General features: G+C 42.1%; 1 protein-coding gene across 1 annotated transcript; it reads left to right on the top strand.

Moving 5' to 3' along the window:
• Positions 1–28,763: 28,763 nt before the first annotated feature.
• On the top strand, positions 28,764–117,499 carry LOC145401920 (uncharacterized). The gene is made up of 9 exons (XM_080274026.1): positions 28,764–28,937; positions 32,447–32,695; positions 47,827–48,014; positions 50,531–50,710; positions 69,966–70,200; positions 83,447–83,565; positions 98,423–98,558; positions 100,273–100,353; positions 117,419–117,499. Exons 1-9 carry the CDS (start codon positions 28,764–28,766, stop codon positions 117,497–117,499), a joined length of 1,443 nt encoding a protein of 480 aa, XP_080130152.1.
• The last annotated feature ends 15,629 nt before the right edge of the window (positions 117,500–133,128 follow it).

Raw genomic sequence — 133,128 nt, 5'->3', positions numbered from 1 at the left:
TCTCAAAATAGGGCTAAAAATGAACCGGAGAAAAACTAATGTTTAATCCAAATACACCAAAGCGTGTCACCAAAATAAGCGAAGGCATTCGTAAGTCGAGGAGTACAATTACTTAGGGCAAATACTAAAACTAACGAAAGACCATGATAACGAAATAAAAAAGAAACATTACAACTGGATAGAATGCTTTCGATAAACATAGGGACATCATGATAAGTAGCTTGCCAATATGTATGAAAGTATATAACGAATGTATAATCCCAACTATGACGTACGGTTGTGAAACCTGGAAACTGACAGTCAACTTAAAATCAACTGATCCGTTCTCAAAGAGCAATGGAAAGATCAGTGTTGGGAATATCTTGAAGACAGAAAAAGATCAACTTGGGTGAGAGAGCAGACTAAAATCGAAGATATTATAGAAGTTATGAAGAACAGAAATGGAGGTACGTAGGTGATGTAGCAAGAATAAAGGATAACCGATGGAGCAAGAGGCTGACTGACTGGCTCCAGGAGACTGTAAGAGTAGCAGAAAAAGGCCAGACAGATGAGATAGAGTTTGCAAGCAAAACCTGGCAAAAGGCAAGGATTTCGTAGAGAAGGCTGGGGGAGGCCTTTGTTCAGCAGTGGACCCGCAATGGCTGATGATGATGGTGATGATGATGATGATGATATGAAAACGACCATACGTGGATGCGTACCGTGTTTACGGATAGTTGGACCCTGGAGAGTTTAAGTCCCTTCCGTCCCGTTTTGGTTTGCACATTACACCTCAGATCCTTTTGTATGTTATTGATGATATGTTCATATTGAGACGATATTAATAACATAAAAGAGAATGTTGACGCATGACCAAAAAAAAAAAAAAAAAAAAATGGCCAAGGAAAAGAGGCTACGGAGCCTCTTGCAGTACGTTTATACAGTACTGTACTGTACATGCATATCAGTGCTGAAGCTTATTCGGCTCACTTAACATTAAGTTATTGAAGCACTACACTAGATGTGTTTTTATTTATTGGTTTCGTTTAGGTGGTGGCGACCATCATCCACTCACTTGATGTAGTGCTGCCTACTTCTTCCTTAGTCTTTATCATTCTTTTTCTGTGCCTGCCCTCCTCTCTTCTTATTTCTCCCATCTTTCCTGTCACTTCTTATTGCTTTTCTTTCCTTTACAGGTGACTTTACATTGAGTGACAAGTCAAATGGTTTCCTGTAAGCCAAGAAATCATTTACAACGCTGGGTGGTAACCATATAATCAAACCATACGTGCTCCCTACGTGTCAACAAGTGGGTTGGTGGAGGTTTAGTGCCCCTCTCCGTAAAACAAGTACCTCAAGTCAAACGGCCACCCCTTACAGGATTGTGGCGTCTGGCAATAGATAGATAAATAGTTTCGTTTCTTTCACAGCTGTTTGCTTAGTTTTTTGTTTTTAGTCTTTTTTATCACTTTTTTATTCTGCAGCTGTTTGACTAGTCTTCAGTGTGGTAGTTTTTAGTAGTCGATGCAATATATATATATATATATATATATATATATATATATATATATATATTACGGTAATGTCTCTTTGGGGCTATTTAGTTGTCTCTCAAATGAAGTAGTGGTTAAGGGAAATCGTCGTTTCCACACCCTTCCTGCATATAGTTACTTTGGCTGATCTAGCTCCTACTGTCGCTACGTGGCAGCAGTAGTTGTTAATCAGCCATATTTTCAAGTCATGTAGTGGTTTCGGGAAAAGACAGTTCTGATGCCCGTTCTGTTTCAGTTTTGCTGGCTGTGCCTTTTTCTTTTTTTTCTTTTTTTCCTTTCATGATGTCCCATAATTCCTATATTGCTCTTTCTTGTTCATTTCCTCTGCCTGTAGTTCGTTTATTTTAGCTAGGCGGAGATTTTTCTCCTTTTGTGTCTATCACGTCAATAAATGGCAGAATAGGACAATACTACAATTCAACATCCTTTCTAAATAATTTCTTTTTGACTAGAATCATATTTTGGTGTTTATCTAGTTACCGCTCAATTTTCAAAATGAAGTGATAGCAATTCACTCTGTTAAAATGAAGAAAGTAAAGTAGGCTTTAGTCACGCTGGTGTAGGAGGGTAGTAACATACCATCCTCAGACGATAGAAGTTAATCCCACGTACTGAAATTGTTAATTGTGAAGATATAATTGTGCTGGCTGATAAAAGTTAATCCTACGTACTGAAACTGTTAATTGTGAAGATATAACTGTGCTGGCCAAACTTATGATCCCCTAGGATCTTTGGTCGAAACTGCTGTGTATATCTGCATTAAAAAAAAAAAAAAAAAAAAAAACTGCTTCAGTATAATTTCATGCACATCTTCCTCAGCGATATGTTGTGTGTTTCACTTCAACATTGTTTCGTACCGTACACTATCGAAGCATAATATACTGTATACCAGATGCATGTATGTATGTAAGTGTGCGTGTATGCCTGCATGTCTGTGTATGTAGGCCCATATATAAATATATATAAATATGTGCATGTGCGCACCAATCTGCATAAGCTTGTAAGAATAATTATGATAGTAACGGTAGACGAGTACGCCTGAGTGTGTAGGTAAAATGCATCTTGCATGTACAGGTATACATATATGTATACATGTATGTATGTATGTATGTACAGTATATGTATAGTAACAGTAGACGAGTACGCCTGAGTGTGTAGGTAAAATGCATCTTGCATGTACAGGTAAACATATATGTATACATGTATGTACAGTATGTATGTATTACAGTATGTATATGTAGATGTGGTTGACAGTCTTCTACAGTTGTCCTAACACCTGTGCGATTTGATTTACACACACACACACACACACACACACACACACACACACACACACACATGCGTACGACGCGGGGGGTGTCGGGGAGCAAGAGAGAGAGAGGCGTACGACGCGGGGGTGTGGGGGGTAGCAGCTCCCCCAGAACTATAGGAAACATTGCATTTTCAAGGCAAAGGTTGATTATGCAGGACATAATTCTGATTGTGTACTGGTATCACTGAAAGGAATTTTGGTCAATACCATTTGAAGCCTTGCCGTAGGAGGAAAGTACAGTATTCTCCTAGAATTATGTGTGAAAACAAACTAATTTATATGATTTCGTTTTGTTCTATCTCTCTCTCTCTATTGCCAGACGCCTTAATCCCGTACGGGGTGGCCACAAACAAATCGCCTCCACGTCGCCCTGTCCCCCGCCATTTCACTGCCCTGCTCCCAACTCACATCCCCCTCTCTCATATACCTCTCCACTCCATCCCTCCATCTCATCCTCGGCCTCCCCCTCCCTCTCCCCCCCTCCACCTCACTCACATACACTCTCCTCGTCAGTCTCTCAGCCTCCATCCTCCCCACATGGCCAAACCACCTCAGTGTGTTCCTCCTAACTCTTCCTATCACATCCACACCACAATGCTTCTTTATATCCTCATTTGTCAGCCTGTCTCTCCATGTGACTCTACATGCTCCCCTTAAATAACTCATTTCCACTGCGCTCACTCTTGACTTGTGTCCTTCCAACAACGTCCAAGCTTCACTTCCATACGTTAGAGTTGGTATCACAATACTGTCATGTAGTAATTTTTTCACTTCCATGCTCACTTCCCTGTTTCTTATCACTGCTCTCAAAGAACCAGCAACCTTTCTTCCTTGTTGTACCCTTTCAAGCACTTCACCCTCCAAACCTCCATCCTTACTCATCACGCTCCCCAAGTACTTAAACGTACTCACATTTTCCATTTCCTCACCATCCAACCTTACTGTACATTCACTGACTTCATCTCTCTCAAAGACCATCACTTTACTCTTCCCTACATCTACCTTTAAATTCCGTTTCCTATACACACTCTCCCAAACTCATCCACCAAGCCTTGCACCTCCCCTTCGTCTTCACTTAACAATACAATATCATCTGCAAACAACAGTACAGGGAGTTTCCAAACACTACCCACTCTCACTAGGGCCACTCCAACGTCCACTGCCCTACCTTGTATCTCTTTTATTACCCCATCCATGTACAGATTGAACAACCATGGAGACATGACACATCCCTGTTTCAACCCAACCTTCAAAGAGATAAATTCACTCAGTTCACCATCCACACGCACTGCAGCCTTAGCACCATCATACATACTCTTCACAGCATTCAACAACTTCCCATCTACTCCATATATTCTTAATACTTTCCACAATCCATGTCTATCTATCCTGTCATATGCTTTCTCCAAATCCATGAAAGCCGCATACAACTTCTTTCCCTTCTCTTGAAACTTTTCCACTGAAGATCAGAGAATGAATATTTGATCTACACAACCTCTTCCCATCCTAAAGCCTCCCTGTTCTTCTCCAATTAATTCCTCTGTTATTTCCCTAATTCTGTCAATAAGTATGCTACCATACACTTTTTCTATTACACTAAGAAGACAAATGCCCCTGTGATTACCAGACACTTCCTTTTCCCTTTTTACTTTGTACAAGGGAATAATTATGCTTGACTTCCAATCCTCAGGAACTCTATCTTCCTCCCAGGCCAATCTGCACATCTTCCACATCCATTCTACTACTATCTCTCCCCCATGCTTCAGCACTTCACCACACACTCCATCAATTCCTGGGGCTTTCCCCAATTTGACTTTCTTCATTGCTTCCACAACTTTTATCCTACTGATTTCTTGCTGTCTTCTCACCTCCCTCCTTCTCCCAGCCATTCCCCAGCCACATATACTCGCATTACTTCCATTCTCTATGTTCAACAATTTTGTTCTAGTAAATATTTATTGCCCACTATCAGTATGCATATAAATACTCATCTGACCATGAGATTTTAATAATAAAAATTACTAATAAATTATCTTTCATATACTGTATACCCATATATTTGTGTACTGTGTGTATTTAGTAGCAGCTATCTGGAGATCAAGGCAAGTTCAAGCAATTTCATGGCATTTTCCCTCCGCCCCACATTGATATGCCTGCCCGTACCTTACGCTTATGGAGAGGACCAGTCTATAAGGGCACTTAGTAACCTGCAGGGCAAAGGGGCAGGTGTAGCCCTTGTGTGTCTTAAATGAGTTCAGTATGCCCCTGCACTCAAATTCTCCTTTAGGCTACTTCTTGATTTCAGTGACTTACTTCACTCAGACTACCACCAATCAGTTTTATTTGGGTTAGGAGGAATAACAATGGTGTTAATTTGAGCTATAACTAACCCTCTAAGTCGAAAAATCTCGACTTACTTAATAAAGTCGTCTAGAGATATTAAGAAAATTAATATACGTCATGGGAGTGAAGTGGTTAACCCTTTCACAGCCATTGGAACACTTAAGCATTTTATTGAAGTTAACTCAAGACGATATATACTGTATACAGTATATATATACATAAATATATATATATATATATATATATATATATATATATATATATATATATATATATATATATAGTGGTAAGCGGGGGCGCTCACCATCCACTCACTCGATGTAGTGCTGCTCTCAGGTGTCTGCCCTTTCCTCTCCTCCCTCTTTTCCTTCCTTCCTCTTCTGTCTTTCTTTACTTCATGCTTTCCTCGTCCTTCTGCCTACAGGTGACTTTACACTCCCTCTTTTGTCTTTCCTTCATTCTTTCCTGTTCCTTCTGCCTATGAGTGACTCTACACTGAGTGACAAGCCAAATGGTTTCCTGTTCACCAGGAAACATTTACTACCCTGGGTGGTAACCATATAACCAAATTATGGCGCCTGGTGGTTTAGCAGCACTCCAATCGGATTTAGCCGGTGAAGGTTTATGTCCAAGGGATGGTTGGGGATATTGCTCACATAATGCCACTCAGGGATGAGTGAGGCTGGTCACTCTCATCTTAAATGCCAGGACCAACTTGCCTAGCCCCGGGCTCTTAACTTCCTCATGGGGCAACGTAGGATTGGATGATGGATATGTATATAAATATATATATATATATATATATTTTTTTTTTCCAAGGAAATATTACGAAGTCAGAGGGTTAAAAATTACATCAGTTATCCGTAAAAGACCCTTACGCAGTCAGAAATCTGTTACAACTAATTTTTCTTGATTGAATAAACCGTCTGGTCGTTGCCTATTTAACATTTGTAGGCGTTCCCTTTCACAGAAAAGAGCTATTTGAGACGGTTTATTTGAAGCCCTTGACTACCACACTCTCTTCACTTAAACGTGGCCTGAAAATACCATCTCCTCCATCTTCAATGCCATTTTGTAACAACGGATTAGCGCTAGAATATATGATGATAGTCACGAAGACTTCTTCAGGAAAGGCTGTAAAGCCGTATTATTGTCTATTTTTGCCACTGAGCTGCGCTCAGCAAGTTGAAAAGGACGAAAATTCAGGCAAAGCTGAGGTAAAAGATCTAGAGAACTTCTCTTCCTATTTTATATCCTGAATAAAATATCCGAGTTCACCAGCCGCAGCCACTAGGTTAAAGCACTTAAGTAATTTGTCTCACATTTCTTTGGGCAGTTGTAGTTAGGCGACACCAATCCCACTTCTTCCTCGAGATGTTGGAGTCCGAGGATAAGCTCCCATAGTCTTTGCCCCCCCGCCCCGCCTCTGATCCGCCACTGGGAGAAGCAACAGGGCATTGCTATAGCATATAGTCACTCTGCTTTCTTCAGATGGAACTAGACCACTGTTGATTGCGATTGCTGAAATTCGATGAGCTTCAGTTTTGAAACAGCATTGAGTTTCCTTGGTAACTAATAATATCAAATTAGCCTTCCAATCTGACAACAATTAGTCATCAACTGACCTGAAAATGTGGCGGGCATTTTCCAAATAAACATAAGCCATGTATGGTAAGATTAGACTGCTAAACAAGTGATGGCTCTGCAACCAATCAACTTTTGTTTTTTTACTTTAATCCTGCTAATGAACAGGCAATTTTATCAACTTTGAAAAAATTTCGAATTGCATGGGTTAATGGGGACTATTGAAAATTCCTCAAGTATCAGAAATATCTACGATGACACACACCAGAAAGCCAGTCAGGAGACAGGACGTGTGTGCTGGGCATTCCCCAGGTCCTGTCCTCCCCACTTACTCTTTTTTAATCAGCCCATACACCACTGACCGGGCTAATGTATGGCCCGGCCTGCACTATATGTGCAGGGAATCTTTTAAACGAACGAATCTACGATGATGAGAAAAACAGCTTGGCGGTTGGAAGAATAAAAACTTGGGGAAATGATAGTGGAACATGTTATGGTGAGAATATGCATGTCATGCTTCCTTGTTTTTGCTATTAGTTCGTATATTCCATTATCTACTCTTTCTCTCTCTCTCTCTCTCTCTCTCTCTCTCTCTCTCTCCTATTTTATTTTTTTTAATTTTCCTTTCCCACCGTCTTCACTTACCGTTTCATTTTGTCCTCATCTCTCCTTTCCATTTCTCTTCCATCTCATTCTCTTTCTTCCTGTCTATTCTGCCCATTTTTCTGTCCTTCCTCTCTTTATTACCTTCCCATTCTGTGTGTGTGTGTGTGTGTGTGTGTGTGTGTGTGTGCAACTCTGAAGCAGTCTTCCTACGTCCCTCATATATACCGCTTTGGCATCATAACCCATAGTCCATATTGAGTACACGGTAGAGCTGTCTCATTCAGGATTTATGAGTATTGTGGGGATATCTTTTATAATGACATGTGGGTGAGTCTTGTGAAGGGTCAGTGAAGTATGTTTTAAGGATGTTCATATTATTTAAGTGTTCCCTGCTGTAGGCTGCAGTCGAACTCACGTCCTTTCAGACAGCAGACTTCTCATCACTTTTATCTTTCATTCTTCTTTTTCGTTCTTTCCCGTTTCTCCTCAACTTTCCTTTCACTTCATCCTGTTTCTCATTCCTTCATCCTTTTTTATTTGTTTCCCTATCCCTTTAAAGGGATAGATGAAATATTCTTTCATAGCTTCTCATTCTCTTCTCTTCTCGTCCATACTGTATTCATGTTCTTCGTTTCCTTTTCTACGTTGTTTTTTCTTTTGTACTCTTCCTTTTTTTTTTTTCTTTTTCACTTGTTTTCTCATTCTCCCTCATTCTATTTCACTTGTCTGTTATTCCTCTTTCTCCTGTTGTTGTCTTCTTTCTTGTTCATTTTTAGCCCTGTCTGTCCTCTGTCTATTTGTCTCAGTCTATCTGTCTGTCACACCCACCCACCCACACACACACACACACACACACACACACACACACACACACACACACACACACACACACACACCTGCTTTATTGAAGCCCCACAGTTGTTGGAACAGGTGTAAAAATTTTTAGTGAACCTTCTTACCTCCCTATCTGCCTACCCACCTACCTACCTTCCTACATATATACATACATACGAGTAGGCAAATATTGTGCGTACAGGATAGAGATATATGCATACATGCATAACTACATACAAGTATATATTCTATGTGCATTACACACATACCTTCATATATACATACTCGCATATGGGTCTTGCACATGGGCATGAATACACATATATCTGCGTGGCAACATTCGCGAAATTGTGTATAGGACAGCCAGGTCTCGGGGAACTGACTGTGTAATCTGTGTGCAGAGTTGGAGTCAAACATACACCATATATTGGTACTGGTGATAGCCAGTATCCTCTTTAGGCCCAAAATGATTCACAGGTATACGTGGCGAGTGATGGGGAGGGAGGATGGGGACTTGAGTGAACGGAAGGCAACGATTGATTATGTGTGTGCGAATGACATGAGTGAGAAGGTATGTAATGGATGCAAGAACATACAGAGGTTGGAGGAGTGGACTTTCTGACCACCATGTGGTCGTGGTGAAAGTCAAGGATCAAGTGCAATGAAGGAATGGAAGAAGAGAAAGACAGGAGGAAGTAGTTCATACAACGGGGGTGGAAAGGTTGCAAGAGGATGAAAAAAAAAAAAAGGGCAGAATATATGGAAGAAGTGGAGGGGCGATTGAGTAAATATGATTTGGAGCAGATGAGGGAGGTGAAAGGTGTGTGCAAGATATTTACAGAAGAAATCTGTGCTGCATGTGAGGTGGTGTGCGGGGTGAAGAGAAGACGCAAGGGGGTGCAAGAATCAGCATGGTGAAATGAAGAGGTGAGACAATTAAGCTGCGGCACAAAAGAAGAAAGTATGTAGTGAGTGGTTGTGAAGCAGATAGGGATTTAACCCCAGAGCTAGGCAACTATGGCCATATAGCCCCGCTAGGTTACAGGAGTGCGCTGCCACTCCCGGCACGGCAGCCCCGGGCGAGGCCCGAACTCACGACCTCCTGGCCACGAGCTCGGCGCTCTACCTCTGAGCCACCGCGCCCCCGATGGGAAGCAGAGGCATGAAGGAAATTGAGAGACGGAAGAAAGATATATGTAGAGAGGACGAGAGGTGAAAAGATTAGTAAGAGAGAGAAGAGAGTGGGTGAGGAATTTGGAAGGAATTTGAGTGTAAAGTGGAGGGAATGTAAGAAAATGTTCTGGAAGGAGGTAAAGAGAGATAGACAGGGTGATAAAGTAGTTGGGGAGTGAAAGATAAAAATTGTAGACTGATAGTGGAGAAAGGAGAAAAAGTGAGCAGATGGAGAGAACACTTTAAGGAACTGCTAAACTTGGAAAATGAAAGTAATTCTGGGAGAATGAAGGATGTGAGAAGGGAGGAAGAGATCAGTAGGATGGAAGCAGTGGAAGCAATGAAGAAAGTCAAAATGGGGAAAGCCCCAGGAAATTAGGGTGTGTGTGGTGAAATGTTGAAGTATGGGGCAGTGATAAAAGTAGAATGGATATGGAAGATGTGCAGATTGGCCTGGGAGGAAGGTAGAGTCCAGGAGGATTGGAAGTCAGGTAGAGTTATTCCCCGGTCCAGAGGAAAAGGGGAAAAAAGGAGTGAGTGGTAATCGTAGGGGCATTTGTCTTGTTAGTGTAACAGGAAAAGTATATAGTAGGATACTTCTGACAGAGTTAAAGAAATAACAATGTTAAGGAAATATTGTTATGCTGGGTGTTTTTAGGTCGACTTCTCGTCCTAATGACACCAACGAATGAGTGGGGTCCTCTTTCTAGACCGGAAATAGAACACTTACAAAGGAACAGGGCATAAGAACTCGGCAAGACACTTTAACACAAATATTGCCTTAATCCAGCTTCCTTACAATTAATATACATACAATGGTGCACTAGATGTGGAACGGGTATAATGACAGGCTAGATAACAATAATAATAATAATAGGCTGGGGTGCCATCAGGGGTTGTCTGCTGCACCTCGCTCACGGGGCATCCATCAGGACCCGGCGTTGTCCAGGGGCAGGCTGGAGGGCGTGGATCCTGCCTTCAGCGACTGGGCCTTGCCACCATTCCTGGAATGGCAGCACCTCCGGGAAACCACACCTGGAGGGAGAGACGGAGGGGCATCCTGTGCGGCCACAGGGTGGAGAGTGGGCCGCACAAGGGACTTTCTCCTCTGGGAGAACCCTCGGGACTGTGGACGAAGGACGTACAGTGGCTGTCCCTTCCCCGACGCGTACAGTGGCCGTCGGCGCGGTTCCACAGGCCCTTGGGCTAGCAGCAGAAGGACGTACAGTGGCCGTTCCTTCCCTGACGTGTACAGTGGCCGTCGCCGCGGTGCTGCTCCCGAAGGAGGAAGAGGCAGATGAGGGACGTACAGTGGCCGTTCCCTCCCTGGTACGTCCTGTGACTGTTACCGTGGTGCTACTCCCATAGGAGGAGAAGGGGGTTGATGAGGGATATACAGTGGCCATTCCCTCCCCGACGCGTACAGTGGCCGTTGTTGCAGTTCCACTCCTCCTACCTGTGCCTCTCGGTGTGCGTACAGTGGCCGTCACACCGAGGCGGGCTCCAGATGTGGCTGCAGCAGAAGTACGTACAGTAGCCGTTCCTTCCCCAGTGCGTACAGTGGCCGCCGCCCCGGTGCTGCAGGGGTAAACAGCTGAGGGATATACAGTGGCCGTTTCCTCCCCGGAATATCCTGTGGCCCTTACCGCGGTGCTGCCTGGGACTGAATCTGGAGCAGTCCCACCCCGATCCTTTTGAAGGCTGGCCCGGCCGAGAAGTAGCCTCGCATCCCTGCAACGTCATGGTTGGGCAGGTTAAGGGGAAGAGGGACACAAAGTCGGGGCTCACCTGAGCCCGTCTCGCTCTGGGCCAGTGTCGCGCTCACCTGGTCCACTGTGGTGTCCTCCTAGGGTTGGAGTGGGGCTGCGGCTCCGTAGCGGGCTGAGGGGTCTGGCGACGGGAGCACGCATTTCATATAATATATATACAGTATATATATATATATATATATATATATTCAGGCTCGTGCTGTCCCGTGTATTATCACTTTTATCATACATCATATCTTTAAATTTATGAATTGTTTTGGCACACACTATTTCATTCGGTAATGCAATCATATCTGGAAAACTGTGTATGTTTGTGTTTGTGTGTAACATGTTTATTTAGGTTAATTTAATTTTACCGGCATTTTTTTTATGGTTTGCTGTAAAATACAGTCTTGTTCAGTTTTTAATGGGTGAGTACACAACTTTTACAACAGAAAGGGCTATTATTTCAGAGTTTGATAACTCAGCTGCGGTTTTTATTCGGAGACGAGTTAAGTTTCCCGTACTTCATAGCCGAATATAACTCTGCCGGAACCATCCACCGAGCAATTCGAACGTTTGGAGGCTTGTCATGCGATGCGATCGTAAACATCGCTGATGGTGTTGAGGGTAATGAATATACCTATTTTACAGATATTTTTAATATCGATGTACCATTTTTATAGGATCAGGGTGCATGTTAATGACTGTAGCAGCTTTAACTAATGGGGTGAGGTACTGTACTCACCCAGTTGTTTACGTGGGAATCGTTTTGAGCTGGCATTGCAATTTCTAAACGATTTAAAAGGACGTTTGCTAAGGGATGGGTGGTTTTAAGCTCTAAGTATTTTCTCGTATAAGCATTTGTTGCAAATGCTCTTCTTTGAACATAAAAAAGGAGATGGGGGGGGGAGTCTTCAGCTCCTATCTCTTTATTTCATTGCATCGAACTTTACCTAACCTAAAATATTTTAGTCAGACAACCTAACCTAATTTTAAAACTCCACTCCTATTCCTTGTCTACTTAGTACAAAAAAGTGCATTTGTGATGGATGATTATAGAAGAAATAATGATTAAAACTGTGTAAACTAAATGTTAAACATATGGAGTTCACTTTAGGTTAGTTAGGTCTATCTATCTATCTATCTATCTATTGCCAGACGCCTCAATCCCGTTTGGGGTGGCCACAAACAAATCGCCTCCAAGTCGCCCTGTCCCCCGCCATTTCACTGCCCTGCTCCCAACTCACACCCCCCTCTCTCATATTCCTCTCCACCCCATCTCTCCATCTCATCCTCGGCCTCCCCCTCCCTCTTTCCCCCTCCACCTCACTCACATACACTCTCTTCGTCAGTCTTTCACCCTCCATCCTCTCCACATGGCCAAACCACCTCAGTGTGTTCCTCATAACGCTTCCTATCAAATCCACATCAACACCACAACGCTCCTTTATATCCTCATTCGTCAGCCTGTCTCTCCATGTGACTCCACAGGCTCCTCTTAAATAACTCATTTCCACGGCTCTCACTCTTGACTTGTGTCCTTCCAACAACGTCCACGCTTCACTTCCGTACGTTAGAGTTGGTATCACAATACTGTCATGTAGTAACTTTTTCACTTCCATGCTCACTTCCCTGTTTCTTATCACTGCTTTCAAAGAACCAGCAACCTTTCTTCCCTGCTGTACCCTTTCAAGCACTTCACCCTCCAAACCTCCATCCTTACTCATCACACTACCCAAGTACTTAAACGTACTCACATTTTCCAATTCCTCACCATCCAACCTCGCTGTACATTCACTGACTTCACCTCTCTCAAAGACCATCACTTTACTCTTCCCTACATTCACCTTTAGATTCCGTTTCCTACACACTCTCTCAAACTCATCCACCAAGCCTTGCAGCTCTCCTTCGTCTTCACTCAACAACACGGTATCATCTGCAAACAACAGTACAGGGAGTTTCCAAACACTATCCTCTCTCACCAGGGCCACTCCAACATCCACTACCCTACCTTGTACCTCTTTTATTACCCCATCCATGTACAGATTGAACAACCATGGAGACATGACACATCCCTGTTTCAACCCAACTTTCAAAGAGAAAAATTCACTTAGTTCACCATCCACACGCACTGCAGCCTTCGCACCATCGTACATACTCTTCACAGCATTCAACAACTTCCCATCTATTCCATATATTCTTAACACTTTCCACAATCCTAGTCTATCCACCCTGTCATATGCTTTCTCCAAATCCATGAAAGCCGCATACAACTTCTTTCCCTTCTCTAGAAACTTTTCCACTAAAGATCTGAGAATGAATATCTGATCTACACAACCTCTTCCCTTCCTAAAGCCTCCCTGTTCTTCTCCAACTAATTTCTCTGTTCTTTCTCTAACTCTGTCAATAAGTATCCTACCATACACTTTTCCTATTATACTAAGAAGACAAATGCCCCTATGATTACCACACACTTCTTTTTCCCCTTTTCTTTTGTACAAGGGAATAATTATACCTGACTTCCAATCCTCCGGGACTCTACCTTCCTCCCAGGCCAATCTGCACATCTTCCACATCCATTCTATTACTATCTCTCCCCCATGCTTCAACATTTCACCACACACTCCATCAATTCCTGGGGCTAGTTAGGTGTACATCCAAAATCTATCTATCTACTGCCAGACGCCTCAATCCCGTTTGGGGTGGCCACAAACAAATCACCTCCAAGTCGCCTGTTCCCCGCCATTTCACTGCCCTGCTCCCAACTCACACACCCCTCTCTCATCCGAAATAATACCATTAATTCTTAACCAAATGTGTCTGACCTTTCAATATTTTCTGTTGAAATGAGTCTTTCACAGGTTACTTGTCATTATTCCTGGATTACCACAGCTACTGGGTATTATTATACAAGTGAACAGGGATTAGGAATCTCTGTTTTACACTACAGATATCTAGATCTCACCATTGCGAACATTTTGAACCCCAGAAACAACTTCCGCAAATGAATATTAACGCGAAAAATGATTTTTGAAAATTTTCCGAAAAATTACTCTCGACATAGTCTGGCGATACGTGAGACCCATCGTGGCGCGTGCCTAATGCATTGTGGTCCTGTCTCGCGTGTGTCTACCATCACGTCACGGTTCACGTGACTTATATGTGGGGCTAAAGCGTGTGTCTAATGTTATGTCACGCGCTATCTGCTCATGCGTGAGGTTCAAACTGATACAACCGGCGCGCAAATTTGAATTTCGGATACGCACGGGTCAGTCATGGCGAGTGGGTGCGAGGAAGACAACGACGCTGAATATTAAGGTTAGTTTATCTGTTGATGTGGTCTCACCTTTGGCTTAGTAGGTTAGGTTAGGTTTAGGTTAGGTTAGGTAAGGTTTGGTTAGGTTAGGTTTAGTTAGCTTGGCTTAGCTTAGTTTAGCTTAGGAGATAATGGTTTGCTGGTGACAGCGGGCAGGCGATTGTTGGTGCAAGGTGGTGCGAGGCAGTGGGGAGTAGACCAGACGGTCCGGTGCACGGCGGCCCGGCTGGTGAAACCAAGGTATTTCTGATGGTTTTTGATGTGCTGTGAATTATTCTGACCTTCATTTTTATCACAAATCAATACATTATGTGATTTCCCCCACCCAAAAACCCCGGGTTTGCCCATCTCCCCCATTCTTGTTGGGGAAGGGGGGGTGGGGGATATCTTGAAATATACCTACTGATTTGCGGCAGAAATGAAGGTCAGATTCGTTCAAAACCCATCAAAAACGATCAGAAATACCTTGGTTTCACCAAAAAAGACATCCCTGTGCACTTGTAAAAAATTACCAGCTACTGGGCATTTTTATAAACTTACCTTTGAAAGCTATGAATGAGGTTTTAGAATGTGTAAATATTCCACTGACATTTACCAGTACAGTTGCTGGCCATATTAATGTTCCTAACGTGCATTTTTTAATTCGAAAGCTGGCAGTCAAAAGCAAGTTAAGTTAGGTTGGTTAAGGTTTGGTTTGGTTAGGTTAGGTTTGGTTAAATCATTAATTTCCTATTGGTTTGACACGAGATACACTGATGCTGCCAGTTGGAGAGATTGTTGGTAAACACTGCCATGGATGACCTGACTGCTTCCTTAAATACCTAAAAATAGGTACGGTATTATGTTGATGTAATGAAAGCCAGGCAAATCCAGATTAATGCCCAGTGGTCTCCAACAAGCACACAAACCCAGCCATTCTTGACCTCTTCCACAACCTGTTATTCACTCTCATGACCCTTCCTGGCAACTCCTACTGTACTGTTACCACCTGTGGCTCTGCCACCTCCAGCATTCCACATCAACACCAGTTCAGATGACATCCATCAGAGGTTTGGATTGGTAGACTGTCATTGCTTATTTAACAAAAGCAACCGTGTTTCTCCCTCTCGGTTTCCAGTGTAATGGGGTCTATAAAAGCCCGCGTTGCATTGAGGCGAAGTGGGGATCCTCTGTTTGGCTCAGTGGTAACGTGCACGTGTATGGAGTGCAAGGGCGTGAGATCGAATCTTGGCCAGACCAGCGATTAATTTGTGAAGTTTCATTCTGGTTATTATATTGGTTGGCAGCGGTGTGGGATGTGAGGTGAGGCTTGGAGGGCAATGATGTTGTCGGTTAGCTGTAAGCTTCCTAGTCTTTACATCCTGGGAATGAGCTGTTTGATGTGATCTGCAGCATCCTCAATGGTGGCCTCCAGTGCTATGCTACCATGTGTGTTTGAAACTCACCAGATTAATCACCAAGGGGAGAAAAGAGTGATGTAATGGGGTCTATAAAAGCCTGCATTGCTTAGGAGCAATGCGGGGATCCTTTGTTTGGCTAAGTGGTAACGTGCACGCATTTGAAGTGCGAGGGCCCGTGATTGATTCCCAGCCAGGACAGTGTGATTAATTTGTTAAGTTTCAGTTTGGTTATTACACTAGTACAGTATATAATGCTGTATTATTTTCACACTTTTCTTGTATGACTGGTGGGCTGTTGTTGTGAAGTCCCTTATTTACCCAAACACATATCACCCTTATTTCTGAGGTGTATGGTAATTGATTATTTTCATTTTATCTTACTAATGATAAATCATTTTACAGTTTATACAGCACAGTACAGAGTGTACAGGTACCCGCAGCTACAGTTGGGGACATGCGAACCTGGGACAGTATCCGTGTGAAGTGGGGACTATCAACCTATTCTTTTGACATTCATGCCTCACAGTTATGTGACTATTTTGACTACTGTGTGACAGCAATGTTCATTCATGTTCTTGTCACCAGCAAACATGTAAATATGTCAAGCTTGTGAAATGCAGCAGATGCCATACCTCATCTATGCACTGATGCTGTCTCAGGGTTCATATGTGGCCAACTGTACCATACATTACATTAGTAGTAAAGATTCTAATGTTTAGCTAATTGTAACATTTGCACATTACCAAATGTAAGATTCCCTTGCAGGATTGGCAATCTGTAGTTATGACATTTTATAACATTTCTTGTTGTTGCCTTTTTCATGGCCTAATGCCATTTTTGGCATGCTTCTTATAGTTAAGGTTGCTGAACCCATTGGTACAATTTTAATCAGAAGAATCTATGTGGGGATTGGCTTTGGAGGGAGTATGAGTATCATGTTGTGATGGGTCTGATTTGAAATTAAGCTTTCCTTTTAGAAGTATTTTGTCTTTTCTTGTGAATTCCTCTTATGTGTAGTTTTCCCCAGTTCCAAAAATAATTAAAGGGGAAGTTCTGTTGCACCGAAAAGTTTCTAATGTTGTACAAGTAAACCCACATCACTTCTGTCTATCAAATGCCAGATGCCGTAGTCCCATGAGGGGTGGCCACAAACAAATTGTCTCCACGTTGCCCTGTCCCCCGCCATTCTGCTGCCTTGCTTCCAGCTCACACCCCCCTCTCGCATATACCTCTCCACTCCATCCCTTCATCTCATCCTTGGCATCCTCCTCCCTCTCCCCCCCTCTACCTTACTCACATACACTCACCTTGTCAGTCTCTTGCTCTCTATCCTCTCCACATGGCCAAACCACCTCAGTGTGTTTCTTCTAATGCCTCCTGTCACATCCACGTCCACACGACAATGCCCCTTCACTTCCTCATTTGTTAGTCTCTCTCTCCATGTGACTCCACATGCTCCTATCAAATAACTCATTTCTGCTGCTTTCACTCTTGACTTGTATCCCTCCAGCCGGGTCCAAGCTTCACTTCCTTACATTAGAGTGGGTATCACAGTACTGTCATGCAGTAACTTTTTCATTTCCATGCTCACTTTCCTGTTTCTTATCACTGCTTTCAAAGAACCAGCAACCTTTCTTCCTTGTTGTACCCTTTCAAGCACTTCACCCTCTAAACTTCCATCCTTACTCATCACATTACCCAAGAACTTAAATGCACTCACATTTTCCATTTCCTCCTCACCCAGCCTCACTGTACATTCAGTGACTTCGTTTCTCTCGAAGATCATAACTTTACTCTTCCCTACATTGACCTTTAGATTCCACTTCTTAAACACTCTCCCAAACTCATTCACCAAGCCTTGCAGCTCCCCTTTGTCTTCACTTAACAGCACAGTATCATCTGCAAACAACAGTACAGGGAGTTTCCACAGACTGCCCTCTCTCATTAGGGCTGCTTCAGCATCCACTGCCCTGCCTTGAATTTCTTTTATAACCCCATCCATATACAGAATGAACAACCATTTAGGCAGGACACATCCCTGATTCAGTCCAACAATCTAATAGAAAAATTCATTCATTTCACCATCCACATGCACTGCAGCCTTAGCACGCTCATACATACTATTCATGGCATTCAACAGCCTCCACTTTACTCCATAATATGTTCTTAATACTTTTTACAATCCTTGTCTATCTCTTATGCCAGTAAAATACACCTGCCTTTGTAAAGTTATCCCATTAAGGATTACTGTATCCATAGCATCAAACAGGCAATCTTTTACTAACACTGGGGTCTGAAGAATCACAGATGATTGTCCATTGCATCAATTCTGAAGATGAGATGATCTAAGATAGCTGCTGAAACATCATCATTAGCATTAACCAGTATAGGAAATGGAATACACAGCCACTAGTCTAGACATTTTCAAGGTCAGATTTAAGGACAAATGCTTGGAAGTTCTTCTGTCACGGGTACCCTTTGCAAGATGATGCACAGGACAAAAAATTGGTAAACAGCCTGTTAAACAGACAGATAATAAGTAAGTTGATTGAGTTCGTCATATACTGTAGATACATTGTAAGGTACAGGTAATGGTAAATAGAAAGTAAATATTAGACAGGTTGATTGAGTTCATCCATTGTATTTCAGGTTTCTGAGGTTGGAAGGGGTGGGTAGAGATATGCTGTGGTCATGGTTGGTATGTGGTTCAAAACAGACTTTCCGTTGGGTGTAATGCGACTGCGACTTTCCCCTAAAGTGATTGGCAATTGTATATCTTCCATTATTAAAGGTAAAGGAGGTGTATTATGTTTTAAGGGCTGTCATTCATTGCTGTAACTGTTGCATGTTCTGTAGGCTACTTACCTGCCTTCTTTATTTCATTCATTCATTTGCCTTTATTGTTTTCCTTCATACTGTTTTTCACTCATTACGGTATTTTTTCCTTTTCATTCCTTCTTTCAGTTTTCCATCTTTCCTTCTTTCTATTCTTCCCTCCCTCCCTTTCCTTCCTTCCGTCCATCCATCCTTCCATCATTCCATTTTTCTTCCCTGTCATCTCTCTTTCCTTCCTTTCATATCAGTACTTACTGGTATGCTTTCCCTCCTTCTGTACCAGTACTTTGCTTTTCCTTACTTTCATCTTTTCTGTTGGTCATCATTCCTTTCATCCTCCGTAAGTTCTTCCTTCCTTTAATTCTTCCTTTCTTCCATTTTTCGTTCAGTTCTTCCTCATTTCATTATTGCTTTTTCCATCCTTCTGTCTTTCCTGCTGGCTCTCCTGGTCGGCATTAAAGCACGTGGATGCTGTACCTCAGTAATTGGGCCACCTTTGCACATTCAGCTTTACATATGGAATTGGACAAGCCATTTGGTTTTCAAGATTTTAGATCCCCTTTCCCACCTTTGCACCCTGTTGTGTATAACTGCCTGTGAATGCTATATCTCAATAACTGGGCCATCTTTGGACATACAGATTTACACACAGTAGGCCTATGGTAAAAGTAATTTCTTTTTTATTTTCAATCATCACTGGAACTGGATCTGATGTACTATTACTGCTATACATCATTACACTTTTATTGCCCCATCAGAAGTGAAGGGGCTGGGTGCTATGCTACTCATTCCAACCACTGAAGGTAGGAATGACCAGCTGCCAACCTCTAAGCATCATTTTGTGAGCAATAAACTTCATCCACAGCTTGGATTTAAACTTATTATAAGCCACATTTGGTTGGATTGTTTTAACTTATCATACTACCTGAGCATCCTGTATGATTGCATAGTTTTTATCAGATGCATATTTTATAGATACATTGATAAATTGTTTGTAGTAGGTGGTAGCAACCATTATCTACTCGCTGATGTAGTCTATCTATCTATCTATTGCCAGACGCCTCAATCCCGTTTGGGGTGGCCACAAACAAATCGCCTCCACGTCGTCCTGTCCCCCGCCATTTAACTGCCCTGCTCCCAACTCACACCCCTCTCTCTCATATACCTCTCCACCCCATCCCTCCATCTCATCCTCGGCCTCCCCCTCCCTCTTCCCCTCCTCCACCTCACTCACATACACTCTCTTCGTCAGTCTTTCACCCTCCATCCTCTCCACATGGCCAAACCACCTCAGTGTGTTCCTCATAACACTTCCTATCACATCCACACCACAACGCTTCTTTATATCCTCATTCGTCAGCCTGTCTCTCCATGTGACTCCACAGGCTCCTCTTAAATAACTCATTTCCACTGCGCTCACTCTCGACTTGTGTCCCTCCAACAACGTCCAAGCTTCACTTCCATACGTTAGAGTTGGTATCACAATAATGTCATGTAGTAACTTTTTCACTTCCATGCTCACTTCCCTGTTTCTTATCACTGCTTTCAAAGAACCAGCAACCTTTCTTCCCTGCTGCACCCTTTCAAGCACTTCACCCTCCAAACCTCCATCCTTACTCATCACACTACCCAAGTACTTAAATGTACGCACATTTTCCAATTCCTCACCATCCAACCTCGCTGTACAGTCACTGACTTCACCTCTCTCAAAGACCATCACTTTACTCTTCCCTACATTCACCTTTAGATGTGCTGACTACTTTCTCCTTCACCTTTTTCATTCTGTTTTCTGTTTCTCTGCCTTCTTCCCATCCTGCTTCTCCCATACCTTCCTGTCACTTTGTCACTCGTCTTTCCACTCCAGGCGGCTGTACACTGAATGACAGGCCTAATGGTTTCCTGTAACCGAAGAAACCGTTTACAGTGCCAGGGTGGTAATCATATAACCAGATCATGGGGTGAAGTGGAACCGAGGAAACCATTTACAGTGCCAGGGTGGTAATCATATAACCAGATCATGGAGTGAAGTGGAACCGAGGAAACCATTTACAATGCCAGGGTGGTAATTATATAACCAGATCATGAGGTGAAATGGAGCCTACTGCAGTGCCCCTGTTGACTGTGGAGAGATGCAAATGCAATGTCTACCCAGGAACACTTTTCCCTATGCCTTGCTGCAAGGGAACATTGGTTTACTGCACAGGCTCACCCTGCAGGGGTGGCTGCTTTCCTGTGGCTGATAGGTCTGCTCAGCCAGACATGGGTTGATCAACAGCAACAACTGATAAATTGTTTGTGGCATTAAGGAAGCAGTAGTACATCACAGTAGTGTACAGACAACCCTCGATTTATGATCATTCTATTTAATCATGTGCTCTAATGATCAGAATTTTTCACCACTTTTTTTATTTTATTTTACTCCCATTCTGTACATTTGCTATAACAATCCTTGATGTGGTAAAAATTCCCCAAAATATATGAAAACCATCCCACTGAACCCTGAGCAAAAGCCAACAGTCATCTGTCTTCTTCAAAATGGCCACCTCATGCGCAGAACACTGGGAGTGTACAGTGTTGCTGCTGAGGCACCAACACTGGCTTACTTTGCTGTATCATCCATGTGTCATCCTGTAGCACTCGGTCTACCTCTCCAACTTATTCTCACCTCGTCGTCTCATTTGCACTCATCTGTTTCTACTCATCAGTTCATATTATGGTATTTATTTTCCTCTTTATACATTTTCAGATACATATATGTGTGACTGAGCCTGTAAAGGTTTATAATGAAGGGGTGGTTGGGGTTTATTGCTCACGCAATGCAACTCAAGGATGAGTGAGGCTGGTCACTTTCATCTTAAACGTCAGGACCAACTTGTCTATTCCGGGACTCCTACGCTTCTCATGGGACAATACAGGATTAGGTGATGATGATGATGATGGTGATGAGTATCATAAAATTTTCAGAAGGTAGGAGAAGAAGAGTGATCCCTATTCTTAGATACATTTTCAATTACATATATGTGTGATTGTCATAAAATTATCTCAGAAGATGGGGGAGGAAGAGTGATTCCTGTGCTTAGATTCTTGAGTTGGTGGAATCCAGTAATGTATCTACATTGAACCTATGTTGTAATCCACTTGATTTATGTTCAGTCATTCCTTGATTGGTTTTCCATTTACATATCCTGAATGTAATTTGAAGGTTGCCTGTAGTAGGTATTGGACTGAAATTTTGCTTGTGCATCAGTAAATAAGAATCTATGTATTGCCAGATGCCTTAATCCTGTAAGGGGTAGCCACAAACAAATCGCCTCCATGTCGCCCTGTCCCTTTCCATTTCACTGCCCTGCTCCCAGCTCACACCCCTCTCTCATATAGCTACCTCTCCACTCCAACCCTCAGTCTCAACCTTGTCTTCCCCCTCCTTCTCCCCCCCACTCCACCTCACTCACATACATTCGCCTTGTCAGTTTCTCGCTCTCCATCCTCTCCACATATCCAAACCACCTCAGTGTGTTTCTCCTAACGCTTCCTATCACATCCACTTCCTCACCACAATGCTCCTTCACTTCCTCATTTGTCAGTCTGTCTTTCCATGTGACTCCACATGCTCCTGTCAAATAACTCATTTCCACTGCTTTCACTCTTGACTTGTGTCCTCCAACAAGGTCCAAGCTTCACTTCCATATACAGTAACCTCTCAAATAATGTGAGGGTTAGGTTCCTGGAGAGGTCGCGTTAGTTAAAAACGTGTTTTTTTTAAACATAATTTTCCCATAAGAAACAATAATAAATTAGGTAGTTCCAGGTAAATTAGGTAGTTCCAGGTGAATGTAACAGGTCATACGGCATATTTCAAGGGGAAATAAACAGGGAAAATTAGCAAACGAGTGCACGTGAGGTGTTGCCAGGTGATAATTAGCCCATTCCAGATGTATGGCAGTATCAGTTACCTTTTCTCATTCTTTTATATATTATTTTGTATATGAATAGGGCAGAGGGCACATTTCAGTGGATAAAATGAGTGGAAAAATCCATCCAGCATTTGTGTAGCGCAGTGCAGCTGGTCAGGTGGGCGGAGAGGGTAATGGAGGGAAGGTAAGAAGGGGGGGAGTCAAGGACAGGAGAAAAATGGCTAAATTGTCAACAGTGGATGGGAGTACAGGTGACATTAGCAGAACTGAGTATAGCTGGACACTGGTAGTACTGATAGATGATATAAGCCACCACTTGAAAGCCCGGGTGAATTCAAAATAACACAGAATCACAAAAGTGATGCCCCGCAGTATGATCCCTTGCTCCCGAGCGTCACGAAAGTGACGCCCCGCGGTTAAGGGGTTAAGGCTTTAGTAGGTTATAAAAACACTACAGTAAAAGCAACTTTTTCATTACAGTAAGTAGGTCACAAACAATAACAACGCACAGCGTTATGAGGAACACACTGAGGTGGTTTGGCCATGTGGAGAGGATGGAGGGTGAAAGACTGACGAAGAGAGTGTATGTGAGTGAGGTGGAGGGGGAAAGAGGGAGGGGGAGGCCGAGGATGAGATGGAGGGATGGGGTGGAGAGGTATATGAGAGAGGGGGGTGTGAGCTGGGAGCAGGGGAGTGAAATGGCGGGGGACAGGGCGACTTGGAGGCGATTTGTTTGTGGCCACCCCAAACGGGATTGAGGCATCTGGCAATAGATAGATAGATAGATAGCCTCACTTCATCTATGCATCACTCGTCGTCTGCTGCTGTCCCTTCTGACCCCGGTCCCCCACCTCCCACTGCTTCCCATCCTAAATCTGTTGTCCCTCCCCACTCTGCTGTCCCTCCTCACTCTGCTGTCCTTCCTTTTCCTCTTTGTCTGACTCCCATGCTACTAGTGATGGAGATAACTCCCTTAAGTTTTCCGTTTTCTTCATAAAGATCTGCTTTATCTTGGTCTGAGTGGTTTTCTTCTTTCTGTTCTGCAGCATCAGGTTGTAACAGTTTAGATCTGCCATCACTTTCCTGGCCAAATTTTGTCCGAAGATGAGCCAAATTGTTCAGAATGGGGCCAAACTTCATTTTCGATTATTATAGTTCGAATAAAACCAGTTCAAGCAACAGACAAATAAAAAATTGTATTTATGCATAAACTGCCACACACGGTCTATCAGCTTGGGACTGTCCAAGGCGCGTGCGGCTAATTTGAAACCATCACGTACGTGTAAAGTCGCGTTAAATTGAGAAACCCTTGTTAGTTAAACATATCTGCTTAAATATTTGCTCGTGTTAAAACGAAAACGCGTTTTTTAAACTCGCGTTAGTTGAAAGGTTACTGTATTAGAGTTGGTACCACAATACTCTCATGCAGCATCACCCCAGTCAACCTTATCTCGGTAGCTGAGACTGGGACACCTGTGGTTTGTTTTGTGATGTTTGTTTTGTGGTCAAGTGTTTGGAGATAATTTTTCCAGTTTAGTGTTTGCTGTTTTGATATTTTACTGTTTATCTGAGTGTTGAGTTCTTGTATTTGTTGTATGGTGTCTTGTGTATGGGGTGTTGGGGAGTGTCGCAGTGTGTCCCGTTGTCTGATGACGCCTTGAATTTCTGGTGTGAAGTTGGGGTTGTGTCTCTTTCTGTTGCCTCTAGGGATGTGTCTTATGTCTGCGTTTTGTATGATTGTATTGAAAGTGTGCACAGCGGTGTTGATGTTTGTGATGGGTGTACTGTTTAGTGTTTCGAAATGTTGTTCTGTTTCAGTTACAAAGGCCTCCCAGTTGGCTCTTATAATTAGTGTATGTGTGTTTGTGGCCAGCTGGGGTGATTCTGGTTTTGGTAGTGATGATTGGGAGGTGATCAGAACCTAGGGTTTTGACCACTCTCCATGATGTAGTGGGAGCGAGGTTTGGGGAGCAGAAGGTGATGTCTGGAGATGATGGGAGGAAGAGGGCTTGGTGTGGGATATGGGTATGTTGGTCTAGACTGTTTAGTATGAAAAGATGATCTGTCTGGGATTGTAGTACCAGCCGTCTGTCTGTGTCAGGGTTGTTGACATGCCAGGCCGACGACTTGGCGTTGAAATTACCACCCAGGACGATGCTGCGTATGTTAGTGATGTGGTGTATATGTGGAGAGTAATTGTGTGGTACTGTGGGGGACGATTGGGGGGGAATGTATGTGTTAGCGATTGTTATGTGTGATTTGTTACCAGTGTGTATTTTAATTGACTGTATTTCTGTTGTGGTGTCATGTGGGGGGAGAAGTGACTTTGTGTGTGCACTGGTATCTGCAAAGTTGATGGATTTGTGTACCGGGGTGATGAGTCCACCGCCACCGCCGCCAGCCCGGTCTTGTCGAATGGTGGTGAAGTTATGAAATGTTGGTGTTTTCTGTGCTCTGTGTAGTTTTGTTTCTTGTAAGATGGCAATGTGTATGTTCTGTTGTTTGATGAATTGTGTGAGTTCATGTATTTTGGTGTTTATGCCATCTATGTTTAACTGAAGGATGTTTATGTTGTGTGTGCGATGTGTGTCGGCTGCTGCAGCACGGGGGGGAGGTGGTGTGGGTGGAGGGGAAGGGGTAGGAGGAGGTTGTGATGGAGGTAAGGGTTGAGGTGGATTAGGATGGGTTGGAATGGGAGGAGTTGGGGGACTGGATGGTGTGGGAAGGGTCAGTGGGTTTGGCTGTGGAGGTGTGAAGGAAGTAGGAGTAGGATTGGAAGGGGGGTTGATGGGTGGAGGGAAGGAGCATAAGGAGCAGGTCCAGGTGTTTGTGTAATGTTTCCTGGATGCAAGTGTTGTTCAGGTGTAATGGGTCCAGTTCTTGCAGAAGTTGCATTGAACTGAACCCTTTGTCTGTCGGCTCGGCGTGATAGGTTTTGAGCATATTGGACATATGTATTTGTTGGTGGGTCCTGGATTGCTCTCAATGTCCCCGGCTAGAAGAAGTCGTCGAGAAATGACAGCCGGGGAGTCATTTCTCAGTGTAGGAAAAACGGTGTTGTTGTATGTGTTGTGTTGGGAGATGTGGTACTTGCCCGGGCGACCGAAGCCACTCCCAGGTACTCGAGCCCCTTGAGGGGCCTGGGGGGTTTGCTGTGGTTTGGCCCCCATGCTGTCCTCCTCTTATCTTCGACAGCCTCTGGGGGGTAGATCCACGGCGAAGACGCCACCGCTCCAGGTCTGTTGTTGTTGTTGGTATCAGTGTCATCATCATCATCATCATCATCAGGGTTTTCTTCAGATTTACCTTCATCATCATCAGGGTCTTCTTCAGATTTACTGTACCTTCATCATCATCACAATACAAAATTAACTCCCACCTGAAAATAGTGAGGGAAGATCCAGAAACAAAGAAGAACCATAAATATAGGAGGAATGTCAAACACAATGTTGACTGAAGTTGACCATACAAACACTGAACATCATTCAAGCCTTTGAAATCCTAGCTCTACTTCATAAGTAAAGCTCTGTGCACGTGGTTTTTAGTATCTTTTGTTTGTTTATGAATAGTGCATTTTAAATATCTAGGTAGTGTGATGGTTAAGAATAGAAGTTCTGAGGATGAAGTGCATGAAGGATACATCAAGGAAGAAAGGTTCGTGGTTCACAGTAAGGAGTGATAAGGAATAGGGAGGTGCCTTGAAGAAAAAAAAAAGTTGCTGTATGACAGTATTGTGATCTGTGCTCTAATTTGTGGAAGGGAATTTTAAACCTTTTTGGAAAGACACAAGTCAAGAGTGAGAGCAGTGGAAATATGTTATCCAAGAGATGCATGTGGAGCTAGATAGACAGACAGACAGACAAATGAGGAAGTGTAAGAATGCTGTGGTGTTGATGCGGAATTGATAGAAAGCACTAGGAAAAATGCTTTGAGATGTTTTGGCCATGTGGAGAGGATGAAGAATGAGGATTAACTAGGAGAGTGTATGCACTTAAGGTGGAAGGGGAGAAAGGTATGCGGGAAGACAGAGAATGAGATGGAGGGATGGAGTGGAGAAGGAATGAGGTAAATGAGGATGTCATTGGACAGGGTGGCATGTTGAGTTGTTTGTAGCCACCCCTTATGGGATTAACCCCTAAAGTACTAAGCTCGTTGATTGAGCTTTTTCCGCAATTTCTTAAAAGGACGAGCAACGCCGATCGTGGAACATCCACAAAAAAATGGCAGTAGCTGGCTCCACCCCAGCTGTGACGTAGATGGCTTCTAACCAATTAGAACTAAGTGTTGGACACACCAGAGGGGGGACCCAGGCCCGTACCCAGGCGGTGGGGGGTGTACCCCCCATCTCCCAATTGCCACGTCCCTCTACCCCACTACCTTGTTACTACCCTACCTCCCACCATTCTCACCACCACCACCACCCCTCCCACACCCTCCTCATGCATCCCTCCCCTTCCCATGTGGATCCCCCCCATGTCCACCCCCCGAGTCATCTGGGGGGAGGGTATTTCCCCCCTACCCTCTCTCTATGTCCCTGTACTCCTCTGGGACCCTTCCTTTGTGTCTGGTGGTGGTCTCTTCCCATCCCTCCATCTCCATACACCCCCTCCTGGCCTTACCACTTCCCACCACCATCCCCCATCCCCACCACTACCCCCTAGCACACAGTATCTTTACCTCCCCGGCCTCGAATATTTTGCGTATTTTTTTTACGCTTTATGGTGTGTGTTTTTGAATTTTTACCAGTAATTTATTCGTGTCTTTGCATACAGATATGCACACCACAATTATTTTAGCTATCTTTATATGAAACCCACTTGAGAAAGAAATTTTATTTTCCCTATCTAGATTTCATAGCTCAGAGGGGAGGGGAGGGGGGAGGGGAAAGGGGGGAGGGGAGTCTAGGTGAGGGGAAGGGAGGGAAGGGGAGGAGAGAGGAGGGGAGGGGAGGGAGGAGACTGGAGGTATGGGGAGGGGAGAGGAGGGGAGGATAATTTTTACATCCATCCACCCATCATCCAGTCCTACATTGCCCCATGAGGAACGTAGGAGCCTGGGGCTAGGCAGTTGGTCCCGACATTTAAGATGAGAGTGACCAGCCTCATTCATCCCTGAGTGGCATTACATGAGTAATCAACCCCAACTATCCCTTGGATATAAACCTTCACTGGCTCAATCCGATTGGAGCACAATAATTACCCACTAAACCACCAGGCGCCAAAATATGGTTATATGGTTACCACCCAGTATAGTAAATGGTTTCCTGGTGTACAGGAAACCATTTGGCTTGTCACTTAGTGTAGAGTCATCCACAGGCTGAATGAAGAGGAAAGAATGAAGGAAAGAAAGACAGAAGAGGGAGTGTAAAGTCACCTGCAGGCAGAAGGACAAGGAAAGAAAGACAGAAGAGAATGGAAGGAAAGAAGGATGAGGAGGAAAGGGCAGACACCCGAGAGTGGCACTACATCGAGTGAGTGGATGGTGAGCGCCCCCACCTACCACAATAATTTTTACTATTTTATCATATTTTTATTTGGGGGGTTCATGACCATTTTCCTTAGCTAGATTTGACAGCTCAGCAGGGAGGGAAGGGGGGAGGGGAGATTAGGCAAGGGGAGGGGAGGGGAGGGAAGGGAAGAGGAGAGAGGGGATTGGTGGTTTTGGGAGAGAAGAGGAGGGGAGGATAATTTTTACTATTTATCATATTTATTGGGGGAGTTTGTCACCATTTTATTTTTTTCTAAACACATTACAGTGGTTTATAACATCTATACACACCAAAAAAATTGATTTTGGTGATTTTTATACGTATTTTTGTGAAGAAAACAGGTGCAAGCGGCGTATTTTCTTTCTCGCCGGGGCTATGACATGTAACTATTATCATCTTTGATTGGCCATAGCTCGGTAACCGTTGGGTCTAGGAGGGTGGGGTTTGCATTCTCAGGTGTGTAAATTCAAGCTTTATAAATCGGGCATAAAACTTTTAACCTTTGAGAAAGTCAAAAAATAGGCCTGTTATTGTGTCCTTGGGGGTAGGTGAGGCTGGAGAATTGCGTACCCTAGGGGTTAAGGAGTCTGGTGATAGATAGACAGACAGAGTGACAGACATAGATCCCTGCAGTAGAGAAACAAAGCACTAATATTATTCCCGTTTACAGAAGGCATGAGGGAGCTGCGTCGTGTGTTGGGTGTGCTGGTGGTGGTAACGGCAATCTTTGTGCTGTACCATGTAGTGTACCAGCGTGCCACTCTGTACCACTTACGCACAAATGCCCCACTCTTCAGTGAGGAGTATCCTGTCTTCCCACATTTTGTCAGTAGGCCCAGGCGCAAGAGGGTGAGCATGTGGTGTATGATGGTCGTTCTCTGTATCATGGTCTTGAGTCCATTTGAATAGTCACTCATTATTTGTTGATCAGCTGTCATATTTGGTTTTCAGCTCCAGAGTGGGGAAGCTGGATTTTGTCACCATATCAGCATTAAGTACATAACTATGCTTCAGAAATTATTGTTACACATTTTTGCTCCATGCCATTGATTGCTACAATGTGGTGGCACTGTACACACTGGATGGAATAGCTTTGGCATCCACTTGGGAGTGACACCACGTATTCCCCATACCTCATTGTGGGAAGGACTGTGGACCAACCTGGTGGGACACTGTTTGCAACAAGAGGATGCCAGATCCATACCTGGTACATGAATTTCATTGTACATGTAGGATGGCTCCACAGAAGCAATTGCTCGCCTGTGGTCAGTGGGTCTGCTTGGCGAGACACATGGAGGTTAAGCAACAACAGTGACAATTTCCATAAAAAGTGCCCTTGTAACCACAGTTTTAGAGGAGTGGTATATCATCAAATGCTTTGTTTGACAGCTTTTGAGTTAAATGGGGCCTTATTTTACTAAGGATGAAGACTGTTGTAGCAAAATTCTGGCTTCCAAAATTCATACAATTGTAAAAGCACTTACAGGAATGATACATTAATATCATTTCATTTGTTTTATATATTTGCAACCATCAGACATTTTTCTTCAGTTTATGGAAGACTTTTGGAATTGGAGTGATTAGATATATTGGTAGTCACTCACTACTAGGGTGCTCTCAAGAGCTGAATAAAATTACTGGTATCTGGTAGCAGCAAGAATAATAATTAAATTACATCATTATATTGAACAGGACAACAAGTACCTTGATGGTCTAGATAGTGTGTGATTGGAAAGCAGAGGCATGGTGGTAGTTGAGAGATGTAAGAGAGAGAGTTGTATGTAGAGAGGAAGAAAGAGGTGAAAAGATTAGTAAGAGAAAGCAGAGGGTGGATAAGGAATTTGGAAGGAACTTGAGAGTAATGTGGAAGGAATGTAAGAAAATGGTCTGGAAGGAGGTAAAGAGTTAGGCAGGGTGATAAAGAAGTTAGTAGGGAAGTGAAAGGTAAAAATGGTACAGTAAATAGTGGAGAAGGGAGTTAAAAATGAGCAGATGGAGAGAACACTTTAAGGAACTGCTACACATAGAGAATGAAGTAATGCAGGTATAAGTGGCTGGGGAATAGCTGGGAGATGGAGGGAGGTGAGGAGGGAGGAAGAGATCAATAGGATGGATGTAGTAGAAGCATTGAAGAAAGTCGAGATGGGGAAAGCCCCTAGAGTTGATGGAGTGTGTGGTGAAATGAAGAAGCATGATGGAGAGTAGTAGAATGGATGTGAAAGATGTGCATATTGGCCTGAGAGGAAGATAGAGTCCCAGAGGATTGGAAGTCAGGTATAATTATTCCCCTGTACAGTACAAAGGAAATGGGGGAAAAAGAGATGTGTGGTAATCACAGAGGCATTTGTGTTGTTAGTGTAATAGGAAAAGTATATGGTAGGATTCTTATCGAGAGTTAGGGCGATAACAGGGGAATTAGTTGGAGAAGAACAGGGAGGTTTTAGGAAGGGAAGAGGTTGTGTAGATCAGATATTCATCCTTAGGTCTTTAGTGGAAAAGTTTCTGCAGAAGGGAAAGAAGTTGTATGCAGCCTTCATGGTTTTGGAGAAAGTACATGACGGAGTGGATAGACAAAGAATGTGGAAAATATTAAAAATAAATGGAGTAAATGGGAAATTGTTGAATGCCGTGACGAGTATGTATGAGGGTGCTAAGGCTGCAGTGCGTGTGGATAGCGAACTATTGAATTTTTCTGTCTGAATGTTGAATTGAAACAGGGATGTGTCATGTCTCTATGGTCATTCAATCTGTATATAGATGGGGTTATACAAGAGTTATGAGGTAGGGCAGTGGATGTGGAGCAGCCCTAATGAGAGAGGGCAGTATTTGGAATCTTCCTGTACTGTTGTTTGCAGATATTATTGTATTGTTAAGTGAGGACAGAGGGGAACTGCAGTGCTTGTTGAATGAGTTTAGGAGAGTCAGAAGCGGAATCAAAAGGTAAATATAGGGAAGAATAAAGTTGTGATCTTTGAGAGGAGAGAAATCACTGAATGTACAGTGAGGTTGGAGGATGAGGAAATAAGAAATGTGAGTGCATTTAAGTATTTGGGTAGTGTAATAAGTAAGGATTGAGATTTGGAGGATGAAGTGCTTGAAAATGTATAAGGAAGAAAGGTTGGTAGGATTGAGGTTTGGAGAATGAAGTGCTTGAAAAGGTACAAGGAAGAAAAGTTGGTGGTTCTTTGAGAGCAGTGATAAGAAATAGGAAAGTTAGCATGGAAGTAAAAATGTCACTGCATGGTAGTATTTGATAGTATTGTGATACCAACTCTAACGTATGAAAGTGAAACTAGGACGTTTTTGGAAGGACACAAGTCCAGAGTGAGAGCAGTGGAAATTAGTTATTTGAGAGGAGCATGTGGAGTTACATAAAGAGACAGACTGACAAATGAGAAAATGAAGGAGTGTTGTGGTACAGATGTGGATGTGATAGAAAGCATTAGAAGAAATACATTGAGGTGGCTTGGCTATGTGGAGAGAATGGAGAGTGAGAGACAAACAAGGAGAGTGTATGTGAGTAAGGTGGAGGGAGGGAGAGGCCGAGGATAAGATGGAGGGATGGAGTGGAGAGGTATATGAGAGAGGGGGTTCTGAGCTGGGGAGAGGGCAGTGAAATGGTGAGGTATAGGTTGACGTAGAGGCGATTTGTTTGTGGCCACCCCATACAGGATTGGGGCATCTGGCAATAGATAGATAGATAGATGTTTGTGCCACCTGGAGTTAAGGATGGAGTAATGGAGCCTAGCTTGGTCTTTCCAACCTTTATAGGAGTAAAGCATTAATCATTGTTTTGCTAGCTATTGCATGAGCATCATAGTGACTATATTTCACCAAGGATCACTGAGAGACTGGAATGTGTACTGGTGAAATGCAGCTCTTAGGTTAAACAGCTTTAAGTGAGATGTGCTTTTATTTAATGATTGAGGGGTTAAAGGGACAAAAAAAAAAAAAAAAATACTTATTACTCATCATCATCATCATCATCTAATCCAGTGTTGCCCCATGAGGGGGGTAGGAGCCCAGGGCTAGGCAAGTTGGCCCTGACATTCAAGATGAGAGTGACCAACCTTACTTATCCCTGAGTTGCATTATATGAGCAATAAACCCCAACCGCTACTTGGATAACCTGCACAGGCTCAATCCAACTGGAGTGCCTTAATTACCCACTAAACCACCAGGTGGCATAATTTGGTTAAATGGTTTCCTGGTGTACAGGAAACTTACAGGTAATATTTATAATTGAGCTTGAGCAACTTTAAGTGAAGAATGGTTGGTACCATAATTCAAGAGGAACTTAGTATATAATGGATTTTATGAAGTACTAACTGTATTTGTCTTGGTTTCCCTTTTTACAGGAGTGGTACATTAACGAGTGCTTTGATGGCCACTTCCCAAGTGACATCGAGGCAGTGTTCATCAGTGCTCTTGCTGTGTGGTCAGAGTCCCAAAATCTAGAGTGTGCAGAGCTCTATCAGACATTCACTGCGTTGTTTGAAGTTCACCGCCGCTACTCTGAGCCCATGGAGATCCCCAAGCCATTTGCTAAGAAATTGCAGACCTGGCTTGGGGGTGACCAATCTTTGGTGGATAAGGTCAACAAACAGGTTAGTTAGTGTCTTGGAATGAAGTTTAAATAGGAAGAGGTGACCAAGTACAGTACAGTCTGAGACAAAAGTTTACCACATATTTTACCATGTCACTTTCTCATTTTCCTCTGTTGACTAATATTCCTAAGCTGAGAGAAGCTTGGTCCCAGTATGTTTCTTGCCCATGGGTGATTCTCCTTGATACAACATGAAAGGGAGGAAAGTAATGGATATGTCCTAAAAGTGAAGTTGATGCAGTGGAGTAATGGGTGAACTCGTGTCTGACTTTACAGATGTGAATACTAGTTGTTTGTTTTACGGATCAAAGGTCTAAAGCTTCACTCACTCTCACACTTTACCGAGTGTGCCATTTAACCTACTATTACATACTGTATATGTGGATAGATGAATGAGCAGTTCCTCTGCAAATAATATAATAGTTAATTTCAAGTAATTTTTCAATCGCATTGAAGGGTTATACAAAAATCCAAGTAGCTTCATCAAATAAATACCTGTATGTCCTGTAAAGTTGTGTTATTAAACTTTAACCCTTCAACACCATGACATACTTTAGCATAGTTTTGTCTCCAGACAACTTGATTCAACTGATGAAAGACTGCTTGTACTGAAATGTGTTAATGAAGGATATAAATGATTTGGCCAGCTGGAAGGGTTTATCCTGTAGTGGATACAATCTTCCAAAAAATGCAAAAAAAAAAAATAATCATAGTAAGAGGACTACTTTCATTATTTATATATTTCACATATGAAATAATGCTTGTGGAGTGAGGGCAGGTGTTATGGCCACGCATGTATGTGTGTGTGTGTGTGTGTGTGTGTGTGTGTTTGTTTATAAAAGAATTATAGTTTTAATAAATTTTAACCTTGGTGAAAGGATTAAAGGTCAGTTAGGGAGTAAACGTTTTTCATATTAGAAAATATAGGTCAAGGGTCAGGGTCAGAAAGCTAGGCCAAGCTTTAACTTAACAAAGTCAACTTAAAAAGTTTTTAATAAATGTAAACTAATTGTGTGGGGAAGATTTACAGTAAGGGTAAGACAAGAAGTACATGATTCAGTTTTGACAACAATTTGTCAGAGGTCAAGGTCACAGGGCAAAATTGAATGTTGACTTATGTGTGTGTTCATTTGAACAAAATAACTCAGACACTTTTAACTTGAATTAAGCTTTTTGGATAATTTGACCAGGAGAGAGAGGAGCAGTCAGGAAGAAAAACTGAAAGTCGAGAAGCTGAGGATCAAAGAAATGGCAGATGAATACTGGACCAAAGTAGGGGAGGAATTAGAATCAGTGACTTGGAATGAAATGGATCTGGACAGCCTGTGGAATGCATATAGTGATTGCTTAGTTAGGAATGCTGAAGTGGTGTGTGGTATGGCAAGAGTAACAACAAAGGTGAAAGGTTTGGCATGGAGAGATGAAGGGATTAAGAAAGCAGTGGAGGAAAAGAAGAAGATGTTACTAGTGTGGTTGCAAGACAGGGGTTCAGTTGAAATAAGAACTGAATATATTGAGAGCAAGAAGCACATAAAGAGACTAGTGAAGAGGAAAAAGGAGGTAAATGATGATCTAGGAAGAAAAATGACTGCAAATTTCTCTGAAAATAGGGAGTTCTTCTGGAAAGAAATGCTGAAATGTAGAAGTGATAACGGAAAGAAATGTTAAAGCATGAAGGATGTAAGTGGTAGATTATTAACCCATGGGGATGAAGTAAGGGCCAGATAAAAAATATAAAAATAATAATAATTTGGTTTTATGCCAGGTATCCCCAAAGGGCTAAGGCGTTGCCCCTGGGTAGAGCACTTTGGACTGGAGCCTGTAGCATTTTATGACCGGATGCCCTTCCTGACGTCTACCAATGACCCTTGGGTGGATTCGATCCTCCGACCCTTCGGCCAGAGCGGAGCGCTCTAACCCACTGAGCCACAGATGGAAAGAATATTTTGAAAGCCTGATGAATGGGGATAGAGGAGCAGAGCGGGTGTAAACATGATTGGTTTTGGGGATGTGCAGGGAAGGAATGCAGTGCCAGGAAACATGACACTCGCTGAGGTGAAGAATGCTGTGAAGCAGCTGAAAAATGGGAAAGCAGCTGGGGTTGATGAAGTGTATGCAAAGATTAAGTCAAGTCGAGAGAGCGGAATGAAGTGCTTGTTGGGGACATTAAGAAGGTATGGATGAGTGAAATCGTGCCAGTAGAGTGGAACAAGGCTGTGATTATACTCCTGTGCAAAAAATAATGGTGAGCAAAGTGATTGCAAGAATTATCGTGGCATAAGTTTATTGAGTGTTGTAGGGAAGGTATATGGAAGAATTATTATAGAGAAAGTAAGAGGGATATCAGAAATCCCAGTGAGTGATGAACAGAGTGGCTTTAGAAGTAGCAGAGGATGTGTGGATCAAATATTTGCAGTAAGACAGATAACAGAGAAGGCTTGTGAGAAGGACTATAAGGTGCTTATTGCATTTATGGATCTGGAAAAAGCTTATGACAATGTAGACAGAGAAGGATTGTGGAAGGTTTTGCTCATGTACAGTGTAGATGGTAAGCTGCTAGGTGCCGTCAAGAGTTTTTACGATGGTTGTGATGTAAGTGTAAGGGTAAATGAGCATCTGAGTGAATGGTTCATGATCAGTGTGGATGTTGTGTGATGTCCAGGTTATGTGATGTCCCCATGGTTGTTCAATATATATATGGATGGGGTGATGAGAGAAGTAAAAAACCTGAGTAATGGAGAGAGGGATGGCATTGGTAATGAGTGGTGATGGATGGAGTATCTTAGATTTGTTGTATGCTGATGCTGCAGTACTACTTGCAGACACTGGACAAGAACTTGGTAGACTAGCGCAGAGTTTTGCTGATGTCTGTGAGCGTCGTGCCTCGAGAGCAAATGTAGAAATGAGTACAGTGATGATTATTGAGAGAGAAGGTGAATCCCAGTGTGATGTTACAGTGAATAGAGTCTAGAATTGGTGTGAGAGTTCAAATACCTGGGTACAGTGATAGAAAAGAGAGGAAAATGTGCAAAAGAAGTGGAAAGTAGAATGACACAAGGAAGGAAAGTACCAGGTGCTATGAAGGCCATGATAAGATGCAAAGGCATGAGTGCTACTGCTGCATGAGGCTTACATGAATGTTAGTGCCAACTTTAACATATGGATGTGAGACTATGGTGTGGCATGAAAATGAAAAGTTAAGAGTGAGAGCAGTGGAGATGGGACCGCTAAGGAATGTATGTGGAGTACAAAGAGTGGATAGGATACGAAGTAATGTGATTCGTGAAAGATGTGGAGTGAGGAAGTCTGTGGACACCAGAATCGAAGAGGGTCTGCTGAGATTATATGATCATGTGGAGAGAATGGATAACAGTAGTGTGGTGAAAAAGGTATATCTGAGCGAATTTGAAGGAGGAAGGAGGTGAGGTAGGTCATTGAGAAGGTGGATGGATATGATGAATAAGCGTGTGAGGAGGAGTGGGTATGGAAGTCGGTGAGGCTAGGGGACTGACAAGAGATCGAGCTGACTGGATGGATGTTGTAAGAAGAAGTGCATGATCAGGGATTTGGCACCCCTTTTTAATGTGACAGCATCCAGATTGACCGTCATATATGTTTATGTGAAGCTACAGAATGTGGTGATTGTTTTTGGCGTATCAGATAGAGCTGGGATTCCGGGGGCTTGAATGATGAGTGAATGGAAGTGTGGCCCATTAGACTGGGCAGACTTGGGCTGTCTGGACGTTGCTGCTCCCCACCCTGCCCAAGAGTGGGAAAGGAGGTCCGGATGATGATGATACTCATTCACTGGTCTGACGATTATTTTTGAGAACAGTAGATCAAAGGTTATAGTCACATGGTCCAGTCAGAGTAAAGCATTTTTATTGGCTGTAATTCAAGGTTTGTGGAAGTGTTTATGATAAGACAAGGGTACAAAGATTTGATTTTGAAAAAAATCAGAGGTCAATGTTGCAGGTGAAGACCAAAGGCCAAGATATCTTGGCACAGTCAACCCAATCTTATTTGAATGAAACCTGGTGAAAGGGTGAAAGGTTAGGGTAGAATGAAGTACTCAGTTTTGAGAGTAATCACTTTAAGGTGAAGGTCACAGGACATTGTCAAACATTAGGTCCTTAGACCAGTTGATGGGCATGAGTGTTGCAGTCTGTGAGTGGTCCTTGTTAAAGTTTTGGTTCTGTTAATTCAGTCCTTGGTACTGTGAGAAACCAGGACAGGCTCATTTGCTAAGAGTGCCATGATTATGCAGTGTGAGTTAATGATTTTTTTTTTCCATGCTTTGCATTCAGATTACTTTTTTTCTAAACTCTTCTCGTGGATAAAAACCATACAGTTTAAAATTCCTTGACTTATGCCTCAAGATGATATTGCAAAGATGGCTTGCTTCCACATAATTAAGGGCTAGTTCTGTCTGCATATCCAGGGTCATGCATGAATGGATGCTAGGTATCCCTAGCATAAGAGTAGTACAAAATTAGCAGGTTCTTATGATGAATCCAGCCCCACTTCAAGATCATAAACAATCACAAGCACACTTCATTTGTTTTATAGGCAGATGCTGCAGTGGAAAACATTCCTGAGCTTTGATATTGCTGGGAAGGACTGCAGGGAAGTGTAGTAATAGTAGTAGTTGTTCCCTAGGTAGTCTGGCCGAACAGCCCCAAGCCCTCAAGGAAGGCCACGGCCGAGACCAGGCTTCCCCACAGAGCTCTTGAGGAGTGTATATTGTGTTGTTGGTGCATGTGATTGTGTGCAATGCAGTCTTCCATAATGTGCTTAATAGTATTGGGTACTGTGTTGCATCCTGGATAGGCGTCAGTGACAGAGTCATCCAACCTCTTCAGATAACTCAAGAAGGCTGGACGATGCCCACATCTCAGCCTGGCCAGGTAGACCCTGTCCTCACAAGGGAGATAGGATTCAGTAGGATGGATATCTGGAGGCCATGCATGCAGCTGTGTGTTGTCTTTAAGTGACTGAATGGAGTGGCGAGTGATTTGAGTGTGGATATGATTCTGGAAGCTTGTTTGAGGCAGGCAAGAGGGGAGAGATGACAATATTTGTGTATGATATCGTGTGCTGGGTGTTGTTTTTATGTTCCATGGTGTGTGTGTGTGGATGTCCTGCCATGTAATGTAGTGGATGGTGTGGGTTTGTGGAGGCTGCAGCGAGAATTTGTGTGCCTCTCATGTCTAGATGATCCTTGACTTTGAGGACTTTGGTTTCTTGGTGTAGGTGGTCTGTGGATGTAGTAGCTGTACAGCCTGTGATTATTTTTAGGACCTCGTTCTGTATGGTCTGTAGAGAGTTGTAGTGTGTTTTAGTGAGGTTAGACGCCCAAGCAGGGCTTGCATAATTCGTCACTGAACATATATATTGTTTGTATACAGTGGTGGTGGTTTCTTTGTTGTATCCAAATGTTGTATGGGCAAGTGACATGAAGGGAAATGGATGGTCGTTACTGATGAAGGTACATTTGTTTTTCTTAGATTTGTCTGATTTTGTTACATGTTTAGTTACTTTATACGAGCAGTAACATCTCAGAGTTTCAGTGAATTTGGTCGATTAGTTTTTACATATAAAAAATAGTATACGCATAATACGTATAAAATAAGAGACACGAAAAATGGGAAACCAGGGGAAGTGTGTTCATCAGATCTCTATGATATTTGGTAGTTTTACTAATAACACCCTTATTAATAAATTGCCCTATCAGCATTATAATAATCTTCACCATTGCTGAACAGAAAAATTCCCCAAATGCCTATGTATTTATCCCAAATTTTACCCCCTTTTTGCCATGTTCAAAAAATCATTACAGTCATGTTTGTCAGTCTCTGAAAAAAAATATAAGCACAAAATGTTCCCCTTTCATTCCTCTTTTTGTAGGTACCGGTATTTTACTTTTTGTCTTACATTCAGAACTAATGGAGTTATATCAGTCCAAAGGAGTGTAAGTTTAGTTCTAAGATATCACTCATTTTCTGTTTACTTGTAGTGTCTGTATGATTAGAAACACGATTAGAAACAACTTAGGTACTTTTTTTTTATTTAATGAGTTAGGATTAGGGATGGTTATGAAGAGGTAGAGGGTGTTGGAGAAGACAGAGTTAGAAAATGTTGTAAAAGGTTGGGGGTTGTTATAGTCCTTCTAAAATACAAGTATTGAGATCCTTTGGGCATTGTCCCTCACAGGAATTCCGCTATCGGCGATGTTGCCAAACTTTTGTACTGGGCAAATTATCGGATTAGAGACAAAGCTCAAGGGACAACCATCACTCCAAGCTCACTACCTCTCTCTCTCTCTCTCTCTCTCTCTCTCTCTCTGCACATAAAATCTACATTTTATGTAGATTTATTTCTGTAAAAAGTGTATATGGTTTTATGAATTATTAGAATTTGAGGAAAAGCCTCCTGACTGTCTGTCTGTCTGCCTGCCTGCCTGCCTGCCTGCCTGCCTGCCTGCCTCTCTCTCTCTCTCTCTCTCCATACGAAATCAACATTTTATGGAGATTTATTTCTATAAAAAGTCTATACGGTTCTATAAAAAGTATATACGAGTAGCAGGGGTAGAAGCTTCCATCTTTGATGGCGGTTAGAGAGGAAGTGACCTGCGGATTGACACCTGACCCACCCTCACTGACTCACCTACAAGCATGACAGCGTTGGAAAGCAACTTTGCCTAGTGTTGAGGTACTTATAAAAAGTCATTGTTATTATTAAAAACAATAGACATTTCTTACGCTATGTAGCCTTATTAGAGAAGTATATATATAATGTATATATACTGTAAATAAATTTCATTTAGAAGTAGTAAATAGCTGACATGAGACAGAATGGTGTGTGTTGGTACAGATTCAGCAGCGCCGCGGGTAGGGGAATTCCCGTGAGGGACAACGCCCAAATGATCTCAATATTTTAGAAAGACTTTAGGTGAGATGGTGGTGGGGGGGGGGCAGGTGAGGAGGGAGGTGGCGATGGTGGAGAAAGAATAGATGCTTCTGACACGTTTTTCTTCCCTTGAAATGGCGTTAAATTCTTTTCTGCTGCCTTCCAACGTTGCAGTAGCTTCTTAGACGGTCACCCTGTCTTCAAAAAGTGTCCAAAAATGTTGAGAAGTGGCCAAGATTAGTGCAGACTGAGAACAGGTTGAGACCAAGGCTGGCACATCTCACTTCTCCCAGTGTCATAGCATCTCTGGCGCTTCCCGCCTCACTGCCACCCTCCACACACACACACACACACACACACACACACACACACACACACACACACACACACACACACACCGCTCGCTGGTGCAGTGGTAACGTTCTCGCTTGCCAACTGGTGGACGGGAGTTCGCGCCTCGTTCAGGTTGCGAAAAGTTTCACTGATGAAGTGGGTGGTTACTGTCCCCCTTGAGCAAGGGGACGGGTGTGTGCGTGTGTGAAGGTCATAGCCTTGCCCTTAGATCGGACACTATGAGCTCTCAGCTCCCTTCCGGGAGGGTAAAAGCTGACGATCACGACCATCAAGTGATCTTGACCGACCCGGTGAATTACACACACACACACACACACACACACACACACACACACACACTCCCATTGCCAGATGTATGACATAATTTTTGCAGAAAGAAAAGGAAAAAAAAAGGAAAAAAAGTGGTCATATTATACATTGCATAGAAAATTGAGATTTCTGCAGGTAAGTGACTTCAAAATTGGAATTACAAAATACTTTTTTGAAGGGGAAAGAGTTGTCGTACGGCTGCCAAACTTTTACAGAGAACGAGTGATACTTGGAGCTATTTTGTAGGATAACTTGCGCAAAATGCCTTTGTCAGTCGAAAATTGGTCCTGCTGGTGTCCACTCCCCTTAAGGCATTGAGTTTTGGTGTTGATTTATCTTTAATGTTTGTGATATATTGTTTGACATTGATGTATTGCATGTTACACCAAGGATTTTGAGTGTGTGTGTGGTAGGAGAGTGTTGTTTATGGTGAGGTGTGGAATGTGACTGTGTTCTGCTGTCCATTTTGTGAGAAGGGTCACTGTAGATTTGGCTGGGGCTATTTTGAGCCTGTTTGTGGTGAACCATTCGTGTAGTGTGTTGAGATAAGGTTGGAGGATGTGTGCAGCTGTATTTGTGTTTTGATGTGTACATGCAAACGTTATGTTGTCTGCATAGGAAGCTGTGTGTATTTGTGGTGTGTGGGGTGTGGGTATGTCTTGCTTATATAGGTTAAAGAGAGTAAGGGACAAAACAGATCCCTGGGGGACGCCGTTTGTGAAGTTTCTAGTGCTCGATGACTGACCGGCAGATGTTACATGTGCACATACTTAATGACCTAGAGCCGCTTGTACAGCACCCTACCCATATCCCTGACCGCCTTGGAGAAAGCTACAACATACTTGACCTCTTCCTTACAACTAATCCTTCTGCTTACACTGTTAAGCTTTCCTCTCTGCTGGGCTCCTCTGATCACAACCTTATTACCTTAACCTGTCCTATCGCTCCGGTACGGCCTGCAGACCCTCCAAAAAAATGTCAACTGTGGCACTTTGGAGCTGCGGATTGCGAGGCCCTCAGGCAGTACTTCTTTGATTTTCCCTGGAATGATTATTGTTTCTGTAGCTTGGAGCCATCTGAGTGTGCCCTGCGCATTATGGAGGTTATTTTCTCAGGCATGGAAGCATACACTCCTTTCTCATATCCTTTGACTAATGCAAGAAAGCCTTGATTTAGTCACACTTGTTCTAATGCTGTCCACAACAAGGAGAGGGCCTGTAAAAGGTACCAGGGCCAACCCACCCCTGAATCACATCTTTTTTATGTTTCTGCCCGGAATCGTGCTAAGTCTGTTCTTCGGTCTGCTAAAAATAATTTCATCCATACTAAATGCTCTCAACTCTCCAAGTCAAATTCATCCTGCTCCTTCTGGCACCTTGCCAAATGCCTTTCTAACAACTTTACCTTATCATCCTACCCTCCTCTTTTCTACTCTGATGGCTCTGTGGCTGTTTCTTCTACTGATAAAGCAGATCTCTTTGCTCAGACTTTCTCCTCTAATTCCACCTTAGACAATTCCGGTGCTGTTCCTCCATCACTTCCTTCCTCTGACTTCCTCATGGCTGACATTAAAATTACTTTAGCTGATGTATTTTCTGCCATCACTGGCCACAATACTAACAAGGCATATGGGCCTGATGGAGTCCCTCCTGTTGTCCTCAAGAACTGTGCTTCTGTGTTTACACCCTGCCTAGGAAAACTCTTTCGCCATTGTCTTTCAACTTGTACCTTTCCTTCTTGCTGGAAGTTTCCTGTCATTCAGCCAGTCCCAAAGAAAGGTGACCATTCCCAACCCTCTAACTATCATCCAATTACTTTAACATCCTGTGTCTCAAAAGTTTTTGAATCTATTCTTAACAGAATAGACTCAAAACTTTCCTATCACAATCTTTCTGATCGTCAGTATGGGATCCATCAGGGACGCTCCACTGGTGATCTTCTAGCTTACCTTTCAGACTCCTGGTCATCCTCCTGTCGGGACTTTGGTGAAGGCTTTGCCATTGCACTTGACATCTCAAAGGCTTTCGATCAAGTCTGGCATAAATCTTTAATTTCCAAACTGCCCTCTTACGGTTTCTGTCCTTCTATCTGTGCCTTCATCTACAGCTTCCTTTCTGGTTGTTCTGTAGCTGCTGTTGTAGACGGCCATCGTTCTCCTCCTAGATCTATCAACAGTGGTGTTCCTCAGGGCTCTGTCCTATCACCAACTCTTCCTTTTATTCATCAGTGATCTTCTAAGCTGTACATCAAACTTTATCCACTTGTATGCTGATGATTCCACCCTTCACCTTTCCATTCGGTTCCCACAACATCCATCCCAGCAGTTACTTCAACAAACAAGGGATGAGGCTATGGCACACCTAATGTCTGACTTGATTCGTATCTCTGGCTGGGGTAAAAATAATCTTGTTTTTAATGCATCAAAGACTCAGTTTTTACACCTATCAACCCGACAAAATCTTCCACAGAGTACTCACTACTGTTTAATAATATCCAGCTCAAGCCTGCATCATCCTTGAACATGCTAGGGGTTTCATTCGCTCGAGATTTATCATGGAAAGATCATATTACTTGTAAAATCAGCTTCCAAGGGATTAGGTGTGCTAAGCCGACTCTGTACCTTCTTTACCCCTGCATAGTTATTGATTTTGTACACGGGTTTCATTCGCCCTGTGTAGAGTACAGCTCTCATATGTGGGGAGGCTCCCCACATACAGCTCTTCTTAATAGAGTGGAGTCAAAGGCTTTTCATCTCATTAACTCTCCTCCTCTTACTGGCTCCCTTCAACCTCTGTCTCTTCACTGCACTGTTGCCTCTTTATCTCTTTTCGATCGCCACTTCCATGGTCAATGCTCCTCTGAACTGTCATCCTTCCACCTCTACGACGGGTGTGTAGCACCCGTCTAGCAACAAACTCTCATCCCTTTTCTGTCCAACTCTGTAATGCAAGAGTTAACCATTACTCCCAGTCCTTCATTTATGCAACAGGTCAACTCTGGAACTGTCTCCCTCTGTCTGTACTTCCTGCTTCCTATGATCTCCAGTCTTTCAAATGCAGTGTGTCTAGGCATCTTGAAATGAACAGATCTGGAATTTCGATCACTTTTGTATTGTTTTTGTTTTTTTCCTGGAAGGAATTGTTGTAGGCTCCTAACCTTTGGTTTCTTCTTACTTGCATAAAAAAAAAAAAAATAGTTTGCCAGCCATATTTTTGTGTTGTACATGTTTGTGTTGAATATTTTGTTTGTGAGGTTGTGGTAGGGGATGGCATCAAAAGCTTTGCTAATGTCTAGTGTGACTAGGAGTGTTCCATATGGTGTCCTTGCTGAATTGATGTAATCAAAAACTCTCTCTGTGTTAGGTCTGTAAGAAGAATGTTTGTGGAGTGTAGTGACCTAAAACCATGTTGTGAAGGGGCTAGGGAGTTGTGAGGTGTAACTAGTTGTAATACCAGTCATTCATTGACTCCGGAGGGGGTGTAGAGGAGTGTGATGGGGCGGTGTGAGGAAGGTAGCGTGGGGTCTTTGTTGAGTCTGGAGATAGTGATGATAGCACCATGCTTCCAGATGTTGGGTATTATGTTGTGTGAGTAGTTGTAGTTTGATATGTTGATGAGTGCTTGTATGCCTTGTGGTCCAAGATGTTTAAGGTGTGTGTTGCTTATGTTGTCTGGTCCACAGGCAGATGAGTGCTTAAGGTTACTAATGATGTGCTTCATCTGGTTGTAAGTGAAAGGTGCGAAGTCTGGGTTTATGGGGAACTGTCTCTTGTGTCGGATGACACGTCGGTCATCACGATGGGGGTTTAGATGGCTGACGTGTGAAAAATGATTGATGAGAGTGCTTGTTGTTTGTTTGAGGGTATGGTGTCTGTTGTTGTGATGGCAGTGTGTGATTGTGTAGTGTTGCTTTGGGGAGTGTGATGCTGTTTAGTGTTTTGTAGAGTTTGCTGGTGTTTGTGATCAACTGTTTGGAGATAATTATTCCAATTTAGTGTTTGCTGTTCTGATATTGTTTATTTGTGTTGAGTTCTTGTATTTGTTGTACAGTGTCTTGTTTATGGGGTATTGGGGAGTGTCGTAATGTGTCCCGTTGACTGATGAGGTCTTGAATTTCTGGTGTGAAGTTGGGGTTGTGTCTCTTTCTGGTGCCTTTATGGTTGTGTCTTTTGTCTGCATTTTGAATAATTGTATTGAAAGTGTGCACAGGGGTGTTGATGTTTGTGATGGATGTACTGTTTAATGTTTCAAAGTGTTGTTCTGTTTCATTTGTGAAGGCCTCCCAGTTGGCTGTCATATAATTAATGTATGTGTGTCTGTGGCCAGCTGGAGTGATTCTGGTTTTGGTGGTGATGATGATTGGGAGGTGGTCAGAGTCAAGGGTTTTGACCACTCTCCAGGATGTTGTGGGAGTAAGGTTTGGGAAGCAAATGATGATGTATGGGGATGATGGGAGGAAGAGGGCTTGGTGTGGGATATGTATATGTTGATGGAGATTACTGAGGATGAAAAGATGATCTGTTTGGGATTGTAGTACCAGCCCTCTGTCAGAGTCAGGGTGTTGACATGCCAGGCTTACACCTTGGCATTGAAATCACCACCCAGGATGATCATGGGTATGTTAGTGATGTGGTGTATTTGAGGGGAGTAATTGTGTAGTACTGTGGGGGATGACTGAGGGGGTTGTATGTATGGGCGATTGTTGTGTGACTTGTTACCAGTGCATATTTTGATTGTTTGTATTTCTCTTGTGGTGTCATGTTGGGGGAGAAGTGACTGTGTGTGAGCGCTAGTATCTGAAAAGTTGATGGATTGGTGTTCCAGGGTGATGAGTCGATTGCCACTGCTGTCAGTCCGGTCTGGTCTGATGGTGGTGAAATTATGAAATGTAGGTGTTTTTTGTGTTCTTTGTAGTTTTGTTTCTTGTAAGATGGCAATGTGTATGTTTTGTTGTTTGATGAACTGTGTAAGTTCTTGTTTTTTGGTATTTATGCCATCTATGTTTATTTGAAGAATGTTTATATTGTGTGTATGATGTGCGTTGAGTGCTGCAGCACTGGGGGGAGGTGGGGGTGTTGGTGGAGGGGAATGGGTAGGAGAAGGTTGTGATGGAGGTAAGGGTTGGGGTGAATTACATTGGGGTCGCATGGGAGGGGTTGGAGGATTGGATGGTGTGGGAAGGATTGGTGGGTTAGGCTGAGGAGGTGTGGAGGAAGTAGGAGTAGGGTTGGTGGGGGGGTTAGTGGGTGGGGGGAAGGAGCATAAGGAGCAGGTCCAGGTGTTTGTGTAATATTCTCTGGATTCAAGTGTTGTGCAGGTGTAATGGGTCCAGGTCTTGCAGGAATTGCACTGAACTCAACCCTTTGTCTGTCGGCTCGAAGTGATAGGTTTTGAGCATGCTGGACATGGGTATTTGTTGATGGGTCCTGGACTGCTTTCAGTGTCACCAGCCATGGAAGTATAGACAGATGTGGTGGTGTGGGTGTGCTGCAGGGGGAGAAATAGGTGGAATATGTCATGAATGTAATGAGAGTAAATGAAAGGGTGATACCAGTAAAGATATTGTTTGGTAAACCATGATTTCAGTAATATTGGCATATGCTTCTCAGATTGGCTTGGATGATAAAGAAAAACTTAGATTCTGGAATGACTTAATATGTGTGGTTGGTGGTGTGGAGGATGATGAAACTGTAGTTTTGGGTGGGGATTTAGGGAAGGGCAATGCACAGGAAAGAGGAAATTATGGAGGTATAAAACTTTTGAGCCAGATAATAAAGGTAATGGAGAGAGTCCTACAAGGTATGACAAGAGGAAGAGTGAATATTGATAAGATGCAACATGGGTTTATGTCATTTACTGAATTGGCACTTTTATTTGGCAAATATCATAATTTTTACAGCCTGTAGGTTCATACACACCTATTATCTGGAATCCAGTACAAAAAAATTCTGCTTAATTCGGTTGTTAATTATCAGGATTCAGAATGAAAACATGCTAAAGTTAGTGAGTATTTCCCCTTTAGATTGCCACCATGCCTAGACAGACTTCTGTTTTGCATAAATATCTAAAATGCAAATAAATGTATTTGGATTTTCTCTGTCCATCGATAGCCAGGTGCCATGAATCCTGTGGAGGGTGGCCATTTGTCTTTGAGTTAGTAGTTTTACGGGGAGGGGCACTAACCCTCCACCAGCCCACTTGTTGATGTGTAGGAAACACCTATGGATTGGGAAACACCTATGGGTTGGATATATGGTTACCACCCAGCATTGTAAATGGTTTCCTAGCTTATAGGAAACCATTAGGTTTGTCACTCAGTGTAAAGCCACCTGAAAAGGAAAGATGAGTAATAAAAAGTAACAAGGAAGATGGGAGAAACAGGGAGAGAGGAGGGCAGATACAGGTAAAGAATGATAAAAGTGAAGGCAGAAGTGGTCAGCACATCAAGTGAATGGATGAAGGCTGATACCACCTACCTCATTTTAAATAAATATTTATACAAAGTAGAAGCCAGTCTGGGGGGGGATGTTGAGCTAATGATGAAACATTTCCACTAACTTTAGTATATTTTCGCTCTGAATGCTGATTCTTTGTTAATAGTTAAATTAAAGAAAAATTTTAAAGCTCATGTCAGATAATTAGGTGTGTATGAACCGATATGATGATAAAAATAATAATATTTCCCAGTTAAAAGTGCCGCTTTTGTGCTGATTCAGTGCTGATTTGGTAATTCGTTGCATCCCACTTGATCGTTTACTCAGAAGATTTAGGAAAACCTTCAAGGACAGCCACAAGTCTTGTGTTCACATACTGACAGTGCTGCCACCTGGTGTGTGTTGGTGGTTATGGCTGGAAGTCCTCAGTGCCAGCATGGAATTTAGGACGAACAAGTTTTTATACCTTTTTATTGGTCATTATTTTTATGATTTTATACTGTCATTGCTAGAGTCATGCTGATGCTTTACATGCAGTCAAGTGACTTGAGGATAAACCCAACTGTGTTTACATACTGACAGTGCCACCACCTGGTGTCTGCTGGTGACAAACATAGCTGGGTCAAGCTCCAGAGATGAGGAAGGGTGTACAAAAGCAGTTTCTGGTGTACATATGTGTGACTTGCATATTTTACCTTTTATATAGTAGACTGATTAGTAGTGTTGAATAGGGATACTGGTAGGTGAATATTTATATACAAACCTATCTGGTTGAAACTCTGTGAAAAAGCAGATGAATGGACAGAAGTAATTTGTAGTGTTTAAATGTATGACTGATACAGATTTTTCACTATTTTAATTCTTATATTCAGTAATAATGGAACTGTTGACTGATAGAAATATTGAAATGTGAGTGTACATTTGTGTGAATGTAACTATATCAAGCTAAGGTTATAGTGAATGTTGGTGAGGAGTCAAAAACTTTGTTCCTTAGACTTGCTTTTCCAAAATTAGGGTGTGTCTTACACAGTGCAACATCTTATATACAGTACTTTGAAATACGGTATCTCTGCATGTGTGTTGTTAATTCCCAACTAATGTGTTTTCCCATTTTTATTTTGTTACAGCATGTCATTCATGTGTTCCACCCCCTAACTTCGGAGCATGTGGTGTACAACCCACTCCGCGCCCACCGCCCTATGCCACAGCAAGCCTTGGATGTGTTCCAGTGGGTTGATGAACTCTCAGCTAAGACAGCCAAGGACTGTGATTTCTGTAAATACTCGACAAATACTGCTGTAGACGAGTTTGGCAGGTAGGTTGGTTGGGTTAGTTTATTGTCTTTGTGCTTGTTACTAGATATTTCGTTTTTTAACACTATCACTATGAGGCTCCTTTTTAAACTGAATTATGTTATCTAATGGTAGTAAGATAACTCCACCCTTCACCTTTCCACTCACTTTTTGCAGCGTCCATCACTGCAGTTACTTCCGCAAACATGGGTTGAACTATGGCACACCTGACCTGGCTCATATCTCTGATTGAGGTAGAAGTAACCTTGTTTGTAATGCATCCAGAATCCAGTTCCAACATCTTTCAATGCAGCAGTTCTTCCACAGGAATATCTTTTAATACTTAACAGCATCTAACTTAATTTTGCATCATCTCTGAACATACTTGGGGTTTCATTCTCTCTGGATTTATCATGGAACGATCATATTATAGTACCTCTCTTGCCAAAGCTGCTTCCAAAAGACCAGGCGTGTTAAACCAGCTCTGTGATTTCTTCACCCCCACACAGCTGTTGACTTTATATAGGGATTTTGCTTGCCCCTGTGTAGAGTACAACTCTCCTGTGTGGAGGGGCTCTCCACATGGAGCTCTTCTCAACAGGGTGGATTCAGAGACTTTTCATCTCATTAACTCCCCTCTACTTAATGACCAGCTTCAGCCTCTGTCTCTTCTTTGCTGTACTGTTGCAACTTTATCTCTTTTCTGTTGCAACTTCAGTGGTCATTGTTCTTCTGAATTTTCTGCTTGCATCCCTCCTCCATTATGGCAGGTGTGTTGCACCCATGTAGCATCAAACTTTCACCATTTTTCTGTCCAACTCTCTAATCCAGGAATTAACCAGTGCTTCCAGTCCTTCATGTATGCCACAAGTCAACAAGGGATCTATCTTCCTCTGTCTGTATATCCCACTGCCTGTGACCTCCAGTCTTGTTAACACATTGTGTCCAGGCATCTCAAAATGCATAGATCTTGATTTTTTTTTTCTTCTTCTGAGGAGGGAACAGTCTTGTAGTCTTCTAGCCTTTGAATCTTTCTTTCTTGCTTAAAATAAAAAAATTATAATACATAAAATGAATCATTTATCAACTGAATAAAAGAGATATTTGTTAGATACCAACCACTTCATTTTGAAGGGTTTGTCTTAATCAGAATTAAGTCATCTGGCAGTAGCAAGAGTAGAATGAAAAATGTTATCTTACTGAGGGAGTTTCTGGAAATTTTTTTCAGTTCACTTAGGCTTTGTAGCTACAAGATGTCTCTCCCAAGTTGCGTATAAATATCTGGCAGTAACAAGAATAGAACCTCGTTTCTCCAGCAGGACTCATTCCAGGTGCATGCTTCCTGCCTGGAACCAGGTACAGACCATACAGACCTTAGCACAGTACACTGTGCATCATGCCTTGAAATTCAAATGGTTGAGAGAGATGCTTCATCTTTTCTTTTGAGCTGAGCTCAGTTCTCTGGACTCGCAGTCATCTACTAATGCTCAAGGTCACACCTATGAGTGGCTTTCTTTACTATCCCTGTCATTGTAGAAGCTGCCTAGCATGAACCAACTGTCCTACAGCAGTTAGTTTTTGTTCATATATCTAATGTACAATTCCCCTCTAACTGCGGTAGTATAAAGAAGTTGTCCCTATCAGAGACATCTAATGGCTGATTGGCAATAGGGAAAAAAAAGAAAAGAAAAAGGAAACTGTATACTTTATCTTACACTGCTCACTGGAGCGCTGAGCAGTTTAGATGGTACCACATACATCCATCCATCATCCAATCCTACATTGCCCCATGAGGAGCGTACTGTAGGTAACTGAAGAAAGTATTTCTGGATAGGACTTCTGTACCAAATCTTCAAATACTGAAAACCAATATAATCCATGTGCTTGTGCTTCTCTTTTGAGATTGCTGGGCATATTGCTTCCCAGTGTACCTGATTTTGAATGGCCTAGTTCCCTGGATTTGTGGCCGCTGACCAACAAACAAGTGAACATTACATTTTTCAGTACAGCATTTCATCGCAGTGTGTGAATCATATACCATACTTGTTTAAGCATTTATAATTGATAATATTAATATTACTAAGTACTTCAGGATGGGGCTACTATACCTAGGTTTCAAATCCTGAAAAATTACAGAAATAATTAGCTTATGGTTCTCTGTTTAGATCACCTGGCATATTGCATCCTGACGTGACCTTGGTCCTGCTACCTCCGATGAGTAGTTGGGTGACAACACTCAGTCAGATTTAGTAGACAAAAAGATGATTATGAGGAAGTGTATTGCTTTCTGATATAAGGGGTTTACCAGATGTTCCTGTTTTCACAGACAGGAATCCCAGCAGTTCTTACTCGAGCCTGCTGAGCTTTACCTCAGCAGAACATGTGCTTGAGATGTTATCCTCAGCTAAATTACTTTTGTTTTCCAGGCAGACCTAATTCCAGGCACTAGTGTGAGCTTTCCCCAGTCTCTCCATATATTCAGACCACCTTATTCTGCCCATACTTCACAAAATCTTAACACAGTTTCCCTCCAAAATAGACAGGACAGTGATGTAACGGTTCGTGTCAGCAACACATTCAAGATTGAGGCATGGCACAGCATGATTGTAACTAAATCAACTCACCACCCCACCAACCTAACTCTTGAAGAAACCACTGGCCTTCTCCGGGATGCTACTACCTGGATGCAGGACGTCAGCAAGAAGAACCCTCACTATATGTAAGTGTCCTGGCTGACTGTGGGAAGTTGGGTTAGGAGAATTATGCTGAAGCAGAAATTGGATATAACAGCAAGTCACATACTACTTGTCTGTGAGGTATAGGGGCTTGAGACTAGGCTACAGTAGTCCAGAACATTCAGGGGCCTGTGATTCACCTACATCTCTAGTGACATTACACAGCTGAAATACCTCCAGCCGGTAGCTGCTGTTTGGGGATCTAAACTTGTGTTTAACACATTACCATCACCCTAGTACATCAGACCAATGTTTCTCAAGTGGTACATGGTGATTGATATGGTGCTGCCTGCTTCTTCCTTCACTCTTATCATTCTTTGTCTGTGTGTGTGTGTGTGTGTATATGTGTGTGTTCTTACCTGATTGTTCTTACATAATTGTATCTTTACAGGAATGAGTCAAGCTCATACTGTCCCGTTATTAACCCCTACACCGCGGGCTTGTTTACCAATGACTTGCGTGTGCCGCGGGGTTATTTGGGCTCCGACAGACTCTCAAAAAATATTTGCCAAAAATCAGTTATTAGTCCTAGAATAATAAAATTACATATGCTTATGGCACATACCTTCAGCTTTCTCCTGGAATGATTGTTGAGCCTTCGTCGGTTACCGTAGGACTTGTGGAGACCTCTGAAGTAGGGTAACGAAGTCTCCACTTTACACTTCCCGACAACCCGTAATATGATTACCACAGCCAGATACAAACACTATAAACACTATTCTACAATTTTCAAGTAGTTTGGGATCCATACTCAAAAAAAAAAACACTGTGAAAGCAATGGAAATTACGAGCGCGTCTGATCGTCGCACTGGCACTAGTTCGCTTTTGTTACTCTGTCATTTATTATTCATAAAACCCCTCACACTTTATATTTCTATTACTATATAACACTTATATATATCTACAGTCTTTATCCATAAGTTTCCTTCAGTAGTATTAGTTTATTGTCACTGTAGGGATTCAATTTCTTTCAGTAAAATACGTAGCATTCACTTTCTCGTCCTGTATACTGGCAATGAGAGTGAATGTCACTTTCATCTTCACTCTCATAACTCATAGCATTCAGACATGCTAGAGTGAAACTTTCACTTTCATTACTCCTAGGGTATATACTCGTATTCTTATAATACTACTCATTTACATTTCTATTTACGTTCTCTATATTATTTACGTTATTTACATTTCTATTTTATTTACACTGTGTTGTGCACTGTCACTTGAAATAACTTATAAAACTATTTTCCATTGTTCACGTATATTTACATTCATTACTTTCACTTGCTGTTTACACATTATTTACAATTCCACTTGCACTGTTTTACTCAATAGAAAAATCGTAGTCACTCTTTTATCAATTGTCAGCCCTTTACCTCTTTCCACACGAGGTTTAGTAGGGGGTAAAGGTCACAGAGCCATTTGCATGGGAGTGAAAAAAGGCCTTGAAGTCAGCAAGAAGAAACATACGTCCCCTCACTTCGGAAGATGAGAGTAAACTGATAACGCAGGGCTAGCCTGGAGGCCTGTTTAGGGGTTATTCAGAGTTACCAATATTACTTCTTGAAACAGCTAAGTCTAGCACTGATATGATTGGCAGGAAATCTAGACAATACATTATAAATTTGGTAGTTCCAGGTGAATGTAAATATCACTTAGGCTTCTCCCTTCCCTCCTTACATGTATATTTATTACGAAAATAGATTAGAGGCCTACTTAGGAGATATATAATCAGAGCTACCAATGTTAAATCTTGAAACAGCTTTGTGTAGCACTGATATGATTGGCAGGAAACCTAGACAATACATTATAAATTAGGTAGTTCCAGGTGAATGTAAATATCACTAGGCTTCTCCCTTCCCTCCTTACATGTATATTTATTATGAAAATAGATTATACAGCATATTTCAAGGGGAAAAAAACAGCGAAAATTAGCGAACGAGTGCACATGAGGTGTTGTCAGGTGATAATTAGCCAATTCCAGGTGTATGGCACTCTCACTTACCTTATTTCTTTCTTGTATATATTATTTGGTATAAGAATACGACATAGGGCTTATTTCAATGGATGAAATCAGTGAAAAATTCCAGGGAAGATTTACTTAGCGTAGCATGGCCAGGCAGGCGAGAGGATAGGGTAATGGAGGGGGGGTAGGGAGGGGAGTCAAGAACGGGGAGAAATGGCTAAATTGTCAACAATGGATGGGAGTACAGATGAGATTAGGAGTGCTGACTAGTGTTGGACATTGGCAGTACTGATAGATGATACAAGCCCCCACTTGGAAGCCCGGGTGAATTCAAAATAACACAGAATCACAAAAGCGATGCCCCGCGGTATGATCCCTTGCTCCCAAGCGTCACGAAAGTGACGCCCCGCGGTTAAGGGGTTAAACCATCTTTATCATACATATCCTTAAATTTATTAATAGTTTTGGCACACACTATTTCATTCGGTAGTGCATTCCACTGATCAGTTGCCCTATTTGGGAAATTGAATTTCCTTACGTCTTGGTTGCCTCTCTTTTTTATGTAGTTTTTTGCAGTGTCCTCATGTTGATACTTCCCAATAGGTTATATATATTCATTTATGTCTATTTTCACTTTCCCTGAGATGCATTTATATAGCATAATCATGTCTCCTCTTTTCCTTCTCCTGCAGCGTTGGTAGATTCAGTTTTTCTAGTCTTTCTTCATAGCTTAGATCCCATAAGCTTGATACCCATCTTGTGGAAGCCCTTTGAACTTTTTCAGTCTTATCTATGTGTTTCTTGAGATAATGATTCCAGGCTACTGATGCATACTCCAGGGTTGGTCTGATGAAAGATGTTACTATCTGTCTCAGCATGTCTTCATTTATGTATGTGAATGCTATTCTGATATTTGCAAGCAGGATATACATATTCCATACCTTCTCACTTATATGGTCAGCCGGAGATAGTCTGTTATTGATAATCACACCTAAGTCCTTCTATCTTTCTGATATGTGTAGGGTTTTACTTCCTAACATATAATCCCAATCTGGTCTATTCCCACTTTTACCAAACTTGATTACATTACACTTGTGCACATTGAATTCCATTTGCCATGTATTACTCCATTCATGAGTTTTTTAACCCGCCCCGTCCCGGAGACGTGAATTCACGTCCTCACATGCTGTGCACTCATATCCCGGAGACGTAAATTAACGTGGCAACATTGCAAGGTCCCTAATTTGCACAATTTTCAATTTTCGCGAGTGATTTTTGGCACGTATACACGGGACACCTTCTTCTATTCCTCTACAAGATGCCAAGCTGGGACAATGCCTTACACCGCATAACCTCCCCCCCCCCCACCGCACGCCATCATCTCGGCAATTCACCTGTTACCAGTGACCTGGCCAATAAAGACATTCAGGGCCAGAATGATTCTCCAATCGATGACAGTGTGAAGGACAAAGTTTACATATATTTAGAGGAAGAAACAGTCAGAAATGATGATCAGGTAAAGTGGCAAAAAATGGTCAGGAATGGTGATGAGTTAGTGAGTGAAACAATGCTTATAATGCCTATATTACCGTTTGAAAACCAATATACTCTCGTACTACATATAAATTCGTACCAAATAAATAAATAAATACCGTTTATGAGTGGTTTGGAATAGTTATCCTCCCATAGAACTCGTTTTCTTTGCAGCCAGCCTGATAGAAAACCCTGTAATGTAAGGAGGTACTCCTACCTGGATCGAGTATTTTAAACATCAGGTGAGCGATTTCTGTATGAATTTTCGATGTTTCTCACCAAAAGCAGATGTTTGAGCCAAAAAAAAAAGGTTCAAAAATGTCGGGACTGGGGCGTACCACTGCCCAGAAAACGTCAGGATGGGGGGGGTTAAATTCTTCTTGTAGCTCTTTACAAGAGACTGCGTTAGTAATGCTCCTTTGTATTTTTGCACCTTGTGAACTTTCTGGCTATGCCCCTGCCCCATATATCATAGTGTTTTGTCCATGTCTCAGAATAATTCACACAGTAAGAGGGCCTATACTTTTTGGTTGACTGTACACCATTTATGTACATAAACCCACACAATAGCATTTCTACACTATTTATATACATAAACCCACACAACTGTGTGTACACCATTTACGTACATAAACCCAAACAGCTGCCACACTTCCGCTAGTACACAGTATATATACCTCATTCCCAACTCACTGCTTTCGGTCTTTATTTTTTCTTTCCCATTCACCCTCATATAGTAATCCCTGGATTATCTGACATAATAGAGCCAAAGGCATAACCAGATACAGGCAATTTCCGGAAACGGAGCAGCATCCTCTACTGTACCCATACCCCTACCTATACCCAACCTACTACCTACATATCCAACCTATATGTACAGTACACCTCCTAGTTTTGTCAGTGTTCTGCGGTCTTTCGGCTGTTTTTAGACATCAAAACACAAATTGTAATATGCAGTATAATCCTAAACACTAAGAAAACAATGCATAAAAAAAAAAAAAAAAAAAAAAAAAGTACCAATATGCACAGTACCCCTCCAGATTTTGGCAGTGTTCTGCAGTCTTTCGGCTGTTTATAGATATCAAAACACACATTGCAATATGCAATATAATTCTAAACACTAGGAAAACAATGCATAAACATCATCATTATCATCATCATCATGCGGACCTCCTTTCCCACCCTAGGGTAGGGTGAGGAGTAACAGCCCAAGTTTGCCCAGTCCAATAGGACACACTTCCATTCACTTACCATTCAAGCCCCCAGAATCCTGACCCTGGCTGATACTCCAAAAACATTCACCACATTCGGTAGCTTCACTTAAACGTGTCTGATAGAGTCAAGCCAGATGCTGTCAAGTTAAAAAAAAGTGCCAAATCCCTGATCATGCACTTCTTCTCACAACATTCATCCAGCCAAGTCGATCTCTTGTCAGTCCCTCAGCCTTACCAACTTTCATACCTCTTTTCCTCACACACTCATTCACCATATCCCTCCACCTTCTTCTTGGCCTACCTTGCATTCTCCCTCCTTCAGATTCACTCAGACATACCTTTTTCACCACGCTATTGTTATCTGTTCTCTTCACATGACCATACCATCTCAGTACACTCTCTTCAATTCTGGTTTCCGCAGACTTCCACACTCTACATCTTTCACAAATCACAGTATTTTGTATCCTGTCTACTCTCTGTACTCCATGTACGTTCTTCAGCAGTCCCATGTCCACTGCTCTCACTCCTGACTTTTCATATTCATGCCACACCATAGTCTTACATCCATGTTAAAGTTGGCATTAACGTTCCTTCATGTAAGCTTTGAGCAGCTGCAACACTCAAGCCTCTGTTTCTTATCAAGGTCTTCATAGCACCAGCTGCTTCCCTTCCTTGTGTCATTCTACATTCCACTTCTTTTGCACATTTCCCTCTCTTCTCTCACTGTACCCAGGTATTTGAACTCTTTCACCAAGCCCAGTCTCTCTCCATGCACTGTAACATCACACTGGAAGTCACCTTCTCCCTCAATAATCATCACTTTACCCCTTTCTACATTTACTTTCAAGGCACGATGCTCACAGACATCAGCAAAACTCTGCACTAGATTACCAAAGTCTTGTCCAGTATTTGCAAGTAGTACTGTGTCATCAGCATACAACAAATTTGAGATATTCTGTCCATCACCATTCGTTACCAACACCATCCCTCTCTCCATTGCTCGCGGTTTTACTTCTCTGATAACCCCATACATATATATATACTGAACCATGGGGACATCACACAACCTTGTCACACGCCCACACTGATCATGAACCATTCACTTAGATGCCCATTTACCCTTTCACATGCCTCACTACCATCATAAAAACTCATGACAGCACCTAGTTGCATACTGTCTATGCCATATATCCACAAAACTTTCCACAATCCTTCTCTGTCTACTTTATGTATGCTTTTTCCAGATCCATGAATGCCATAAACACCTTATAGTCCATCTCACAAGCCTTCTCCACTATTTGTCTTAATGCAAATATTTGATCCACACATCCTCTGGCAGTCCTAAAGCCACCCTGCTTATCAGTCTCTAGGACTTCTGATCTCTCTCTCTCTCTCAAAAAAAAAAAAAAAAAAAAAAAACAGTACCCCTCCTAATTTTGGCAGTGTTCAGCAGTCTTTTGGCTCTTCTTAGACGTTAAAACACGTTGAAACATGCAGTATAATCCTAAACACTAAGAAAATAGTGCATTAAAAAAAAAAATGCCAATATGCACAACCCTAGTAATACATATGTAGAGGTGTACGGTATGTAGGAGGACTACTGGGCCTTGGGAGCAGGCTGTGAAGCCCAGAGTCAGTCACATTAACCCGTTAACTGCGCATCGTGGTTTTTTGGAGGTGTCTGTTGTGCACTGACATACAGTAGGGGTAAAAATGAAATTTCCCAAAGGCCAAATTTTGTCTTAGGAATTGAGAGAACACATGCCAAAGTATATAGTAATGAAATATTAGCTCAATATTTACCTTGGTAAAGCCATGGATGAACATCGAAGTGTCTTATTTCCTATTGGAATGTATGGTTTTTGTTTTCTTTTTCGGTTTCAGTTTGGGTTTCGTTTTAGAAGGCTCAAACATGCTTGCGTGGGTCGGCCTTGGTCACCATGACATTCTATTCGAAATTCACCTGCACAGCCAGGGCTGTATTGAGCAGTTGCATTCGGAACAGCCCAGTTCGTATAGAGCAGTTAACGGGTTAAAAAAAAAAAAAAAAAAAAAAAAAAATACCTCTCCTAATTTTGGCAGTGTTCTGCAGTGTTTCAGCTCTTTTTAGATATCAAAACACACATTGGAATATGCAATATAATCATAAACACTAAGAAAACAATGAAAAAAAGAAAAAACTACCAATAGGCATAACCCTACCAATAAGCTAGGCCACCACACAGGACATTCCTAGTCAGACCTTAGCAAAGCATTTGATGCCATCCCCCGCCACAATCACACAAACAAAATATTCAACACAAACATGCACAATAACATAAAAAGATGGCTGGCAAACTATTTGGCAGGCAAATGTTCACACGTAACATTTGCTGGTCAATCTTCGAACATCAGAAACTTCACAAATGGCGTCCCCTAAGGATCTGTTTTGTCCCCTACCCTTTTTAACCTATACATGCAGAACATACCTACACCTCACACACCACAAATACACCTAGCTTCCTATGCGGACGACATAACTCTTACATGTACACACCAAAACGCAAACAGAGCCACACACATCCTCCAACATTACCTCAACACACTACATGAATGGTTCATCACAAACAGGCTCAAAATAGCCCCAGCCAAATCTACAGTGACCTTCTCACAGACTGGACAGCAGAACATAGTCACATTCCACGCCGCACCATAAACAACACTCCCCTACCACACTCGCACACACCCCAAATCCTTGGTGTAGCATACAATACGTCAGTTTCATTTAAACAACACATCACAAACATTAAAGATAAATTAACACCAAGACTCAATGCTTTGAGGTCAGTTGCCCATACAACATTTGGACACAACAAAGAAATCACCACCACAGTATACAAACAATATATACGTTCAGTGATGAATTATGGAAGCCCTGCTTGAGCTTCTAACCTCACTAAAACACACTGTGACACTCTACAGACCATACAGAACAAGACCCTAAAAATAATCACAGGCTGCACAGCTACTACACCCACAGACCACCTACACCAAGAAGCCAAAGTCCTCAAAGTCAAGGATCATCTAGACATGAGAGGCACCCAAATTCTTGCCACAGTCTCCACAAACCGACACCATCCACTACACTACATGGCAGCACATCCACAGACACACCAAGGAACATCAAAAACAACACCCAGCACACGATATCATAAACAGTTACTGTCATATCTCCCTCCTCACCCGCCTCAGACCAGCTTCCAGAAGCTTATACATATCCAAATCACTCGCCGCTCCATTCAGTCCCTCAAAGACAACACGCAGCTGCATGCACGACCTCCTGATATCCATCCTTCTGAATCCTGTCTCCCTCATGGGGACAAGGTCCACTTGGCCAGGCTGAGGTATGGGCATCATCCAGCCCTCTTGAGTTATCAGAAGAGGCTGGATGACTCTGTCACTGATACCTGTCCAGGATGGAACACAGCACCCCATACTATTAAGCAAATTATTTAAGACTGCATTGAACACAATCACCTGCACCAACAACACAACATACACTCCTTGAGAGCTCTGTGGGAAAGCCCTGTCTTGGCCATGGCCTTCCTTAGGGACTCGGGGCTGTTCAGCCAGACTACCTAGGGAACAACTACTACTACTACTACCTCTGCCACCTCCCTACCAGTATGCACTGCACCCCTCCTAATTTTGGTAGTGTTCTGTGGTCTTTTGGCTCTTTTTAGACATTAAAACACACATTTGAATGTGCAGTATGCCGGTAATCCTAAACACTAAGAAGACAATACATAAACAATGTACAAAAAAAAAAAAAAACTGCCAAAATGCACAGTACCCCTCCTAATTTTGGCTGTGTTCTCTGATCTTTTGACTGTTTTTAGACATCAGAACACACATTGCATTATGCAATATAATCCTAATCACTAAGAAAACACTGCATTAAAAATATATATATACAGTGGAACCTCGGTCCTCGAACGTCTCACATGTCGAACAAATCGGACCTCAACCAAAAAATTCAAGAAATTTTTGCTCCAGAGGTCGACCAAAATATCGGACCTCGACCAACCTGAACGTAGCCAAACGAAGGGAAGCTGGCCGACCGACAGTCACGCGTCCACCTTTGTTGTTCATCAACGTGGCCGTCCTGCTGTGCTTCACATTTTTCTTGATTCAGTGCAGTATTAGCCCCTAATAATGGCTCCAAAGAAAGCAAGTTCATCCAGTACGGCTACTGGCAATGAAAAGAGGAAAGTAGTGTGGAAAATAATTGAAGAAGTGGAAAAATTATTGCTTATCTTCATCAATGAGAAACAGTTAGCAGGAGACAGTGTTAGTGAGTATATAATTTGTGAAAAGGCAAGAGAAATATACAGTCACCTCGTCAAGGAAAGCACTGGTACCAGTGCTGAAACTTAAATAGGTAAGCATCTGGGGTCTAGGAACAGATTAAAATGATTTACATTATTTCTTATGGGGAAAATTAGTTCGGTCCTCGACCAATTCGGTCCTGGAACAGCCTTCCAGAACGGATTGTGTTCGAGGACCGAGGTTCTACTGTATATATATATATATATATATATATATATATAAGCACAGTACCACTCCTAATTTTGGCAGTGTTCTGCAACCTTTCATCTGTTTTTAGACATCAGAACACACATTGCAATATGCAGTATAATCCTAAACACTAAGAAATAAATGGATAAACAGTAAAAATTATTAAAAAAAACACAGTACACTTACCACCAGCAAACAGCAGACAGGCGTCGTAACCCGCCAAGTTGCTGCAGGTATACAGGCATTCCATGTGGTCTAGTGGCTAACACAGCCACCTAGCAAAGGTCAGAGAACTCCTCCTCCTCCTTCGTCATCATCGTCGTTGTCGTCACCACCACCACCATCATCATGATCATCATCATCATCATCATCATCTGCTGAAGCCAGCTGATGAGTGGGGACATGCAGCGAGGTGATGGAGCCCTTCCCACCTCAGGACTCTCTGAAGACAGTCTCAAGCTCATATTTAACAGCAACTCAGTGTCTGTCAATGTGCTCAGTTATGGGTCCAAAAGTGAAGACGGGGGTCAGGCAGGTGATGGTGGTGGTGGTGGTGGTGGTGGGGAGAAGGGGCTGGCACCCATGGGGGTGTCAGGCTTTAGGAATGGAGTCGATCTTCGTCTGACGATAGGTGCAGTGATTTTGTTGGAGGGTGCCAGTGTCCCTGACTGCCCACAGATCCATTGCCAACTTGTGTGGCACCAACTCCCAGTTGCAGTGAGGGTGCTTGGCACATTTGAGCACCTGCTCAACGCTGGCCTGCAGCGCATCAAGACGAGGGAGTGATGGAGTGGCACGGTGGCCAGAGCCAGGTTCCTTGTCCTCGTTACTTTCCTCTGTCTGCCCCACAGAGACAGCAGCAGTGATCTCATCAGACAGCGTCTGATAACCTGGACTGCCGTTGTTGTCGTCCAACCAATCCCTCATGTCATCGATGTCCACATCCTCGCCTGCTTTTCGTAGCCAAGGTTGGAAATCTTCCGTGTCAAATCCTCCAGAGTTGTGCACAGCCTTGCATCCCTGATGGAGACGAGACCAATCACTTTCCAAGGTTTTGATGGAGACTTCCTTCCAAGCATTGGCCCAGTTGAACACTGCAGACGATGTTGTAATGCCGCAGGTTCTCCATGATCTGCTCCCCACATGTGTCGACCCCTTTCTCGTCCTCAAGCACAACCATCACCTCGTCAAGAGACCTCCGACAGGACAGTCTCTTAACTGCCACAATAACACCTTGGTCCATTGGCTGAATGAGAGCAGTCGTATTAGGTGGCAGAAACATGCACCTAATGTGGCCGTCATCAGAATCCAAATCCTTTTCTAACAGATGCGGAGGGGCATTGTTGAGAATCAGGAGAGCCTTCACCTGGCCGCAAGGGTTACGAAGTACCTCTGTTTGATATCAGATAACCTTCTTGACAATGCGTCTGTGGAACCAATCTCTGAAGATCTTTGTGGTAAACCAGGCCTTCACAGAATGGTACCACACAACAGGCAGGCTATCCGTCAACCCACGGAGACAATGTGGATGTTTTGCACGTCCAACAATAATGGGTTTGAGGCAGTGTATCCCGTTAACCTTGGCACAGCACAACACTGAGGTGTTGTTGGGACAACTTTCAGTGAGGCACAATCTTCTCCTTCTCTTCTGCCAGGGTGTTGGTGGGCAAGAAGTGGAAGAACAGGCCAGTTTCATCAGCATTGTATACCTGACCGAGAGCAAGGCCCTCCTTCTCGATCAGGCGCTGCACTTTCTGGCAGAACAGTTCAACATCCTCCGCTGCCACATCCAAATCCTCTCCATGTGCCTTACGACCAGTAAGTCGATGTCGAAGTGTGCACCGGAAGAGCCAACCCTTGGATGCCTTGAAGTCATGCACGTTGTGCAGGCATGCAAACTTCTCGGCTGCAGCCTGCAACTCAGTCCTACGTACAAGCATGCGAGCACCCAGTTGCTGGCGGAACCAAGCCAAAGTTGACTGGTCAATATTGGCACGGCAGGGCTGGGACATCACCTTCCAGTCACCTTTTGTGAGTGGTATCGTCATAGTCCTGTCAGTACTGAGTCAGTTTGTCCTGTGATTTCTTGATATCAGAGCTGAACGGACCAAATCATATTCACGCAAAACATTCTTTCCACTTTCTTCTGCCTGTGGGTGACTTTACACTCCCTCTTGTGTCTTTCTTTCTTTCATTCTTTCCTCTTCCTTCTGCCTGTGGGTGACTCTACAGTGAGTGACAAGCCAAATGGTTTCCTGTACACCAGGAAACCATTTACTACACTGGGTGGTAACCATATAACCAAATTTTGGCTCCTGGTGGTTTAGTGGGTAATAAAGGTGCTCCAGTCGGATTGAGCCGGTGAAGGTTTATATCCAAGGGGTGGTTGGGGTTTATTGCTCATGTAATGCCACTCAGGGATGAGTGAGGCTGGTCATCTTAAATGCCAAGACCAACTTTCCTAGCCCCGGGCTCCTACGCTTCTCATGGGGCAACGTAGGATTAGATGATGGATGGATGTGTGAAGTCGGCCAGGCCGAGTCAACCTTGCCCAATATCTCACGCTTCTTCTTCGGGGTCAAAACCCTCCTCTTGCGTTTCTCAGGTGATGGTAGGGCCAACATCACACTCACAAGAACACTGCAGAGGAGAATTAAGGCCTGGAGAAGGTAGGGCACCACCACAAACACAGCAATGGAAGCAGCCATTGTTTAACCTCAGCCAAGCATGTCCACACGCGGAGAGACAAAGGTGGGAACTGTAGTGCGGTACCGCTGGGGAGTGTACAGCGTTGCCATGTGTCTTCCCATGCTTGGCTATGCGCATGCAAGCAAAAAGCAGCACACTCACCTACGAGTGCAAGGGCCCTTTTCACTCACCCAGGCAAATGTCAGAACGTGGCAGAAACACTGGGTCCCCACACATCGTGGGTCTAAGAAGTGGCCGAGTAATCCAGACGGCAATGCAGCATTGACCATTTGGTATGTGGGTGGACGGCCGTGCATGGCCGGAGTTTCCGACTGACCCAGGTGGCCAGGGGATTTTAACCAATCAGTAGGAAGCTGGACAGCCATTTTCTCTCGGCTTGTGGATTATGCTCTGTCTTCCTTGGGTGCTGCCGGAATTTTGCCAGTGATCGGTGTGGCCGGGAGATTTCAACCATTCAGTAGGGAGCTGGACAGCCATTCCCGCACAGCTTGTGGGTTACGTCTGTTTTCCTTTGCGCACTGCCGGAATGTTACCAGCGATCGGGGTGGCCAGGGGAGTTCAACCATTCAGTAGGGAGCTGGACAGCCATTCTCGCTCAGCATGTGGGTTACATCTGTTTTCCTCAGGTGCTGCCAGTATGTTTCTGGTGATCGGGGTGGCCGGGGGATTTCGACCATTCGGTAGGAAGCCAGAAAGCCTTGTTTGCTCTGCATGTGGGTTGTGGTATATTCCTTGCGTGTGGACAGAGGGGCCTGTGAGCCACCCAACCGACCTTTTTTTTTACTTTGTAGGTCGGCCGGCCACCTAAGTCAGAGCTTTTATGTCCGGTTATGGACAAATAAATCCAGATACGGACAAATAAAAACCGTTATGGACCTAATAGAGCCAAGGCCTAATGTCTGTATACGGAGCATACTGGAGACGTAGCATCCGGGTAATTGAGATCTACAGGATTCCATGCCCGTAACCGCCTTGAGGCAGCTGCCTCGTCTAGCATCTCTTCTCCCCCTCCCCTTCTTTAGCAGTGCACCCAACCCCTAAAGTTGGCATTAATAAAAACGTACACCTGTAGCATCATTTTTTAAATTTTCCGAGTTACTTAATTTAAATCTGTTCAGATTCACCTGCAATTACATTATTTGGTGCTAGGGCAAAAAAAAATTTTCTGGGGGAGCATTCCCCCGAACCCCCCTAGTGGGGTTGTGTTTGCCATGTCCGTTTTCAAGTCCCGGTTACGACCCTGTATTCTGAACCTTAATGGCTTTCAGTAAGACTGTTCATTAAGCTGCAGAACACTTTCAAGGTAACATCACTCTTTCACAGAGAATAATGGAAAGCAATAAACAAAATCTTGAGTAAATGGCATATTAATGTTTCTTACATTCGCATCCGATATCCTGATATTGACCGTAAGTACAGTATTGGTATTCGTTTGGTATCAGGAAAAATGCAAATATCGGTGATATATTGGTTTGGCGAATCACATCAGGTACAGCACTAACTGTATGACGGTGTCTCAAGTCGTTTTTGGTCTGCCCTTTGCAACTCTGTCCTTAATGATACTGCTGCCCATCCTCTGCACCCATTTGTGATTCACCATCCTCTTCACATGCCCAGACTGTTTCAGTTTGCCCCTTCTTATCACATTGCTATGCATTCAAGTCCCATCCTTCCTCTCACCTCTTTGTATGCTGTACTATCCCCCCAGGACTGTCATTCAAGGATGCACTACACATCCATATGGTCATTCTCATCTTTTTACATTTGAGCCAATGAATATCCTTCTCCTTTACTACTCAAGTCTCACTACTATACAGCATTACACTTCCTGCACATGCTGCCTACAAGGACACCTTAGCACAGAGGGAGAGCCCTCTCAGTGTCAGGAGAGGTAATAACTTCATAAACTTCTTCCAGATACTCCTTACCCTTTTTACTGAGCAAGCTCCAGCCCCACGTCTAGCTTGTCATATCCCCAGTTAACAAAACTCTATTTACTCAAGAGCCTCTCCAAGAAGATTAATCTTTCCTATCTCTCCCTTACTGTATGCTGTCCATTTGATACTGCACTCTCAAAATCAGCATTAATTTGCAGCTTACCTCTATTACCACAACATCTCTTATCATTATCATCATTGTCATCATCTCCAACCCCTTGCTTCCTCCTGCAAACCTCGTACAGGGGATGGTCATGACAGAAATGCCTCCAGGCTACCTTATCCTCACATTCTCACACACCTTTCCCATTCCCTCGGGTGCTCCTCTCCCTTTTCCTACTCTTTCTTCAGTGTACTCCTCCACTCTCTTCTTCCACACTACTTAAGGTCTGCCTCTGCTAACGTTGCCCTCAATATCACTGTCACACAGTTTCTTTTCTTTTTTTTTCTTTTTTTTTTACCTAATATACAATACGCTAATCCCTCAATTATCCTGACATACATTAACCGGACCATCCAGTATCTTGATGCTATGATCTGGCTGTTCAAAACCATTATTTGTACATTTTTCCATTTAACTGGACAAAATACTTGCATGCGGGTGGAAATCATGGCCACTTGAACATTTTTGCCCAGCTGGGCCATTTTTTATATTTTTGTCATGCTTTTAGGGCCATGGTCATTGCTTGCCTGTGGTTGATGGGTCTGGTTGATCATAGTTATTGCTTGGCTGTGGTTTATAGGTCTGCTTGACCAGGTAGAGTAGTGTAAAATGCCAGGAGTAAGTGTTGTACGTTGTACTGTAGTGGCCTTTTACAATGGCTTTCACAGTTAGGGTGTGTACAAAGGGGGGGGCAGGGGAGAAGTCCACTATCCAGACAGAGCCACCATCTGGACATGCCTTTGGCTCTGTTATATTAGATAATCTAGGGATTACTCTACATATCCATTCTTTGTACTTGTCCATATCATCTCAGAGTATTCCTGTTTATCCATTCAGCAGTTCCTCACCTCACTCTTACACCTTTTGCACCAACTTATCTCAAACACTGCGCAAGATGGAGTTTTTTTTTCCCTATACCCTTGTGGCAGACTGTGTGTGGTCATACTGTACTGCAGTAATCACTTGTGTATCCAGACCTCTATCTATCTATCTATTGCCAGACGCCTCAATCCCGTTTGGGGTGGCCACAAACAAATCGCCTCCAAGTCGCCCTGTCCCCCGCCATTTCACTCCCCTGCTCCCAACTCACACCCCCCTCTCTCATATACCTCTCCACCCCATCTCTCCATCTCATCCTCGGCCTCCCCCTCCCTCTTTCCCCCTCCACCTCACTCACATACACTCTCTTCGTCAGTCTTTCACCCTCCATCCTCTCCACATGGCCAAACCACCTCAGTGTGTTCCTCATAACGCTTCCTATCACATCCACATCAACACCACAACGCTCCTTTATATCCTCATTCGTCAGCCTGTCTCTCCATGTGACTCCACAGGCTCCTCTTAAATAACTCATTTCCACGGCTCTCACTCTTGACTTGTGTCCTTCCAACAACGTCCAAGCTTCACTTCCGTACGTTAGAGTTGGTATCACAATACGGTCATGTAGTAACTTTTTCACTTCCATGCTCACTTCCCTGTTTCTTATCACTGCTTTCAAAGAACCAGCAACCTTTCTTCCCTGCTGTACTCTTTCAAGCACTTCACCCTCCAAACCTCCATCCTTACTCATCACACTACCCAAGTACTTAAACGTACTCACATTTTCCAATTCCTCACCATCCAACCTCGCTGTACATTCACTGACTTCACCTCTCTCAAAGACCATCACTTTACTCTTCCCTACATTCACCTTTAGATTCCGTTTCTTACACACTCTCTCAAACTCATCCACCAAGCCTTGCAGCTCCCCTTCGTCTTCACTCAACAACACGGTATCATCTGCAAACAACAGTACAGGGAGTTTCCAAACACTATCCTCTCTCACCAGGGCCACTCCAACATCCACTACCCTACCTTGTACCTCTTTTATTACCCCATCCATGTACAGATTGAACAGCCATGGAGACATGACACATCCCTGTTTCAACCCAACTTTCAAAGAGAAAAATTCACTTAGTTCACCATCCACACGCACTGCAGCCTTCGCACCATCGTACATACTCTTCACAGCATTCAACAACTTCCCATCTATTCCATATATTCTTAACCACAATCCTAGTCTATCCACCCTGTCATATGCTTTCTCCAAATCCATGAAAGCCGCATACAACTTCTTTCCCTTCTCTAGAAACTTTTCCACTAAAGATCTGAGAATGAATATCTGATCTACACAACCTCTTCCCTTCCTAAAGCCTCCCTGTTCTTCTCCAACTAATTTCTTTGTTCTTTCTCTAACTCTGTCAATAAGTATCCTACCATATACTTTTCCTATTATACTAAGAAGACAAATGCCCCTATGATTACCACACACTTCTTTTTCCCCTTTTCCTTTGTACAAGGGAATAATTATACCTGACTTCCAATCCTCCGGGACTCTACCTTCCTCCCAGGCCAATCTGCACATCTTCCACATCCATTCTACTACTATCTCTCCCCCATGCTTCAGCATTTCACCACACACTCCATCAATTCCTGGGGCTTTCCCTGATTTAACTTTCTTCATTGCTTCCACAACTTCTATCCTACTGATTTCTTCCTGTCTTCTCACCTCCCTCCTTCTTCCAGCCATTCCCCAGCCACTTATATTCGCATTACTTCCATCCTCCACGTTCAGCAATTCCTTAAAGTGTTCTCTCCATCTGCTCACTTTTTCTCCCTTCTCCACTAGTAATCTACCATTTTTATCTTTCACTCCCCTGCTAACTCCACTTCCACCCTGTCTTACTCTTTTCACCTCTTTCCAGAACATTTTCTTACAGTCCCTCCACTTTACACTCAAATTCCTTCCAAATTCCTCATCCACTCTCTTCTTACTCTCTCTTACTAATCTTTTCACCTCTCTCTTTCTTTCTACATATAACTCTCTCTTCCGCCTCTCAACTTCTTCCACGCCCCTATTTCTCATCCATTCATTGTATGCCTTCTTCTTTTGTGCCACAGCCCGTTTCACCTCTTCAGTCCACCACGCTGTTCCTTGCACCCCCCTCCGTCTTCTCTTCCTTCCACACACCACATCACATGCTGCACATATTTCTTCTGTAAATATTCTACACACACCTTCCACATCCCCCATCTGCTCCAACTCATATTTGCCCAATCGTTCCTCCACTTCTCTCTTATACTCTGCCTTTTTCTCATCCTCTTGTAACCTTTCCACTCTCCTTGCAACTAGTCCTTCCTCTCGTCTTTCCCTTCTTCTATTCCTCCATCTTACTTGAACTTTAACTCTGGCCACCACCAAGTAGTGGTCAGAAAGTCCACTCACCCAACCTCTATAAACTCTTGCATCCAATATACATCTTCGCATCCTTTCATCCACACACACATAATCAATCATTGCCTTCCTTTCACTCAATTCACCACCCACCCTTCTCATCACTCACCATGTATACCTGTGGATCATTTTATGCCTGAAGAAGGTATTGGCTATCACCAACCCCCTCCCAGCACAAATGTCCACTAACGCACTCCCATTCTCATCTATCTCAGCAGGCACACCCCACTCACCAACTATTCCATCCACCTTCACATTCCCAACTTTACCATTCATATCACCAATCAAAAACACTCTATCATTCCTTCCAAACTTTTCCATGCATACTTCTACATTTGTCCAGAACTCTTCTCTCACTCTTCTAGCACGATCTTGCGTTGGCGCATACACACACACAATCGCCTACATTTGTATTCCAACTTTCAACTTTACCCACACAATCCTTGATCCAACTGATCCATACTGTCTTATGCTCCTCTTCCATCTTTTACTCACAACTATACATACTCCTTCCTTTGCCCTCTCATTCTCACCTACTCCTGCACATATACCCCATCCATACTCCCATTCTCTCACACTTTCTCCTCTCTATTTTGTTTCAGTTATTCCACATACATCCACTTTCGCATCCTCAAGCACCTGGACAATCTCTCTCTCTTTCACCTCATCATTTGCTCCCCTTACATTCCACGTTCCAATTGCAATGTCCTTTGTCCGGTCCTTGGTCGTCAACGTTTGGTCAGTCCTTGTCCGAGGCTTATTGTTTGTTTTTTTTAGTTGGTTGTTTTCCGGGGAGGGGCACTAACCCTCCGCCAACCCTTTTAGTCGCCTTTTACGACAAGCAGGGATACTGGGGGAGTATTCTTGACAAACCCCCCTACCCCCAGAGGGGCTTGTAGGTGGCAGAACGAATCGATAACAAACACCCACAAATAACAAACAATAACAAACACCCACACCGCGTCACCACCATTCGCATGCTTCGTATGTTTTCTTTTAGTCTGTGCTCAATTAGTTATGCATCGCGCCTCCCACCAAATTCAAATGTTGAAGTTGCCAAAACAGTACTGGATCCCACTGATGAAGCAAGAAGTGATGATGACAATGATCCTGCTGCCCCCATGCCTAAGGGTGTGAAAGTCAGGGAAGCCTTGGATACCCTCATTGATTACTGTGAGCACCCTAATGTCATATCACCCTTCCCAAAAGCCTCAAATTCATTCTGAGAACTTCATGACTTGTTCATCAGAAATTAGAACAAATGGGCGTTCAGGCAAACAACAGTCGACACCTGCTTGAAGCTGACCATTCCTGTACTGCCTTCACCATTGCCTACACCATCATGCAGCCAACCAGCCACCTGAACAGCATCTCGTCCAGCCACAATACCTATGAGTGATGATGACAGTGAGGATGAGATTGAGGTAGCAGGCTTGGAAATTGGTGAGTAATGAATGTACCTATACTGTACAGACAGTTGTATGCCTAAAATACAGTTGATGTACTTTTTTTATTACTTTTGTAAAGTTTTTGTGGTAAGTCCTCATAGGCAGAGAACTGCATGTATAGACCACAGTATTAATTAAAGTCATATCATCATCATTGTCATTGTTGTCCACATCATCACCATCATCATTGCCTTTGCATTTTCTATCTTCATCATCATCGTTGTTGTCTTCATCATCGTCATCATTATTGCTGACTCCTTGCTTCCTCCTGGGACTGCCCTGACAAGGGATTTCCATTACATAACTGCCTAAAGACTACTAAAGTTCCATATACCTCTTTACCCTGTCAAATGCTCCTCCTTATCTTCTTTCTCTTTCACCAGTACATTGCTCCACTTGCTTCTGTAAGTACAGTACTACTTGTAACTGTGGAAATTTCTACAGCTATCCAAACTTGGCATGGGACACACTGCCTCCTGCGGGTGCCTCACAAGTCCATCCCCACCTTCATGCTGTCCTCTCCCCTGATCACTACTATGGTAGCATTGAGGCTTTGAGGACTGCTGCACACCATTTTCTGTCGGCCACCGGGGAGAACTATTTTACAGCCTTGGTGAATGTACATGCTGCCTTGGGACTGGTGGTGGAGTATGGGGATGCTGTGGCCTTAGCAATGTTGGTGAGTGATGGATTATACTTTTTTCACTTAAACTGGGCCAAAAATTTCCACCTCAACATTTTGAATGCTGAGTTATGATAATAGATAACACAAAAGTATAATGGAAGAAGTGCCATGGAAAGGATGTAGAGCTGTAGTATTGTTATATGCCATTGGGCTATGTGAATTAAACTGGAAGAGGATGAAAATTTGGGTCAATTTCAGATGAAAGTACTATAGTGTTGATGTTACTCACATTAGGTCATTGTTGCCTAGGTTAGCAGTGCAGGGGAGGTAGAGATTAGTTTTGACATTCTTCAGGGATGGTTAGGTGAGTGAGGGAATACTTTTGCTGGTGTTCAGTTAGCAGTGTCAGCAAGTGAGGGATTATTTTTGTTGTTGCTCAGGGTAGCAGTGTTAGTGAGTGAAGAAGTAGTTTTGTTGTTATTCAGGGTAGCAGTATTAGTGAGGAACTAGTTTTGTTATTCAGAAGAGCAGTGTTAGTGAGTGAGGAATTAGCGCTGTTGTTATTCAGGATAGCAGTGTTAATGAGAGGAATTAGTTTTGTTGTTATTCAGGTTAACAGTGTTAGTGAGAGGTATTAGTTTTGTTGTTATTCAGGTTAGCAGTGTTAGTGAGTGAGGAATTAGTTTTGTTGTTATTCAGGTTAGCAGTGTTAGTGAGGGAGAGAATGGTTTTGTTGGTGTTCAGGTTAGTAGTGTTAGTTTGAAGGATCAGTTTTGTTCAGGTTAGTTTGAGGTAGCAGTGTTAGTGAATGAGTGACTAGTTTGGATATTGTTCACAGTTGGTTAGATGCATGAGGGATTGGTTGTTTTGTCGTTGAGGTTAGCAAGCAATTTATTTTGTTGGCGTTTGAGTAGTAGTGTTAGTGAGTGAGTGATCAGCTTTGTTTTTGTTCAAGTTAGCTGGGAATTAGTTTTGCTGTAGTTCATTTTTATTTTTTGTTTTAGAAAGGGTTTATTTGTTTATATATATATATATATATATATATATGTACATTTTAGTAATCCTGGTGAGTCAAGGATTAATTTCATCATTAAGGTTAGCAGGGTATTAGTTTCATTGTTGTTCAAGTTAGCAGTGTTGGTGAGTGAGGGATTAGTTTTGTTGTTGTTCAGGTTGTGTTGGGATGGGTTAGGTTTTTTATGCTGTGCTTTCAAAAATTATCTTCACACATGTGGTTGGTGACTTGCACAGTGAGCACAATTGTTGTTTATGCTTTTCCAGTAGGCAAATACAGTAAACCCTCAATTATCCTACATATAGCAGCCAAGGAACCAACAGAATATTGACATCCTGATGGATATTGATGTTGTACCCCCAAACCCCCCCCCAAAAAAAGGGGTCTAAACCCCCCTATAAAATCATATACCTGTATTGTATAACTGTTCCAACATAAAAAAAACACCCACAAATTCTGTAATAAGCATGATCAAATGCCGTTGTACTGTACTGTACACTGTACACACATTATACACCTGACCCCCAGAGTTAGGCAGAATGAGGCAGGTTAGCAAGACAGACAAAAAGAGGATAGGCAGACCTAGATCTAACCAAATGTGCAGGGGGACAGAGAGGGAGAGGGAGAGAATGAGAAGACATTCGATGAATAAACTCACCATAGAGTAGCATGGGGAAGTCTTGATAATCCCATGTGATATGTAACAGGACATCCTTAAGCACAAGGATGACAACAAAGGTGAGGAACTCCATCTTAAGCAGAACTGTGTCTTGACAATATGGCTGCTATTCACTGTGCTGGCATATGAGCAGTGGCCTTGGGGAAGTGGTGGGAGGACTTATGCACTGTCAAGCATTTTGCAATGAGATACGTAAGAGAAAAAGTGTATGAAATGTGTTGAGGAGAAGGGATACACAGATGTATTATTGAACATGAGAAGAAAACAAAAGATAGGGACATACAGGTAGCATATTAGAAATACAGTAGACCCATGCTATATGAACCTTGATATAATGGATTTTGGATTTATCAAATGCCTCAGAGCCTGGCGAAATTTTGTTGACTATAAGCTACCGAACAGTGGTTGATGAATGGGCACATGACAAGGCCCTTCCAAACACCTCTGAGCCCACTGAACTGTCTTCAGTTATACCGAACAATGGTTGATAGATGGGGCGCATTATGTGGCCCTTTCAAACTGCTCCTCACAGACGGGATGACTTACCACACAGTTGCCAAGATTGGCAGTGATTTCTCACACCCATTTGTGCTAGCTTGAAGATCTGCTGGTGGGATTTGGTGATGAGTTGGGCCATTTTAGGGATGCTTCTGGTTGGATTGGGTGGGACCAGAGTCTGTGGGCTGTATGACACATGATTGGCTTCTATCTAGGCACGTCTTTCATTTTGTGTGGACTACAGCATTTATGTCTCAAGTAATTCAGCTTTGCCAAACGTGCAGCCTACAAGACGCGTGGCAGTGTAAACAGTGTACAGCCTTCTGTGCAGGTAGAGTGTACAATACATTTGTTTCCTACCCATTTTACTCCAGCCTGGCCAGAAATTGCCCTCTCCCTATTGTGATTGCAGAGTTGTAATAACAGATTGTAGTACTGGTAATTATGTTCTAATTATGAAGTGCTGTGACCATCCATCCATCCATCCATCATCCAATCCTATATTGCCCCCTGAGGAGCATAGGAGCCCGGGGCTAGGCAGTTGGTCCTGACATTTAAGATGAGAGTGACCAGCCTCACTCATCCCTGAGTGGCATTACATGAGCAGTAAACCCCAACCACTCCTTGGATATAAACCTTCAACGGCTCAATCCGATTGGAGCGCATTAATTACCCACTGAACCACCAGGTGCCAATATTTGGTTATATGGTTACCACCCAGCGTAGTAAATGGTTTCTTGGTGTACAGGAAACCATTTGGCGTGTCACTCAGTGTAGAGTCACTCACAGGCAGAAGGAAGAGGAAAGAATGAAGGAAAGAAAGACAGTAAGAGGGAGTATAAAGTCAACCGTAGGCAGAAAGACAAGGAAAGAATGAAGAAAAGAAAGACAGAAGAGGATGGAAGGAAGGAAGGATGGAGGAGAGGAAAGGGCAGACACCCGACAGCAGCATTACATCGAGTGAGTGGATGGTGAGCGCCCCCACCTACCACAAGTACTGTGACAAGAATATGAAATATTGTAAGCTGCAGAAGGGTGAAATTGTGGGCCAAATTAGTGTACAGTGGGTGTAGTTTTCATTTTTAGTACTAGAGTCTGATAAATGTAATACAGTCATCTTGCATAAAGTGCATGCATATGGGCGACACAGCCAGTCGCACTTTATAAATTTGCACTTTGCGAAGCATAGGAATCCATGTTAAAATGGCTTTATGGTCGATGCAGCCTGAATTTTTGTATATTGATTCACAAATACTTATCCCAAACTAAAATGCAAAAGGAAAACTTACAATAGAAATATGCATGAGTAATACTGTATATTTATAATGAAAATTCAAGATCTTACCAGCATTGTACAGTGGGTAGATAATGTGAATTGTTGCTGTGGTACTTTAGGCCGTACCACGGATGTTGAATCAAAACACTCAACAGCTGTTCTGCATGGGCCTCATCCCGTGCCTCACTTTCACTCTCATGACTACTGGAGGAGTTTGGCTCTCTTTTGTATTGTTTTTGTTTTTTTTCTTGGAAGAAATGGTTTGTGGCCTCTTAGCCTTTGGTCCCTTCTTTCTTGCATTAAAAGATAAAAAAACATAATCCACAGTCTCCATCCTCAATACACTCGTACACGTGAAAAATCCTTTTGGTAAAGAATTATTCTGAATCAATACTGATCGATTTTTTGGTAATTAATCATTCTAAATCATTACCGATTGAATTTTTGGTAATTAATCATTGTGAATCATTACCAATCGAATTTTTCATTACCAAATTGCCTCACATTTGGTAATGAAAAATACTAAATGGCAACCCTGGTGACGAGTGAGCCAGTGATTAACAAATGCTCTTAAAGCACAATATTGTGTGGCCAGTTTTGTGGAATGCGCATCTTAGTTTGCGCTAGGTTAGGTGCTGCCTGTTGCTGCTCCAGGAAACCCTCAAAGTCCAGGTCAGACACTACAGACATCATGTCATCATCCTGCTCCTGTGACTACCACTCACACACACCAGCTGCACCCCACCAGACATACTCACCAGCCCTACCCTTACCCATCGCATGCTACAAATTATGCTCACGAGTTGCAAGAGAATACCGTATTTGCCTCAATTTTTCATGGCTGTCACACATTGCAAGTAGCAAACGCACTTTCTAAATAATTAATTATTGGCAGACCCCCGTCGCACATTAGGCGGGATGCACTTTGCAAAGACGCACTTTAGGCGAGATTACTGTAATTTGTTTTCAGAATTGAAGAGAGTGTACTGAGGTGGTATGGTCATGTGGAGAGAATGGATAACAATAGAGTGGTGAAGAATGTATATCTGAGCGAATTCGAAGGAGGGAGGAGGCGAGGTAGGCCAAGGAGAAGGTGGAGAGATATGGTGAATGAATGTCTGAGGAAGAGAGGTCTGGATGTCGGTGAGGCTAGGGAACTGACAGGAGATCGAGCTGGCTGAATGAATTTTGTGAGGAGAAGCACATGATCAGGGATTTTTGGCACCCCTTTTTAACGTGGCAGCGTCTGGATTGACTCTGTCGGATTCGATTGTGTGACGTTACAGATCGTGGTGAATGTTTTTGGCGTATCCGATAGAGCCAGAATTCCGGGGGCTTGAATGATGAGTGAATGGAAGCGTGGCCCATTGGATTGGGCAGTTTTAGGCTGTCTGGACATTGCTACTCCTCACCCTGCCCTTGTGTGGGAAAGGAGGTCTGGATGATGATGATGATTTTCAGTAATGTGCCTGAATTCCCACCTGTGGGGGATGGAGGACTGTTGGATTTATTGAACTTTCGCCTCTATCATACCAGGCTTTCCCCCAATTTGTTCGATGTAGGGAGGGTCTGCTGTATGGGAACACCATCTGCAATTAAATAAATTGCGGGATAGGAGAGACTGCCAAATTTGACATCAAAAGCAGTGTTTTGGTGGTGAGACCTATGGCGCTGAATTTGATTCTTCAGCTTATAGTACTGTACTGTTTATGGAATATTGAACATAAAATGATAAAAAAAGGGAAAGGACCATAAAGGTAAGAAATTAACATGAAATGAAGCCATCTGTTGTGAGCCAGAATTCCATGTTAAATATGAGTAAAGCTGCCATGAAATTGTGTTTGGGTGATAAGACAAATGGTGCGAATGTCAGTTTTTGGGCTTCCCATAGACCATTTTCCTTGATGAATAATGACATATACCAGATAATGTGCTATTGGTTAGGTAATGAGAGTTTACTGTCTACTGAAAGTGCTTTGTTTAAAGTTTCTTCTTTATTTGTAATGATAGAAATAACAGGTATACACTTATAAAGTTACTGGAAAATACTTTTAAAAATTAATACGTTGTTTCAAAATGGAAACAAAAGAAGTAAAGATTCTTTTTGGAGACATTGTTCATGAGAGGTACTTTGGACTGTTATGGAAAGTCAGACCAGGAAACATTAGACTCAGGTAAATCAGGCTTTGGTTTAGAACACAACCGATACTGAAGATTGTTAGGTTAGGAAATATTAAATTAAGAAACGATATTTGCATCAGGTTTGGAATTATTCAAATTTTTTCCCCTCAGGACAAGAATGATACCATACGTTGGTCTAGTCTGTTATTTTTTTTTTTATTTTTTTTTAATTTATTTTTTTTTTTTCCCAAGAAGGTAGGAACCAAAGGCCAGAAGCCCACAAACCATTCCTTCCAAGAAAAAACAAAAACAGTACAAAAGAGAGCCAAATTCAAGAACTGTTCATTTTGAGATGCCTGGAGACACTGCATTTGAAAGAACAGAGATCATAGGAAGTAGGAAATACAGACAGAGGGAGACCGTTCCAGAGTTGACCTGTTGCAGACATGAAGGACTGGGAGTAATGGATAACTCATGCATTAGAGAGTTGGACAGAAAAAAGGATAAGAGTGTTGCTAGATGGGTGCTATGTGCCCATTGTAGAGGTGGAGGGATGCAAGCAGACAGTTTATAGGAGCAGTGACCATGGAAGTAGCGATAGAAAAGAGATAAAGATGCAGTAGTGCAGCAAAGAGACAGAGGTTGAAGGGAGCCAGTAAGAGGAGGAGAGTTAATGAGATGAAAAGCTTTGACTCCACCCTGTTGGGAAGAGCTGTATGTGGGGAGCCTCCCCACACATGGGAGTTGCCTCTACACAGGGGCGTATAAAACTCATGTATAAAGTCAACAACTGTGCAGGGGTAAAGAAGGTATGGAGTCGGCTTAGCACATCTAATCTCTTGGAAGCAGGTATTACAAGAGATGTAATATGATCTTTCCAAGATAAGTCCCGAGAGATTGAAACCCCAAGTATGTTTAAGGATGATGCAGGATTAAGCTGAATATTATTAAACATTAGTGGGTACTCATGTGGAAGATTTTGTTGAGTTGAGAGGTGTTAGAACTAAGTCTTTGATGCATTAAAAACAACAGTTTTATTTTTATCTCAGTCAGAGATACAAGCCAAGGCAGATACTGTATTTGGTGTGCCATAACCTCATCCCTTGTTTGCTGAAGTAACTGCTGAGATGGACATTGCGGGAACCGAATGGAAAGGTGAAATGGTGGAATCATTAGCGTACGAGTGGATAGGGTTAGATGTACAGCTTAGAAGGTCATTGATGAATGTAAGGAAGAGAGTTGGTGATGGGACAGAGCCCTGAGGAACACCACTGTTGATAGACCTAGCAGGAGAACAGTGGCCATCTACAACAGCGGCTATAGAACGACCAGAAAGGAAGCTATAGATGAAGGCACAGATAGAAGGACAGAAAAAGTAAGAGGGCAGTTTGGAAATTAAAGATTTATTCCAGACTCAATCAAATGCTTTTGAGATGTCAAATGCAATGGCAAAGCCTTCACCAAAGTCCCGAAAGTAGGATGACCAGGAGTCTGAAAAGTAGGTGAGAAGATTGCCAGTGGAGCATCCCTGACAGAACCCTTACTGATGATCAGAAAGAAGGTTATGACAGGATAGATGCTTTAAAAAAATTTCTGGTAAGAATAGACTCAAAAGCCTTCGAGAAACAGGATATTAAAGCAATTGGGCAATAGTTAGAGGGTTGGGAATGGTCACCCTTCTTTGGGACTGGCTGAATGAGAGCAAACTTCTAGCAAGAAGGAAAGGTACAAATTGATAGACAAAGGTGAAAGAGTTTACCTAGGCAGGATGTAAGCACAGAAGCACAATTCTTGAGGACAACAGGAGGGACTCCATCAGGCCCATATACCTTTTTAGTATTGAGGCCTGTGATGACAGAAAATACATCAGCTAAAGAAATTTTAATGCCAGCCATGAGGAAGTCAGAGGGGGATGTGATGGAGGAACAGCGCCAGAATTGTCTAAGGTGGAATAGGAGGAGAAAGTCTGAGCAAAGAGATCTGCTCTATCAGAAGAAATAGCTACAGAGCCATCAGAGTGGAAAAGAGGAGGGAAAGATGATGAGGTAAAGTTGTTAGAAGGGTTTTTTGGCAAGGTGCCGGAAGGAGCGGGAAGAATTCGAGGTGGAGAGTTGAGAGCATTTAGTACGGATGAAATTATTTTTTCCAGCGCGAAGAACAGACTTAGCACGATTCCGAGCAGAAACATAAAAAAGATGTGATTCTGGGGTGGGTTGGCTCTGGTACCTTTTATAGGCCCTCTCCCTGTTATGGACAGCATTAGAACAAGCATAATTAAACCAAGGCTTTCTTGTATTAGTCAAAGGATATGAGAAGGAAATGTATGTTTCCATGCCTGAGAGAATAACCTCTATAATGCGCAGGGCACAATCAGATGGCTCCCGGCCATGGAAGCAATTATCATTCAAGGGAAAATCATAGAAGTACTACCTGTGGGCCTCCCAATCTGCAGTTGAAGATAGATTAGGAAACATATGATGATGGGATGAAGTACTGTACCTTACATTAAGGTTTGAATAAATCTGTCTGTCTTTTTATCCATTGCCAGATGCCTTAATCCTGTAAGGGGTGGCCACAAACACATTGCCTCCATATTGCCCTGTCCCTTGCCATTTCACTTCCCTGCTCCCAGCTCCCCCACCCCCTTTCTCATATACCTCTCCACCGGCCATCCCATCCTTTACCTCTGCCTCCCTCTACCCCCCAGCACCTCACTGACATACACTCTTTTTGTCAGTCTCTTGCTTTCCGTCCTCTCCATATGGCCAAACCACCTCAGTGTGTTTCTCCTGACGCTTGATATCACATCCAAATCCACACCATGGTGCTTCTTCACTTCGTCATTTGTCAGTCTGTCTCTCCATGTGACTCCACATGCTCCTCTCAAATAATTCATTTCCACTGCTCTCACTCTTGACTTGTGTCCCTCCAACAACATTCAAGCTTCGCTTCCACACATTAAAGTTGGTATCAGGATACTGTCCTGCAGTGACTTTTTTTACTTCCATGCTCCCTGTTTCTTATTACTGCTTTCAAAGAACCAGCAACCTTTCTTCCTTGTTGTACCTTTCAAGCACTTCACCCTCTAAACTTCCATCCTTACTCATTACACTACCCAAGTACTTAAATGCACTCACAGTTTCTATTTACTCCTCATTCATCCTCACTGTACATTCAGAGGCTTAATTTCTCTCGAAGACCATAACTTTACTCTTCCCTACATTCACCTTTAGATTCCGTTTCTTACACACTCTCCCAAATTCATTCACCAAGTCTTGCAGTTCTCCTTTGTCTTCACTTAACAACACAGTATCATCTGCAAACAACAGTACAGGGAGTTCCCAATCAGTGCCCTTTCTCATTAGGGCTGCTCCAACATCCACTGCCCTACCTTTTATATCTCTTATAACCCCATCCATAAACAGATTGAACAACCAAGATGTGACACATCCCTGTTTCAATCCAACCCTTAGATAGAAAAATTCACTCAGTTCACTGTCCACATGCACTGCAGCCTTAGCACCCTAATACATACTCTTCACAGCATTCAACAACTTCCCATTTACGCCATATATTCTTAATACTTTCCATATTCATTGTCTATCCACCCTGTCATATGCTTTCTCCAATCCTTGAAGGCTGAATACAACTTCTTCCTCTTCTCTAGAAACTTTTCCACTGAAGATCTAAGAATGATTATCAGATCTACAAAATCTGTTCTCTTCCTAAAACCTCCCTGTTCGTCTCCAACAAATTCCTCTATTATTTCCCTTACTCTGTCAATAAGTATCCTACCATATACTTTTCCTATTACACAGAGAAGACAAATGCCTTTCTGATTACCACACACACTTCTTTTTCCCCCTTTCCTTTGTACAGGGGAATAATTATACCTGACTTCCAATCCTCTGGAACTCTATCTTCCTCCCAGGCCAATCTGCACATCTTCCACATCCATTCAGCTACTATCCCCCCCCCCCCATGCTTCAGCATTTCACTACACACTCCATCGATTCCAGGGGCTTTCCTCAATTTGACTTTCTTCATTGCTTCCACAACTTCCATCCTACTGATTACTTCCTCCCTTCTCACATCCCTCCTTCTCCCAGCCATTCCCCAGTCACTCTTACTCACATAACTTTCATTCTCTATGTTTAGCAATTCCTTAAAGTGTTCTCTTCATCTGCTCATTTTTTCTCCCCTCTCTACTACCAATCTACCATTTTTATCATTTACGCCCTGACTAACTTCCTATCACTCTGTCTAACTCTCTTTACCTCTTTCCAGAACATTTTCTTACATTCCCTCCACTTTACACTCTAATGGGCCAGTGTACTAAGTGGTCCTGACATCTGGTGGGAGTCTGTGAACTTCTCCCAGATGCAGCTGTTGCGGGTGTGAGGGTTACAGCTACCAATATTTGATGTTATTCTGCCCAAAGCCAGCTAAAACTGAGTGTTGTTACATTGAACATCAGGTTTACACCAACAAAACTAAGGATTCTACAATATTCATGGCCTTATAAAGAAGGTGGGTTGGGAAAAAATAGTAATCAAACGTATGTTTTACTCCTATCTATCAGGTGATTTCTAGGGATGTATTAAAGAAGGTTTATGTGGAAATATTGCCTTCGTGCATGTAAAAAGACGGTAAATAATTCGAATAAAGGTAATAGGATTTCCATTTCTTATAAAACGATGATGAAAGATATGGATAAATTCACCATGCGACATTGCCATTCGGTACTCGGCTCTGCCACACATACGATTATAAACAAACATGAGACTGGCGAGGTGCGTCAGTGATGGGATGACTTGGTTGAACTGAAATGTTTATTGTTGTAAAGGTACAGAGTCCTAATACAACAAAAAGTGGTGGGTCATGCCACACACCCTTAGCCAATACAGTTACATACAGTTAGTAACTGGACAATCGTGGGTGTGGCCACTTTGTGTGTGTGTGTGTGTGTGTGTGTGTGTGTGTGTGTGTGTGTGTGTGGCCACATACTCTGATAAAAAAATAGGTTACACTCTATGTTATAAAATACAGAGGCATTGGTATGACGTATTACGTATAGGAGTATAGGGTAGTACTAGGACAGTAAAGGAATGCAGTGAAACAAATCATTACCAGCCGTGGCCGAAGGAGATGACATAGCATCGCCTTACAAGCAGGTCGGTGAGTGATGACCACAACACCATCCACCACCATCACACCTACACTATCCCTACACTAACCTCTCTCTTCGTTTCAGATCTTCCCTTCCTTTTGTAGTGCATTTATTTTATACATATTCTCCACTGATACAGAGTAGAGTTTTTCTTACACTGGCTTGAAGCAGTACATTTCTTAGCAACTATGACTAGGAAACATAAAGCACACACACCCTGTAAGAATACACTTCACTTTCTCCGTTTGAGATCATCACAGCTGTTTAGTTGACTATACAGTCTATACATGACACTTTTTTTTTATTTTTTATTAGTATTTCTCCCTTACACTGCCTTGGAAGCTCAGTTGTTAGCGGCTTTTGCTAGGTAGCGGAGTGCTTGAATGTTCCTGGCCTGTGGAAGATAGAACAGAGGATAGCAAGAATGTAGTGCTTGTTATTGTGGTTCAAATTCCAGATATTCACGGAGAATTGGAGTAACAGTTTTTCATTGATTAACCATGTGATTTGTTCAGTGTTGAGAGTTGTGGGTTTCTATACTTAGCAGTTAGCAGTGTGACAATGACAATAAGAACAGTTAGCAAAATGATGAACTTTGCACCGTGGCTGGCTGCAAATCAAATTCAACTTTCGATGCAGACCAGCACCCACTCATGAAATAAGTGAAAGGATGGGCCATGTTTCCATCAAAGATGGACGCCAAACGTCATAGGCTGTGGGAGACGCCATGCAGATAGGTGATGAGTGAGACAGCAACAAGGAAAACATGTCGTACAGTGCTCTGGCAGTGAATTTTAAAATATGGCAATATTTGTGCATGAAAGCATTTCCCCATATATTTACCATGTTATAGTTTTACACCAATTACATGGGATGTTTATTGAATAGATAATTGTATGTAGAAGTTGATTCCATGGAGATGATGGTTCCTGTTTTACTTTTTTTTTTCTCTCTCTCTTCTAATGCCACTTACACACCAATAGCATGATTGTCAAAGGCATTTGAAAAATTTTGTGATTTGAGTAAAGTACATGAGAGTGAGTAGAAAAATTTATTTTTGAAACCCGCAAAACGTCTTTCTGTAAGAAGTTCACAGACTCCCACCAGATGGCAGGACCACTCAGTGCACTGGCCCATTCCATCCCAGTTCCTCATACACTGACATCTTACCCTCCCTTATTAATTTTTTCACCACTCTCTTCCTCTCTACATATAATTCTCTCTTCTGTCTCTCAACTTCCTCCATGCCTCTGTTTCTCATCCACTCACTATATGCTTTCTTCTTTTGTGCCACAGCCAGTCTCACCTCTTCATTCTACCATGCTGTTCCTTGCACCTCCTTTTGTTTTCTCCTCACCCCACATACTTCACATGCTGCACAAATTTCTTCTTTGAATATCTTGCACACACCTTCCGTGTCTCCCATCTACTCCTAATCATATTTACGCAATTGCTCCTCCATTTCTCTCTAATATTCTGCATTTTTTCCATCCTCTTGCAACCTTTCTACCCTCCTTGAATGAACTGAAGTACTTCCTCCTGTCTTTCCCTTCTTCTGTTCGTCCATTTCATTTGAACCTTGACTTTCACTACCACAAACTGGTAGTCAGAAGCTCCATTCCCCCAACCTCTGTATGCTCTTGCATCCATTACACACCTCATTCTGTCATCCAGACACACAGTCAGTCATTGCCTTCCATTCATGCAGTTCACCACCCACTCTTCTCATCACTTGCCATGTATACCTGTGGATCATATTGTGTGTTTAATTAGGATACAAAGCAGTGTAATTCCCAGGCTGTCACATGTTTGTCAGACGAGATGTCTCATGTGTCAGAAATATTGGAAGAATCAGCCCTTCTCACTTGCAGAATATTCATAAAAATACAAGTATCCATCATACATAAATAAAAATTTGTGCGCAAGTAAATCAGTCTTCCTGCTTACAAATGAAACAGACTGGAAGACTCTGGATGCCTTTGTTCACATGTAATGGTGAGCTGAAGGGGCTGTATGTTTTTGGCTGCCGAGGTACATTTTGGATGACCACTACTTAAGCAGGTTGGATGTAGCCACCACCAGTCACCACTTGTCTCATGTCTGTCCATTCATCAAACTAAATGTGCATTGTGTCATAAGGAAATGTCTACAATTTAAAAAATAAGGCGAAGATTCTGATGAGCATGCAACAGACTACTGGAAGTGCTTTCTGAAAGGCATGTTGTACTTGAGATGTTAAGGTAAAGTAGATTAGGTTTGGATTGTATAGATTAGATCAGCATAGGTTTGATTAGGGTATGTTATGTTAGATTAGGCCACGTTAAGTTTGGTTAGATGAGTGAAATAAGATTAGGATTAGTTATGTGTATAGTCTTGGTTAACATAAGCTGGGTTGTATTTGTTGGAGAACTTAGGATAGGTGAAATAAGCTGGGAGTGGGCACAGGAGGTTAAAATAAATCAGCTTTGCTCTACTGTTGTAGTACCAGTGCTCATTTTGACTTCACCTAATGTACTTGATACCCCACCTTTTCTCTTTCAGAGTGGGAAGGGAGACTTGGAGGTGATGTTCCTTAGTGATTACCCTGGTGAAAACCTCTATCGCCTTGTACACTACACACTTCTTGCCTATCATGACTCATTTAAGCAGACATGTAAATCGTAAGTACCTCAGATTGATTTTACATTTCTTGTCAGGAAATAAAAATAAGGGGCTAATGGAAAGAGGTAAAAGTTGGTGAGTGAGATTGAAAGCATTTGCAAGGGAAGAAAGTGAATACAAACAACACAAAACAAGGAGGAGCACTCACACAGTGTAACAACTGCTCCCACCAGTTGATACAAAGGTCAAACATTTTAGTCTGCTGTGTAACCATGACATCCTGCTTATTACTCTCAGAATAAGATTAGGCTTCTTCACTCTTGCCTGATCTTTAACCCATCCACCAGCTTTCATCTAAATCATATAAAAACTGTGTAAGCTGATCTTGTTTTGTGACTTTGATCTTTTAGCTTTTGTTCTGAAATTGAAATTTATTCATCCTTGGCTGACACCCATTTCTTCCACCAAATTTAATCCATATGAAATGAAAACCTGTAGTTTTAGAGGAAAACTTTTGAAACAGTCCTTGGAAGGAGGGCCAGCCAACCATAAACAAGGTTTGGAGAAAATCATGTTAAACCCCTAACCGCTGAGTGTCAGTTTGAACAGACAGCAAAGAGGCACCAAATTCCTGATGGGTGTCGCTAGGAACTGAAACTGTGTTTGCACCACAGTTTGAAGTGGCCACCACTTTAGCTTGTCATCAAAAGCTAGGGAGAGAGTCCAGCCAGCCAAGCCAACCACACCTCAGTCACCTTTCTGACTCTGCCAGGTGTAAGACGATGTTTTCTTAATCTTCTTGTCTGATTCCATTCCCACCTCACATGGACTTTTGCCTCATCCACCCTTCTCAGCTTCTTTCCAAGGATACTAGGAAAGGGCGTGCCTTTCACATTGAGAGCAAAGCCATAGTCAGGGCCACAAGCACACGCATGGACACATCCTACCTCTCACACTACAAATTACTCTTCTTCCTCATGTTCTTGCTCGTCAGTACAATAACTTACAGACCTGAGGATACTTTCATTCACAAGAAGAAGAGTTGGTGAGTAATTGGTCTTTAATTTGTTTCCATAACTTCTGTAGTTTCTGAGAAATTAAGGTTGAAAGCAGGCTATTTTTGGAACAATTCCCATGCAGGGAGAAAGATCATGCTGTGGTGTGTGGTATAAATAGCCCGACGTTTGAGGGTCAACCCATGGCGCCTGGGGTGTCATGTATAGATGACCTCCTAGAGACATCCGGGTAGCATGTATACATAATCTAGTGTTTCGCGGCATTGTTTGATTATTTTGCGGTAATTACCACCACAGGCAGACACTGGCATCCCTCCTGCATGCATCCCAGTCATGCACCAGTTACCTGCATACTTCCATCATGAATAGACCTGCACAAAAATTTTCCATGTGTCTGGTGTGACATCAGCCAGCCTGCCTCAAGATCGTTGCCATAGTGACTGCACTCCCTTGCTCACACCACCGCACACTCACAGCACACTTCTCAAAGCCACCACAGAAATGGTGTTTGTGGTTGATTTTGGTATTCTGAATGTGTTTTTTTTATTGTGGAGGGCTAGTATAAGTCTTACTTGTGCAGTGCATATGAACACAGCACAAAAAACACAAAAAGTTACCCCTTTCCAAAGGCTATCTGACTCTACACACTACCTGGACAATCTGAGGCCATCAGCTTGAAGTCAAAGGATTGATGAGTATTGTGACACTTAGTTTCTTATTTTTGGGTAAGTATTAGCTGAGATATTGTGGTAAAAAAAAGAAAATGGTGATTTTCCAGAAATCCCTAGCGTGGTGAGAGGTTGGCGGAAATAAACATCGGACACCATGGGATAAAGATTCGAAAGTCAGTATCTCTTTAACTACTGTACTGGAATGGCTGCTCCAATTTTCATTATTGACCCGCAGAAAAATTGGCGAATGAACAGGCGTTCATAATATGACTGGTAAATATATGTACAGTGATGATAAAGACTATTTTTAATGCGATAAGTGGGGGAGGGGGATTGTGTGCATGGTGTCATCTATTTTTATAATTGTAAAGCCAAAACCCATCCCATTTTGAAGTGACAGGATTCTTGATATACAGTAAACCCTAGGTTTAATGGACCTCAATAGACTAGATATCAGATTTAATGGGCACTACGAAGGTCCCTGGACAAACCACCAGACATACTGAATAATATCCGTTAAATGGGGCACATTATGCCGTCCTTCTGACCATCTCTAAGCCCACCAGACAGTTTTTTGGCATTAACATGTACAGTACTATCCATTACAGGGGGCACATTATGCAGCCTTATCGGATTGCTGTCCGTGCACAGGGTGATTCAGAATGCAGTCATCATTGTTGATGGCAATTTTTGCCATCCACTTGGGCTAGGTTGGAGAGGTGCAGGTAGGAAGCGGTTGCAGGTTGGGCTGTTTTAGGCTACTTCTGGTAGGCTTGTGTGGGACCAGAGTCTGTGGACACACTCTATTGCACATGGTCGGCCTCAGTCTTCCTGCATCTTTCGTTGTGTTAATGCCACAACAAGTGCATCTTACATTCTTTGAGTGTGCCAAGGACTTTCCCATTGTGATTGATTGTGAAAAATTATTTCTATTGAGGAATGTCTTAGCACCTCCCCTTCTGATTAAGTAAAGAATTACAACTATCGCAAAGAAGATGGAAATGATTGAGGCGCACGAGAAGGCATGAGCAGGGGCGACCTCATGTGCAAGTATGACCTTCAGAGGTCAAAACAAAGGAGATAATGAAGAAAATGGAAGTTAGGAAGGAGAAATATGTGTTCAGAACCAGGGAGCTACCCAATGAGAAACCAACGAAGCAGTGTATAGGTGGTATACACAGGAGCAATCTGAGGGTGTCCCTGTGCATGACTTGGACATCCAACACACAGCACAAAGGCTTGTTATGCACCTTGGAATTGAAGATTTCAAACTCAGGGATGGCAGGCTATGAAGGCTCAGGAGGCACCATAGCATTGTTAACAAAGCCCTAACTGGAGAGTTGCTCAGTGCCAATGTTCATGCTGTGGAGCAGTTCATTCAGCATCTTCAAAAGCTGATGGAGGAGGAGAGCCTGCATGAGTTTCAAATCTACAGTGCAGATGAGACTGGGGTCATATGATGTGCACTTCCTCAAAATATCCAGGCTTAGAAAGGTATTGTCAGCTCTCCAGGGCATAAAAGAGTGACAAGACATAGTAGGTAAGAGAAAGTGACCTAAGTCACTCAGGAACATCATGATCAGGCTTCCTGTGAGTACCATAGTAATAATTCTGCCTGGTTTACCCAGCATATCATTCATGACTGCTTCCACCACAGCTTCAACCCTTCCATGAGGCTGCACCAAAAAAAGTATGGCATTAGTCTTGACGACATGAAGGCAGTGCTGCTGTTGGACAATGCATTAGCCCATCCTTTGCCAGGCAGGCTCTGCAGCAAGGACGGATAATTCAAAGTCTTGTTCCTGCAAACCAACACCACAGCCCATGGACCAGGGAGTTGTAGAGAGTGCCAAGAGGCACTACAGAAGCCTGTACCTTCAGTGGTTCCTCATGATTGAGGGTGGGATTGACCAGGCTGACTATGAGGACACCAGAGGCAAGAAAACCCTACACAGTTTCAAGAAGTGCACCATAAAGGAAGCCATTTTCAACTGGGCAGAAGCTTGGAAGGCAGTGCCACTTGCCATGCACAAGAAAGGATGGTGCAGACTCCTCAGAACCCCCAAGACATCAGCATCATAGCATGAATTTGAGGTGTTTGAGCCACCAAGGTTGGCAGAAATGTTGGCAGTTGCAGGTGAGGGGAACCTTGTTGAGTTGGAGCTGCAAGAGTGGCTGGATGAGGAGGAGGAGACTGGCTGAACTACAAGACAAGACAGCAGCAAATGAGAGAGGAGGAGGAGGAGGCACGTGGTCTGTCTGTAGTTGCAGGCATTGATTCAGTAGATACAATCCTGACTATCGTAGACAAAGTTGGAGGACTTCTGGCTCAATATTTTGAGGTCATGCGGCTTATCAGGTTGGAGTTCAAGCAGCTGCAGTACCCAAGGCAGATCAGGGCTGAGATCTCCCAGTTTTTCAAGTCTGTGGCCCCTTCTGCTGCCAAGAGGCTCTGCACAGAGTCAAGAGACCTCCACAGTGCTGTAGCATCAACATCCTCAGCCAGCCTCTATGTAGCCACAGGATCCAGCAGTACAGTCTCCCGGACCCCAACCCCCAGCACCTCAGGATTCTCTATACCAGATATGACACCAGAGCCACCAGAAGCCATCTTTGTCAGTGACAGTGAATGACAGTTAACTCAATGTACAGCATGCAAGAATGCAGGTACAATGTACAGTACATTTGTTTCCATCCCATTTTACTCCAACCTGGCCTGAAATTTCCCCCTCCCCTTTATGATTGCTGAGTTGTAATAACAGACTACAATAATACTGTACTAGTCATGAAGAAGTGCTATGACAGGGACATGAAATAAGCTGCAAAAAGGTGAAATTATGGGCCAGGTTAATGTAAAATAGATATAGTTTTCATTTTTGGAACTAGAAATATGCCCTTTTACTCATTTTTCAAATGTACATGAAATACCACTTTGGGGGGAAGGGGGGCACGGATGTAATGAACTTTCCACTTTATCAGATCAGACTTCACCCCCCAATTGGTCTCTTGTAGTGAGGGTCTGCTGTTTAATACTTGTGGTGCTCCTCTCAAAAGACCAATAATTTCAACAAATTGTTTATTTAAAAAAAAAAAAAAAAAAAAAAAAAAAAAAAAAGCCATTTGGAGGATGTCATTATATCTATCATATATGTAAATTAAACAATAAAACTGACAGGTACAGTATTAGGCATCAGTTGTCATGCTCATAGGCCAAGAAGTGCCTCATGGGCTGGGAGGAAATCTCCCAATGGCGTGTCTTCCTCCTCCATGGAACCACCGTTCACTGGAGCAACTGAATGCAATAGGGTCGATTGCTGTTGGTCCAGAATATGGATTCTTAACAATGCTAAAAGGGACAATATTCATTTCTTTGGGCAAAAACATGGTCTTGGCCAGGGGAACATATTGGAACCTGTCAGTTCATTTCACCATTTTTGGTTAGTTGGTCCTTTTTCCACAGAATGCCTCATTTGACCTTGATCTTTTGTAGATTGTTCTCAGAATTTAATCCCTTCCTCCTCTCTTTACCCTGAATCTCCCATAAAGTTTGGTTTAAAGTGCATTGGAACTGTTTTAGTTGACCTTTCCTTGTGATCTTGATTCATTTATTTGATTTTTCCCTTGGACCTTGACATTGACTTGTTTGTTTTTCAATTTCCTTTATACAGTTTACCTGAAGGTCTTTCACAAAGTTTGGTTTACATACATACATACATTATCTATATTGGATAAAAACTAAATTGACCTTTTCTTGTGATCTTGATCTTTGACCTGTTGTTTTCATAAAGTGCAGATCAACCCCTTGGCTGATCCTAAACTCATCCAACGAGTTTTGTTGAAATCATCTAAAATTGTTTCAGTTATGGTATTTTGTTCACACACAGGCATCAGAGACATCAGTTACTAGAGGGCACTCAGAGAGCAGATACAGGTACTTATGTTAAATCCAAGAATAAGTAAGAGTTTTACAAACCATATACAGTAGTTTTCATCACTGTACAGAAATAAAAATAATCATTGCATCATTATATTGGACATAAGAAACAAATACCCAGTATATCAGAGCTATATATTTTATTTATAACACAAATATTGTACATGTAAATGACAAGTAGAATAACAACAAAGTATGGTATATGAGTTTTATAACCACTTATAGTTTAAACTTTCCATTATAAGAAATATAATTAACAACAAAGAATAACTGTTTTACTGAAGAACCCAAATAGAAAATTTAAAACAATAAAACTTTTATTGGACAATAAAGTAATGGACATTATTGGACCAAAAAACTGAGTTATTAGAAGTTAACTATTATGATAACGATTATGGGAGTTAACATCCGATAATAATTTGATAACAAAAATTATCTGTTGTCAGATTATTGCTTTAGTGCCCAGCTTTGACGATAGATAGAGTGCTTTATTGACATTGCACGCACAAAACAGAACAAAAGGGAGACTATCACAGTGAATGTAAACACTGGGTGGCCATCTTGGCTCAAATGTCTGAGTGACGGCTTGCATGAGAGACACCGTGCATGCATGGGATTGTATGTGGTCACAACAGTTATCATGTAGGTGAATTTTGCAGTTGTTAACCTGAAACTGGTTATAACTTTTACTTCGTTGTTATTTCGATTTATCGCATACCATCCATCCATCATCCAATCCTGTGTTGCCCCTTGAGGAGCGTAAGAGCCCGGGGCTAGGCAAGTTGGTCCTGACATTTAAGATGAGAGTGACCAACCTCACTCATCCCAGAGTGGCAATACATGGGCAGTAAACCCCAACCATCCCTTGGACATAAACCTGCACAGGCTCAATCCGATTGGAGCACCTTAATTACCCACTAAACCATCATACCCCATGATTTGGTTATACGGTTACCACCCAGCATAGTTAATGGTTTCCTGGTGTACAGGAAGCCAATTGGCTTGTCACTCAGTATAGAGTCATCCATAGACAGAAGGAAGAGGAAAGAATGAAGGAAGGAAAGAGAGAAGAGGAAGGATGGAAGAGAGGAAAGGGTAGACACCCAAAGCAGCACCACATTGAGTGAGTGGATGGTGAGTGCCCCCACCTACCACCAGACCAAACTGTCAAATACCAAGTCATGACTGTACTCATACACACATTGTAGCATTCCCACCATTTGGAAACATGGAAGTCATCATCATATGCAAACCAAATAAAAACCCAGCACACCTGTCTTCCCACAAACCCAGAACACCCCTCTTCCCACAAACCCAAAACACCCCTGTTCCCACAAACCCAAAACACCCCTCTTCCCACAAACCCAGAATGCTATTCAACATACCATCCTAGATAACTGAATGCCTAATTCTTAACAGAGTCACAGTTCATAATTCCCTTCCTTTCTCATAACATGACCTTAGAGCACTAGACTCTCCTAACACTTTACTAACCAGTCTCACACACATGCATCTGATGGCATCAACTCAGCAAGACTTGCACACCATACATTCCATGCAGCTGTAGACACAAGGAAAGCATTTGATGCCATCCCTTGACACAAACTAATCACGTGGATCTACAACACAGGCATGGAGAACAACACCAAACACTGGTTTGCCAACTATTTATTAAGCAGACAAGCACATTACATTCCAAAGCTAGCCAGTACATACATGAATTTCCAAAACAGGGTTCCCAGGGCTCTGTTCTCTCACTTACACTTTTCAGCTTATACCATATATGCTACAGTGAATTTATGTGGACCTTGTTGGAAGGACACAAGTCAAGAGTGAGAACAATGGAAATGAGTTATTTGAGAGGAGCATGTGGTGTTACATGGAGAGACAGACTGTCAAATGAGGAAGTGAAAAAGCATTGTGGTGTGGATGTGGATGTGATAGAAAGCATTAGGAGAAGTACATTGATGTAGTTTGGCCATGTGGAGAGAATGGAGAGCAGGATACTAATGAGAAGAGTACGTCAATGAGGTGGAGGGGGGAGAGGGAGGGGGAGGCTGAGGATGAGATGGAGGGATGGAGTGGAGAGGTATATGAGAGAGAGGGATGTGAGCTTGGAGGAGGGCAATGAAATGATGGGAGACAGGGCGACATGGAGGGGATTTGTTTGTGGCCACCCCTTACTGTATTGAGGCATCTGGCAATAGATAGATAGATAGAATTTGTGCAACCAATGATTGCACAAAATCCTTTGGCAGTTCATGAAATGAATTAATTGGGATGGATTAATTTAGGCTGCAGTTAGGTTAGGCTGGGATAATCTAAGTAGAGCTTAGGTTAGGTTAAGCTAGGTTAGTTAGATTAGGTTACATCAATTCAAATGAATGCTAACTAATGTTATGAGTTCAGTTAAATTAACCTAACCTAACCAAAGCTTAACCTCGATTATCCCAGCCTAACCAAACCACTGCCTAAATTAATCTGGCCTAATTTATTTCATCCCAATTCACACTCATTTCACAAATTAACTAGGGATTTCATGAAACCACTTGTTACATAGATTCACTGTAACATATATATATGATATTCCCACATATCAACTGTCCGTAAACATTGCCTTATACACAGATGATGTTACCATAATAGCTCCACATCACATCGCAGACTCAGCATGCTCCGTGCAACAAGGCTACCTTAATGCACTACAAGCATGAGTTGAGGACAGCAGATTGATGATCACTGCAGCCAAATCCGCCACTGCTTTCATCACCAGCAACAATGATACTTAACAACGTACCTGTGCCTTGTACCCCTTCCATTATGATTGCTGAAGTGACATGACTCTGGACATAGCCTCAAGGACCACCTACAAGACATTAAGAGGCAATGCATCTCAGGTTCATAGCAGTTGAGGCACTTGCAGGAACAGAGGTTGGGCAGCAAAAAAAAAAACATTTTCCCCGCTCAGTGCATCAGATCGGTGATGTCCTGTGTCATCCCAGAGTGAATCTCATCCAATCTAACACCCTCAACAACACCTTGCAGACCATACAGAATAATGCTTTACATATCATCACTGGTTGCACCAGTATTGCTCCTACAGCTAAGATATACTTTGCAGTTAAAGTCCTTCTTGTTTGAGGGTATCTCGATATGAGAGGCACACATTTCTTTGTGGCAGCCTGCACTAACACACAACACAATTAGGCATTTGCAACAGTTACCTTACAATCATCACCAGACCCTCTTCTGTAATGTCCTATCCCAGACATTCCAACAGTAGCAGTGAAGAAACACATACATACTCACTTCACAGGCAGGGGAGTACAACACTTGAATCAGAGCACTGTACTTCAAACCACCCCTTCCTGCTGTCTGCTCATCAGAGGTATCCTTAAACAGCTGATTATGTTCACCTAGCTAGGCTGAAATCAGGACATAACCCAACTCTCCTAAGTTGACAGCATAGATTTGGTTTGGGTGGAATCATAGATTAAACATGCTCCACTTGTAGAATAGGCTTACATAACACAAAAAATAGATCACTGCACAGCGCGTGCTACACTACGAGGAAGATGCAGACACATCATCAGTGGTGTCGGGAATCTGTGGGACAACCCCGCAGGGATAGTTGCCTATCTGCGGTTGATGGGTTTGCATGGTCATGCAAACTGAGGCTCAGCAGCAACAATTTCATCATATACAAACATATGGGTCACACTCTGACCTTACCATGTGGTCTTGATGTTTTAGTGATTGTTCTCAAAATTGACTCCCTTTCAGTCTGCCCTACCTTCACCCCTTCCACCAAGTTTGGTGTAAATCAGCAAGAACAGTGTTGGCTAATGTTGCTACATCATACTTTGACCTAGCTTGGTGACGACCTTTGAGCTGTTTAAAAAAAAAAAAAAAAAAAAAAAAAAAGGTTTACTGATTTGCTAACCTTCAAACCTTCCACCAGGTTTTGTTAAAATCAGATAAAAACTAATTTTGTTCTCTCTCTCTCTCTCTCTCTCTCTCACACACACACACACACACACACACACACACACACACACACACACACACACACACACACACACACACAGTCGGAGAGAGCGGACGTCCCAGCCATCGCTCCTAACCTTAAGTAGTTTCAGGAATTTTGTCTGTCCTGTCTCCTAAGGTCTTGCCTTAAATTTAAAGTAATGAAAGTTAATAGACTACCAAAAATGTAAAGATTTATTGGCTATAGTATACATGAATGTTTGCAGTTTTTTCGGTAACAGCTGTTTTGGTACTTTACATTAAACATGGCCGAAAATATAAACAATGAGGGACTGGAATTTCTAGGATTTGATGCTAATACCAATGTCATGGACCTGGTTAAAACATTAATTATGAGGATTAGTGAACTCGAAAAGAAAGTAGAGAATCTAGTGATAAAGGATGTGTCAGTAAATACAGAAACCACCATACAGAGTCTGATCCAGTCCAATGAAACAGCCAATGAAGAAATTAGGAATTTGAAGCGGGAAAATGTTGAACTGAGGAGGAAACTAGAAGAGAGTACTAATAAAACGGAGAAGGTGAGTAATGTATTAGAAGAACACAAGGCAAAGTGGGCACACTTAGAAGAAGAACAGAAAGAAGTGGCCAGCTTAAGAGAGATCATCCTGGAAGAAAGGGAAATGAACAAGAGAGAAATGGAAGAAAATGTAGTGAAAATACTGAAGAAAAAAGAGAAAATAGTGAGAGAAACTGTAGAAAGGAACAGGTGTGTGGTAGTATTTGGAAACAGAGAAGAGGAAGAAAAGGTTAGGTTCGTAAGACTCGAGAGAGACACGAACATGGTGAGAGGAATATTAGGCAAGATTGACCCCGAAGGAGACAAGTGGGTAAAAGAAATTGAGGAAGTAAGGAGGATAGGGCCTTACAAGAAAGGGGAAACAAGACCAATGAGAGTCAAGTTTACATCAGAAAGTGTAATAAATGAGATACTTAAAGTGACCTGGAAATTAAGCAAAGAGGCGGGGATGGAAAATATTATAATAAGAAAAGATCTGAATGAAGAAGAAAGAGAAGTTTTAAAATCATTAAAGGAAGAAGTAAAGGAAAAAAATGATAAGAGGACAGAGGAAGAATGTAATACTTTTTTTTGGAGAGTATTGGATATGAAAGTAAGGAAATAGAAGTGAAGGAAACTAGGGGGGATGGTTGTGAAAGATCAGAAGTTGAGGAAGTGGTACGGACAGAGAGTAGGAGAGAAGAGGGTATTAATAATGTCAAAAATAATTTGAAGGTGATATATACTAATGTTGATGGTTTCATATCGACTAGGATCGAAATTAATGATTTCTTGAGAGAACATGAACCTGATGTCATGTGCTTTGTAGAGACCAAATTAAGAGAAGATATTGATGTTCATTTGGGAGATGGTAAATACAAACTGTGGAGAAAAAACAGAAAAGAAAAAAAGGGAGGAGGAGTGATGATAGCAGTGAAGAACAACATAAATGTAGATACTGTGGAAATGGGAGAAGGCAGGGCTGAAGTGATATATATGAAATTAGAAACTGGAGAGAATGTTAAGAGAGAGATGGCGGTAGTGTATGTTCCCCCAAAGACGAGAGCATGGAAGAATGACGAATACCATGAGATGTTGTCAGATATGGCTAGCTACTTGCAAAAAATAATTGAGAAAAGCAATAATATAATTTTGGTGAGTGACTTTAATTGTAAAGAGGTGAACTGGGAGGAATGGTACTCGGGAGGTGGCGAGGATTCGTGGGGCACTATGTTATTAAATATAATAATGAATAATGTGATGACGCAATGGGTCAAAGAAGAGACACGGTTTCGAGGTGAGGACACACCAACAAGGTTAGATTTACTGTTCACCAAAGAACCCGATGTAATAGAATCATTGGAATATCTCTGTCCTTTGGGAAAAAGTGATCACGTGGTCATTGAGTTCCAGATGTTAATAGGAAACGTCTAGCCAAGAGACAAGCTTCATAGACAGGGAAGATACAACTTTGGGAAAGCAAATTTTACAGGATTGAGAAACTTTTTTGAAAATGCGGATTGGAGAAAATTCAGAGAAACAAGAGAGATACAGAGGAAGTGGGATATCTTTCTAGACCTCTGTAATTTGGGAGTCGAAAAATTTGTACCAAGAGTAAGAGGGAAAGAAAACAGGAAAAAGGAGTGGTTTAATAGAAGGTGTATGATAGCAAAAAAAGAGAGAGATAAGGCGTGGAACAATTGGAGAAAGAGAGGTAACGACAGAACAAAGGAAGAATATAAAAGAACAAGAAATGAATACATAAGAATACGTAGAGAAGAAGAAAGGAATTTTGAAAAAGGTATAATTGACAAATGCAAGGATGAACCCAAACTGTTTTATAGATTTGTTAATGGCAAACTGAAACAAAGGAAGGAATCACCAAGCTGAAAGTAGAAGGAGAGGTCTTTAAGGATGCGGCAAAGCAAGCAGAAATAATGAACAAACGTTTCCAGTCAGTTTTCACTAAAGAAAAGGAGCTTGTGGAAGGGGAGGGAGTGATTAGAAATGTTCCGGTGATGAAAGATATAAAAGTGGAGGTACAGGAAGTGTATAAATTACTGGAAACTCAAGATGTAAGGAAAGCCCCAGGACCTGATGGAATTTCTAATTGGGTACTGAAGGAATGCAGAGAACAACTGGTGGATAAAATTCACAGCTTAATTGTATGCTCACTGGAAGAGGGGAAAGTGCCTCAAGAATGGAAGAGGGCAAATGTGGTACCAATTTACAAGGGAGGAAACAGGGAAGAACCCCTGAATTATAGACCAGTGTCTCTAACCAGCATGGTCGCAAAATTGTGTTGAGAGAATCCTGAAAGACAGATGGATAAAATATCTGGAAGAGATGAATATTTTGGCTGAATGTCAGTTTGGATTCAGAAGTGGAAGGTCATGTGTTTCAAACTTGTTGAGCTTTTACTCAAGAGCGATTGATGTGGTACAGGAGAGAGATGGTTGGGTGGATTGTGTATACTTAGACTTAGAGAAGGCCTTTGACAAGGTACCTCACAAGAGACTAATGTGGAAACTAGAATATATTGAAGGACTAAAGGGGAAACTTCTGGAATGGATGAGAGACTTTTTGAGAGACAGACAAATGAGGACAGTAATAAAGGAAAAGATGTCTGGATGGAGGGAAGTAACAAGTGGAGTCCCTCAAGGCTCAGTGTTGGCGCCAGTAATGTTCCTGATTTACGTAAATGATATGGTAGATGGAGTGAACAGTTATGCAAGTCTGTTTGCTAATGATGTAAAGATCTTGAGGAAGATAGAGGTTGAGGAGGATTGTAAAATACTGCAGGAGGATTTGGATAGGATACACAATTGGAGCCGGACGTGGGAAATGAAATTTAATGTAAAGAAATGTAAAATATTGGAAATGGGTAAAAGTACCAGGAGACCATCACTGAATTATTTTTGGGGGAATGAATTAATCACAAAAAGGAGAGAAGAGAAAGATTTGGGAGTGCTGGTCCAAGATAGTTTGTCACCAGAAAAGCATATTAACAAGATAGTTGGAGAGACTTATAAACTCTTGACTAACCTAAGAGTAGCATTTCATTATATGGATGAGGAAATGATGAAAAAATTGATAGTGGCCATGATCCGCCCCAGGTTAGAATATGCAGCAGTAGTGTGGTCCCCACACAAAAAGAAAGATATAAACAAGATTGAGAGAATACAAAGAACAGCAACCAAGATGGTCCCCAGTCTGACAGACCTGTCATACAGAGAGAGGCTGGAAAAACTGGATTTGCCTTCGTTAGAGGAAAGGAGAAAGAGGGGAGACATGATTGTGGTGTTCAGGACCATGGTGGGAGTAGATAAAATTGACAAAGAAGATCTGTTTGTATGGGATAAGAGAGTAACAAGAGGACATGGAATGAAATTGAAAAAGTCAAGCTGCTTGAAGGATATCAAGAAATATAGCTTTCCTTACAGAAGTATAGACTTATGGAATAGCCTGGACAAAGAGATCGTCCAGTCTAAAAACTTAAACGAGTTTAAAGTTAAATTCGACTTATTGAGAAACAGCGACGGAAACCCACGAGCATAGTACATTCCGTTTATATCACAACTAGGTATATTAGGTAAATACTTAAATATTTGGAACGACTTAGACAAAGAGGTGGTGCATGACAAAAACATTCATGTGTGTAAAGGTAGACTTGATAAATGTGGATATGGAGACAGGACAACACGAGCATTGCTCAATTCCTGTATACTACAAATAGGTAAATACACACACACACACACACACACACACACACACACACACACACACACACACACACACACACACACACACACTCCACAAAAATCATAACAGCTCTGCAAGCATGGGTATAATAAATGGCTAAAGAGAGAAAGCAACAAAAGTTACTTTTTCTTTATGTAATCCTGATGTGAGACAGACCATATGACCTTTGTCACCTGCCTTTTACATGGGCATTCTGTTTGGCAGCCATGTCTCCTTGGTAAATTGACCTTTTGTTTGATTTTTTTGAAGATTATTTGGTGGCTCACAGAGGTTGACATAGCTAAAATTTGGTTTATCAAGATTTGATTTAGTGAGGGTTTACTGTAATGTGATTTGTGAAAGATGTGGAGTTACGATGTTTTTTGTCCTAAGGGATGAAGAGAGTACCTAGATAATGTGGACATGTGGAGAGAATGTATGCAGCTTAAGTAGGGTGGTGAAAAGGATGTATGTGAGTTTTACAGTGGAAGGGGATGAGGTAAGGCAAGAAGGTGGATAGACCTGTTAAATGAGGTTGTAAGAAAGTGATAGATGGAAGTCGATGAGGCCACGGAACTTAAAGATTGAGTTGGTTGGATGAATTATGTACTGTGCAAAAGGGTACTACATGACATGGGTTTGGCACCCCTTTTAAAACTTAATAGTTAATGGAATGACTATCTGGCAGGAAATGTAAAGAGCATATATATATATATATATATATATATATATATATATATATATATATAAAGAAAAACACAAGACAGTATTTCCAAGTGGTTAGGGCTAGGTGGTAGAACCAGGATTCTGGGGGCTTTAATGGCAAATGAATGAGTGTGTACCCCATTTCTCTGAGCATGCTGTTGATTGGTCTTTCTTCATTGTGTTCTCTCTGTGCTTGCTTTCTGAACCCTACCTGACCCCATCCTTAGGTGGGAAAGAGGTCAGGATGATGATGATGATGATGACAAAGACCAGCATTAAATATTAACTTGTCCACATCCACAGCTTAGCAGGGGCATGGCCAGCCTTGGGAAGATCACCAGACTCCTCCAAGGGTCGCATCCCAGCAGTGATTCGGCTGTTGTCACGTGGAGACTGTCTCTCATCCAGGGCTGACATCAGTTCTCTGGAGATATTTGAGGTGAGCAGGGGAGGGGAGGTTAGATTTTTTTTTTTTCTTTTTTTCAAAATCTACATTAAGAGTAGACTGCCCATTCTGTGAGGCCTAGCAGTCCTCCTGTGTTTCGCACACCCTCACATATCACCACTTTCAAATCCGTATTGAATGCATGTTTAGGGTGTCTCATTCAAGATGGGTGTAGTGATATTAATAGGGGTGTTTTTGTAACATATTTGATCTTGGGGAGGATCAATAAACTGTATTGTAACAAATTTGAAATAATCAGACTTTCATTCCCCAGCCTAGGATTGAATTCATTTCCTTTTAAACAGATCACTTTTCTAACCACTTGATCACCACCTGGATTGTGGGAACTTTACAATACATGAATGGGGTGTAGAAGTGAGATGTGGCATTTCTTAATGGATAAAGAGAAATTTATGAGAATGATGTGGACATATTCAGATCCATATGCATTAGGTGTTAGAAAGTGAGATCAGCAGCACTATTAGAGGAAAAAAGTCTTTGGAGGTGCTGAAGAAAATAGAAAGGGTACCCTGAGACGGTATGGCCTTGTAGAATGGATGTATAGTAAGAGATATATCAGGAGAATATATGTAAGTGAGGTGAAGAGAGAGAGAGGGAGACCATGGATGAGGTGGAGAGAAGTATGAGTTCTGAGAGAGGGAGACCATGGATGAGGTGGAGAGAAGTATGAGTTCTGAGAGAGGGAGACCATGGATGAGGTGGAGAGAAGCATGAGTTCTGAGAGAGGGAGACCATGGATGAGGTGGAGAGAAGTATGAGTTCTGAGAGAGGGAGACCATGGATGAGGTGGAGAGAAGCATGAGTTCTGAGAGAGGGAGACCATGGATGAGGTGGAGAGAAGTATGAGTTCTGAGAGAGGGAGACCATGGATGAGGTGGAGAGAAGTATGGGTTCTGAGAGAGGGAGACCATGGATGAGGTGGAGAGAAGTATGAGTTCTGAGAGAGGGAGACCTTGGATGAGGTGGAGAGAAGTATGAGTTCTGAGAAAGGGAGACCATGGATGAGGTGGAGAGAAGTATGAGTTCTGTTACAGCCATCCCATATTGAGGATTCTTTGTCAGTAATGATGATGAGTAGGAATAATATGGTGTTAACCTTTTAAGTATGATAAACACAAGTACAGTACTGTAGTAGAAAAACCATCATAGTTTTGGCTTTGATATTGGTTGTCTGAGAATATTGGAAGTGCAGGCCAAGTAACTTATTTTTAATGTAGTATGGAGGGTAGGATGTACTAGTATCCTATTTATTAGGTACTATGGGCCACTAAAGTACAGTGCACAGGGGGTCCGATGCCTACTGAAAACATTCGAACAACTGCACACATTACCAATGTCTTACTGTGTATGAACAATGTTTATATAAACATATTTGCTATGTGTTTGCAGGAGGATATTGCTAGCTGGCAATACACAACACCTCCCAACATCAGGGTTACCAGTGTTTGGTAGATCAGACACTACAGTAATACTTCAGTGCCCTTTGTTCTGTGGTCCCAAATGTTTCAGACTTATTGTACACTGACCCTTTTGTGACCCCTAGTACATACAGCTCATCTACCTGCCAGCCATTCCCATATTGTTCCATCAGGACCCTGATGTAGGCTACTCAGTTCAGACATACGGTATATTGCTAGCCTGACCAGCTACATACCTCAGATAAGTCATATATCTGTGTCCTTCCCAGGTTGTGTACAGACCGCATGATCCATGGCAGGTAGTAGCTGCCATACGCAAAGCCATCCGTAAGTACGACACCAGTGGACATGTAAAGGTGGTGTAGTCAGATCTGCAATGCTGTAGTGCTGGGAGCAGTTGTCTGTAGTGGGAGCGTAATAGTGTGAGATAATGAGTAAACAGTGAAGTGGATAAGTTGTATGTAGGGAGAAAATATGACTGAAGTACTGTATTATAGTGGAGACAATTGCCCTAAGGATTGTAGCAATGGTAGGAAATTTGTTGGTAGTAGGTATGAAATGGATAATCTGGTCAGTACAGGATATTTTCTAGATGTGGTGGATGGCACATCAGAGTACAGTATGTGTGGGTTATATGCAGACTGCTCTCTGTTTGGATAGTTAGAGGTACAGTATTTACCTTATACAGTTACAAATAACAAAAATTGGTAAAAACAGTGCTAGCCAGAAAATATTCAGCCATGTTTTGTATCCCATGCACTCAACACCTTTGACTGTCCCATGTCTGGCTGATATGTGTAGAATACAAATACGAGGCGCAATCAGAAAGTTCCAAGACTGGTCCTGTTGTGAATGAATGGAGCATGTCACAGTCATGTACATGCAGCAAGGGCAAGCAGTAACCTTCGTTGAGTCAGTATGCCGCGTGGCGTCATGCTTTCAATATCGGGACCTTTGTTACACGCGTTTTTGTGACCATGTGCACATGCTTATTTGCGATCTCACTATGGACCCCAAACTTGAGCAGAGAGCAAACGTCAGATTCTGTCAGACTCGGAAAATCGGTAACAGAGACCCTTGAAATGCTTCAGCAGGCCTATGGCAAAGCAGCAATGAGCCAGGCGAGGCATTTGAGTGGCGCTCGTGTTTCAAGAGGGGCAGGGTGACCCTTCATGAGCAGAATCCCCAAATATGTAAAAAAAAAAAAAAATTGTGCATGAGAATCATTGGATCATCATCAAGGAAGTTGCTGGCATCATCAGCGTGGTGATCCGATGATCCTCATGCACAGTCTGTGGAATTTTTTAGGCATTTTCAGGGATTCTGCTTGAGGAGGGTCACTCTGACCTCTCTTCGCCCTCCCATGACATTCTGCCCCTCTTGAAGCACAAGTGCCACTCAAAACACTTCATCCAGCTCATTTCTTTATTGCCATAGGCCTGCTAAAGCATTTAAAGGGTCTCCATTGCCAATTTTCCAAGTTTGGCACATCTTCTTCTGTCTTTTTTTCCTTCATTCTTTTCACTTCCTTCTGCCTACGAGTGACTTTACACTCCCTCTTCTGTCTTTCATTCCTTCATTCTTTCCTCTTGCTTCTGCCTGTGGGTGACTCTACACTGAGTGACAAGCCAAATGGTTTCCTGTACACCAGGAAACCATTTACTACACTGGGTGGTAACCATATAACCAAATTTTGGCACCTGGTGGTTTAGTGGGTAATTATTGTGCTCCAGTCGGATTGAACCGGTGAAGGTTTATATCCAAGGGGTGATTGGGGTTTATTGCTCATGTAATGCCACTCAGGGATGAGTGAGGCTGGTCACTCTTATCTTAAATGTCAGGACCAACTGCCTAGCCCCGGGCTTCTACACTCCTCATGGGGCAACGTAGGATTGGATGATGGATGGATGGCACAGAATTTTATGTTTGCTCTCTGCTCAGGTTTGAGGTCCACTGTGAGATCACAAATGCACGTGGCCACAAAAATGCATGTAACACTGGTCCCAATGTTGAAAGTGCAAAGACATGCCGCATGCTGACTCAGGATGGTTACTGCTCGCCCCTACTGTGCATGCATGACAGTGCCGCACTCCATTCATTCTTAACAGGAACAGTCTCGGAACTTTTTCATTGCACATATTCATCCAGACACAGTACTGTAATTGACAGTAACTTAGAAACTGTGGTTGCATTATCCAACTGCATGGGAAAAAGTTGGATAAATTATATGTAGGGGAGTTTGGTAGGGAGGTGAGTAGGGAAGACAACTGGTTGCGATCGAGGAAGAAACAGAGAGAGGTGTAAGGACTGAGCTGTTCATTGATTCTTCTGTCATGGCTAACCCCTGTGGAAGAGATATATACACTTTACAGAGCCCATTAGTAGTGGCAATCATGATTTTGCTTGTGATTTGTTTCTGCCTTTAATGTAACTTTAGCACTTAGATAAAGTAATCCTTAATATAGAATCAGATAACACTAAGGTATTAAAATGATCTAGCATGGCACTAAGTACTTTAGTCAGGGTCACATACTTTACCACATTATTACCTCAGCTCGCTGAGCTAATTCTTTGATGATGTGATATGTGGGAAGCATTGGCAATCTACTCATTTGATGTACAGTAGTGCTGCTCTCGAGTGACTGCCATTTCCTCTCTTCCTTCCTTCTTTCCTCCCTTCCTTCTTTCTTTCCTCCCTTCCTCTCCAGTCTTTCTTTCCTTCAGTCTTTCCTTTCTATTTATGGGTGACTGTACACTGAATGACAAGCCAAATGGTTTCCTGTACACCAGTAAACCATTTACTATGCTGGGTGATAACCATATAACCAAATTATGGCACCTGGTGGTTTAGTGGATAATTAAAGTGCTCCAGTCAGATTGAGCCTGTACAGGTGTATATCCAAGGGGTGGTTGGGGTTTATTGCTCACGTAATGCCACTCAGGGATAAGTGAGGCTGGTCACTCTCATCTTAACCCCTAGGATCTTCAATTTGATCAGCCGAACTTCCTGAAAACCTGTATATGGAGCCGATTTTTCGACTCTTACAGAAGTAAAAAGTTTTATGCCCAGGGTTTAGAGCTTGAACTTACACACCATATGCTGCAAACTAGAGCAATTTAGACCAACTGGTTCATGAGCTATAGCCCGTCAAAGTTGAAAAAAGTTTCCCTTCCAGGTGGGGTGACTATTTTTCTATGCACCCCCACCCCATTCCTCCCTCATTCCTCCCCTCCTATGACCTTCCTCACCCACTCCCGTCACCCCCCCTCTCTTCCTCCCCTCCCCCCTTACCCCCCTCCCTGCCTACCCCCACCCTACAGATTTTCCAGCCTTTTTTTTTTTTTTTTTCCAAACATTAGCATGGACAATAATTATGTCAGTGTTCCTCACTCACTCCCAACACCCTTCCCCCCCAACACTTCTCCCCTCCCCACATTCCCTCCCCCCATCCCCTTCCCTCATAGCTGTGTAGCTGTCCAAATAAAAAAAGAAATTGAGCAAAAGCATGCAAAATCTTTTTCTTGCTGTTACACACTCCAGCACCCTCTCCCCTCACCCCTTCCCCCCCATCCCCTCCTGTCAGAGCTGTCAAATCAAGTAACTGTAAGAATTTTAAAGGGGAAAAAAGTTAGAGCTACCCCCCCCCCTTCCTCCTGTATCCCACTTCAGAATTTTCCAGCTCTTTTTTTTTTTTTTTTTTTTTTTTTTTTTTTTTTCCCAAACAGTAGCATGCAAAATAATTATGTTGGTATTCCTCACTCACACCCAACACCCTACTCCCCCAACACTTCTCCCCTCTCCACCTTCCCTCCCCCCGTCCCCGTCCGTCATAGCTGTGTAGCTGTCAAAGTAAAAAACATACATGAAAAAAACATACATTCTGTGTTTTGTGCATCAGTGCATACAATTACACAAACAATAATCTGGTTCTGAATGAAAACATGCGACGCGAATAGTAACAGTGACATATAATACTCTGGGTGAGGGGAGGAGAGGTAAGCGGACAGCATACTACAGGGGGTGGGGGGTGGGGATGGGGTGGGGAGAGACCTGGAGGGGTGGTAGGGGGTATAGAGGTGGGAGACAGACACAACAAGACAAAGAGGACAGGCAGAGAGGGAGTATGGGGGTGTGGAGGGTGGGTAAAGGGGATATAACCCTCCTCAGGGAGACAGGGAGGGGGGGAAAGGGGGGGGAACCACGGTGGCATGATGGAGGATGGTGGGGGAGGGGGAGGGGGAGGGAGGGAGCAGGAGGTGGTCAGAGGTGAGGGAGGGGGAGAGGGAACAAAGGCACTGGGGTAGAGGAAGGTGGCTAGAGGGTGGTGGGGGAATCTCCCCCCCCCCCACCATGGTTAGGGGCCCGAATCCTCCCCCCTCCCTTCTCAGGACTTAGTTCTCATTGGTTTGCATCGATGTACTGTATGTCGCAATTAGGCTGAAGCCTAGCATCCGCAGTTATTTACAAAGGCTCCTCTATCGATCACATTCAGCATTTAGCGAAATCCTGAAAAAGGATCGATTGAGCCTGTTAGTACTTTAGGGGTTAAATGTCAGGACCAACTTGCCTAACCCCAGGCCCCTATGCTCCTCATGTTGCAACACAGGATTAGATGATGACTGAATGAATTGGTCAGATTCTTAGAGGATGGGACACCATGTAATCTGAATGAAATCATTTATCAGTAGCCAGAATGCAATACTTCTGAGATTTTTCATCTTTAATACTGGTAATAAAAGAAACAGTAATAATAATAATAATAATAATAATAATATTTATATTTTTTTAATGCCGCGTCCCCTTTTGTTTATAAGGGCTAAGGCATTACCCCTGGGTAGAGGACATAGTTTTTGGAGCGTGTAGCACTTTATGACCGCATGTCCCTCATGATGTCTACCAATGAACCTTGGGTGGACTCGAACCTCTAACCCTTCGGTCAGAGTGCTCTGACCCACTGAGCCATGGCTGCAACAGCTAGCAAGGTGACAGGATAGCGCTACCTCTCCCGGCATAGCAGCTTACCCGGGCACAGCGTGAACTCTCGACTTCGGTCTCCAGTCAGGTGCACTACCACTGAGTCAGTAACAATTAATAGTAATAATAATAATAATAATAGCAGTAATGATGAATAAAAACAATGCATAATAATAATAATATAGTAAGTAGAAGACTAACTGTCAGAGACAGTTACTGATCTCTGCCTATGAGAATGTTGCTGAACTCACGTTTTTTGTAATAACTCAAAAACAGTTGGTCACATTGCCAACTAAAAGTATACTGACCTGGTCCAGGACCACAGGAAACTTCTAGGGCCAAGAAGTGCCTCATTTATGTTTCGATTTTTCCTGTATGGAAGAGCAGTTGAAACATGCTGAGCAGTGAGGTGTCCAGAATATTGTACAATGTCATGCATGAACGACCTTCAAATTTTTTCCATACAGATGTTTGCAGAATGATTTTATAGCGGGATTTCCCTCTATATCATGTATCTGTAATAGTTTTTGAGTAAATTGAGGCCAAAAGTTCATGATTTTTGGACCTGTGGCCTTGAAAAGTAGGTCAGAGTCACTGAAACTGGATCAGTATAATAACATCTTGGTGTGTTACATCCTCAACAGGTATGATGAAAATGGGAGATGAAATGTGACTGATTAATAATAATAATTAATAATAATAATGATGATGAATATAAGGATCACCTATGTTAATAGTTAGAGATCAATTATAACAATAATGATAATACATGTAGTATGTTTCCCAAAAGTGCCAGTTCTTCCATTAAGGAACTCACTAATGCTTGATACACCTTCAGTGCTTACAGTAAAAGGAAAAGAAGTTGTATAATTCAAATACAAGCTTAGTAAGCAGAAGTTGCAGCAGTTTAAGCCCTCTTTTCGTCTGTCATGACACCTTTCCCCAAAAGGAGGGAATAATGAAGAATTTTAGCACGAAGCCATAATATGGCTTTATGGCACTGTTGGAGTAGAGGGAAAATAAAGGCTGGAAGAAACACAGAAATACCAAGAAGAGAAGTATGACAGAAGAGGACAGTAAGGCGAAAAGGGCCGGAGACAAAAAGGCCCTTTTTTGTTGCCTCTTATGACAAGCAGGGATACTGGGGAAGTATTCTTTTTCCCCCTCCCCAGGGGAGACCTCTCCCCAGATCATACCTCCATGAAAAGAAAAAGGCTTTGAGCTGCCACTTAAAACTCTCAGCAGAAGTCAGTTGCCTCATGGGTAATGGCAACTTATTATAGAACCTAGTGGCAGTGTAGGAAAAAGATCAATCAAAGAAAGATGACAGGTGAACAGCTCTAGGCTTATCAAGGAACAAGGGATCATTGTCACTTCATAATGTCCCACCTGGGCATGTGGTCAAAAGTTTCAAATAATTCAGCAATATATTTTGGTTCACCAAACTAGAGAACCTTGAATGTAATGAGATACAGTTTAAATTCTATTCTAGCCATTAGTGGCAACCAGTGTAACTCATTTAAAGATAAGATAGGTGTGGTTCTTGGAGAAAGGCCAAAGATTAGGCTTGCTGTCTTATTCAGCCCAGACTGAACCTTCTTTAGTAGATTATTTGGAAGACCAGTCAGTAAGGAGTTGGAATTATCAACACCAGACAAAACCATTTTATGGGCCAGTGTTTAGAGGCATCACCTATTTAGAAACTGTTTTGCAAAATACACTATATGTGTCTGATGTGTAGAGTACAACTTCTGACAAATTGATTAATATATTCGTTATAATTTAGTTTTGAATTGAAATGTACACGCACATTGGAAACTTTATTTTTTTCTAACCCACAGAAGATTGGAAGGTGCTCATGAACCAAATTAAATAGTCTGGCTCTAGCTAGATCTTTGCCTTGAAAGGGTTACAGGCTCAAAAAAAAAAAAAACAATACTGTACTAATCCATCCATCATCCAATCCTACATTGCCCCATGAGGAGTTTAGGAGCCCGGGGCCAGGCAAGTTGGTCCTGACATTTAAGATGAGAGTGACCAGCCCTCATCCCAGAGTGGCATTACGTGAGCAAACTCCAGCCACTCCTTGGATATAAACCTTCACTGGCTGAATCCAATTAGAGTTCTGTAATTATCCACTAAACCACCAGGTGCCAAAATTTGGTTATATGTTTACCACCCAGCATAGTACAGTAAATGGTTTCCTGGCATACAGGAAACCATTTGGCTTGTTACTCAGTGTAGAGTCACCTGTAGACAGAAGGAAGAGGAAAGAATGACGGAAAGAAAGAAGAGGGAGTGTAAAGTCACCCATAGGCAGTAGGATGAGGAAAGAATGAAGGAAAGAAAGACAAAAGGGGATGGAAGGAAAAAAGGATGGAGGAGAGGAAAGGGCAGATACCTGAGAGCAGCACAGCATCAAGTGAGTGGATGGTGAGTGACCCCACCTATTACAATGTAATACTAATAACAAAAAAAACAGCAGAAACATTCAAGTACTGTAATATTTCTGTGGAGATGCATAGACACAACATGTAATAGACTGGGAGTTATATGCAAGAGGAAAGAGTGACTGAGGGAGGCTGTTGCAGTGTTCATCAGATAATTGAGGTCTTGCTGAATTCTTTTCTGTCATGTACTTCAACAGTCAATAATCATGCCTTAGAAACTTGCAAATGCGAAGTACTGTATAAAGAGGAGATATTCAAAATAGTTAACAGACGGATAGGCAGGGTTTTATAACTCGTTGTTCTGTGATTTACTTTAGATGGTTACATTGGTAGTACTTGCCATGTGATACCCTAGTTAAGACTACTATAGTCACGGCGCACGACTCTGAGGTTGTCATTATCGTACACTGGCAACCTACCATACAAAAGTGCGTCCGATTTCGTATCATATTACACACGAATCTTATTATTATGCATGAATATGCTATACACGAATATTGTTAAACACGAACATATTATACATGAATTACATGCATCTCATATTATACACGAAATCAGACGCACTTCTGAATGGTAGGTTGCCAGGGTATGATAATAATAGCCTCAGAGTCCCACGCCTCGACTATAGTAAGCTATTCTGTTCTAACCAAACATTTTACAGTTGAACCTATTCTTTTTTAATCTAATCTAGCATTGCCTTCCTTAATCTTTTCCATGCCAGCAAGTGTTTGTACTGTGTGTGTACTATGTTTGATTTATTTAAAACAATACAGTATTGTATATGCAATGCATAGGAAAAGAAAGGTTACGGTAACAGAGAAATGAAGTTGAAGCAGTTGATGGGAGCAATCATGTATTAACAGTGATGTATTCCCAGTTAATTCTAGATTGGTGAGTGAATGAGGGTGTGGCTCATGTAATTGGGCAAAATTTTGGTTAGCTACTCCTCTGTCAGCTTTTTCTTGCTTTATCAACCCTACCTCACCCTGCCTTACTCCTAGGAGGGAAAAGAGATCCCTGTGAAGATATGAATTCTAGATGTGTAGACAGTAAGACAGTCATTCTCAGGTTTTTCAACAGTTTCTGACAAGAAGGTAATAGCTTCAGTCTGAGTGTTCAGGGCTGCAGTGATTATAATGCCAGTAGCTGCTTGGCTTTGTGTGTTTGTGTGTGTGTGTGTGTGTGTGTGTGTGCTTTTTATGCAAGGAAGAAGGAACCAAAGGCCAGGAGCCTACAAACCTTTCCTTCCAAGAAAAAAAAAAAAATACAGAGGAGAGCCAAATTCAAGATCCGTTCATTTCGAGATGCGTGGACACACTGCGTTTGAAAGACAGGAGTTAAGAGGAAGTAGGAAATACAGACAGAAGGAGACAGTTCCAGAGTTGACCTGTTGCATAAATGGAGGACTGGGAGTAACGGTTAACTCTTGCATTAGAGAGTTGGACAGAAAAGGGATGAGTGTTTGTTGCTAGACGGGTGCTACCACCTGTCATAGAGGTGGAGGGATGCAAGCAGACAGTTCAGAGGAGCAGTGACCATGGAAGTAGCGATAGAAAAAGAGATAAAGATGCAACAGTGTGGCAAAAAGGCAGAGGTTGAAGGGAGCCAGTAAAAGGAGGAGAGTTAATAAGACGAAAAGCCTTTGACTCTACCCTATTGAGAAGAGTTGTATGTAGGGAGCCTCCCCACACATAGAGTTGTACTCCACACAGAGGCAAATAAAACCCATGTATAAAGTCAACAACTGTGCAGGGGTAAAGAAGGTACGGAGTCGGTTTAGCGCACCTAATCTCTTGGCAGATTTTACAAGAGATTTATCATGATCTTTCCAAGATAAGTCTCGAGTGAATGATACCCCAAGCATGTTCAAGGATGATGCAGGATTGAACTGGATATTATTAAACATTAGTGGGTACTCCTGTGGAAGATTTTGTTGGGTTGATAGGTGTAAGAATTGTTGGGTTGATAGGTGTAAGAACTGAGTCTTTGATGCATTAAAAACAAGATTATTCTTATCCCAGTCGGAGATACGAGCCAAGTTAGATATTAGGTGTGCCATAACCTCATCCCTTGTTTGCTGAAGTAACTGCTGAGATGGACGTTGCAGGAACCGAATGGAAAGGTGAGGGGTGGAATCATCAGCATACGAGTGGATAGGGTTAGATGTACAGCTCAGGTCATTGATGAATAAAAGAAGAAAGTTGGTGACAGGGCAGAGCCATGAGGAACATCACTGTTGAAAGATCTAGAAGAACATTGGTTGTCTACAACAGCAGCTATAGAACGACCGGAAAGGAAGCTATAGATGAAGGCTCAGATAGAAGGACAGAAAAAGTAAGAGGGCAGTTTGGAAATTAAAGATTTATGCCAGACTTGATCAAAAGCCTTTGAGATGTCAAGTGCAATGGCAAAGCTTTCGCCAAAGTCCCGAAACGAGGATGACCAGGTGTCTGAAAGGTAGGTGAGAAGATCGCCAGTGGAGCGTCCCTGACGGAACCCATGCTGATGATCAGATAGAAGGTTGTGATAGGAAAGATGCTTTAAAATTTTTGTGTTAAGAAGTGATTCGAAAACTTTTCAGATACAGAATGTTAAAGCAATTGGACGATAGCTAGAGGGTTGGGAATGGTCACCCTTCTTTGGGACTGGCTGAATGAGAGCAAACTTCCAGCAGAACGGAAGGTACAAGTCGATAGACAAAGGCAAAAGAGTTTAATTAGGCACGGTGTAAGCACAGTTCTTGAGGACAACAGGAGGGGCTCCATCAGGCCCATGTGCCTTGTTAGTATTGAGGTCAGTGATGGCAGAAAATACATCAGCTTAAGATATTTTAATGTCAGCCGTGAGAAAGTCAGAAGGGGGAAGTGATGGAGGAACAGCACCGGAATTGTCTAAGGTGGAATTGGAAGAGAAAGTCTGAGCGAATAGATCTGCTTTATCAGTAGAAGAAATAGCTACAGAGGCCATCAGAGTGGAAAAGAGGAGGGAAGGATGATGAGGTAAAGTTGTTAGAAAGGTTTTGGGCAAGGTGGCAGAAGGAGCGGGAAGAATTCGAGTTGGAGAGTTGAGAGCATTTAGTGTGTGTGTGTGTGTGTTGAAATTTCACACCTTGAGACAAAATCTTGGAAAATTATTGAAGTTATTAGAGGTGTAGTAAATGTTGAAGTGAAGGTATATTATAGTAGGGAAATGGGAAAAAAAAAAAAATCATCTGTATTTCCTCCACATCCCAACCTTAAATACTTTATATTGACCAAATAGTTTAACCCCAGGCCCATAATTATTGTACAGAATTTCAAGGTGATCGATGTATTTTTAAGGGTTTGGTGAATATTATAAAATGGAAGCAACGTTGGGTCTGGTTAGTACTTGGATGGGTGACCGCCTGGGAACACCAGATGCTGTTGGCATAACGTTCTCCCTACGTGTCAAGTGGGGTTGGTGGAGGATTAGTGCCCCTCCCTGTAAAACAATTAACTCTGAGCTCTTGGCCACCCCGTTTGGGATACGTGGCGTCTGGCAATGAATGAATGAATGAATGCTGCTTTGAGTCCTCAGGTCAGTAATGCAAAGTTTTCATTGGCCACAAAATTGCATTCAGAGGTTGGGAAGCTTAACGTCTTGAATCCATCAGTATATTTTTTAGCTATTGCCACCGCCAGAAAATTTTACATATTAGCAGAGAACTCAGATAGTGAATATGTTAATTAAGGCTGTATGTAAACTCTCCATTCCAGAATTTTTCTCCCAGGCTTCTTAAAAACATCTGTTGCCGCATTTTCGCGGGACACTTTGGACCGGTTTAGACCGGTATGGACTCAAAAGTGATCGCGAGAACGGGCTACTGTCGGTCCGATCCTGTCCGAACCTGCTATTGACTGCAAGAATGACTGGGCGTGGCCTATAAGAATGTAAACAAATGTCAGGGAGTAGTGTTGATTATACAAATTTCATGCATCCCCTCGATTTTTATCTCGGTCATTAATGCTTTAAAAATCTTTTTTCGTGCGATCTATAGTAATACAAAGCCTCTACTTCATGGTGAGATGTATTTAGTTCCCTTCCTGGATGATCATGGGCATTTGCTAGCATTAAAAATGTAATTTAAAACAAACCTTATTCCCAAGACTGCCATTGTTGACCATCGATGTTTACACCCTGCCACGGACGCTCCTCACCTCCTTCTTGGCTGTTGCTGACGCGCATACGTTTATGCGCAGACCGGTCTCGCCTATATAGGCTAGCTTGTGGGGGCAGGACTGCTTCGGACCAGTCTGTACTGTACTGGTCGAATTGCCTTGCCAGAACAGCAATAAAACCGGTCTAAAAGCCCCACGGAAACGCGGCTTTTGTAGAAGTGTCATCGTAGTGAAGGGATTAAGATACTTCATAAAATTATTTTCCCAAGGGCACAGTCTGTGTTATTCTTGTTTGTATTGTGATACTTCATTTATTTACTTGTACTGTATATAGTTATATATTAGTGACCAGTACAGTATACTGTATTTATTGAGTTCAGGTACTAAATTGTAAGATTTACTTGGAGCACAATTTCTGTATACAGTATTGTTGTTGATCTTGTTTCTGATGTAGCATTGTATTTGTTTATTTGTACATAATTGCATATGTGCTATACAGTGGAATCTCCTAAATTGCAGTCTTATGAGACTGGGCACATGCCTTGATTCGAACATTTCGCGATTTAGAAATAACTAATCTTATGGGAAAAATTACTTATGAGTGTCATTTTGGAAAAGTTGTCCCCCTTACCTCCAAACTGACATCAAACTGATCACCAGCGAACTCTAAAAACCTGGAAAAGAAGTTAATAAAGTATTTAATGACACACACACACACACACACACACACACACACCGCTCGCTGGTGCAGTGGTAACGTTCCCGCTTGCCAACTGGTGGACGGGAGTTCGCGCCTCGCTCAGGTTGCGAAAAATTTCACTGACGAAGTGGGTGGTTACTGTCCCCCTTGAGCAAGGGGACGGGTGTGTGCGTGTGTGAAGGTCACAGCCTTGCCCTTAGATCGGACTATATGAGCTCTCAGCTCCCTTCCGGGAGGGTAAAAGCTGACCATCACGACCATCAAGTGATCCTGACTGACCCGGTGAATTACACACACACACACACACACACACGACCCCTCATTATTAGATCTCATATTTGCTAGGCAAGTAAAGCAATTGATAATCTGTCACCCCCCACTTGGCAAAAATGGCCATGCAGTACTAGATTACAATTTCAGGATAGAATATGATACAATTAGAGGTAATGGAAATTCCAAAAAGAGGCTAAACTACAAAAAGGGCAACTGTCATGACCTAAAGAAGTACTTTCAGGATATAGATTGGGAAAAGGAGCTGAGGACAAGATATAAATGTTATATATAAAAAATTCTGTGAATTTTATTAAACAGGAGTCCACATTTATGTCCCACTGCACGAAGACACGGAAATAAGGATAAAGAACTGGTTTAATACTGATTGTAAAAATGCAAAAGAGAAAAGAGAATTGCTGTGGATCAGATACAGGCAACATAAAAGTGAGAGAGCATATAACAACTATGGACAGGCAAGAAATGGTCATACTGTACAAGGATAGGAGAGAAGCTCAAAGGCAGTTTGAGGAAGACATTATAAGTAAAAGTACTGATCAGCCGACATTGTTTTACAGCTACATACGAAGCAAAGCAAAATTTAAAAATGGATGAGGGGGAAATCTGTATCAGTGAGGAAGATATTTGTGAAGTACAAAACAAGTGGTAGGTTGGGGCTTTCACCATCCACTCATTCGATGTAGCGCTGCTTTGGGTGTATGCCCTTTCCCCTCTTCCATCCCACCTCTTCTGTCTTTCTTTCCTTCACTCTTTCCTCTTTCTACTGCCTATGGATGACTTTCCACTTCCTCTTCTGTCTTTCCTTCATTCTTTCCTCTTCCTTTTGCCTGTGGGTAACTCTACATTGAGTGACAAGCCAAACGGTTCCCTATACACCAGGAAACCATTTATTATGCTGGGTGGTAACCATATTAGGGCACCTGGTGGTTTAGTGAGTAATTAAGGTGCGTCAGTTGGATTGAACATTTGTAGGTTGGAGTTTATTGCTCACGTAATGCCACTCAGGGATGAGTGAGGCTGGTCACTCTCATCTTAAATGTCAGGACCAACTTGCCCAGCATCAGGTTCCTACGTTCTTCATGGGGCAACATAGGATTGGGTACTGGGTGGACTAAAAAAATTCCAGTCAGTTTTTGCTAAAGAACGTAGATTTGCAAGGGATGAAAAACAAGCATGCCCACACATATTAACAAATATACATATAATGAAACAAGAGGTACAGGAAAAGATGAGGAAATTAGACGGGGGGAAAGCCAATGGCCCTGACAAGGTTTCGTGTTGGGGTTTACAGGAATGTGCAAAAGGGCTAAGCAGTCCATTACATTTAATATTCAGAGAATCCTTAAGACAAGGAAAACTACCAGATATTTGGAAGAAAGCAAACATTGTGCACCTTTTCAAGAAAGGAAATAGACAAAATCCACTCAACTACTGACCAGTATCACTGGCGAGCATCATAAGCAAGATGTTAGAATAACTGATACGAAGAATTTGGGTAAATCACCTGGAAGAACGCAATAAGTTAACAGAAAGACAATTTGGTTTTAGAAGCGGAGAATCATGTGTTACTAACCTATTAAGTTATTGTGATAGAGTTGCAGAAATAATACAGGAAAGAGATGGCTGGGTAGACAGCATATATTTGGATTTCAAGAAGGAATTTGACAGAGTACCAAACAAAAGAGTTTTATGAAACCTTACAATCAAGGAGGAATCCAAGGCAATCTGTACGATTGGATGCAAAGTTTTCTCAGTAAAAGGGAAATGAGAATAGTGCTAAGGGGAAATTACTCATCATGGAGAGAAGTGACAAGTAGAGTTCTACAGGGGTCAGTGCTGGCATCAGTTATGTTTTTAGAATATATAAATGACATACACCGACATTGGAAATGGAAGCTACCTAAATATGTTTGCTGATGATTCACAAATACAACGGGAAATCACAAACACAGACTCTTGCATAGAGCTGTTAGAGGAATTAAGCTTCATGAATGGAGCAATAGATGGCAAATGGAATTCAATGTGGACAAGTGTCATGTAATAAAATCAGGTAAAAGTGAAAAACGACCGGACTGGGACTGTAGGTTAGGAAGTTCAACCCAACACACATCAGAAAGGAAAAAGGATTTAGGAGAGATTATCAATAACAGACTATCACTGGCTGACCACATAAATGAAAAAGTAAGGAACATGTACACACTGCTAGCTAATATGAGGGTAGCATTCACCTATATAAATGAAGACATGCCGAGAAAAATAACATTCATCAGACCAACTCTGGCGTATGCATCAATAGTCTGGAATCCGTATCTCAAAAAACACATAGATAAGATTGAAAAGGTACAAAGGGCTGCTACAAGATGAGCACCAAGTTTAAGGGACCTAAGCTACGAAGAAAGACTAGAAAACTTAAACCTACCAACATTACAGGAGAGAAGGAAAAGAGGAGACATGATTATGTTATATAAATGCATCACAGGAAAAGGGAAAATACTGTAGATGAAAGTGTGTATATAACGTATGGGAATGCAACATTATGAAGACACTGCTGAAAACTGTACGAAAAGAGAGGTGATAAAGACAGTAGGAGATTCAGTTCCCCAGATAGAGCGGTTGATCAGTGGAATGCGCTACCGAATGAAATAGTGTGTGCCATGACAATTAAGATTTTAAAAGACCATCCATCCATCCATCATCCAATCCTACATTGCCCCATGAGGAGCGTAGGAGCCCGGGGCTAGGCATTTGGTCCCGACATTTAAGATGAGAGTGACCAGCCTCACTCATCCCTGAGTGGCATTACATGAGCAATAAACCCCAATCACCCCTTGGATATAAACCTTCACCGGCTCAATCCGACTGGAGCGCATTAATTACCCATGAAACCACCAGGTGCCAAAATTTGGTTATATGGTTACCACCCAGCGTAGTAAATAGTTTCCTGGTGTACAGGAAACCATTTGGCTTGTCACTCAATGTAGAGTCACCCATAGACATGTATGATAAAAATGGTTCAAAACATGGGACAGTACGAGCTTGACTCATTCCTGTAAATATACAGTTAGGTAAGAACACACACACACACACACACCTTAATGAAGACATACAAGCTAAATCCTATAATGAGGTCCCTGGTGGAAGTGCCTCTTCCTGCATTGATCCCTCTTAAGGAATTCCATGCTCACAATACACCCCACATTACCCCCACCATCCCTCCCCCCTACACACACACACACACACACACTCATTTGTGCAAACATAGCTTAATAATTGTTCAGAAACGCATCAGGAAACTTTCACTTTCGAGGTTGCCATTGCGTATTATGTTTAATTTCCGTGAATTACTGATCTTGCAAACTATTGCATGATGTTTCTGCGTATTGTGAATTCGCCATTTAGAAATGCGTGATTTAGGAGATTGCACTGTATTTTTATTTAGTTTTTTTTTAATATAGATTGCTTAGTTTCTTCCTATAGATTATTTATTGATTGATTTTAATGTACAGTATAGCCCGTTTTTTGGTAGTTTCCTAACTCCATAGCTTTTATGAATACAGTGGAGTTTCTTTTATCCGAAATTCTTTTAACCGTAATATGCCATTAACCGTAAGTTTTACTAAAATGTTCTCATTTCGATTAACCGCAAAAATCTGAAATCTCTCCGAAAATTCAAACACGGCTGGCATGTTTTGCGCCACTAGCGTTAGTTTATGGTTACGCTAGTCACTAGAGCTAGTTGCCCATTCCCTCGCCTGCATCCACCACCTCGGAAGATTTGGATGATGTGGATGATGTGGAAATGATTGAATAAGGAAACAGAAAATATGAAAAAAATTAATTAGGTTTAAGGTTTTATTTGTTCGAACTGCTTACAGTGAATTATGTCATTGTTTTAGTGAAGGTTTATTTAAGTTTATTTGAGTGAAGATTTATTTATTTTGACAGTTTCTATAGTGGTAGGTGGTGGCGACTATCATCCACTCACTAGATATAGTGCTGCCTACTTCTTCCTTAGCCTGTATCATTCTTTTTCTATGTCTGCCCTCCTCTCTTCCTATTTCTCCCATCTTTCCTTTCACTTCTTATTGCTTTTCTTTACAGGTGGCTTTACATTGAGTGACAAGTCAAATGGTTTCCTGTAAGCCAAGAAACCATTTACAACTCTGGGTGGTAACCATATAACCAAACCATACGTGCTTCCTTCGTGTCAACAGGTGGGTTGGTGGAGGGTTAGTGTCCCTCCCCGTAAAACAAATAACAAAGTCAAGTGGCCACCGTTTACAGGATTATGGCGTCTGGCAATAGATGTATAGTTTCTATTACAGTTACAAAAGTGCAGTTACATACGTAGTTACTACAGTGAATTAATTGTTTTGGTGATGGTTGAGTGGCTTTTGGGGTGCTGGTGGTGGGCTAGATGTCGCCAGAAATGGATGATGGGTGAGTACAATACTGTTCCCTTGTATCCTACATATTATTACAGTATCTTTTATCCGAAAAAAAATAGATTAAACGAAACTTTGAAAGTCCCGTGATTTTCGGATGAGAGAGACTCCACTGTATATATATACCGGTATTATTTTATCCGGTCTATGCAACCCACATGCATTCTGCAACAATCCCATTTCCATTGCTTGTGCCTTTAATATTTCAGATCATGTTGTACCAGAGTCTTACAGCCATATGAGGTCTGTTCAGAAATTATCTGACCTTAGGCTTTAAAAAAATAAATAGCTAACCTGTTGAGCTAGGACGCCAATCCCCTGCAAAGTAGGCCCCTTCTGACTTGACACACGTAGCCCAGTGTTCTTTACACTTTCTGAAACATTTTTCAAAGTAGATTTTCAATATCTCCTGCAGGTGCTTCGTCGCATTTGTCGTGATCTCTTCCCTCGTCTCAAATCAGGAACCCTTCAGCGGAGTTTTGAGCTTAGGGAATAACCAAAAGTCACACCAATCCATGTCTGGTGTATAGGGAGCCTGCTGGACCTGTGGGATGTTGCACTTGGGCAAAAATTCCTGAATCAGTTGAGAGGAGTGGGCAGGGACTTTCTCATGGTGCAGCGTCCAACATGCCAATTTCTGATCTCTTCGGCTGAACTGCATCACAAAAACGACGGAGAATGTCAGAGTAGTAATGTTTGTTGGCAGTCTGACCTTCTGGTTTGTATTTGTGATGCACAACACCACGGTAGTCGAATAAAGCTGTCAACATGCACTTTACCTTGCTGCGGACCTGTCGTGCATTTTTTTGGCTGAGGCTACTCTGCATGCTTCCATTGGGACAACTGTGCTTTGGTTTCTGGATCGTACCCGTACACCAAAGTCTCATGTCTAGTGATACCAGTATTCAGAAAGGATCACAATTTGCACACTCCAGCATGTCTTGAGCAGTGTTCATCTGCAAAACATGTTAACATGAAAGGAGCTTTGGAACGAACTCAGTGGCAACTCTTCACATGCCCAAGTCATCTGTTAAAATTTCATGTGCTGCTCCATCACTGATTCGTGTAATTAGCAGTTTTTCTGACAGTCAACCGATGAATTCTCACGACCAAATCACAGACTTTCTTCACATTTTAAGCACTCCTGCTTCTTGATGGCCCACCAGGATGTGGATCGCTCTCGACTGACATTTGGCCATTTTTGTAGCAATTGCACCACTTCTTTATTTGTTACCCCATGGTTTCATTCCCCTAAACTTGCTGGATCTTCCTGATAGTTTCAGTTTGGGTATCACCAAGTTTTTTGCAAAATTTGTTGCGGTAACATTTTTCAACTTTTTCGGTCATTGTGACGAGTGTGGGAACATGACGAGTGTAAGGTGCACGACCATGAACAGAGGCTGACTGACAGCCACTGAGTCACTCATATGGCAGCTGGCATTAATCATACATGCATACGAAGGTCCTGCACTGTGCTACGCAAAACCCTGCCCCTATCCTCCGACTGGTTGGTGAGAAAAAAATGAGGTCGGATACTTTCTGAACAGACCTCGTATGTTAATGTAAGTGTGGTAGTGCTGGTACATAGCTTCATTCAAAGCTTATGAGACCTTTATACCAATACTCAGTTGTGTTTTGTGTTAAGGCCTTCACAGCACTGACCACCTTTCTTTCTTGAGCCAGTCGACTGTACTTCCTTTACACATTTACATCCCTTTTCTGTTGTTGCATGGAAGTACTCCCTTGAGTCATAGTTTCTGTTCATTTTCAACTCGTATCCTTGGCTGGAAGGAAATTATTACCAGGGTTCCACACAGGTTGAAGATCTTTTGTTGGCAGTGTAGTGCTTTTTATAGACTAATTAAGTCTTAGAGTTATCATAGAGTGTTCCTCATACAGAAATGCAAAACCTCATACTTCCAGCTTCCATCTTAACACTGGATATATAGGCCATCATTTGGTGCGAAACCCTGGCTATGACATCCATTCAGCCAGGGGAAGGATTAGAGTGTTAGTAGAAACTATGGACGATAAGTTTTTGTCAGTTTTAAAATTTCTCTCCTTTCACAAGCACGTCATACTGTGAGTCACCCTCTCATTTAGTAGCCGTAATTTTACTAATTACTCTCAAGTAAAGGGAAGGGACATGAAATGGGTGGTGAAATTAATATAAGAGAATTTCTTTGAATGCAGTAGGATGTTTGGCTAAGAATGTGGATGGATATAGTAAATATGCATGTCAGAAAGCAAGTTGAAAAAGACTTGGATTATCAAGGGATTGAAATGCTTTGGTGAAATATATATAAAGGTTGATATGACAAGGGTTGCACCTCTTTTGAACTTGGTTGTCAGCAGAAATATTCTGAGCCATAGATGAATGTGAAGTACATCTAACAGGGAGTATGAAAAATATGCAGATGGTTTTTACTTGTGAGGTGGAATCAAGCTTTTCAAAGCTTAAATGTTTTGTGAACAGTTATGTAGTTCATTTTACTGGAAATGCTGCCCCCCCCCCCCCCGGTCACCTAGTGTTGAGTTAAAATGATGATGATGATAATGATGGTGGTGGTTTTTTGTAGGTGTAAGTATTGACCTAAGCCCACATCCATTTTTTATGGAGCAAGCAGCCTCATAGTTCCTACTCCAAAGATTAAAAATGAAGACTCCCGTCTATGATTCATGCCTGAAAGTCACAGATGTTGACGTAGGCTCTACTCTTCCCTTCCCTCTTTTCTGTTTTTCACCTTCCTTTTTTTTTTTTTTTTTTTTTTTTTTTTTTTTTTTCAAGTATCTCCAACTTTTTCATTTCCCCCCCCCCTAATATCTGGATGCCAACCATCAGATAAAGAGTGGGAACTGGTCTATGATGATGATGATGACTGATCTCTTGAATCAATGAATCAATTTTTTTTTTTTTTTTTTTTTTTTTCATTCCTGTTACTTCCAGACAGTTTTATTCCGCTTAGGAAAGGCCTCTCGTCTTTTGGGGATTATTGTAGTATACAGGGTGTCCCGGGAGTTGTCAAACACTTTGGGAAATGATAGAGGAGGGAATTCTGAGGAAAAAAGGTTATATGAACATGCGTCCAAATCTCAACCGTTACGGAGCTACAAGTACTGATGACCTTATGGGCGAAAATGGTCTTCATAATTCGCCGTAAGGTCGTCAGTAACTGTAGCTCCGTAACGGTTGGGATTTTGACCCATGTTCATATACCATTTTTTCCTCAGAATTCCCTCCTCTATCATTTCCCAAAGTTTTTTACTTGACTCCCGGGACACCCTATATATCTAAACTCATCAGTTCAAAAAGTCTTGTGCAGATTAAAATCATCTAGAGCCAGCAAGAACACTGTATACTGTATAGATGACACATACTGGCCAAAGGGTTTAATGATTCTTTGCACAGTAATTTAGGCCAGGAGCATTATCTCAAATTTGAAGGAAACCTGGTATTTTTTTTTTTTTTTTTTTTTTTTTTTTTTTCAGGAAAGCTACTTGGAAGCATGCTAAGTTGCAATCCACAAACATTCTAAACATTCCACATAAACTAGCTGTGTGGGACGAAAATCCAATGGCATGGTATGGTTATATAACTTTGGAACCAGAAGTCACATAGTCATGTAATGCCACTTTTTAAGGGAGGGTTTTTGGATATAAGAAAACCATTTTTACCATTATTTCAATGATTTATTGATGTGTTCAAGACATGATCAAGGTAACGTACTATTTTAAACAAAATGGTGGTCAACAAATTTCAACAACCAGCATTAACTTTCACCAGCAGTAGTTATTGAACTACTTCTAAATAAAACATTTTTTTAGTACAGTATCATCACTAGTTATGGTCCCATTTAAAGCATTGGGACTCGGTATCATCTCCATCAGGTGGGTATGAAGCAGCACAAGATTGGCCAGTACACAAGGAACGCACAGGTGTTCAGTAGAGTCCTGCTTTCTGACATGCCACACATTTATTTACGCCCACATGACACAGTGAGAAGAACATGCTTAGTTGCTGCTAGTGTGTCAGTCAGAATGGGATTGTGTATTCTACCTTGAAGCTTCCAACCCCAGTAGGATTTAGATCCTCAACATTGCCCAACCAGTTCTGAACTGCGAAGTAGGCTTGATATGAGTGGTACTCTGCAGCTGAGGATGTGAGAGGTTGGCTCTGAAGTTGGAAGCTGCTGGATGCTTTGGACATTGTCTGCATGCACTGCACAAATCTCAGCTTTTCAAGTGTTGTACAAGTCGGATTGGCTGTATATAACTTCAGTAAGAATATTTTCCTCACCCTGGCTACTTCTTCATGGCTGGCATTGCTCATCTTAAACACATCCAACATCCTCCAATACTCGTTTGCCAAGACTGTCATGGCCTTCTTTTTGCTAGTACCATATAAAGCGAATACTGTGTCGCATCGGTGACAGCGTGTGCTATCAATATGTGTTGTCGGGTGTGTGGTTGTTTTACCTGCTGGGTGCTGTGTATGCCATAAACAAAGTTGCATAGTGCATGTATACATTGTTTGTTGTGGCCCTATCACCAGCATGACAAGCAGATCTGTATCCTTTGCCACAAGTACAACAGGTCGTGCGATATTCCCAGCAAATGCCAGTGTTGCACTACTTATTAAGTAGTAAGCATCAGCCTGACTTTGACAGCAAGCAACGCCTTCAGATGTAAGCCAGTCCTTCAGGCTACTGATGAACTCTGACTTGTTGTTACGATTTGCTAAAATGGAGCATTGATTGCCTGTGACTGATGTGTTGAAATCAAACACTGTATCTACACAGACATTTGGATCAGTGCGGCGATTCTGTTCAGCTACCTTGGTTGATAGGGTAAGATTTGTGTAGCCATCAAAGCAGACAGTGCATTATAGTTATTGATAACGTGACTCACATAGGTGTCACACACATCACTATACAGTACATGCAGTCCACAGGCCATGTCACATTCTGCTGCAAATGTCCTCCATCCACCACATACTGTATATGGGTTCTTAAGAGCACCAGTGTATATTGGGACTACTGGAGCTTTCAGCACCCTGGCAAGACCACTTTTGTTGTTGTTGTGCATTGTGCCCTTGTCAAATAGTGCTGGTGGCTGTTTGCTAAACTCATGTTTAAGGTGATTCTCCATATCTGATCAGTTCTTTATCACACATATGACCCGCATGAAGAGTAGTGTGGGGTCACCCTCAGTGTTTTTGCCACGGACAGTGGCAACACAAGTTGCAGCATCAGTAGATATAACCTTGTCCTTTTGAGCTTAACATCAGCGTAGTTCAGGCCAGTGATATGTGCGGCTGCCTCCTCACCTGATTTGACTGCACAGTCTGCATTAGCACAAATACTTACCACGACTCCAGTATCAATGCATACCAGTCTCTTACATTATTCACCTGTGTAGGCGAATGGTGCGATAGGTAGTTCTAAAAGGTGAGAAAGTGTCTACTATTGCACACAATTGTGGATTCCCGGAGGTCTGTGTGTTGGTCAACTGTCTAAGAATGTAGTCCACAGAAAGCCTCTAGTGACTCGGAACTGTTTGTGGCAGGCCATTTTATGTATTATGGCATGATGTAATGTATTTTGCACCATTTATGAGCCAGAACTGGCAACACTTTAGATAACAGCTTTTCATGAAGCCCATCCCTCAGATCAGCACTAATGTTCAATATGCTAGGTAGGCCTCTTTCTGTGACAGTCCTTTGGTCAGAGGTGACTGGGTTTATCACAAATATCCCACTGTTCTTATGCTGCCATCTCATTCCAATCACACTGTCCTCTGTCCATCTGTGTACTTCTGTTTCAACACTTTAATCTGTATCCAACCTGAAAAATAAAAACATCTGATGAAGTACTTTATATTCCATCCATCCAGAAAATAAAAACATCTGATGATGTATATTCCATCCATCCATCCATCGTCTAATACTATGTTGCCCCATGAGGAGCGTAGGAGCCCTGGGCTATGCAAGGTGGTCCTAACATTTGAGGTGAGTGACCAGCCTCACTCATCCCTGAGTGGCATTACTTGAGCAAGAAACCCCAACCACCCCTTGGATAGAAACCTACATAGGCTCAGTCCAACTGGAGTGCTTTAATTACCCACTAAATTACCAGGTGCCATAATTTAGTTATACAGTTACCATCCATCATAGTAAATGGTTTCCTGGTGTACATAAACCATTCGGCTTGTCACTCAGTGCAGAGTCACCCATAGGCAGAAGGAAAAGGAAAGAATGAAGGAAAGACAGAAGAGGGAGTGTAACGTCACCCGTAGGCAAAAAGAAGAGGAAAGAAAGAGAGAAGAAGAAGGAATGAAGAGAGGAAAGCACAGACACCCAAAGCAGTACCACATCAAGTAAGTGGATGGTGAGCTTCCCCACCTACCATCATGAAGTATACGCTAGTTTATAAATTCATAGCAAAATTATCAATACAGATTTCCGATTTTTTGTGTTTGGCGCATGTTCTCTGTTAATATCAGTGATGTTGAATTCTTAAAATAGTATCAGAAATGGATTTCTCACTCCTTAGAACCCATAAAAGGTGGTATTACATGACCATGTGAGAATTTTTGTCACTAAGGTATATACACGCCCCATGCCATCTTGAATTTTTCGTCGCACACAGCTTACGTGGAATGTTTAGCATGTTTGTCGATTCTGACTTAGGCTTCTTTGTAGCTTTCCTGAAAAAAAAAAAAAAAAAATCAGCTTTCAAATTTTTTCCCAGGTATATCCTTAATGAAAAAAGTGTTTAAATGTCGTTCGCTTAGAATGGATGTAAAGAGAAGGCTGTATGAGGGTGTTGTGGTACCGACTGCGTTATATGGGGCTGAAACATGGAATATGGGTGTAGCAGAGAGGAAAAGTTTGAATGTAATGGAGATGAGGTGTCTGAGGAGTATGTGTGGAGTGACGCATATGGATCGGGTGCGAAATGATGAAGTGCGAAGGAGAACTGGAATTGTTCGGGAGATGGCTGGTAGAGTTGAGCAGAGGGTGTTGCGATGGTTTGGGCATATGGAGAGAATGGATAATGAGCGATTGGTGAAAAAGATAACTAGATCTGATGTAAGAGGTGTAAGGCTGAGAGGAAGACCACGAATAGGATGGATGGACAGTGTGAAGAGAGCGCTGGATGCGAAAGGGATGTCTGTTGAGCAAGGAAGAGTGGCTGTGCGTGACAGAAATAAATGGAGAGAAATTGTGAATGAATAAGTGATGACGCGGCCCTGAGGGGATATTCTCCCGCATTTGGTCTGATCAGCTAGTCAGGTCAGGTGCGGGTAAGGGGATGGGTCTGTTAAGATGTGGCAGGGGTAAACCAGTTCTGCTGTCGGGCCCTGCTGCGGATGTCACTGATTGCATTGCGCAGTTGACCCTTGTGCGGTGTGGTGCGGTGAAGATCTGTCCGTTCTCCCCTTTGGGGCTAAGATGCGAATGAATGTGTTTGAATGGATGAGTAAATGAGGAGTGTGTCGTCCTGTCTCGGCTACCTCCCTTTCCTTGGGGGAAGCAGCCTAGGTATATAGATAGATAGTATCCTTCATGCTTCTGGGCTAATTGTTTACCGTAAGAGTACAAATAAGGGAGAATTTTTGTATAACTATGACATTTTCTGTGCTGTTTTCGCTACCACCAGAGGCTTTTACTTAGATGTGGAAGGACTTTTGAACTGGAAGAGTTTGGTTCAGCCTTCCATAACCCATTCACTGCATCAGTGTTTGTTAAATTGTTTACATGTACATCCCATGTGCGGCAGTTTTCAAATATTCAGTAAAAATATTTAAAAAATAATATTGTCAAAAGACAGAGAAAAAAATCCCGAGTTCAGTGGTATATAACAAAATATAGCAAAAAAAAAAAAAAAAAAAAAAAAAAACTCAAACAGGTCTGTGAAGTACCTGGTAATAAATATTCCCTGTGTGGTGGTGCCAGTTGAATATGTTATGATCGCACTATATGTCGTCAGTGTCAATCTTGCGATCAGATAAGGTGTCACAGTATTTTTTTTTTTCCTTGCTGGACAAGCATTTTCTCACTCACAAACATGGAAATTACGATATTTACATACTTCCAGTGTAGTAGTAATATGTTGTAAATGAAAGAATTTTAGTATTTTTGTTCAGGCAAAATTAAAAGTAAAACAGTACTGTGTGAGCATTTTCGGAGAAAAAAAAAAAAAAAAAACGTGGTTTTTCCATTATTTCAGTAACATAAAGTAGTACTCATGCTTTCTTGGACTTGTGAAAAATAAATGCACCAAACATTTTCTTTCATTTCTTATTAAAAAAGAAATAAAGTTTCCTCTGGTATAAAACACAAACTGCTTTTCCATAAAACCACTGTTACTACTACACTGAGTATTCTTACACTATGTGATACTCCACATGGCAGGGATACACACACAAAGGAACAACACATTCTGTGCATTTATACTGTGTCAGCTGATGTTTCTTTGGCCTTTTGGTGGTCTGGACACAGACATGGCACCTCCTACATGGTTTCTGAACTTTATCAGTGGGTTGCAGACGTGCTAGAAAGTGTCGCCCAATCAGTCGTCCCACACGATTTTGTCCTCCTTGTCCCTCTGCTGCAGCTCGAGTGGAAGGGTTTACACGGAATTTCTTTACCATCTGGTTAATTATGGCCTTACTGAAATCAAGCAGTGCCACCTTTTTGTCTGTTTTGACTTTATACATGTAATATGCATTCAACACAGATAAGGCCGAGGCGGGTGGAGAAGGCATCGTTGGGAGTACAGGAGTTGTTACCACCACCGCTGCTGGACAGGAACTGACACAAAAAGTAACCACAGAAATGGATTCCTTGTTCCAGAAAACCTAGAAAAAGTGGTATTATGCATGATTGTAGCCCAACTATTAAGAATATTATGAATCAACCCCTGGCGGAGGGGTGAAATCCAAGATGGCGGCCATAGCGCGATAACCTAATTTCAACAATTATAGATAGCTATAGATATATGTATATACTCGTATATACAGTATGTATATATATTCATATATGTTTAAAATTATATATTATATACTATATATATATCATCATCAGCCGTTTGAGTATCCGCTGCAGGACCGGGCTATTCCGACCGAAATCGGGACGATACAGCCAATGTATCTCCACCAAGTGGCTTAGGCTGTCCGGTAGAGATTGTATGTAGGGTGAGAAGTCCTTGCAAGTGTAATTATAGTGTTGGAGTGGCTTTGGATGTGTGTGTAGTCTATGAACTAAGTGTAATCGGCCCGCGCAAGCCGATTGGGTGCAATCATACTTTATAGTAAGCGACACTGGTTCAACCACAGCACCCCTTGTGTCCGCCAATGCAGTACGTGGCCGGGTGAACATATATATATATATATATATATATATATATATATATATATATATATATGTGTGTGTGTGTGTGTGTGTGTGTGTGTGTGTGTGTGTGTGTGTGTGTGTGTGTGTGTGTCCTTATGATTATATATCCTTGTATACCGGTTTCAATCTACTTACATATCTATGTCTAGCTTATCTATCTTCTGTAATTTTATCGGTCTATCTTTTTTTAATGCAAGGAAGAAGGAATCAGAGGCCAGGGGCCTGCAAATATCTTCCTCCAAGAAAAAATGCTAACAGAAAACAAGATAACAGAGTCAAATTCAAGATCCATTCATTTCGAGATGCCCGTACACACTGCGTTTGAAAGACTGGATATCATAGGCAGTAGGAAAAACAGACTGAGGGAGATAGTTCCAGAGTTGACCTGTTGCATAAATGAAGGACTGGGAGTAGCGGTTAACTCTTGCATTAGAGAGTTGGACAGAAAAGGGATTAGAGTTTGTTGCTAGACGGGTGCTACATGCCCGCCGTAGTGGTGGAGGGATGCAAGCAGACAGTTCAGAGGAGCAATGACCATTGATGTAGCGATAGAAAAAATATAAAGATGCAATAGTGCGGCGAAGAGACAGAGGTTGAAGGGAGCCAGTAAGAGGAGGAGAGTTAATGAGACGAAAAGCCTTTGACTCCTCCCTGCTGAGAAGAGCTGTGTGGGGGGAGCCTCCCCACACGTGAGAGTTGTTATATCTACCTACCATACATACAGTTAAACAAGGTAGAATTATTTGAATGTTGTATGAATAATGCATGTATATAAATTATTCATGTAGACCACACACACACACACACACACACACACACACACACACACACACACACACACACACACACACTATACATGCCATCCAGAATATCTGTATTGGCAAATTTTTATAATTATGGTAAGCATTTACTTGGCTGGGTGGCAGCCAAATATTCATGTGATCACCTATTGATTTAGTGTTGTTTAAGGTGCTCCAGCCGTATGTGACCCAAAAGAAATAACACTTACTGGATGGTTGGTGTTATTGTTTGTATAATGCCCTAGCTGGGGCCAGCACTTTGTCACTCTCGCCTTAAAAGTCTAGACAAAGCATATCCCAGGGGCCCCTGCACCATGATCCGGCAAGAAAAGATTAGATAGATAGACAGACAGTTAGATAAATAGACTGGTGATGGATAGTAAAATTTCATTAAGCTTTTAAGTCCTTGATACCTTTAGAGCTGAGAACTAATGAAGGGAGAGTGCCACTCATTTGATTATTGTTGATTAGTAACATCTCAGTAGACCCCAACAGTTTTGTGACGGCGTAAAGGAACTATTGACCGCAAGTCGTGTATGTGAAGCTTAGGCCACACTAACTATGCCAATCATATGCTTGTAGGTTATAGTATTGGTATATTTTGTAACGATGATAACTAGAACACGAAAGAATTTTATTTGTATGGAATGTTAATGATCATCATCATTGTGCTGCCTTCGGGTGACTATACAGTACAATGAGTGACAAGCGAAATATATCCTGTACTTCCGCATGCCACAATACACTGGATGGTAACCCGTAAACCATCAAGCGGACGCCAAGTGGTCTAGTGGGTCAAGGGGATTTATTCAGATGTTGGCCACTAGGGTTTACTGTAGTCCAAGTATAGTTTGGATTGTATTGCTTAACCTTGTATAATGCTGCTCAGGGAGGAGTGGTTGGTCCTTGTCCTAGATGTGTGGACTGAGTAGCTAAGCACCGGACTCTTATACTTCAGATAGAACAACACAGGATTTGCTGGCAGGTGAATCTTATTAGTCTTTACTTATTACATAGATGGAGACTACTCTTTTCACTGGTATTATTATTATTCCCGCCTCAAAGTCACGCGACGATTCCAGGAGAACCGGAGAATGTGTGAGGAATCTGAAGGGCCCAGATTATGTGTCCTGACATGGGCTGTTGATGATATAAAAAATCCAAATCCTTTACCTGCAGTGGAAAGATGTGGCATAAATAATCATATGAGTATTATGTTGTGAACGAGATAAGTTGGTGGTTACTAGTGGAGATTTCAATATGACTTGCACAAGAAATTTGAATGGCCCAGGTTATGTGTCCTGGTATGGGCCATTGCAGATAGAAAAAAGTCCAAATCTCCCCAATGGGGTCAAGGTCATTGTAAGATACATTAGGTGGAGACTAGTGACTGTCTGCAAGACATTTACAGAGTTCTAGTTATTATGATTACTTTTAGTCTCCAACTGTTACAGAGATGGAGACTGGTTTTTGCTGGTATCATTATTATTCCAGCCTCAGAGACTCACGACTATTCCAGAAGTGGAGGCTGCGGAAGGAATCTGAAGGGCCCAGGTTATGTGCCCTTGCCTAGGCCATTGCTGATAGAAAAAAAAAAAATCCAAATTCTTTACGTGCAGTGGCAAAAAGAGTCATATCAGTATTATGAGTGAAAGAAATAAGGTGATCATGTCTACTGGAGATTTCAATGGGACCTGAGCAAGTAATCTGAAAATGAAACTTTGTGGACCAATAATTCCTCAGTTTATTTCGTTTTATTATAAAAATTTCAAATTTCCCCAGTGGGGTCAAGGCCATTGTAAGAAACAGTAGGTGGAGACTAATGACTGTCCACGGGACAGTTACAGAATTCTAGTTATTATTATGAGACAGAGAGATTTATATGCTTATAAACGGTATGCTCTGCGTACTGCAGTCATATGCCTCTGTCTGTCTGTCTCACTTTTTTCACCACTTACCCTTCCCTTCTGTCGTAATATATATATATATTTTTTTTAACTTCTTTGATAGGGGCATAATTATTACTACTGTTTTAAATCCAGACCGCCACGTTAAGAGTCAGTCTCTCTCTCTCTCTCTCTCTCTCTCTCTCTCTCTCTCTCTCTCTCTCTCTCATAATAAAGGAACCTAATTAAGTTGAGAATTTATATTAACTCATTTGCACATTTTAACTCGCTTATGAAAAGGTATACAGGTACTTGATATAAACAGCCTTATTACACACACACACACACACACACACACACACACACACACACACACACACACACACACACACATACATACATACATACACAACCATACTTACACCCTAATTCAGGTTACACCCACATGTACACACGCCCACACACGTTTTACACACCCACACCCACGCACATACATGTACCTGTACACACTCAAGCAAATGTGCACGAACTCACGCACATGTACACTCGACCACGCACATGTACACACACCCACATACATGTACTGTATACACCTACGCACATGTACACTTACGCATATGTGCGCACAGCCACACATGTAGAAACACCCGCGCACCATGTACATATACAATCCCACATACATGCATGCACACCCACGCACATGCACACACCTACTTACAAAGTATCGCTCCAACACATCTACACACACTTGCGTACATATACGCTCCCATTCAAATGCACACACTTACGCACATATACGCTCCAGCACATGTACACACAGCGACGCACATTTGCAGCCCCGCTCGTGTAGACAAAAAATACACACGCTCACTGGAGTCGTATACAACAGCGCTTTTTACATACAATGTTGCGTGAGCAATAATAATAATACGGCAATAATAGTAATAATAATAATAATAATAATAATCCATCCATCATCCAGTTCTACGTTGCCCCATGAGGAGCGTAGAAGCTCGGGGCTAGGCAAGTTGGTCCTGACATTTAAGATGAGAGTGACCAGCCTCACTCATCCCTGAGTAGCATTACGTGAGCAGTAACCCCAACCACCCCTTAGATATAAACCTTCACCGGCTCAATCCGATTGGAGCGCCGCAATTATCCACTAAACCACCAGGCGCCATAATTTGGTTATATGGTTACCACCCAACGTGGTAAATGGTTCCCTGGTGTACAGGAAACCATTCGGCTTGTCACTCAGTGTAGTAGCCCACAGGCAGAAGGAAGAGGAAAGAATGAAGGAAAGAAAGACAAAAGAGGGAGTGTAAAGTCACCCGTAGGCAGCAGGACGAGGAAAGAATGAAGTAAAGAAAGACATAAGAGGAAGGAAGGAATGGAGGGAGGAGAGGAAAGGGCAGAGGGCAGACACCCGAGAGCAGCACTACATCGAGTGAGTGGATGGTGAGCGCCCCTTCCTACCACTAGTAATAATAATAATAATCCTTCATCATCATCATCTTATTATTATTATTATTATTATTATTATTACTATTATTCATTATTATTATTACTATTATTATTATCATCATCATCATCATCATATCATCATTATATTTATTATTATTATTATTATTATTATTATTATTATTATTATTATTCATGATCATCATCATCATCATCATCACCCTAGTGCTTATTCCCACATAGATAACTGGTGAGGTACTTCGTAGGACTAAGTCAGACCTTTGTAATCTAAATAAGAAAAGCAAGCTGTGTGTGTGTGTGTGCTGTGTGAGTTTGTTCGTTTCTTTCAAGAGAACGGCAAGATATCGACCTAATTCTTTTTCCTTTAGGTCGAGGAAAGTCCAGGGAGTGTGAGAAAAATACCAAACAAAAATTTTGGCGATCGCGCGGACGCACGGAGCGACATTGTCGAAAATCGCAACACGCGAAATTATGCGACTTCGACTTTTAGGTCAGAACTGTTTTTTTTTATTTTAATCATGCCACTAGTTGACGATTTTATGCTACTCAGGGAAGATTTCTACTTGTTGTGAGGGGATGTAAGGCTATATCTAATTCCTGCAGTTCTAAAAGCCTCTCCTCAGGCAAATAGCATCAACTGATCTACCAGAAGACCCACCGACATGTCGTAAAAATACCCCCGCTAATACCAATACACCAGTCCTGCATGAGACAGCCCTAGCATGTATTCAATATGGACGGTGGGTGTTAGCGCCGAAGTGGTGACATGTAGAGATGTATGGTATGTAGGAGGACTGCTGGGCCTTGATAGCAGGCTGTGAAGCCTATGCCCACAGTCGGACAAAAAAAAAAAAAAAAAAAAAAATCTGGAGATTGCGGGAATGAAACGGGTACGTGACCGGACTGAAGGGGTTTCAGACGTCAGTATGCCTAAAAAGTTAAAATGCATAAAAGTACAGAAAAAAGAACTACACGGAAATATAGAAACAAGATATACAAAAAAAAAGTCAAGAAATACAGAAAAAAACTGAATCAAGAAATACAGAAAATGTCAGAAATTAGAAATAAAGAAAAATACAAAACTAGACAAAGAAATACAGTATTCAGAAGTGATGTACAACAATACAGAAACTTGAATGTAGAAATTTAGACACAAGATAAAAACTAAATTAAAAATAAAGGAAAACAGAATACTTAGACAACGGAAAATATGTGGTAAAATATATGAAAACGAGAGAGAGAGAGAGAAAAAAAAAAGCGAAATACTGAAAGTTCGGAGAATACGGAAATACTGATATACTAAAACCAATAACTACGGATGAAAACAGAAAGTAAGAATAATGCTGAAAATAGTCAGTACAGGCATATAATTCAGAAAAAAGCTAACATATACAGTAGGTGGTAACAAATCACAATGAAATTGTACTGTTTTCAAGAAAAATACGGCAGAGTATATATATATATATATATATATATATATATATATATATATATATATATATATATTGCCAGACATTTTAATCCAGTAAGGTATGGCCACAAACAAATCGCTTCCATCTCGCCCTGTCCCCCGCCATTTCACTTCCCTGCTTCCAGCTCACAGGTCCCTCTCTCATATACCTCTCCACTCTATCCCTCCATCTCATCCTTGCCCTTCCCCGCCCTCTCCCCCCCTCCACCTCACCTCTCCGCATCAGTCTTTCGCTCTCCATCCTCTCCATATGGCCAAAGTTCCGCCAAACCACCTCAGTGTGTTTCTCCTAACGCTTCCGTACACGTCCACACCACAACGCTCCTTCATTTCCACATTTGTCAGTCTGTCTCTCCATGTGACTCCACGTGCTTCTCTCAAATTACTTATTTCCACTGCTCTCACTCTTGACTTGTGTCCCTCTAGTATTTATATATATATATATATATATATATATATATATATATATATATATATATATATATATATATGTGTGTGTGTGTGTGTGTGTGTGTGTGTGTGTGTGTGTTCTTACCTAATTGTTCTTACCTAATTGTATCTTTACAGGAATGAGTCAAGCTCGTACTGTCCCGTGTCTTAAACCATATTTATCGTACATATCCTTAAATTTGTGAATTGTTTTGGCACACACTATTTCATTCGGTAGTGCATTCCATTGATCAATTGCTCTGTTTGGGAAACTGAATTTCCTTACGTCTTTATCACCTCTCTTCTTATGCAGTTTTTTTGCAGTGTCCTCTTGCTGATGCTTCTCCATATGTTAAGTAATCATTAATGTCTATTTTCTCCTTTCCTGATATGCACTTATATAGCATTATCATGTCACCTCTTTTCCTTCTTTCCTGTAGTGTTGGTAGATTCAGTTTATTTAGTCTTTCTTCGTAGCTTAGGTCCCTTAAGCTTGGTATCCATCTTGTAGCGGCCCTTTGAACTTTTTCAATCTTGTTTATATGTTTTTTGAGATGAGGACTCCAGACTACTGATGCATATTCCAGGGTTGGTCTAATGAATGATGTTATTATCCTTCTTAGCATGTCTTCATTTATGTATGTGAATGCTAGTCTCATA

The sequence above is a fragment of the Coenobita brevimanus genome, chromosome 57 (genome assembly GCF_032717465.1).
Source record: "Coenobita brevimanus isolate Jiangsu-jjx chromosome 57, ASM3271746v2, whole genome shotgun sequence".
Lineage (NCBI taxonomy): Eukaryota > Metazoa > Arthropoda > Malacostraca > Decapoda > Coenobitidae > Coenobita > Coenobita brevimanus.
The sequence above is the reverse complement of the archived record's forward strand: the minus strand, read 5'-3'. Positions and strand labels throughout refer to the sequence as shown.

Coding starts and splice junctions, on each gene's coding strand:
- LOC145401920 (XM_080274026.1), top strand. CDS start 28,764: ATGAGGGAGCTGCGTCGTGTGTTGGGTGTGCTGGTGGTGGTAACGGCA. Junction 32,696..47,826: donor TGGATAAGGTCAACAAACAG/GTTAGTTAGTGT, acceptor ATTTTGTTACAG/CATGTCATTCATGTGTTCCA. Junction 50,711..69,965: donor AAGAAGAACCCTCACTATAT/GTAAGTGTCCTG, acceptor AAATTTCTACAG/CTATCCAAACTTGGCATGGG.